The 144,179-nt window shown below is 42.5% G+C and overlaps 1 protein-coding gene and 1 pseudogene across 1 annotated transcript; both read left to right on the top strand.

The window, feature by feature from the left end:
- The first annotated feature begins 62,732 nt into the window (after window positions 1-62,732).
- On the top strand, window positions 62,733-133,512 carry LOC142075017 (importin-11-like). Its single transcript, XM_075136008.1, is given in 17 exon segments — window positions 62,733-62,737; window positions 63,398-63,503; window positions 64,643-64,676; window positions 64,859-64,899; window positions 65,999-66,115; window positions 67,536-67,649; window positions 72,343-72,458; window positions 74,067-74,143; window positions 85,134-85,213; window positions 85,895-85,975; window positions 89,542-89,637; window positions 92,890-92,955; window positions 92,957-93,004; window positions 93,891-94,012; window positions 114,476-114,571; window positions 124,294-124,378; window positions 133,293-133,512. Coding segments are annotated over 17 exon segments (1,449 nt in total). The 3' UTR covers window positions 133,458-133,512.
- Window positions 106,586-108,496, top strand: LOC142075095 (leucine-rich repeat-containing protein 70-like; annotated as a pseudogene).
- Window positions 133,513-144,179: the final 10,667 nt, after the last annotated feature.

Raw genomic sequence — 144,179 nt, 5'->3', positions numbered from 1 at the left:
GTAGGCCTATTCACAAGGTATTCCTAACCATCTGCATCATTTCAACCAAAGAACTGTAAATCTCTTCATTAGAACTGTAAATCTCTTCATTGTTCCTTTGTACTTGACGTTAATCCCTATCAACACTAATAAGAAAAATTAAGAATAATAATATGATGTAGCTAGTAAGTCCAAGTAACCCAGGAGTTCAAACAAAAGTTAAAAAATATTATATAAAGATGATATAAAGAAATGGGCATGTTTCCTACTCTATAACAACTGTGGATCTTCAGCTCAACTTCAAGAATCCATTCTTGGTGAATACATACCTTAATGCAGTTTTAGATTAGGCTGACCAGCAGCATCTGTAGCCTTCAGATGCCTCTTCCTTTCCTGCCACTCTCCATTACCAAAAGACAAAGAGTGGAGTGAGCTGACTCTCCCACAATTATGTCACCAACACAGAATTTCACAGGAGGACTTTGAATTTAAGCACATAAGGAAAAATGCAATGTGCAGGAAACAAACAAAATCACAAATATTTTGAAGCAGATAACCATTATTTCACCTTCAAGTGACTTTCCACGTGATTTCCACTGCTGGTAACTAACAAGGAATTTTCTTTTTGCTTAGAGACAATTATATGATGAATGCAAGACCAACATATAAATACTATAATCAGATCTGGAAAAGTCTACCAAGAAAGAGTTTCTCAGATGTGTGTTATAAAGCCCACACAGCACATTGATGTGTTGCAGACACTGACATTCCACAAACAGAAAGCAGATGTTGCCTAGATTCTACTTACCTGGATCTTATATGACTGTAGTCTTCTGGCTAATTCATAAAAAATCCTTATAAAACTACAGATATGCAAGATAATATCTGAAAGGAAACTGAATTACATTTGATACTTCCTTAATAACTACCAAACAGCCTTTTTTTATCCCTGCACAACTTTACTTTCTCATTATAAGCAGAGCATGACATGGCCTGATCAACTTGGGGGGGGGAAATATCTACCTTCCCCAGATATTGAAGAATGAAGGGAGAAGTCTGAAGAATGAATAAATAAGTATAATATAAATAAAACAGCAACAGTTTAGATATGAAAGTAGTCCTGCCTTTATGAAACATTATATAATGTAAATTTTATACAAAAGGCAATAAATACATTCTTCTCAAGGGAAGATCTATCATTATTATTAGCGCTTTACCGAGGGATCCTGAAATGGGCAGAATAAGAAAATGTTATTATAGTTATTCAGAACTCCAGCCACTGTGTGTGCATATAAGGGGACCAGGACAGAAAGTAAACATAGTTCTGAAAGGCTTAACTAGATCATCATATCCCCTTTTATAAGATGTTCCCACATCATATAGTCACTTTATGAAGTGGCTAAATTGGAAGAAATTAAGCTTTTGAGCCCCCATTCCTCTAAATGAAGGTTGTTCTAGGACTTCATTATTCTGACACTTAAGACTTCTTAATTTCTCAAAATTTACAACTTCAGTGTACTCCTGGTACAATGTACATCAACTTGTCCAGATTGATTGACTTAAAATACACAAAAACCAGAAAAAGAGCTCCCAATTTAGAATGCATCAAATCCAGAGAGACTGACCTCATAAGATTGGCTCTTTCTTGCCTGCTAATTAAATTTATACCCATAGTATTCTCTGTTAGCAACTATACTACATATTCATACAAAAGGAAAAAACATTCTCAAGCTAGGTGGAAAATTCTGAGTTCTAGGTTGCTTACATGCCAATGAGCTTTCCATGATAACCATGCATTTGTAGCTTGACAGCAGTTTCAATCAATCAACCTGAAGAAAACCCGTGATATTCCTTGCTTCCTTCCTATAGCTAGGATACAGAGGCATACACAGCCACCATTAAAGAATGGAAGGTCCAGCAGACCTAGAATTCATAATTCCTCTTAAAGTAAAAAGTCTGCACTGTTACTGCAGCAACAGTTGTAGTTCATGTTTTCCATGAATCAGTAAAGAAAACCCCATGGAATCCCATTCAACCCCTAAAAATGCACAAATTATACATGGTCTTTTAGACATAATTAGCCTCTATTTTTTTAAGTATTCTGCTACAGATTAGGGCAAGTAATTTCAATTCAAATAATCATAGCAGTCAGAATTTGGCATTTAGCAACATTCAAATGAAGCCCCAGTTAAAAAGTGTTCCTTTTAAAGCATTTGATACGAAATGCCAAAATGAAGGCCACAGTCACCTCACTGCCCTAGTTATTCCCCTTCTGCACCTGGACAATGCTAAAAAAAAGTTCTTATTGTCGATCTCTATTCATACTTCAGTGATCTCTGGCAATCAAACTGCAGAAAGTACAGTTATTCAGAAGTAAAGCAGAAGCAGGTCACTGTCTCTGACACCTACTGATCCAAAATCATAAGCCTGACTTGTGTTTTCTGTAATTATCAATAGACAACCAATGGTCTAAGAAGAGTTCTACTTGTTTCCCAGTACTGATTTAAAGAAAGTAGTGATGGTACTTCATTGATCTCAAAAACCGGGAGAGTTTCCAACTAAGATACAAGTAGCAACAGAATTCAAATTCATGTGAGCACAACTCAGCACAACTGAGTACTGACAGAATGGAATGAGAATCAGAAGGGAGAAATACACTTCTCCAAATGACTTATTCCACAACTACATTTCTGTTTATTTGACAAATAATGTTTGATTAGTGTGTAACTTACTAGGATGAGCAACTTCAGGTGGCATTTCTAGCAGCTTATTTTTCCTCTTGAATAACAGATTCCGTAAAACAAACAAACAGATGAACTACCTAAAAATATCCTGCATACTCTGAGTATTACATGGAATACTAGAGAAAAGCATGCTATAAAACAAGTGATATATAAGAAGTTCTCCAATTCATTATCTAACTGAAGCAGACGAAGAAAGTGTGGGAAATATTTGCATACTCATGCCTGCAGCAAAAGATAAACTTTTAAAATCTTAACTTATTGAAAAGGAACCTTCCTCTCTAATTTGTTTTTAGTATGCTTATTTAAAAGTAATACTGATAATGGAGCCTTCTAATTAACAAAACAAATGGTCACCTGCCCATAAAATAACTAAACACAGCTCAACACTTTTTTGTACATTGCATAATTGATGGGCCAGTCATTAGGAAAGTAAGAAAGAAGAAACAAAAGTCACATCATACAGTGAAAATGTCAAAGAAAGAATTATCAAAATTTGGTTTTATTATTAAAAAACAAAATACTTACATACATCTTATTTGTCTTCAGTGAAAACTTTTTGTATCATCTGAAGATCTACTGACAATAAATTATAATCACATAATACTGCAAGGCCCATTGAATGGGCTGATTTCTACATCAACAGTGTAGAAAGGAAGGTACAAGATCTGTTACTATACAGAATTTCTTTACTAACCCAAACTCTGCAAGCTTTCTGGTTGCAAGTTAGGAAAGAGTTTTCAAAAGACCACAGATGTAAGTATGAATTTTGACTCAGCATTAATGATTATTTAAAACTATATGCTAGCTTGCTATAACAACTGAGTGGATTTTTAATTTGGTTTTTAAATAATTGAGTTTATACCTAAACATTCATATTCTATAACTCAGAATAATTTCTCTTCCACCTGTTCACTATCCAGATCTTTAACTTCTTTTTGCGATGTTGCTCCCGAGAGTGTAATTCAGATTTTTCCCCTCAAAAAATAAAAGTGTTTATTGGCTACTTGTTTGACTTACACTATGAAGACAACACATACTCTAGTGCCAGTATAACTAGCTCTTCTTTGATACAATATAAGGAAAAAACCCAGAGTGTGATCATTTTAGCTGAGCATTTCTAGAAATGTTTCTCTTATATCTATTTTCACCAATATTTCATATATCTACTTTCTTCACTTTAATACTAAAATATCTTTAGTTCTATAATAGCTTAATGTATTAGGTAATATTTTCAATCAGCTCATTCACTGAACACTACAGAGGAAACAAACAAAAAATCCTCTAAATAATTGTTTCACAGTAAGTTTAAAAAAACCCCAACAAACCCACTAATTCTGTAACATCATCAAAGCAATTTTGTTCCCCTTAATGTCCAGTGCATAATTAGAAAAGAAAAAAATTTGTGTGTTCTAGGAAGCCTTTTCCTGTGTTTGATCACCCTCTTGGTAAAGAAATGTTTCCTAATATCTAGTCTGAACCTCCCCTGACGCAGCTTTGAACCATTCCAACGCATCCTGTCACTAGATACAAGGGAGAAGAGATCAGCACCTCCCTCTCCACTTTCTCCACTTCCCCTCCTCAGGAATCTGTAGAAAGCAATGAGGTCACCCAGAATGCAGTTTGCCCTCTTGGCTGCCAGGGCACACTGCTGACTCATATTGAGCTTACTGTTAACCAGCACCCCCAAATCCCTTTCTACAGGGCTACTTTCCAGCCACTCCTCTCCCAATCTATACTTGTGCCCGGCGTTACTCTGTCCCAGGTGCAGAATCCAGCATTTGGTCTTGTTAAATTTCATCCCATAAATCATTGCCCAATGCTCCAATCAATCTCGATCCTTCTGCAAGGCCTCTTGTCCCTTGAGAGAGTCAACAGCATCTCCCAGTTTAGTATCGTCAGCAAACTTGCTAATGGTGCATTCAACTCCTGCATCCAGATCATTGATAAAAATATTGAACAGAACTGGCCCTAGAATTGAGCCCTGAGGAACACCGCTGGTGACCGGTCACCAGCCAGATGTAGCCCCATTCACTACAACCCTTTGAGCCCTGTCGTTCAGCCAGTTCTTCACCCAGTGCAGCATGCACCTGCTCATCTCACAGTTGGACAACTTGTCCAGAAGGATGCTGTGAGGGACAGTATCAAAAGCCTTACTAAAATCCAGAAAACCTACATCTACTGCCTTCCCTTCATCCACTAGGCAGGTGACCTTATCGTAGAAGGATATCAAATTAGTTAAACAGGACTTTTCCTTTGTGAATCCGTGTTGATTGTGCCTGATGATTGCATTGTCCTTTAAATGCCTTTCAGTAACAGCCAGTATGATCTTCTCCATAATTTTTCCAAGGTTACACAACTTGTTCTTCACCAAACCATGTCAGATAAGCAGGACTATAGTAAATTGCAACAAAGAACAGTGACATATGCACTACTTCGTATAGAGAGGCTGCAGACCGTCAGATAAGGAAGATCTAGACAGGACCTCTTTTTTACAAATAATTCACTTCTTTGTTAATTAAATTGTGCTGACTCAGTGAGGACGTTAGGTCATGCTGACATGTATTTCTTAACTAGTGCGACCTGCAAAGGCCTATGAAGTGTTAACTATTTTATTTCCACTGTGACTCCCTAGAAGGGGGACAGAAGCAGTGGACATCAGGTCATACTGGAGGTATGTTTTAATAACCAGTGTGCAAACTGGCTATGATGATCTCAAAAGACAATTTGACTAAGCAGAACCCCTCTTTTGGTACAGTTATTTTTGTGGGAGGAAAATGAAAGCCACATCCAGAGTACAGTCCCTTTTCCTCATAGAACAGCATTTGCAATTACTATCAGAGGGAAAACTAAACTACAGCTGAGGCTATGTTAATTTACGTTAAGGCTGAACAGCAGTGACAGAGGTCAAATAAATGAATTGGCAAGTGCAAAGCCACCTCCTTCCCTAATCCTCAGATCTATGAGGAAGTACAATCAGCTGATCTTAATATTCAGGTCCTCTATTTCTGCATCATTTTTATAATGATTTTAAAAAAGTTATTATTATGGAAAGAAAAAAGTATATTAACAATCATGGAAGCAATGCTATCATATAAACAGCTAATAAACATCTTGGTAGAGTTTAATGTTGCATTCATTGGCATTATAATGGTACAGCATTTAGAACTGTGCTTTTTTAATTAAAAAACAATCCAATGCAATTTGACAAAGCACAACTGCAGCTCTGCAAGGACAGCACTGTCTATTTAGAAAACAGACAATACTTAGTCAAAGGGTATCTTAAATTAATTCAATGTTAAAAGAAGCAGTAAATCAAAGCTAGTACTGGAAAACAACCAAGAGCTCAGCAAAGCATTTCAGAATGCTAGAAGTCTTGGACTATATTAACAATACGCTACACTTCAGTTGAACAGGCAACAACATACCATAAAAGGAGAAATACTGTGCCAAAATCTCCCTTTCACAGCTTCAGCAACATAGGGAGACCATGGTGCCTGAGGATGAGGGTGCTAAGCATGGCACTGTTAGCTATACATTTGTCATTTTTCAAGTTTAATTTCTATCATATGCAATATTACATTCAGTTTCCCAGTGAATGTTTTTTCAAGTTATGGCCTACATCTGCACTTCCCTAAGAGTGAAACCCACAGTTCTTCTCACTGGATTTCCAAAATAGAGCAGTCCATCTCTGCTGCCCAGATTTACCTTCAGCAAACACAGATGGATTAGGTCAGTATTACACAAGCAGGCCTTTCTTGGAGTAGTAATCAGGAGATAAAAGATTGTCCAAAACAAAATATGATCTATATTATATAAAATATATGATTTATCTATAACAATATCACCAAAGATGTAAAGTTGAAAATAAAGATGTCTAAGCATGTATTTTCTTACCTAACCCTAGACTGTCATTGCTCATTCCAGTATATGGCTCAAAAACCTTACCAAATATTAGTCTGGGCAAGACAATCCACTTAGTTTTTCAACTTCCCAATATTCATTCACAATTTATGTGTACCTTCCTTAGGTGACAGGCAATTTTATATCCACTTCAAATGACAGTCGCTTCAGAAGTTGCCACCTTAAACTATCCTGAACTTTTGTGCATCTTCCTAAACCTAATCAAATGCATTTATGTGTATCTGCCACAGGCAGTGGAAATCAATCTTCATAAAGTGGACTTCTAGTATCCTTCATTTGACAATGAAGCATTGAATCCTGTCTAAAACTCTCACTCACACATATAACAAGCAGCAAAGTAAAAACAAATCCATGCATTTTGAAATTAATACAGCTAATTCCCACAGCTTTTCCCAGAGCTCCAAAATAAACAAATATTCTATCAGGACAAAATATTTACATTTCATTATTTTATTTAGTGTCTTAACATGATAAATCATTTAAAAATGATCATCCAAAGAAGAGCAACAAAGCTGGTGAAAGGTCTAGAGAACAAGTCTTATGAGGAGTGGCTGGGGGAACAGGGGTTGTTTAGCCTGGAGAAAAGGAGGCTCAGGGGGGAGACCTTATCGCTCTCTACAACTACCTAAAAGGAGGTTGTAACGAGGTGGGTGTCGGTCTCTTTTCCCAAGTACCAAGTGATAGGACTAGAGGAAATGTCCTCAAGTTACGCCAGGGGAGGTTTAGCCTGGATATTAGGAAAAATTTCTTCACTGAAAGGGTTACTGTCGTGGTTTAACCCTAGTCAGCAACTAAACACCACGCAGACGCTCGCTCACCCCCCACCTCCGGTAGGATGGGGGAGAGAATCAGGAGGGCACAAGTAGGAAAACTCGCGGGTTGAGATAAAAACAGTTTAATAGTTGAAATAAAACAAAGTAGAACAGTAATAATAACAATGATAACAACAACAATAATAGAATATACAAAGCAGGCGATGCACAATGCAAATGCTCACCACCCGTCAACCGACGACCAGCCCGTCCCGAGCCGCGAGAGCCCCCCGCTTCCCAGACCACGCCTCCTAGTTTATATATCGAGCATGACGTAACATGGTATGGAATACCCCATTGGCCAGCTGGGTCAACCACCCCGGTTATGCTCCCCCCGCCCCCAACTTCCCGTGCACCTGGCAGAGCATGGGAGGCTGAAAAGTCCCCAGTGCAAGCCACACTCAGCAACAACCAAAGCATCAATGGGCCATCAATGCTCCTTTCACACCGAACCCAAAACACAGCACACCCCCCAAGCTACTGGGAAGAAAGTTAACTCTGTCCCAGCCGGAACCAGGACAGTATCCACCCCTTATTCTATACCATCTACATCATGCCCAGGTCTCACATTTTCCAATACATTCCAACTAGTCATCACCACTTTTCCTGACTTTTTATATATATACACACACAGAGATATCATTCCCTTAGTCCATGGGCCATCCCTCTAAAATGTCCATTGAGTTCATTTAGTCCATGACTTTGGGCTCCATCTGTCATAACAGTCTTCCAGGGCAGGAGAGATGGTGTGTGGTGTTGGATTGTTGCATGCTGAAGCCAGTTCTGGTTCCATTATCACTGCGCTCGTCCAGTTCTATCATTGTTGCACTTTACTCGGTTTCATCAGAGTTCCTTCTTCATTAATCTGGGTGATTCTTACTGCAATACTGTTGATATGACATATAGCAACCATAGAAGTGATGACATACAGTATTATATAGCAATTAACATCATACAATTCAGTTCATTGGCTGTTTTCGCCCAAAATCAAATCCCCTTGAGGAACACATAGGACTTCCCCATCCTTTCGCATCACCCACCAAGTGCACCCAGGTCCTTGACCAAAAGCAATCCCACAAATTGGTTTTCCCTTGCCCGTGGCAGGAGTAACCCAGGCTGTCTTCCCCAGCATATTTTTCATGTGCACGACAGGGACTTTATCCCCCTTTACAGTACGTAAGGGTTTGGATTGGGGAGGGCCAGCTCGATTGAAAGATCCCCTAGTGTTGACTAGCCAGGTGGCTTTTGCTAAATGTGTATCCCAATGCTTGAATGTCCCACCACCCATTGTTCTCAGCGTAGTCTTTAGCAGTCCATTGTATCGTTTGATTTTCCTGGAGGCTGGTGCATGGTAAGGGATGTGATATACCAACTCGATGCCATGCTCTTTGGCCCAGATGTCTCTGAGGGTGTTTTGGAAATGAGTCCTGTTGTCTGACTCAATTTTTCTCGTTCAGCAATATCCAAAGCCAGCTGGTCGGCTTTCACCTCTGCAAACTGACTCGATTCACCTTCTCCTTCAGCAGTTTCTGTGACTTGTTGTATAGGACTCCAATCACTTCCAACATTCCTGGGTGACTACGGTTTCCTATTCGGGCCCGTTGTGTGATCAGTGCGACCCACTTACTCCACGTAGCATCGGTTGCATGATGTGTAGAGGGGACCCTCCCTTTGAACATCCAGCCCAGCACCGGCAGTCGGGGTGCCAGGAGGAGCTGTGCTTCAGTACCAACCACATCCAAAGCAGCTCGAACCCCTTCATATGCTGCCAATATCTCCTTCTCAGTTGGAGTTTAGTGGGCCTCGGATCCTCTGTATCCCCGACTCCAGAACCCTAAGGGTCGACCTCGAGTCTCCCCTGGTGCTTTCTGCCAGAGGCTCCAGGTAGGACCATTCTCCCCGGCTGCGGTGTAGAGCACATTCTTTACATCTTGTCCTGCCCGGACTGGCCCAAGGGCTACTGCCTGAACTATCTCCCGTTTAATTTGTTCAAAGGTTTGTTGTTGCTCAGGGCCCCATTTGAAGTCGTTCTTTTTCCTGGTCACTTGATAGAGGGGGCTTACAATCAGGCTGTAATCTGGAATATGCATTCTCCAGAAGCCCACAAAGCCTAAGAAGGCTTGTGTTTCCTTTTTGCTAGTTGGTGGGGACATGGAAGCCCACAAAGCCTAAGAAGGCTTGTGTTTCCTTTTTGCTAGTTGGTGGGGACATGGCTATTATTTTGTTGATCACATCCGTTGGGATCCGACGACGTCCATCTTGCCATTTTATTCCTAAAAACTGGATCTCCTGTGCAGGTCCCTTGACCTTACTTTGTTTTATGGCAAAACAGGCCTTCAGAAGTATTTAGACTATTCTCTCCCTTTTCTCGAAAAAAACTTCTGCTGTGTTGCTCCACACAATGATGTCATCAATGTATTGCAGGTGTTCTGGAGCCTCACCCTGTTCCAGTGCAGTCTGGATCAGTCCATGGCAAATGGTAGGGCTGTGTTTCCACCCCTGGGGCAGTCGGTTCCAGGTGTACTGGATGCCCCTCCAAGTGAAAGCAAACTGTGGCCTGCACTCTGCCGCCAAAGGGATGGAGAAGAACGCATTAGCGATATCAGTTGTGGTGTACCACTTGGCTGCCTTTGACTCCACTTCGTATTGAAGTTCTAGCATATTCGGCATGGCAGCACTCAGTGGCGGTGTGACTTCGTTCAGGCCATGGTAGTCTACTGTTAGTCTCCACTCTCCGTTGGACTTTCGCACTGGCCATATGGGTCCTGCTGATCACTCCTTGGCACTCCAGTCGACGAATCAGCTTATGGATGGGAACCAGGAAGTCTCGGTTGGTGCGATATTGCCGCCGGTGCACCGTTGTGGTTGCGATCAGCACCTGTTGTTCCTTGACCCTCAGCAACCCCATGACAGAAGAGTCCTTTGAGAGACCGGGCAAGGTGGACAGCTGTTTAATTTCCTCCGTCTCCAGGGCAGCTATACCAAAAGCCCACCGGTACCCTTTTGGGTCCTTGACATACCCTCTCCTGAGGTAGTCTATGCCAAGGATGCACGGAGCCTCTGGGCCAGTCACAATGGGGTGCTTCTGCCACTCATTCCCGGTTAGGCTCACTTTGGCCTCCAATACAGTTAACTCTTGGGATCCCCCTGTCACTCCAGAAATACAGATGGGTTCTGCCCCTTTATAGTTTGATGGCATCAGGGTACACTGTGCACCGGTGTCTACGAGAGCCTTATACTCCTGTGGGTCTGATGTGCCAGGCCATCGAATCCACACAGTCCAGTAAACCCGGTTGTCCCTTTCCTCCACCTGGCTGGAGGCAGGGCCCCTCTAGTCCTGGCCATAGTATCCATCTCTCACTTCTTGTAAATGCGAATCAAATGTCCCTTTAATAAGATCGGAAGTAAAGTCAGCCCTTCTGCTCTCTCTGGGGAACTGCTCACGAGAGACTGGAGAAGCACTTTTTCTGGAAGAACCCCCTTGTTTGATTGTTTTTCCTTGCAACTCATGTACCCGTGCCTGTAGGACTGAGGTAGGTTTTCCATCCCACTTCCTCATGTCCTCTCTGTGGTCACGCAGGTAAAACCACAGGGTGCCCCGGGGTGTGTACCCACGATGTCTCCTGTCTTGAGCAGAGGGACGCTTATTCCTAATGGCTGAGATACTGGTCCATACAGGTGGGGAGTAGGACGTATCCTCTTTGAATATCTGGAAGTCCCGGGACAGTTTCTCGGCTATCATGTCCGGCAGTTTCTCCACAACCGAGATGCAGGCCCGTAGGGAGGAAGAGAGACTTTCTTCGTATTGCCGGAGTTGGCCAGCTAATTCATCCACTGTTTCTTCCTCTCCATCTTTCCAGGTCATTACTGCCAATGAGTTTGCATACGACTCTGGTGTGCTCCGTACAAACTTCCGCCACATGGGTCGGGTGCACTTGACTTCATCTGGATCTTTGGATAACTGCTCATTCTTCAGGTCATCATAAATCACCTCCAGCACGGCTAATTCCCTCAGGTACTGGATAGCTCTCTCCACGGTGCGCCACTTGCCTGGGTGACATATAACATCTTCCTTGAAGGGATACCTTTCCTTCACACCTGACAGGAGTCGCCTCCAGAGGCTGAGGACTTGTGCCCCTTGTCCAATCGCTTTGTCAATGCCCCCTTCCCTAGAAAGGGATCCCAGCTGCTTGGCTTCCCTGCCCTCTAATTCCAGGCTACTGGCCCCGTTATCCCAGCACCGGAGCAGCCAGGTGACAATGTGCTCGCCTGGATGACGGCTGAAGTCTTTTCGCATATCTCGCAGCTCACCCAGAGATAGGGATCGGGTGGTTACCATGTCATTTACGGGTTCTGCCTCTTCTTCCTCCTGTTCTCGTGATGGCCCTGGTTCATTTTCATCCCTTACTAGACGAGCTGATTTTCTTGTGTATAGGGGCGACTGATACTCGCATGGGTTGATTCTCTGTTGCAGGGGTTGGGGTAGTTGCAGTGCCTGCCGTGGGGGGTGGGGGAGCTGCAGGGCCTGTTGTTTTGTCATCAGATCCGGAGACCTTTTCTTCCCCTCGAGGGTTCTGAATAGTGTTGAACAGGGCTCGGTAGGCATGGGCCAGGCCCCAGCATGTTGCAGTGATTTGTGTCTCCCTAGAATTGCCAGGGTGACAGCATAGTTTTTCCAAATACTCTACTAATTTTTCAGGATTCTACACTTGTTCAGGGGTGAAGTTCCAAAACACTGGGGGCGCCCACCGTCCTAGGCATTTGCCCATGCTATCCCACTGTCCTGGTTTCAGCTGGGATAGGGTTAAATTTCTTCCTAGTGCTGTGTTTTGGATTTAGTATGAGGAGAATGTTGATAACGCACTGATGTTTTCAGTTGTTGCTAAGTGCCCTCCTAGTCCAAGGACAGCTCCCATGCCTACTGACTGAGCTAGGTACACAAGATGGGAGGGAACATAATCAGGACAGCCAGCCCAGCTGGCTAATGGGGTATTCCATACCATGTGACGTCATGCTCAGTATATGAATGGTAGGCGTGATCCAGGAAGTACCGATCGCTACCTGGTTATCGGTCAGCGCGGGTGGTGAGCAATTGCATCGTGCATCACTCATTTTGTATATTTTATCATTATCATTATTATTTTCCCTTTTCTGTTCTATTAAACTGTCTTTATCTCAACCCACGAGTTTTTCTCACTCTTACCCTTCCGATTCTCTCCCCGTCCCGCTGGGGGTGGGGGGAGTGAGTGAGCGGCTGCGTGGTATTTGGCTGCCTGCCAGGTTAAACCACGACAGTCCTTTTTGGCGCCCAACGTCGGGCTCGAATGGTTGAGATAACGACACATCTGACCCGAACGGGTTAAAACAAATTTGTTATAAGCATTCATTATATCAGTTTAGTACTCGATGTTCACAATGTTGATTTATTTGCTCTCAGAGTTTTTGGATCTGTTCCTGCAGTTTTGGTATGTAGCACCTTAGTGGCTGTCTATACTGCTGATTATCAGTTTGTATGTGGGGTTGGTCATCTCTGGGAAATGGATTAAGGTCATTGCTTTGCTATACTGTGTGACCTGGCTTTATGTTATGATAAAATTATTGGTCACGAGCCTGTACTCAGCACTGCCATCATTCCTGTTCTTTGGGAGCTATCTTTTGGAAAATATTAATAATTACACTTCTTACGTCTTCACCTCAGAGGATGAATTTAGTGGGGAGACAGGATGGGACACTTTCTCCCACTTGTTCATCTTCCCCTCCATATCTTCAGAAACTCCTTTTTCTTCTATCCTCTTCATGAAGACGTCCACAATATTCCCTGAAAATTTTGAATATCCTTGGGATGTTCAAACAAGCATGATCATATTGCTATGTCTCCTGAATGTGGTTCAGGCCTTGTTTAGAGTTAAACAACTATTCAGGAATACTGTCCAGAGATCAACCCCAGCAACAGATACAGTGACTACTCAAACCCCCACGACAGGCACTGTAGCTACTTCAACCCGCACGACAACCACTGTGGCTACTTCAACCCCCACAACAACCACTATGGCTACTCAGACCCCGGCAACAGTCACTACAGTTACTCCAACCCCCGCAACAGGCACTGCAGCTACTCAAACTCCACCAACAGTCACTGCAGTTACTCCAACCAGTGCGACAAGCACTGCAGCCACTCAAACCCCGGCAACAGTCACTACAAGTACTCCAACCCCCGCGACAGGCACTGCAGCTACCCAAACCCTCGCAACGGGTACTACAGCTGAACCAGAGGACCAACCGTCGCTGGTATCCGTCGCCCCTGTACAGAAGAAGAAATCTTTGAAGCGGAAGTCAGGTCGTGTAGAAAAGGATGATGGAAAAGCAGGGACATCACGAGGAGGGGAGGAGGAAGAGGAAGAACTCATAAACGAGACAGAAACCACCCGATCCCTATCCCTGAGTGAGTTGCGAGATATGCGGAAAGATTTCGGCCGTCGTCCAGACGAGCATATTGTTACCTGGCTGCTCCGATGCTGGGATAATGGGGCCAGTAGCCTGGAATTAGAGGGGAAGGAGGCCAAACAGCTGGGATCCCTTGCTAGCGAAGCGGGTATTGACAAAGCAATTGGAAAAGGGACACAGGTCCTCAGCCTCTGGAGGCGACTGCTGTCAGGCGTAAAGGAAAGGTATCCCTTCAAGGAAGATGTTATATATCGCCTAGGCAAATGGACCACTATGGAGAGAGGTATCCATTACCTGAGAGAATTAGGCGTGCTGGAGGTCGTTTATAGTGACCTGGACGACGGCCGAAAACCCAAATATCCAGATGACGTCCAGTGCACGCGACCCATGTGGCGGAAGTTGGTACGGAGCGCACCAGCATCGTATGCCAGTTCGTTGGCAGTACTGTGCTGGAAAGAGGAAGAAGCACCAACGGTGGATGAGGTGGTTAGCAGACTTCGGGATTTTGAAGAATCTACCTCCTCCTCCCTTGTCTCGGCTGTGGAGAAACTGTCCCGGGAGGTCCAGCAACTCAAAGAGGATATGTCCTATTCTCTACCTGTACGGACCAGTATCTCAGCCATTAGGAGTCAGCGTTTTTCTCCTCAAGAGAGAGGATATAGAAAGTACACACCACGGGGCACCCTGTGGTTTTACCTGCGTGACCACGGAGAGGACATGAGGCAGTGGGATGGAAAACCTACCTTCGTCCTAGAGGCACGTGTACGTGAGTTGCAAGGAAAAACAATCGCAGAAGGGGGTTCTCTCAGGAAAAATGCTGCTCCAGTTTTCAGGAAAAACCTGTCTCACGACGGTCCAGTTTCCAGTGAACAGTTCCCCAGACAGAGTAGAAGGGCTGATCTTACTTTGGATTGTAATTGCAATGAAGAAATTCTTGACTGACGTTTGCAAGAAGTGAGAGATGGATACTATGACCAGAACTAGAGGGGCCCTGCCTCCAGCCAGGTGGAGGAAAGGGACAACCGGGTTTACTGGACTGTGTGGATTCGATGGCCTGGCACATCAGACCCACAGGAGTATAAGGCTCTAGTAGACACCGGTGCACAGTGTACTCTGATGCCATCAAACTATAAAGGGGCAGAACCCATTTGTATTTCTGGAGTGACAGGGGGATCCCAAGAGTTAACTGTATTGGAGGCCGAAGTGAGCCTAACTGGGAACGAGTGGCAGAAGCACCCCATTGTGACTGGCCCAGAGGCTCCGTGCATCCTCGGCATAGACTACCTCAGGAGAGGGTATTTCAAGGACCCAAAAGGGTACCGGTGGGCTTTTGGTATAGCTGCCCTGGAGATGGAGGAAATTAAACAGCTGTCCACCTTGCCTGGTCTCTCGGAGGACCCTTCTGTTGTGGGGTTGCTGAGGGTTGAAGAACAAGTACCATCGCTACCACAACAGTGCACCGGCGGCAATATCGCACCAACCGAGACTCTCTGATCCCCATCCATGAGCTGATTCGTCGGCTGGAGAGCCAAGGAGTGATCAGCAAGACTCGCTCACCATTGAACAGTCCCATATGGCCAGTGCGAAAGTCCAATGGAGAGTGGAGACTAACAGTAGACTACTGTGACCTGAAAGAAGTCACGCCGCCACTGAGTGCTGCCGTGCCGGACATGCTAGAACTTCAATACGAACTGGAGTCAAAGGCAGCCAAGTGGTACGCCACAATTGACATTGCTAAAGCCTTCTTCTCCATCCCTTTGGTGGCAGAGTGCAGGCCACAGTTTGCTTTCACTTGGAGGAGCGTCCAGTACACCTGGAACCGACTGCCCCAGGGGTGGAAACACAGCCCTACCATTTGCCATGGACTGATCCAGACTGCACTGGAACAGGGTGAGGCTCCAGAACACCTGCAATACATTGATGACATCATCGTATGGGGCAACACAGCAGAAGAAGTTTTTGAGAAAGGGGAGAAAATAATTCAAATCCTTCTGAAATCTGGTTTTGCCATAAAACAAAGTAAGGTCAAGGGACCTGCACAGGAGATCCAGTTTTTAGGAATAAAATGGCAAGATGGACGTCGTCAGATCCCAACGGATGTGATCAACAAAATAACAGCCATGTCCCCACCAACTAGCAAAAAGGAAACACAAGCTTTCTTAGGCGTTGTGGGTTTTTGGAGAATGCATATTTGTCGTGGTTTAACCCCAGACAGCAAAAATAAACGCCACGCAGCCGCTCGATCACCCCCACCCCCGGTGGGATGGGGGAGAGAATTGGGAGGGCACAAGTAGGAAAGCTCCCGGGTTGAGATAAAAACAGTTTAATAATTGAAATAAAACTAAGTAGAACAGTAATAATAACAGTGAGAACAACAACAATAACAGAATACACAAAGCAGGCAACGCACAACAGAACCGCTCACTGACCGCCAACCGCGTGTCACGAACGGGGGGCGAGCCCCCCCACACACCTGGTTTTTATACTGAGCATGATGTCACATGGTATAGAATACCCCATTGGCCAGCTGGGTCCACCACCCCGGCTGTGCTCCCCCCTCCCGGTGCAAGCATCACCCAGCAACAGCCAAAGCATCAATGGGCCATCAACGCTCCTTTCACACCGAACCCAAAACACAGCACACCCCCCAAGCTACTGGGAAGAAAGTTAACCCTGTCCCAGCTGGAACCAGGACAATATCCACCCCTTATTCTATACCATCTACATCATGCCCAGGTCTCACATTTTCCCATACATTCCAATTAGTCACCGCTACTTTTCCCTGCCTTTTGATATATACACACACAGAGATATCATTCCCTTAGTCCATGGGCCATCCCTCTAAAACGTCCGTTGAGTTCATGTAGTCCATGACTTCGGGTTCCACCTGTCATAACAGTCTTGCAGGGCAGGAGAGATGGTGTGTGGTGTCGGGCTCTTGCATGCGGAGGCCAGTTCTGGGCGCTCGTCTGGTTCTATCATTGTTGCACCTTGTTCAGTTTCATCGGCGTTCATCCTAAATTAATCTGGGTGATTCTTACTGTAATACTGTTAATACGGCATATGGTAACCATAAAAGTGATGACATACAGTACTATGTAATAACTAACATCGTACAATTCAGTTCATTGGCTATTTTCACCCAAAATTAAATCCCCCTGAGGTACACACCGGACTTCCCCATCCTTTCTCATCACCCACCAAGTGCACCCAGGTCCCTGAGCAAAAGCAATCCCACGGATGGGTTTTCCCTTGCCAGAAGCAGGAGCAACCCAGACCGTCTTCCCCAGCATATTTCTCATATGCACGACAGGGACTTTATCCCCCTCTACAGCACGTAAGGGTTTGGATTAGGCAGGGCCAGCTCGAGTGACAGATCCCCTAGTGTTGACTAACCAGGTGGCCTTTGCTAAATGTGTGTCCCAATGCTTGAATGTCCCACCACCCATTGCCCTCAGTGTTGTCTTTAACAGCACGTTGTATCGTTCAATTTTTCCGGAGGCTGGTGCATGGTAGGGGATGTGATAGACCCACTCAATGCCGTGCTCTTTGGCCCAGGTGCCTATGAGGGCGTTTCGGAAGTGAGTCCCGTTGTCTGACTCAATTCTTTCTGGGGTGCCATGTCGCCATAGGACTTGCTTTTCAAGGCCCAGGATGGTGTTCCGGGCGGTGGCATGGGGCACAGGATATGTTTCCAGCCATCCTGTGGTTACTTCCACCATGGTGAGCACATAGCGCTTGCCCTGTCGGGTTTGTGGGAGCGTGATATAATCAATCTGCCAAGCCTCCCCATATTTATACTTCAACCATCGTCCTCCATACCAAAGAGGATTTACTCGCTTGGCTTGCTTGATTGCAGTGCATGTTTCACATTCGTGGATAACTTGTGCAATAGTGTCCATGGTCAAGTCCACCCCTCGATCACGAGCCCATCTATATGTTGCATCTCTCCCTTGGTGGCCTGAAGTGTCATGGGCCCACCGAGCTATAAATAATTCACCTTTATGTTGCCAGTCCAGATCTACCTGAGCTACTTCGATCTTGGCAGCCTTTGACTCCAGTTCGTATTGAAGTTCCAGCATGTCCGGCACAGCAGCACTCAGTGGCAGCGTGACTTCGTTCAGGCCACGGTAGTCTACTGTTAGCCTCCACTCTCCATTGGACTTTCGCACTGGCCATATGGGACTGTTAAAGGGTGAGCGAGTCTTACTGATCACTCCTTGGCTCTCCAGTCGACGAATCAGCTCATGGATGGGGATCAAGGATTCTCGGTTGGTGCGGTATTGCCGCCGGTGCACTGTTGTGGTAGCGATCGGCACCTGTTGTTCTTGGACCTTTAACAACCCCACAACAGAAGGATCCTCTGAGAGACCGGGCAAGGTGGACAGCTGTTTAATTTCCTCTGTCTCCAGGGCAGCTATACCAAAAGCCCACCGGTACCCTTTTGGGTCCTTGAAATACCCTCTCCTGAGGTAGTCTATGCCAAGGATGCACGGAGCCTCTGGGCCAGTCACAATGGGGTGCTTCTGCCACTCATTCCCGGTTAGACTTACTTCCGCCTCCAACACAGTTAACTCTTGGGATCCCCCTGTCACTCCAGAAATACAAATGGGTTCTGCCCCTTTATAGCCTGATGGCATCAGGGTACACTGCGCACCGGTGTCTACGAGAGCCTTATATTCTTGTGGATCTGATGTGCCAGGCCATCGAATCCACACAGTCCAGTAAACCCGGTTGTCCCTTTCCTCCACCTGGCTGGAGGCAGGGCCCCTCTAGTCCTGGTCATCATATTCGCTATCTACTTCTTGTAAGTATGAGTCAGAAGTCCCTTTGTTAAGGTCGGAAGTGGAATCAGCCCTTCTACTCTGTTTGGGGAACTCACTGGAGACTGGAGCAGCGGTTTTCCTGGAAGAACCCCCTTTTGTGGTTGTTTTCCCTTGCAACTCATGTACCCGTGCCTGTAGGACTGAGGTAGGTTTTCCATCCCACTTCCTCATGTCCTCCCCGTGGTCACGCAGGTAAAACCACAGGGTGCCCCGGGGTGTGTACCCACGATGTCTCCTCTCTTGAGCAGAGGGACGTTTGCTCCTAATGGCTGAGACGCTGCCCGTGCAGGGGGGGAGCAGGACATATCCTCTTTGAGTTGCTGGACCTCCTGAGACAGTTTCTCCACAGCAGAGACACAGGCTCGTAGGGAGGAAGAGAGACTTTCTTCATATTGCCGGAGTTGGCCAGCCAGTTCATCCACTGTTTGTTCCTCTCCATCTCTCCAGGTCATTACTGCCAATGAGTTTGCATGTGACGCTGGTGCGCTCCGTACAAACTTCCGCCACATGGGTCGCGTGCATTTGACCTCATCTGGGTCTTTGGATAACTGCTCGTTGTTCAGGTCATCATAAATCACTTCCAGCATGGCTAATTCTCTCAGGTACTGGATACCTCTCTCCATGGTGGTCCACTTGCCTGGGTGGCATATAACATCTTCCTTGAAGGGATACCTTTCCTTCACACCTGACAGGAGTCGCCTCCAGAGGCTGAGGACTTGTGCCCCTTGTCCAATCGCTTTGTCAATGCCCCCTTCCCTAGAAAGGGATCCCAGCTGCTTGGCTTCCCTGCCCTCTAATTCCAGGCTACTGGCCCCGTTATCCCAGCACCGGAGCAGCCAGGTGACAATGTGCTCCCCTGGACGACGGCTGAAGTCTTTTCGCATATCTCGCAGCTCACCCAGAGATAGGGATCGGGTGGTCACCATCTCATTTACGGGTTCTGCCTCCTCCTCCTCCTGTTCTCGTGATGGCCCTGGTTCATCTTCATCCCTTACTAGACGAGCTGATTTTCTTGTGCATTTTCTTTTTTGTATAGGGGCGACTGATACCGGCATGGGTTGGTTCTCTGTCGCAGGGGGCGGAGTAGCTGCCGTGCCTGCCCTGGGGGGTGAGGGAGCCGCTGTGCTTGCCGTGGGGGATGGGGTAGCCGCAGGGCCTGTTGCTTTGTCATCAGCTGCAGAGACGTTTCCTTCCCCCTGGGGGTTCTGAGTGGTGTTAAACAGGGCTCGGTAGGCGTGGGCCAGGCCCCAGCACATTGTAGTAATTTGTGTCTCCCTGGAATGGCCAGGGTGACAGCATACTTCTTCCAAATATTCTACTAATTTTTCAGGGTTCTTCACTTGTTCAGGGGTAAAGTTCCAGAACACTGGGGGTGCCCATCGCCCTAGGCATTTGCCCATGCTATCCCACTCGCCCTGCCACTCATAACTATCCAACCTTGGGGCAGATCTCTGGATGACATTCTTGAATTGCTTACTAACCTTGGATAAAACCGCAACAATATTCCCAAGGAGTACCAAGAGATGTATCTTAACTACCCAGGGATGTTCAAGGTACTGGCAAGTTATTTTAACAAAGGAGATGAAGGTAGTGAGGGTGCCATTCTCTATTTCCTTCATAAAAAACCTCTCAGAGGAAGAGGTATAATTGCTAATGGTCTCCATGAGGTGGTACCCAAAGTACAGTAACGGCTTCAGTACAAAACCCAAATACCAGGTAACACCCAATGCCAGCGTTTTAGTAACAAATCTCCCAGGCAAAACATCATTAATCACGGCAGAGCACAACAGACTACAAAACCCAACTCCAATTTTTAACAGGTACAGTAAAAACAAGAGCATGGTGCAGAACAAACGAATATGTTACCAGATATAAATTCCTTAATATGTTCTAAATAATCTGTCGTTATCTCAACCCTTCGTGCCCCACGTTGGGCGCCAAAAAGGACTGTCGTGGTTTAACCCCAGCCAGCAAAAATAAACGCCACGCAGCCGCTCGATCACCCCCACCCCCGGTGGGATGGGGGAGAGAATTGGGAGGGCACAAGTAGGAAAGCTCCTGGGTTGAGATAAAAACAGTTTAATAATTGAAATAAAACTAAGTAGAACAGTAATAATAACAGTGAGAACAACAACAATAACAGAATACACAAAGCAGGCAACGCACAACAGAACCGCTCACCGACCGCCGACCGCGTGTCATGAACGGGGGGTGAGCCCCCCCACACACCTGGTTTTTATACTGAGCATGATGTCACATGGTATAGAATACCCCATTGGCCAGCTGGGTCCACCACCCCGGCTGTGCTCCCCCCTCCCAGTGCAAGCATCACCCAGCAACAGCCAAAGCATCAATGGGCCATCAACGCTCCTTTCACACCGAACCCAAAACACAGCACACCCCCCAAGCTACTGGGAAGAAAGTTAACCCTGTCCCACCTGGAACCAGGACAATATTCCAAATTACAGTCAGATCGTAAGCCCTCTCTATCAAGTGACCAGGAAGAAGAATGACTTCAAATGGGGTCCTGAGCAACGACAAGCCTTTGAACAAATTAAACAGGAGATAGTTCAGGCAGTAGCCCTTGGGCCAGTCCGGGCAGGACAAGATGTGAAGAATGTGCTCTACACCGCAGCCGGGGAGAATGGCCCTACCTGGAGCCTCTGGCAGAAAGCACCAGGGAAGACTCGAGGTCGACCCTTAGGGTTCTGGAGTCGGGGATACAGAGTATCCGAGGCCCGCTACACTCCAACTGAGAAGGAGATATTGGCAGCATATGATGGGGTTTGAGCTGCTTCGGAAGTGGTTGGTACTGAAGCACAGCTCCTCCTGGCACCCTGACTGCCGGTGCTGGGCTGGATGTTCAAGGGGAGGGTCCCCTCTACACATCATGCAACTGATGCTACGTGGAGTAAGTGGGTCGCGCTGATCACACAACGGGCCCGAATAGGAAACCCCAGTCGCCCAGGAATCTTGGAGGTGATCACGAACTGGCCAGAAGGCAAAGATTTTGGAATATCCCCAGAGGAGGAGGTGACACGTGCTGAAGAAGCCCCACTGTATAATAAACTGCCAGAAAAAGAGAAGCAATATGCCCTGTTCACTGATGGGTCCTGTCGCCTTGTGGGAAAACATCGGAGATGGAAAGCTGCTGTATGGAGTCCTATACGCCAAGTTGCAGAAACTGCTGAAGGAGAAGGTGAATCAAGCCAGTTTGCAGAGGTGAAAGCCATCCAGCTGGCTTTGGACATTGCTGAACGAGAAAAATGGCCAGTACTTTATCTCTATACTGACTCATGGATGGTGGCAAATGCCCTGTGGGGGTGGTTGCAGCAGTGGAAGCAGAACAACTGGCAGCGCATAGGTAAACCCATCTGGGCTGCCGCATTGTGGCAAGATATTGCTGCCCGAGTAGAGAACCTGGTTGTAAAAATACGTCATGTAGATGCTCACGTGCCCAAGAGTCGGGCCACTGAGGAACATCAAAATAACCAGCAGGTGGACCAGGCTGCTAAGATTGAAGTGGATCAGGTGGATCTGGACTGGCAACATAAGGGTGAATTATTTATCGCTCGGTGGGCCCATGACGCGTCAGGCCATCAAGGAAGAGATGCAACATATAGATGGGCTCGTGATCGAGGGGTGGACTTAACCATGGACGCTATTGCACAGGTTATCCACGAATGTGGAACGTGCGCTGCAATCAAACAAGCCAAGCGAGTAAAGCCTCTTTGGTATGGAGGACGATGGTTGAAATATAAATATGGGGAGGCCTGGCAGATTGATTATATCACACTCCCACAAACCCGCCACGGTAAGCACTATGTGCTCACCATGGTGGAAGCAACCACCGGATGGCTAGAAACATACCCTGTGCCCCATGCCACTGCCCGGAACACCATCCTGGGCCTTGAAAAGCAAGTCCTATGGCGACATGGCACCCCAGAAAGAATTGAGTCAGACAACGGGACTCACTTCCGAAACACCCTCATAGGCACCTGGGCCAAAGAGCACGGCATTGAGTGGGTATATCACATCCCCTATCATGCACCAGCATCCGGGAAAATCAAACGATACAATGGACTGCTAAAGACTACGCTGAGAGCAATGGGTGGTGGGACATTCAAACATTGGGACACACATTTAGCAAAGGCCACCTGGTTAGTCAATACCAGGGGATCTGCCAATCGAGCTGGCCCTGCCCAATCAAGACTCTTACGTACTGTAGATGCAGATAAAGTCCCTGTCGTGCATATGAGAAATATGCTGGGGAAGACAGTCTGGGTTACTCCTGCCTCTGGCAAGGGAAAACCCATCCGTGGGATTGCTTTTGCTCAAGGACCTGGGTACACTTGGTGGGTGATGCGAAAGGATGGGGAGGTCCGGTGTGTACCTCAAGGGGATTTGATTTTGGGTGAAAATAGCCAATGAACTGAATTTTGATGTCAACTGTTACATGATATTGTATGTCATTATTTCGATGATATAGCAGTGGTATAGCAGTGAAAATCACCCAGATTAGTGAAGAAGGAACTAACTCCGATGAAACCGAGCAAAGTGCAACGATGATAGAACTGGACGAGCGCAGCAGTACCGAAATGAGAACTGGCTTCAGGATGCAACGGCCCAACACCGCACACCATCTCTTCGGCCCTGAAAGACTGTTATAACAGATGGAGCCCAAAGTCATGGACTAAATGAACTCAATGGACATTTTAGAGGGATAGTCCATAGACCGAGGGAATGATATCTGTGCGTGCATATATATATATGTGTGTATATATAAAGAAAGATAGTGGTGGTTAATTGAAATGTATTAAAAAAAGATGTGAGACCTAAGCACGACGTAAATGGTATGGAATAAGGGGTGGATACTGTCCTGGTTTCAGCTGGGATAGGGTTAAATTTTTTCCTAGTGTTGTGTTTTGGATTTATTATGAGGAGAATGTTGATAACACACTGATGTTTTCAGTTGTTGCTAAGTGCCCTCCTAGTCCAAGGACAGCTCCCGTGCCTACTGACTGAGCTAGGTACACAAGATGGGAGGGAACATAATCAGGACAGCCAGCCCAGCTGGCCAATGGGGTATTCCATACCATGTGACGTCATGCTCAGTATATGAAGGGTAGGCGTGATCCAGGAAGTACCGATTGCTACCTGGTTATCGGTCAGCGCGGGTGGTGAGCAATTGCATCGTGCATCACTCATTTTGTATATTTTATCATTATCATTATTATTTTCCCTTTTCTGTTCTATTAAACTGTCTTTATCTCAACCCACGAGTTTTTCTCACTCTTACCCTTCCGATTCTCTCCCCGTCCTGCTGGGGGCGGGGGGAGTGAGTGAGCGGCTGCGTGGTATTTGGCTGCCTGCCAGGTTAAACCACGACACCCACACATATAGTATATATTAGTATAATTGCTAATGGTCTCCATGAGGTGGCACGCGAAATACAGTAACAGCTTCAGTACAAAACCCAAATACCAGGTAACACCCACTGCCAGTGTTTTAATAACAAATCTCCTAGGCAAAACATCACTAATCACTGCAGAGCACAGCAGACTACAAAACCCAACACCAATCTTTAACATGTACAGCAAGAACAAGAGCATGGTGCACATCAGATAAATTAATATCGAGAACAGATGAATCAATATTGTGACTGGCAACTGTTAACAGATATAAATTCCTTAATATGCTCTAGTTAATCTGTTGTTATCTCAACCCTTCGTGCCCCACGCTGGGCGCCAAAAAGGACTGTCGTGGTTTAACCCTAGCCAGCATCTAAACACCACACAGCCGCTCGCTCACCCCCCTGCCCTACGATAGGATGGGGGAGAGAATTGGGAGGGCACAAGTAGGAAAACTCATGGGTTGAGATAAAAACAGTTTAATAGTTGAAATAAAACAAAGTAGAACAGCAATAATAACAATAACAGTAACAATAATAGAATATACAAAGTAGGTGATGCACAATGCAACTGCTCACCACTCACCGACTGATTCACCGCCCGTCCCGAGCCGCGAGAGCCCCCCCGCTTCCCAGACCATGCCTCCTAGTTTATATACTGAGCATGACGTCCATGGTATGGAATACCCCATCGGCCAGCTGGGTCAGCCGCCCCGACTATGCTCCCCCTGCCAGCTTCCCACGCACCTGGCAGAGCATGGGAGGCCAAAAATTCCCCAGTGCAAGCGCCACTCGGCAACAACCAAAACATCAATGGGCCATCAACGTTCCTCTCATACCAAACCCAAAACACAGCACCCCCCACCTACTGGGAAGAAAGTTAACTCTGTCCCAGCCGAAACCAGGACAGTTATCAAGCACTGGAATAGGCTGTCCAGGGAAGTGGTTGAGTCACCATCCCTGGAGGTATTTAAAAGACATGTAGAGGTGGCGCTTAGGGACTTGGTTTAGTGGTGGACTTGGCAATGTTAGGTTTATGGTTGGACTCGATGGTCTTAAGGGTCCTTTCCAACCTAAATGATTCTGTAATTCTATGAAAATAATGTTTATTAAATGGAGAAACATTGTGTAAAATCTCGATACAGAAAGAAGAGCAATATATCAAAAAGAAAATTTGTTCTCTAGAAACATCTGCAGGAGGTAGAAATTCATCACACAACAGCTATATTAGTATGAATTTCAGGTGAGCATTGATTTAATACATTGTTATTGCATAAGATGTAAATATGCAGTTGCATAAGAAATTGCAAAATGCATTTTACCACATTTTGACCAAAAAAATTTATCTCCTGTCCCCCTCATTTCAAAAAGCATCTTATGGCCTTTATGAAAATGTATGGACCATTTCTCACATGGTCCAGACTTTCCTAACAGACAGATGTTTTTTTCCACAAAGCATCAATCATATTTTCAAAAAACTGAAACACATCCTTAAAGTGATCTCAAAGCAATAAATAGTCCTCAAAATAAAGGCAAAGGTCATCAAGATATCCTTTGGACAGCAGAAGAAAGTGAAATTCAGAACCACAGAATCACAAAATGGTTGAGGTTGGAACGGACCTCTGGAGGTCATCTGGTCCAATACACCTGCTCAAGCAGGGACACCTAGAGTTGGTTACCCAGGACCGTGTCCAGATGGATTTTGAATAACTCCAAGGAGGGAGACTCAACAACCTCTCCGGGCAACCTGTTCCAGTGCTCAGTCACCCTCACAGTAAAAAAGTGTTTCCTGATGTTCTGATGGAACCTCCTGTGTTTCACTGTGTGCCCATTGCCTCTTGTCCTGTCACTGGGCACCACTGAAAAGAGCCTGGCTCCATCATCTTTACACCCTCTCTTCAGGTAGTTGTACACATTGATAAGAATCCCCTTGAGCCTTCTCTTCTCCAGGCTGAAGAGTCCCAGCTCTCTCAGCCCTTCCTCATAGGAGAGTGTCCTGGTTTCAGCTGGGATAGAGTTAATTTTCTTCCTAGTAGCTGGTATAGTGCTGTGTTTTGGATTTAGTTTGAGAATAATGTTGATAACACACTGATGTTTCAGTTGTTGCTAAGTAGTGTTTACATGAAGTCAAGGACTTTTCAGCTTCCCATGCTCTGCCAGGTGCACTAGAAGCTGGGAGGGAGCATAGCCAGGACAGCTAACCCAACTGGCCAATGGGGTATTCCATACCATATGATGTCATGCTCAATATATAAACTAGGAGGCGTGGTCCGGGAAGTAGCGATTGCTGCTTGGGGATGGGCTGGGCATCGTTCGGTAGGTGGTGAGCAATTGAATTGTGCATCACTCATTTTGTATATTCTACCATTATTATTATTATTATTATTATTATTATTATTATTATTATTATTACTACTACTACTACTACTACTACTACTATTATTATTATTATTATTATTTTCCCTTCCTTTTCTGTTCTATTAAACTGTCTTTATCTCAATCCACAAATTTTACTTTTTTTTTTCCGATTCTCTCCCTCATCCCACTGTGTGTGGGGGGGGGGAGTGAGTGAGTGGCTGTGTGGTGTATGGTTGCCTGCCAGGTTAAACCACGACAGTCCTTTTTGGCGCCCAACATGGGGCACGAAGGGTAAGAGATAATGACAGATCTGACCAGAGTGTCTTAAGGCAAATTTGTTATAAGCATTCATTATATTTGTTTAATTGTCGCTGGTCACAATGTTGATTTATTGGCTCTCAAAGTTGTGGGGCTGGCTCTCAATTTTGGGTTATGCAATACCTTACTTGCATTATATAGAATCATAGAATCATAGAATCATACAGGTTGGAAAAGACCTCTAAGATCATTGAGTCCAACTGTCAACCCAACACCACCATGCCCACTGCACCATGTCCCTAAGCGCCTCATCTACATGTCTTTTAAATACTTCCAGGGATGGTGACTCCACCACTTCCCTCGGCAGCCTGTTCCAAGGCCTGACCACTCTTTCAGTAAAGAAATTTCTCCTAATGTTCAATCTAAACCTCCCTTGGTGCAACTTGAGGCCATTTCCTCTCATTCTATCGCTAGTTACTTGGGAGAAGAGACCAACACCCACCTCACTACAACCTCCTTTCAGGTAGTTGTAGAGCGTGATAAGGTCTCCCCTGAGCATCCTTTTCTCCAGGCTAAACAACCCCAGTTCCCTCAGCCGCTCCTCATAAGACCTTTTCTCCAGACCCTTCACTAGCTTCGTTGCCCTTCTCTGGACACGCTCCAGCACCTCCATGTCCTTCTTATAGTGAGGGGCCCAAAACTGAACACAGTGTTCGAGGTGCGGCCTCACCAGTGCCGAGTACAGGGGCACGATCACCTCCCTGGTCCTGCTGGCCACACTATTTCTGATACAGGCCAGGATGCCGTTGGCCTTCTTGGCCACCTGGGCACACTGCCGGCTCATGTTCAGCTGGCTGTCAACCAGCACCCCTAGGTCCTTTTCCTCTGGGCAGCTTTCCAGTCACTCTTCCCCAAGCCTGTAGCGTTGCATGGGGTTGTTGTGGATGAAGTGCAGGACCCGGCACTTGGCCTTGTTGAACCTCATACAATTGGCCTTGGCCCATCGATCCAGCCTGTCCAGGTCCCTCTGCAGAGCCTTCCTACCCTCGAGCAGATCAACACTCCCGCCCAGCTTGGTGTCATCTGCAAACTTACTGAGGGAGCACTCGATCCCCTCGTCCAGATCATTGATAAAGATATTGAACAGGACCGGCCCCAGTACTGAGCCCTGGGGAACACCACTCGTGACCGGCCGCCAACTGGATTTAACTCCGTTGACCACAACTCTCTGGGCTCGGCCGTCCAGCCAGTTTTTTACCCAGCAAAGAGTACACCTGTCTAGGCCGTGAGCCGCCAGCTTCTCTAGGAGAATGCCGTGGGAGACATTGTCAAAGGCTTTACTGAAGTCCAGGTAGACCACATCCACAGCCTTTCCCTCATCCACTAGGCGGGTCACCTGGTCATAGAAGGAGATCAGGTTGGTCAAGCAGGACCTGCCTTCCATGAACCCGTGCTGGCTGGGCCTGATCCCCTGGTTCTCCCGGACATGGCTCGTGAGCACCCTCAAAACGAACCGCTCCATAATCTTCCCTGTTGTGCTGTTTGTCACTGCTCGGAGCTGGGTCAAGGTTATAATTTTGCTGCACTGTGTAACACTTTTTTATGATATGATAAAATTATTGGTCGTGAGTCTAATCTGGTATTTATAATCAGCATTGGCGTCATCTCTGTACCTCGGGAGCTACCTCTCTGAAACTGTTAATAATTTCACTCTTTACCTTTTCTCCTCGGAGAACCAATTTATGGGGGAGACGGAGGGGGACACTTTCCCCACTCCTTCACCTTCCCTTTCATATCTTCAGAAACTCCTTTTTCTTCTATCCTCTTCATGAAGCCCTCCAGAACGGTTTTTGAGAATTTTGAATATCCTTCAGATGTTCAAACAAGCATGTTCATATTGCTATGTCTCCTGAATGTGGTTCAGGCCTTGTTTAGGGTTAAACAACTATTTAGGAATACCGTCCAGAGATCAACCCCAGTGACAGGCACTGTGGGTACTCAAAGCCCCAGGACAGGCACTGCAGCTACTTCAACCCGTGCGACAGGCACTGTGGGTATTCCAACCCCGGCAACAGGCACTGCAGCTACTCAAACGCCAGCAAGAGTCACTGCAGCTGAACCAGAGAACCAATATGTACCGGTATCAGTCGCCGCTATACACAAGAAGAAATCCACAAGAAAATCAGCTCGTCTAGTAAGGGATGAAGATGAACCAGGGCCATCACGAGAACAGGAGGAGGAAGAGGCAGAACCCGTAAATGAGATGGTAACCACCCGATCCCTATCTCTGAGTGAGCTGGGAGATATGTGAAAAGACTTCAGCCGTCGTCCAGGCGAGCACATTGTCACCTGGCTGCTCCGATGCTGGGATAATGGGGCCAGTAGCCTGGAATTAGAGGGTAGGGAAGCCAAGCAGCTGGGATCCCTTTCTAGGGAAGGGGGCATTGACAAAGCGATTGGACAAGGGGCACAAGTCCTCAGCCTCTGGAGGCGACTCCTGTCAGGTGTGAAGGAAAGGTATCCCTTAAAGAAAGATGTTATATGTCACCCAGGCAAGTGGCGCACCGTGGAGAGAGCTATCCAGTACCTGAGGGAATTAGCCATGCTGGAAGTGATTTATGATGACCTGAACAACGAGCAGTTACCCAAAGATCCAGATGAAGTCAAATGCACCCGACCCATGTGGCGGAAGTTTGTACGGAGTGCACCAGCATTACACACAAACTCATTGGCAATAATGACGTGGAAAGATGGAGTGGAACAAACAGTGGATGAATTGGCTGGCCAACTCCGGCAATACGAAGAAAGTCTCTCTTCCTCCCTACGGGCCTGCATCTCGGCTGTGGAGAAACTGCCGGACATGATAGCCGAGAAACTGTCCCGGGACTTCCAGATATTCAAAGAGGATACGTCCTACTCCCCACCTGTATGGACCAGTATCTCAGCCATTAGGAATAAGCGTCCCTCTGCTCCAGACAGGAGATATCGTGGGTACACACCCCGGGGCACCCTGTGGTTTTACCTGCGTGACCACAGAGAGGACATGAGGAAGTGGGATGGAAAACCTACCTCAGTTCTACACGCACGGGTACATGAGTTGCAAGGAAAAACAATCACAAAACGGGGTTCTTCCAGGAAAACTGCTACTCCAATCTCCAGTGAGCAGTTCCCCAGAGAGAGCAGAAGGGCTGACTTTACTTCCGATCTTATTAAAGGGACTTTTGATTTGCATTTACAAGAAGTGAGTAATGAGTACTATGGCCAGGACTAGAGGGGCCCTGCCTCCAGCCAGGTGGAGGAAAGGGACAACTGGGTTTACTGGACTGTGTGGATTCGATGGCCTGGCACATCAGACCCACAGGAGTATAAGGCTCTCGTAGACACCGGTGCACAGTGTACTCTGATGCCATCAAACTATAAAGGGGCAGAACCCATATGAATTTCTGGAGTGACAGGGGGATCCAAAGAGTTAACTGTATTGGAGGCCGAAGTGAGCCTAACCGGGAATGAGTGGCAGAAGGACCCCATTGTGACTGGCCCAGAGGCTCCGTGCATCCTTGGCATAGACTACCTCAGGAGAGGGTATTTCAAGGACCCAAAAGGGTACCGGTGGGCTTTTGGTATAGCGGCCCTGGAGACGGAGGAAATTAAACAGCTGTCTACCTTGCCTGGTCTCTCAAAGGACTCTTCTGTCGTGGGGTTGCTGAGGGTCAAGGAACAACAGGTGCCAATCGCAACCACAACGGTGCACCGGCGACAATATCGCACCAACCGAGAATCCCTGATTCTCATCCATAAGCTGATTCGTCGACTGGAGAGCCAAGGAGTGATCAGCAAGACTCGCTCACCCTTTAACAGTCCCATATGGCCAGTGCGAAAGTCCAATGGAGAGTGGAGACTAACAGTAGACTACCGTGGCCTGAACGAAGTCACGCTGCCGTTGAGTGCTGCTGTGCCGGACATGCTAGAACTTCAATACGAACTGGAGTCAAAGACAGCCAAGTGGTACGCCACAATTGACATCGCTAATGCCTTCTTCTCAATCCCTTTGGCGGCAGAGTGCAGGCCACATTTTGCTTTCACTTGGAGGGGCGTCCAGTACACCTGGAACCGACTGCCCCAGGGGTGGAAACACAGCCCTACCATTTGCCATGGACTGATCCAGACTGCACTGGAACAGGGTGAGGCTCCAGAACACCTGCAATACATTGATGACATCATTGTATGGGGCAACAGAGGAGAAGTTGTTTTCAAGAAAAGGGAGAGAATAGTCCAAATCCTTCTGAAGGCCGGTTTTGCCATAAAACAAAGTAAGGTCAAGGGGCCTACACAGGAGATCCACTTTTTAGGAATAAAATGACAAGATGGATGTCGTCAGATCCCAATGGATGTGATCAACAAAATAACAGCCATGTCCCCACCAACTAGCAAAAAGGAAACACAAGCTTGCTTAGGCATTGTGGGCTTTTGGAGAATACATATTCCAGATTACAGCCTGATTGTAAGCCCTCTCTATCACGTGACCAGGAAGAAGAACGACTTCAAATAGGGTCCTGAGCAACAACAAGCCTTTGAACAAATTAAACGGGAGATAGTTCAGGCAGTAGCCCTTGGGCCAGTCCGGGCAGGACAAGATGTGAAGAATGTGCTCTACACTGCAGCCGGGGAGAATGGCCCTACCTGGAGCCTCTGGCAGAAAGCACCAGGGGAGACTCGAGGTCGACCCTTAGGGTTCTGGAGTCGGGGATACAGAGGATCCGAGGCCCGCTACACTCCAACTGAGAAGGAGATATTGGCAGCATATGAAGGGGTTCGAGCTGCTTTGGATGTGGTTGATTCTGAAGCACAGCTCCTCCTGGCACCCTGACTGCTGGTGCTGGGCTGGATGTTCAAAGGGAGGGTCCCCTCTACACGTCATGCAACCGATGCTACGTGGAGTAAGTGGGTCACACTGGTCACACAACGGGCCCGAATAGGAAACCCCAGTCGCCCAGGAATCTTGGAGGTGATCACGAACTGGCCAGAAGGCAAAGATTTTGGAATATCCCCAGAGGAAGAGGTGACACGTGCTGAAGAGGCCCCACTGTATAATAAACTACCAGAAAACGAGAAGCAATATGCCCTGTTCTCTGATGGGTCCTGTCGCCTTGTGGGAAAGCATCGGAGGTGGAAGGCTGCTGTATGGAGTCCTATACGCCAAGCTGCAGAAACTGCTGAAGGAGAAGGTGAATTGAGCCAGTTTGCAGAGGTGAAAGCCATCCAGCTGGCTTTGGATATTGCTGAACGAGAAAAATGGCCAGTACTTTATCTCTATACTGACTCATGGATGGTGGCAAATGCCCTGTGGGGGTGGTTGCAGCAGTGGAAGCAGAACAACTGGCAGCGCAGAGGGAAACCCATCTGGGCTGCTGCGTTGTGGCAAGATATTGCTGCCCGGGTAGAGAACCTGGTTGTAAAAGTACGTCACGTAGATGCTCACGTACCCAAGAGTCAGGCCCCTGAAGAACACCAAAACAACCAGCATGTGGATCAGGCTGCTAAGATTGAAGTGGCTCGGGTGGATCTGGACTGGCAACATAAGGGTGAATTATTTATAGCTTGGTGGGCCCATGACACCTCAGGCCAACAAGGAAGAGATGCACTTGCCTCTGGGAAAATCGAACGATACAATGGACTGCTGAAGACTACGCTGAGAACAATGGGTGGTGGGACATTCAAGCATTGGGATGCACATTTAGCAAAAGCCACCTGGTTAGTCAACACTAGGGGATCTGTCACTCGAGCTGGCCCTGCCCAATCAAGACTCTTACGTACTGTAGATGCAGATAAAGTCCCTGTCGTGCATATGAGAAATATGCTGGGGAAGACAGTCTGAGTTACTCCTGCCTCGGGCAAAGGAAAACCCGTTCGTGGGATTGCTTTTGCTCAAGGACCTGGGTGCTCTTGGTGGGTGATGCAAAAGGATGGGGAAGTCCAATGTGTACCTCAAGGGGATTTGATTTTGCGCGAAAACAGCCAATGAACTGAATTGTATGATGTTAATTGCTATATAATACTGTATGTCATCAGTACTATGGTTTTGCTATATGTCATATCAACAGTATTGCAGTAAGAATCACCCAGATTAATGAAGAAGGAACTTTTATGAAACCGAGCAAAGTGCAACGATGATAGAACTGGACAAGCACAACGATAATGGAACCAGAACTGGCTTCAGCATGCAACAATCCAACACCACACACCATCTCTCCTGCCCTGAAAGACTGTTATGAGAGATGGAGCCCAAAGTCATGGCCTAAATGAACTCAATGGACATTTTAGAGGGATGGCCCAGGGACTAAGGGAATGACGTCTGTGTGTATATATATCAAAAGACAAGAAAGGTTGTGGTGATTAATTGGAATGTATTGGAAAATGTGAGACCTAGGCATGACTTAGATGGTATAGAATAAGGGGTGGATACTGTTCTGGTTTCAGCTGGGATAGATTCAATTTTCTTCCTAGTAGCTGGTATAGTGCTGCATTTTGGATTTAGTATGAGAAGAATGTTGATAACACAGTGATTTCTGAAGCACAAAAATAGAACACATTTTAAAGTTGGATAGAAAAGAACCAAGTGGTAAGTTGTAGATATTGTTCCCTTACTATATAACATTAGCACGCTCAGATCAAAATTGTCATTACCTCATGCCCCATGCCGGGTGCCAAAAAAAAGACTGGGGTAGGTTAACCTCAGACAACAGCCAAAGACCCATTCTGCCTTTCACTCCCTCCCCTCTCCCATAGGATGTGGAGAAAATGGAAGGCGAAAAGTCCCGTGGATAGAAATAATGACAGTTTAATAGGGAAAGCAACAGCTGTGCATGGAAGTAAAGCAAAAAGGGATTAATTCACTACTTTCCATCAGCAGGTAGATATCCAGCCACTTCCTTGAAAGCAGGGCCTCAGCACGCGTAACGGTTACTTAGGAAGACAAACATCATAACCACAAGTATCCCCCCTTCTTCCTCCTTTCCCTAAGCTTTTATTGCTGAGGATGATGTCATCTGCGTGGACCCTCTGCCAGCCTGATACCCCTGCCCAGACCCAAGGCCTCCTACTCCCCAGCTAGTCCTGCTTGAAGTTTGCTAGAGAATACACACGCACACCCCCACGCACACCAGGTAAAGGAAGATATAGACACTCATCCCCCCCAGCAGCTGGCACCAGGCACATGGGCTGTGACCCACAGTCCCACTCCAGCCACTGGTGCTGAGCCCCTCATTTGCCCCACTCACGCCGTTCTGCCCCAGTAGCTGGTTTTTGTGACACACACCATTCCCGCCCCAGTGGCTGGTGGCCGAGCCCCCCACCTGCTCCAGTAGCTGACACTGAGATTGCCACTAGCTCCAATAGCTGACATCACAGGCAAGGAGTGCCTACACCCCTGGTCTGACTCCAGTAGCTGACCCCAATTCCACTCACGACAGTCCCCCCAGTAGCTGACACTCTGGGCACAAAGTCTGTAGGACCCTCTCTAGATCCAGAGAGCTATGACCCTTCCAACTACTGATGCTAAAACCCTTACTCGCTCTAGTAGTTGGCCCCAAATCTACTCACACAGGTCTCACCAGTAGCTGGCACTTAAGTCCTTGCAGCACACATACACACTGGATAGAGGGTGAGATTAGAAAGAGAGATAGTTGTTGCAGAAGCACAGCTCCTCTTGGCACAGTGATTCCCTGTGCTGCACTGATTGTTCAAAGCAAGGGTCCCTTCTACCCATCATGTAACCAACAATACAAGGAGTAAGTGGGTAGCGTTGATCACGCAACAGGCTTGAATGGGGAACCCCAACTGCCCTGGAATTCTGGAAGTGATGATGGACTGGCCAGAAGGCAGAGTTTTTGGAGCATCACCCGAGGAGGTGATTTATATCCAAGAGGCGCCACCATACAATGAATTATCAGAAGGTGAAAGGCACTATGCTCTATTCACGGAGGGATCCTGTCATGTTATAGGAAACCATCAAAAGTGGAAAGCTGCTGTGTCGAGTCCCACATGAAAAATCACAGCAACTGTCAAAGAATGCAAATTGAGTCAGTTTGCAGAAGCGAAAGCCATCCAGCTGGCCCTAGAGATTGCTGAATGAGAAAAGTGGCCAATACTCTATACTGACTCATGGATGGTGGCAAATGCCCTGTGGGGGTGGCTATAGCAATGGAAGCAGACCAACTGCCAGCACAGGGGTAAACCCATTTGGGTTGCTGCATTGTGGCAAGACATCACTGCCTGGGTAGAAAACATTCCTGTAAAGGTCCATCATGTAGATGCTCACATGCCCAAGAACTGTGCTGCTGAAGAACATCGAAACAATGAGCAAGTGGACCAGGCTGCCAGAATTGAAGTGGCTCAGGCGGACCTTGACTGGGAATGTAAGGGTGAACTATTCATAGCTCAGCGGGCCCATGAAACATCGAGACATCTAGGGAGAGATGCACCATCACACACATCACCCATGAATGCAAAACATGTGCTGCAATCAAGCAAGCCATGTGAGTAAAGTCTCCCTGGAATAGAGGACAGTGGCTGGGATATCAATATGGCAAGCCCTGGCAGATCAACTATATTGGACCACTGGCACAAACCTGCCATGGCAAGCACTATGTGCTTACCCTGATGGAAGTGACTACCGTGTGGCTGGAAACATATACCCTGTGAACCATGTCACCACCCGAAACACCATACTGAGCCTTGAAAGGCAAGTTCCGTGGTGACGCAGTACCCCAGAAAGAATCAAGTCAGACAGCGGGACTCATTTCCAAAATAACCTCATAGACTCCTGGGCTAAGGAACACAGCATTGATTGGGTGTTTCACATCCCCTATCACCCACAAGCCTCCGAAAAGATTGAATGATACAAAGGACTATTTAAGACTATACTGAGAGTGTTGGGTGCCAGGGAACAGAAGCACTGGGATGCAAATTTAGCAAAAGCTAAACACCAGAGGATCTGCTAACCGCCCTGGTCCTGCCGAAAGCCCCTACATATAGTTGGAGGAGATAAGGTCCCCGTAGTACACATTGAGAACTGGCTGGGAAAGACAGCATGTGTTGCTCCTCCCTTGGGAAAAGGCAGGCCCATTCATGGGATTGTCTTCGCTCAAGGACCTGGGTGCACTTGGTGGGCAATGCGGGAAGATGGGGAAATCTGGTGTGTATCTCAAGGAGATTTAACCTTGGAGGAAAATAATCCATGATTTGAGTTGTATGTTATAGGAAGTACTACAGCAGGAACCAATGGAGAATGAGCCTCACAAGGAACTGGAAGAGTGCAGCCATGACCCAACCCAAGCCAGTCTTGGCACCCAACAATCCAAAACGCTGCTTCTCCTGTCCTGAGTGACCACCTTGACAGATGAGGCCCAAGTCATCGACTTGGATATTTGGCAGAGGGGGCATGGAATGGGGGAATAATATCTGTGTGCATGTCAATGGACAGGGGATGGTGGTTAATGAGGATGTATAAACCTGACTGTCAGATGAAAAGACGGTTTAAGTATGTAGTATAAGTTGTAAGTGTTGGTAAGAGGGAATTTCAAGAATGAGAAATAGATGGAATAGAAGGAAAAAGGAAGGTATGCAATAAAAGGATCAAATATTGTAATGCAGTGTGGGTTAGGTAAGTAAGTGGAAAGATTTGAGTAGGGTATAGAAATGAAACAATATATGAATGGGATGGTCAGAGGATACTTAAATGTATGAGATAATGTGGGACCTGAGCATGATGCAAATGGTATGGAATAAGGGGTGGAGATTGTACTGGTTTTGGTTAGGATGGAGTCAACTTTCTTCATCAGCAACCCATATGGTGCTGTGCTTTGCAGTTGTACCTAAAACAGTGTTGATAACATACCAATGTTTTGGCTATTCCTGAACAGTACTTACACAGCGACAAGGCCTCCCCCCCCAGCGAGTAGGCTGGGGGTGGGCAAGAGGTTGGGAAGGGACACAGCCAATACAGCTGACCCAAACTGACCAAAGGGATATTCCGTACCATATGGACTTGCAAATGTGGAGTGCCTGTGGGACGAGTCTGTGAGTGCATGCGTGCATGCATGTTTGCTAGAAAGCATCAAGCTGGACTAGCCAGTGAGTAGGGGACACATGAAGCAGGTAAGAGGGTCTGGGATCCGGACAGTGGTACCAGACAGACAGAGAGACTGTGCCAGTACTTGGGGGATCCATGAACGTGCATGTGAGTGTTGTGTGTGTGCCTTCACTAGTGAACTTCTATCTCTACAATTCAAAGAGGGGACTCAGCTGTCTGCTTATATCTTATATGAGTCCTATATGTAGGTGCTGTTGAAGGCAGCACCTTGTATGGGGCAGTCTGTGTAGCCAGTTGTGTGACTGTCTGGTGCATGGCTCTGTGTGTGTGTGTCTCTGGGATATGTGCTCAGCTTCGCTACTGGTTGATTCATCATTCATATTCATCTCATCAATATAAATAGTTGTGGATATCCTATTATGTGTCAAGAATTAATCATGCATGTTTATGTTATTCATCTGATCTAACCTTTTCAGATTACAGTTAAATAACACATTGTTCAAGGGAGAGATTACTTACCCATTTCATTAATAGTTGCTCTTGCTTTTGAGACAAAAGAACCAACTTCACTTGAGTGCATTTTTGCTCTTTCTTTAAGGTCAGCACCTGTAAGTGACATTTCACATATATGGTAGTAAGCTGTACACAGTACCGTAAATGTTTTCAGAAGTAAAATATTTGTGTGTGCCAAAAAATGTAAGTCTACTTTGAGACAAGGTCAGTTCAAATTGATCACATTCATTAACACAGATTTCAAGGAAAATACAACACACAATGTTTACTATAAAAAAATAATTTCAAATAGCCACCAGATTTTCACTAAGTATCTTCCTCCCAGTGATATTTCTTCTTCTCAAATTAAAATAGTTTATGAACAACAGAAGTTAATATTTCATCTGACATATACTTTTATTTTCCTATGTCACAAAGTCTGTTAATTATGCATTTTTCATATTATGATCTACCAGTAAATGATAACAAAAAGAACACAAAATACCTAGGGTTCATGTTTTTACAGTAATACCTAGGGTTCATGTTTTTACCACTTCTACAGTGGGCCTAGTAGCATTTTTCAGCTGATTTTAGTGAAATGTATTTTTGAAAAAGTTACATACAATATTTCCTTTTGGTCCTTCCAAAGCAAGGGGGGAGGGGGGCACGCAAAAACTTCACATGAACATTTTAATCATGAATATATAAAAATAATTGTATATAAAGCACAGTATAAATAGAGGTGGTTATAAAAATGTGCTTTTAAAAATTCATTGTTGTGAGAAACTGACATTTTCTCTCATGAACAGGTAAGGAAAAAGAGAAACAGGCAACAACAACAACAACAACATATTGAAAAAGACAAAGTCCATCTTTCTTACAGAGGAAGAATACATGAGAAAAAAATCTGCATATACCCATTTACTCTCTGGAGAAGTGCAACATTCCCACTAGAATTTAGTGTGCATTTTTTTCCATTTTGTAAAAATGAACCTATTAAATTAGTCTCTTGGCATGTCTGAAAGGACTAAACACAAGACGTATAACTGACAAAAAACAGTTTTAAATTTCTATACCCTGAGAACCAAAACACTGTCCATTTAGGAAAAGGCATCAGATTAATTCAGTTAAGATCTAACACCAAGTTTAAAATTAATCAGTCATAGGTGGGGAGCCTATTTTACCATTCTGGACTTTACTCTTGCTAGACCCTCTGTCAAACACAGTTTTAGATATATTTCTGTTGAGAGCAGTAGTTAAAACTCACAAACACTGACATTTTCTGATAGACATCCAGCTACCATTTTAAGATAACATGCTCAAAAAAAGCAAGCTCTACATCGCTCCCCTTTTACATTCATCATAGCAAAGCTTGCCATTTTACTAGGGCCTATGTTCTCCTATGCATGTCCAATACAAAAACAATGAAGCATCAGTCCTACCTGCATTTGTATGTTTTCTACTAAATAATGTCCAGTTTATACTACCAGACACCTTGCCAAAAGCTTCCAAATGATCTTCTAGGATATGCCCCAACTGAAGACAGTGCGGCAGGCCAGCTGAGCAGTCAGTCTAAAATAGGGGTTACTGTGGTCTGTACTGCAGCAAAATCGCTACAATTGTCTACCTTAGTAATTCACAATTAATGCATACAGAAAACTTGCCAGGAACCTCAAAGGCAAACAAAATTTGTATGCAAGTGTGCATAAATCTGGATAGACCTTTAAATCCTATACAACTGCAAACAACATTTACAAATGCATTTATGTATAGAGTTCTGTAACTGAAAGGAACAGCTTTACAAAACATGATGGCAAAACATGCTTTAAAAGCTACATCAGGAAGTGTGCGAATAAAAAAAAAATCACTTCTCTGACATCAGTTTCTTAATGTTTGGCATCTACAACTCTGTCTAGAAGCAATTTATTGCCCATGTAAGAACAACAAGAAACCCTGTACTTTAGGAACTAGAAAATGACTCAAAACTTTCATACACCAAAATCCTGCTCACTTGGCATACCCTTGAAAAGTCAACTTTAAAAGACAAATAGTGAATCTAAAAATACCTTTAGTATTACTATTAAGGCAGTTTTTAGGTTTTGATTTATTTGGACTCAAAAAATGGACTCAACACAAAAAATAACTTTATTAAAAAAATACAAAAACTGCAGACCTCTCTATATATTTAGAATATATTTCTTTGAGGAAATATATTAAGCTTTCAACAAAAATTTTCATAGGAATGGATTAAAAGGTAACTGTCATTTTAAAATTAATGATTTTGAATATTGTAAAAATAATTTCTAGTACAATATTTGATCTTAGTGCCTCACCCAACTTCTGCAATCTTACATTTCCTTCTTTTTCTTTTTAAGTATTTCTCCCTCATCACTGTCAAGAAAATGAAAAAAGAAAGTTCTTTTACTAACACTTTCCTATTTTAACACTCCAAAGCATTGTAATAAAAGTAACTGAAACTTTTTCAGAGAGAAGACTTTTAGGCAGAAACCATTCATTTCACTCCAACAGAACACTCGCCTCAGCATCCTCTGGTTCACAGAAGATGGAACTGCCACTGACTTAATACTTTTCTTCCTGTTATAATATTCAACCACTGATCAAAGAATTTCTTGGTCCCTATAGTAAAGAACTATTCACGTTTCTTTGAAATCTGTTCTCAAGTCAGAAGTAGGAAAGGTTAAGTTACTGAAGGCAGTCATGAAGAAGAGTACAGCTTCAAGCTGAGACTTCTGTTCTCTCAGCTAGTGAAATCAAAGATCCTCCTCTCATCCCAAGTTTAGTACCTTAAGGTATCTGGAAACAATATTTGCTCAACTGCTGAGAGCAACAAAGCATCTGAAGATCTGCAAATCACAAAAACCTCACAGAATGAACCTCTGCAACTTTCCCATGGACCACAGTTGAAAACTATGGATACATTTGGCCTATTCCCTTCCCCATGTCCACTCCCAACAGACTTCAGGGGTTGTATTCTGGGTATGTGACTTTATACCACACTGAATGCAGTGTTCTCTAAGCCTTTCTACCCAGAGATGTAAGAAAAGGGAAGCCCTAATTGCCACCGAGCCAAGGCACACTAACTGTTGCAGATTTGATTGTACACTGTAATTATGTCCCCACATCCATCCGGTTCGTACTGAAATATGAGTCATTGTTTTCTCCATATTACAGGTTTTGGCATCTTGATGCTTTGCCCCATTGGCTGGATCTTATCCACCCAGAAACACAGCAAAAGCTAATCAAAACTAATTGTGATTCTAGGACTTGCCTACAGCAGGGGGGTTGGACTAGATGACCTTTAAAGGTCCCTTCCAACCCAACTATTCTATGATTCTATGACTTGGGGTCATGCTCACCAATTCTCACCTCTCTGCTCCCAGCACTTTACAACCCCCCTTTTAAAGGCTATGCAGTGCCATTTTCAAATTATCAGGAGTTAGTACAGTGAAAGACTATGTTGACACTACTACCAGCAGCTTCCTCCTACAGCTACATTAGGATTAGGACAGGTACTCTCCACTTGTGAAGAAACTTTTCTTGAATCAACTTAATTCAAAAGAAGCATTACTTCCAAATTTATCAAACAAACTGGTAGGAGAGAACTGTACTGCAGGCTTCAAATTAACAGTCCTGTTTGCAAAATACCAGTACAAACAGCATTCTTTTGGAGATATGCACAGGGTTTTCCAGATCTGCTGAGCAGTAAGTACATAAACAATTTGGTATAGGTAGATCAACCCTTAAAGCTACTCTGAGGAAGATGCATGCTGGTTTAAATATTACTTGCATCATTACTTAAGTTTGCAATCCTGAAGAATATCTCTGATTTTGACCCATCACCCTCATATTTCCCCCCCAAAAACTGGGAGAACACAAAAATATTAATTTTTTTTTCCTTACTTCCCATGAGTGTTAGAACCCTGATACAATTAACTCTTTTTATTTTTAAAACATTTGGCTATTCAATGGCTGGCTGGTTTACACTGTTAATCTAGAGATTTTTTGCAGCATGTGTTTGACTTGCATTTCACAGTGATGCCAGAGAAAATGTTTATTTGAGAAAGACAAAGGGAGTCCAGTAAGATAAGTATATTGCTGTTATTCACCAGAATTTTCTCACCTACACTTTTATATGACAAGGAAGGCTATTCAACTTAGAAAATACACCAAAAGAAACTAAGTTTAACAGTGATTGCTCTGATCCCTATGCCTCTTGCCTTATTTGGATATTTTCACGCTTTCTAAACAGAATTTATTTACTGTTGAAAAACTAAGTGTTGTATTTGAGAAATCTGTTCCAAACATCTTTGTACAAGCTTCTCTTTCCAAATGCCATATTTAAATACCCTGAATTTTTCCTGTACAGTACTATTCTATAAAATGCTTTGACACGTACCTCTATAATATACTACAAAAGCTGTAAACTAAAAAAAAGGCATAAATTGTAACAGGTTATATATCATATTCAAAATTGTAATTACACTCAAATACATTTATTAAAAAGTAATTCTTTTACAAATCTGGCACACCAAAATCAAACAGTGAAGTCATTCTACTGAGTGTCAAAAGGTGCCCAAAGTGCCTTTTCTCTGAGAAGAGGAAAGGAAGCAACTCATGCACAGGTTATTGAGGTAGAATGAAGTATTAAATTCTTACTGTAGCAATGTTATTTTGAGCTTGCCCTCTGATCTGGCTAAAAGCAAATGGGCCAACCCTGTTTACACAACAAAATTTCAATAATGAGGTGACATCCAAGAGTATCAGAAGATATGCAGGTACTCTGATTTCTCTGTACTTTGGTGGCAAGAGCTACCAAAACTACTATCAGCTTTAATATGTTTAATAACCTGAGGAAACAAGTTAATAAGGAATAATAAGCTTACTATGCTTTCAAGCAGGAGTATAAAACATGCCCTACCTCACCAATTAACACATTTATAATTGCTGTGTACACACAGCTCATTCCCGTACAAAGAAATTAAGCAGACTGCATTAATATTCCTCCTCCTCCACATAGGAAAAATACGACTTAAGCTACTGAACTAAAATACTGAGGCAAAGGACCAACTTTGACAAACATTATAGCTTAACTTGTAACTACTAAAAAAACCTACCACCCTTCATTGTACATGTAAACAACTTCCCTCAAAGGCAGGTGTCCCAGTTTCGGCTGGGATAGGGTTAAATTTCTTCCTAGTGCTGTGTTTTGGATTTAGTATGAGAAGAAAGTTGATAACACACTGATGTTTTCAGTTGTTGCTAAGTGCCCTCCTAGTCCAAGGACAGCTCCCATGCCTACTGACTGAGCTAGGTACACAAGATGGGAGGGAACATAATCAGGACAGCCAGCCCAGCTGGCCAACGGGGTATTCCATACCATGTGACATCATGCTTAGTATATGAATGGTAGGCGTGATCCAGGAAGTACCGATCGCTACTTGGTTATCGGTCAGCGCGGGTGGTGAGCAATTGCATTGTGCATCACTCATTTTGTATATTCTATCATTATTTATTATTATTATTTTCCCTTTTCTGTTCTATTAAACTGTCTTTATCTCAACCCACGAGTTTTTCTCACTCTTACCCTTCCGATTCTCTCCCCGTCCCACTGGGGGGGCGGGGGGAGTGAGTGAGCGGCTGCGTGGTATTTGGCTGCCTGCCAGGTTAAACCACGACAGCAGGTATGTGGAACTCCTACAGAAACCAATGTGAGAAACCCAGGTTTAGCTGAAATCAGTGGTAGAACCCCAAACAATGTTTATCAGGTTAGGATTATCCCAAAAGGGAGCTGTGCATACATATTTGAGGACAACATTACAGCCAACTTAAGTTGAAACTTAGAAAGTAAAGATTTACCAACCTTTTTTTCCCTGCAAAATTCCAATAATTCTCTGTACTTCAGAAATAGAGCTTTTACATCCTGAAATTTATTCAGGATAAATTAATTCCAAATTCTGAATAGAAACTACAATACCTCATGAAACAAATACATTTACTTAGAGATAGTGTAACATCTAAGGAGTGCAAAACTTTGTTTAAATAGAGTTAATGTTTGTTAACAATATACACCACAATAATAAAAGTTATTAATATTATTTTGCCAACAGATATATGCTTCAAGTTAATATCCTTAAAAATCTTCCACTGCGAAAACATAATTTAAGTTTTAGGGCAGCAATGCCACCATGTAAATTAATGATTTTTATTTTGCCTTCGTCTAGCATTTTTCTATGTTTAAACCTATATGCTTGACAAACCACAATACAAATCAAAGCCAACCACTACTGAAATCTCTTGCCTGTGTAAAATAAGAAAGTTTTATGCTTTGCAAAGTACACATGTGTGCATAATTAAAAAGTGAATCAAAGCTTTCAGCTACCACATATAACATCCTATTCATTCCACAGAGATAGCTAAGATATAAATATAGAATCAAATTTAAAATGAAAGTTCCTACTACGCAGTTTAAGGAAAGTAAAAAAGTACTTGCTATATCCAAGTAAATGAACAAGAATACTTAATTCGAGACAAATTACATTCATTTGCCAAAAATTTCACTTAAAAAGTGACTTACAGTACATTTCTATCATTGATACAAACAATCCAGGACTAGAAATAGTACATAGATGAAGAAATGAAGGGTGTGGGGGTTTTTAAAGCAATTATTATTACTTCTATGGTGTCGTGGTTTAACCTGGCAGGCAGCCAAATACCACGCAGCCGCTCACTCACTCCCCCCGCCCCCCCAGTGGGACGGGGAGAGAATCGGAAGGGTAAGAGTGAGAAAAACTCGTGGGTTGAGATAAAGACAGTTTAATAGAACAGAAAAGGGAAAATAATAATAATAAATAATGATAGAATATACAAAATGAGTGATGCACAATGCAATTGCTCACCACCCGCGATGACCGATAACCAAGTAGCGATCGGCACTTCCTGGATCATGCCTACCGTTCATATACTGAGCATGACGTCACATGGTATGGAATACCCCATTGGCCAGCTGGGCTGGCTGTCCTGATTATGTTCCCTCCCATCTTGTGTACCTAGCTCAGTCAGTAGGCACGGGAGCTCTCCTTGGACTAGGAGGGCACTTAGCAACAACTGAAAACATCAGTGTGTTATCAATATTCTCCTCATAATAAATCCAAAACACAGCACTAGGAAGAAATTTAACCCTATCCCTGCCGAAACTAGGACAGTATCCACCCCTTATTCCATACCATTTACGTTATGCTTAGGTCTCACATTTTTCGATACCTTTCAATTAATCACCACTATCTTTTTTATATATATACATATATAATACATATACATACATATATACATATAATACATATACATACATATATATACATAAATATATATAAATGTCCATTGAGTTCTTTTAGTCCACAACTTTGGGCTCCATCTGTCATAACAGTCTTTCAGGGCCGGAAAGATGGTGTGTGGCGTTGGGCTGTTGCATCCTGAAGCCAGTTCTCATTTCAGTACTGCTGCGCTCGTCCAGTTCTATCATCGTTGCACTTTGCTCGGTTTCATCGGAGTTAGTTCATTCTTCATTAATCTGGGTGATTTTCACTGCTATACCGTTGATAGCAACCATAGAAATAATGATATACAATATCATATAACAATTGACATTATAAAATTCAGTTCATTGGCTATTTTCACCCAAAATCAAATCCCCTTGAGGTACACACCGGACTTGCCCATCCTTTCGCATCACCCACCAAGTGCACCCAGGTCCTTGAGCAAAAGCAATCCCATGGATGGGTTTTCCCTTGCCAGAGGCAGGAGTAACTCAGACTGTCTTCCCCAGCATATTTCTTATGTGCACGACAGGGACTTTATCTCCATCTACAGTACGTAAAAGTCTTGATTGGGCAGGGCCAGCTCGATTAACAGACCCCCTAGTGTTGACTAACCAGGTGGCTTTTGCTAAATGTGTATCCCAATGCTTGAATGTCCCACCACCCATTGCCCTCAGTGTTGTCTTTAGCAGCCCGTTGTATCGTTCGATTTTCCCGGAGGCTGGTGCGTGGTAGGGGATGTGATAGACCCACTCAATGCCGTGCTCTTTGGCCCAGGTGTCTATGAGGGTGTTTCGGAAATGAGTCCCGTTGTCTGACTCAATTCTTTCTGGGGTGCCATGTCGCCATAGGACTTGCTTTTCAAGGCCCAGGATGGTGTTCCGGGCAGTGGCATGAGGCACAGGGTATGTTTCTAGCCAGCCGGTGGTTGCTTCCACCATGGTGAGCACATAGCGCTTGCTGTGCCGGGTTTGTGGGAGTGTGATATAATCAATCTGCCAGGCCTCCCCATATTTGTATTTCAACCATCGTCCCCCATACCAAAGAGGCTTTACTCGCTTGGCTTGTTTGATTGCAGCGCACGTTTCACATTCATGGATAACCTGTGCAATAGCGTCCATGGTTAAGTCCACCCCTCGATCACGAGCCCATCTATATGTTGCATCTCTTCCTTGATGGCCTGAGGCATCATGGGCCCACCATGCTATAAATAATTCACCCTTATGTTGCCAGTCCAGATCCACCCGATCCACTTCAATCTTAGCAGCCTGGTCCACCTGCTGGTTGTTTTGATGTACCTCAGTGGCCCGACTCTTGGGTACGTGAGCATCTACGTGACGTATTTTTACAACCAGGTTCTCTACCCGGGCAGCAATATCTTGCCACAACGCAGCAGCCCAGATGGGTTTACCTCTGCGCTGCCAGTTGTTCTGCTTCCATTGCTGCAACCACCCCCACAGGGCATTTGCCACCATCCATGAGTCAGTATAGAGATAAAGTACTGGCCATTTTTCTCGTTCAGCAATGTCCAAGGCCAGCTGGATGGCTTTCACCTCTGCAAACTGGCTCGATTCACCTTCTCCTTCAGCAGTTTCTGCAACTTGGCGTATAGGACTCCATACAGCAGCTTTCCACCTCCGATGCTTTCCCACAAGGCGACAGGACCCATCAGTGAACAGGGCATATTGCTTCTCTTTTTCTGGCAGTTTGTTATACAGTGGGGCTTCTTCAGCACGTGTCACCTCCTCCTCTGGGGATATTCCAAAATCTTTGCCTTCTGGCCAGTTCGTGATCACCTCCAAGATTCCTGGGCGACTGGGGTTTCCTCTTCGGGCCCATTGTGTGATCAGTGCGACCCACTTACTCCACGTAGCATCGGTTGCATGATGTGTAGAGGGGACCCTCCCTTTGAACATCCAGCCCAGCACCGGCAGTCGGGGTGCCAGGAGGAGCTGTGCTTCAGTACCAACCACTTCCGAAGCAGCTCGAACCCCTTCATATGCTGCCAATATCTCTTTCTCAGTTGGAGTGTAGCGGGCCTCGGATCCTCTATATCCCCGACTCCAGAACCCTAAGGGTTGACCTCGAGTCTCCCCTGGTGCTTTCTGCCAGAGGGTCCGGGTAGGGCCATTCTCCCCGGCTGCGGTGTAGAGCACATTCTTCACATCTTGTCCTGCCCGGACTGGCCCAAGGGCTACTGCATGAACTATCTCCTGTTTAATTTGGTCAAAGGCTTGTCGCTGCTCAGGGCCCCATCTGAAGTCGTTCTTCTTCCTGGTCACTTGATAGAGAGGGCTTACAATCAGGCTGTAATCTGGAATATGCATTCTCCAAAAACCCACAACGCCTAAGAAAGCTTGTGTTTCCTTTTTGCTAGTTGGTGGGGACATGGCTGTTATTTTGTTGATCACATCCGTTGGGATCTGACGACGTCCATCTTGCCATTTTATTCCTAAAAACTGGATCTCTTGTGCAGGTCCCTTGACCTTACTTTGTTTTATGGCAAAACCCGATTTCAGAAGGATTTGAATTATTTTCTCCCCTTTCTCAAAAACTTCTTCTGCTGTGTTGCCCCATACGATGATGTCATCAATGTACTGCAGGTGTTCTGGAGCCTCACCCTGTTCCAGTGCAGTCTGGATCAGTCCATGGCAAATGGTAGGGCTGTGTTTCCACCCCTGGGGCAGTCGGTTCCAGGTGTACTGGACGCCCCTCCAAGTGAAAGCAAACTGTGGCCTGCACTCTGCCGCCAAAGGGATTGAGAAGAAGGCATTAGCAATGTCAATTGTGGCGTACCACTTGGCTGTCTTTGACTCCAGTTCGTATTGAAGTTCTAGCATGTCTGGCACGGCAGCACTCAGTGGCGGCGTGACTTCGTTCAGGCCACGGTAGTCTACTGTTAGTCTCCACTCTCCATTGGACTTTCGCACTGGCCATATGGGACTGTTAAAGGGTGAGTGAGTCTTGCTGATCACTCCTTGGCTCTCCAGCCGACGAATCAGCTCATGGATGGGGATCAGAGAGTCTCGGTTGGTGCGATATTGCCGCCGGTGCACTGTTGTGGTAGCGACTGGTACTTGTTCTTCAACCCTCAGCAACCCCACAACAGAAGGGTCCTCCGAGAGACCAGGCAAGGTGGACAGCTGTTTAATTTCCTCCATCTCCAGGGCAGCTATACCAAAAGCCCACCGGTACCCTTTTGGGTCCTTGAAATACCCTCTCCTGAGGTAGTCTATGCCAAGGATGCACGGAGCCTCTGGGCCAGTCACAATGGGGTGCTTCTGCCACTCGTTCCCGGTTAGGCTCACTTCGGCCTCCAATACAGTTAACTCTTGGGATCCCCCTGTCACTCCAGAAATACAAATGGGTTCTGCCCCTTTATAGTTTGATGGCATCAGAGTACACTGTGCACCGGTGTCTACTAGAGCCTTATACTCCTGTGGGTCTGATGTGCCAGGCCATCGAATCCACACAGTCCAGTAAACCCGGTTGTCCCTTTCCTCCACCTGGCTGGAGGCAGGGCCCCTCTAGTTCTGGTCATAGTATCCATCTCTCACTTCTTGCAAACGTCAGTCAAGAATTTCTTCATTGCAATTACAATCCAAAGTAAGATCAGCCCTTCTACTCTGTCTGGGGAACTGTTCACTGGAAACTGGACCGTCGTGAGACAGGTTTTTCCTGACAACTGGAGCAGCATTTTTCCTGGGAGAACCCCCTTCTGCGATTGTTTTTCCGTGCAACTCACGTACACGTGCCTCTAGGACGAAGGTAGGTTTTCCATCCCACTGCCTCATGTCCTCTCCGTGGTCACGCAGGTAAAACCACAGGGTGCCCCGTGGTGTGTACTTTCTATATCCTCTCTCTTGAGGAGAAAAACGCTGACTCCTAATGGCTGAGATACTGGTCCGTACAGGTAGAGAATAGGACATATCCTCTTTGAGTTGCTGGACCTCCCGGGACAGTTTCTCCACAGCCGAGACAAGGGAGGAGGAGGTAGTTTCTTCAAAATCCCGAAGTCTGCTAACCACCTCATCCACCATTGGTGCTTCTTCCTCTTTCCAGCACAGTACTGCCAACGAACTGGCATACGATGCTGGTGCGCTCCGTACCAACTTCTGCCACATGGGTCGGGTGCACTGGACGTCATCTGGATCTTTGGGTTTTCGGCCGTCGTCCAGGTCACTATAAACGACCTCCAGCACGCCTAGTTCTCTCAGGTACTGGATACCTCTCTCCATAGTGGTCCATTTGCCTAGGCGATATATAACATCTTCCTTGAAGGGATACCTTTCCTTTACGCCTGACAGCAGTCGCCTCCAGAGGCTGAGGACCTGTGTCCCTTTTCCAATTGCTTTGTCAATACCCGCTTCCCTAGCAAGGGATCCCAGCTGTTTGGCTTCCTTCCCCTCTAATTCCAGGCTACTGGCCCCATTATCCCAGCATCGGAGCAGCCAGGTAACAATATGCTCGCCTGGACGACGGCTGAAATCTTTCATCATATCTCGCAGCTCACTCAGGGATAGGGATCGGGTGGTTTCCGTCTCGTTTATGAGTTCTTCCTCTTCCTCCTCCTCTCCTCGTGATGTCCCTGCTCTTTCATCATCCCTTTCTAAACGACCTGATCTCCGCTTCCAAGATTTCCTCTTCTGTACAGGGGCAACGGATACCAGCGACGGTTGGTCCTCTGGTTCAGCTGTAGTGCCTATTGCTGGGGTTTGGGTAGCTGCAGTGCTTGTCATGGGGGTTGGAGTAATTGTAGTGCCTGTTGCCGGAGCTTGAGTGGCTGCAGTGCTTGTCGCAGGGGTTGGAGAAGCTACGGTGACTGTTGCCGGGGTTTGAGTAGCCACAGGGGTTGTCATGGGGGTTGGAGTAGCCGCAGTGCCTGTCGTGGGGTTTTGAGGAGCCACCGTGTCTGTAGCCACCCCCAAGACTCGCCGCTCCGCCCGCCCCGATGAGGCACCGCTGCTTGCCCTCCCTCTTTTCTTGTTCCTGAGGGTTGATCTCTGGACAGTATTCCTGAATAGTTGTTTAACCCTAAACAAGGCCTGAACCACATTCAGGAGACATAGCAATATGAACATGCTTTTTTGAACATCCCAAGGATATTCAAAATTCTCAGGGAATATTGTGGACATCTTTGTGAAGAGGATAGAAGAAAAAGGAGTTTCTGACGATATGGAAGGGAAGATGAACAAGTGGGAGAGAGTGTCCCATCCCGTCTCCCCCTTAAATTCATTCTCCGAGGAGAAGCAAGTGCAATTACCAATAATTTCTAAGAGGTGGTTCCCGAGGTACAGAAATGACGGCAGTGCCGAATACAGATACCAGATTAGACTTACGACCAAAGATTTTATCACCTCATAAACCAGCAACAAAATGATAATCTTGGCCCAGTTCCGAATAATGATAAACAGCACAAACGGGAACATATACTGCAAGCAAGGTATTACATGACCCAACATTGAGAGCCAGCCCCACACCTTTGACAGCCAATACATCAACATTGTGACCAATCAATATAATGGATGCTTATAACAATTTTGCCTTAACACACTTTGGTCAGATCTATCGTTATCTCAACCCTTCGAGCCCCACGTTGGGCGCCAAAAAGGACTGTCGTGGTTTAACCTGGCAGGCAGCCAAATACCACGCAGCCGCTCACTCACTCCCCCCGCCCCCCCAGTGGGACGGGGAGAGAATCGGAAGGGTAAGAGTGAGAAAAACTCATGGGTTGAGATAAAGACAGTTTAATAGAACAGAAAAGGGAGAATAATGATAATAAATAATGATAGAATATACAAAATGAGTGATGCACAATGCAATTGCTCACCACCCGCGCTGACCGATAACCAAGTAGCGATCGGCACTTCCTGGATCATGCCTACCGTTCATATACTGAGCATGACGTCACATGGTATGGAATACCCCATTGGCCAGCTGGGCTGGCTGTCCTGATTATGTTCCCTCTCATCTTGTGTACCTAGCTCAGTCAGTAGGCACGGGAGCTGTCCTTGGACTAGGAGGGCACTTAGCAACAACTGAAAACATCAGTGTGTTATCAACATTCTCCTCATACTAAATCCAAAACACAGCACTAGGAAGAAATTTAACCCTATCCCAGCCGAAACCAGGACATATGGCTACATAATAAACTGATTAAATAAATCCCACATATGGAAGACGTATTTTTCAAGCCAAAAGTTACAAATTACTACCACAACAATTGAAGAATCTTTAACTGAGAACAGAAAATATGTTGAAATATCATTTCCCGATACTCACATATATTGCTTTTAATATTCTGGTTTTTGCTGTGATCTTTATGAAGACAGGCATGAACAAACTCTTCCTAGAGTCACAATTGTATTCCAGAAATGTCCTATTATAAATACATCCTTCCACAATCCAAATAGATATATAATTTATTTTTTCTTGTTGTTTATAAATGATTTGCAAATATGATGACTTCCATTGTTGTGTATGAAGAGAAAGTGCCAGTAAGAATTCCATTGCTCTTCTTAATCCAACCAGATGCAGGATACTTATATTTATCAACAATCCTACCAATTAGAGCTACTGCTGATTGTATTCTTGAGTAAAAATGAATCCAGCCTAATCAATTAAGAACAACAAGAATGCTTCATAAATATTAACTAACTATCATGGACTTCCAAAACAGGCCATCTTTCACAAAATAACAAAACTAAAATATTATCATTTATTTGATAGAATCATAGAAAAGTGTAGATTGGAAAAGACCTCTGGAGATTATCTGGTCCAACCCTCTGTTGAAAGAACAGCCTTAGATTAGGTTATCCAGGGCCCTGTCAAGTCAAATTTGAATATTGCTAGCAAGGGAAATTCCACTTCTCTGGGAAGCCAATTCCTCTGTTTAATTGTTCTCACAATGAAGAATTTTATCTCACCCAGATGGAATTTTCCTGAAGTAACTTGTGTCCACTGCCTCTTGTCCTGCCACTGTACATCTTTGTGAAGAGCGTTTCCATTTTCTCAGGCACTGGAAGACAGATTAGATTCCCCCCCCTCCCAGTCACCAATCCTCTAATCACTTTGGTGGTCCTCCGCTGGCTTAATAAGTGCTGAGTAGAGTGGAATAAGCACATGCCTTGATCTGCTGGCTGTACTCTTTCTGATGCTGTCCAGGAACATGTTTGCCGCCTTTACTGCCAGGGTATACTGCTGGCTCATGTTCAGCTTGCTGTCCCCTAGGACTTCCAGATCCTTTTCAGCACAGCTACAGCCCAGCCAGTCAGTCCCTAGCCTGTTCTGCTGATTAAGATTATTCCATCCCAGGTGCAGGATTTTACATTTATCTTTGTTAAACCTCTTGTTGGCTCAATCTTCCATCCTGTCACAGTCTCTCTGACATGTGGCTCTTCCTTCCCACATACCTTCCTCTCCTTCCACTTTGATGACATCTGCAAACTGTATGAGGGTTCAATCCTGTCATCAGATTATTTATGAAGATACTGACTAGTACCAGATCCCAGCACTGACTGACCCTCAAGGAACTCCACTTGTGACTGACTGCCAGTTTGACTTTGAGCCATTAATCACCATCCTTTGATCTTGGCAGTTTAGCCACTTTTCATGGTCTGTATGTCCAGACCATATCTTACCGACTTGTCAAGAGGGATGCTGGGGGACACCATGTCAAATGCCTTGTAGGCGTTTGACAAGGTAGATGGCACCCATAGCTCTTCTCTCTTCCACTGAGCAAGTTGTTTCATCATTACAGGCAATCAGGTTAGTCAAGCCCGATTTGCCCTTGATTAATACTCACAAGATACAAATTGGATGGGTGGTCTGCGAGATGGGTAGGAAATTGGCTAAAAGGCTGCACTCAGAGGGTGGTGATCAATGGTTTTTACTCAGGCTAGCAGCCTGTCACAAGTGGGGTCCCCAAAGGATCGATACTGGGCCCCATGCTGTTCAACATCTTCATAAATGATCTGGACAATGAGATTGAAAGCACCCTCATCAAGTTTGCTGATGACACCAAACTGGATGGTGAGGTAGATATGTGTCCTGGTTCCGGCTGGGACAGAGTTAACTTTCTTCCCAGTAGCTGGGGGGTGCTGTGTTTTGTGTTTGGTATGACAGGAACGTTGATGGCCCATTGATGTTTTGGTTGTTGCTGAGTGGTGCTTGCACTGGGGACTTCTCGACTTCCCATGCTCTGCCAGGTGCAGGGGAAGATGGCAGGGGGAGTATAGCCAGGGTGGCTGACCCAGCTGGCCAACGGGGTATTCCATAACATGTGGCATCATGCTCAGCATATAATTAGGGGGCGTGGTCTGCGAAGGGGGGCTCTCACGGCTCGAGACAGGCGGGGAATCAGTCTGCGAGGGGTGAGCAGTTGCATTGTGCGTTGCCTGCTTTGTATATTCTGTTATTGTTGTTGATATCATTGTTATTCTTACTGTTCTACTTAGTTTTATTTCAATTATTAAACTGTTTTTATCTCAACCCGGGAGTTTTCCTACTTGTACCCTCCCGATTCTCTCCCCCATCCTATCGTAGGGTAGGGGGGTGAGTGAGCAGCTGTGTGGTAATTAGTTGCTGGCTAGGGTTAAACCACGACAGTCCTTTTTGGTGCCCAACGTGGGGCACGAAGGATGAGATAACAACAGATTAATTAGATCATATTAAGGAACTTATATCTGTTAACAGTTGCCGGTCACAATATTGATTCATCTGTTCTCGATATTAATTTATCTGATCTGCACCATGCTCTTGTTTTTGCTGTACATGTTAAAGATTGGTGTTGGGTTTTGTAGTCTGCTGTGCTCTGCAGTGATTAATGATGTTTTGCCTGGGAGATTTGTTATTAAAACACTGGCAGTGGGTGTTACCTGGTATTTGGGTTTTGTACTGAAGCCGTTACTGTACTTTGGGTACCACCTCATGGAGACCATTAGCAATTATACCTCTTCCTCTGAGAGGTTTTTTATGGAGGAAATAGAGAATGGCACCCTCACTACCTTCCTCTATGATGTCATCTCCTTCATTACAATAACTTGCCAGTACCTTGAACATCCCTGGGTAGTTAAGATACATCTATTGGTACTCCTTGGGAATATTGTTGTGGTTTTGTCTAAGGTTAATAAGCAATTTAAGAATATCATCCAGAGATCTGCCCCAAGGCTGGATAGTTATGAGTGGCAGGGTGAGTGGGATAGCATGGGCAAATGCCTAGGACGGTGGGCACCGCCAGTGTTTTGGAACTTCACCCCTAAACAAGCGTAGAATCCTGAAAAATTAGTAGAATATCTGGAAAAAGTATGCTGTCACCCTGGCAATTCTAGGGAGACACAAATCACTGCCATGTGCTGGGGCCTGGCCCATGCCTACCGAGCCCTGTTTAACACCACTCAGAACCCTCGAGGGGAAGAAAAGGTCTCGGGATCTGATGACAAAACAAGAGTCCCTGTGGCTACCCCACCCCCCACGGCAGGCATTGCAACTACCCCAACCCCCACGGCAGGCACTGAATCTACTCCAACCCCTGCAACAGAGAACCAACCCATGCCAGTATCAGTCGCCCCTATACACAAGAAAATCAGCTCGTTTAGTAAGGGATGAAGATGAACCAGGGCCATCACGAGAACAGGAGGAGGAAGAGGCAGAACCCATAAATGAGATGGTAACCACCCGATCCCTATCTCTGGGTGAGCTGCGATATATGCGAAAAGACTTCACCCGTCGTCCAGGCGAACACATTGTCACCTGGCTGCTCCGATGCTGGGATAATGGGGCCAGTAGCCTGGAATTAGAGGGTAGGGAAGCCAAGCAGCTGAGATCCCTTTCTAGGGAAGGGGGCATTGACAAAGCGATTGAAAAAGGGGCACAAGTCCTCAGCCTCTGGAGGCGACTCCTGTCACGCATGAAGGAAAGGTATCCCTTTATAAGTATGTTAATGACAAAAGGAGAGCCAAGGAGAATCTCCATCCTCTATTGGATGCGGGGGGGAACGTTGCCACCAAGGACGAGGAAAAGGCTGAGGTACTCAACGCCTTCTTTGCCTCAGTCTTTAGTAGTCAGAGTGGTTATCCTCAGGGTACTCAGCCCCCTGAGCTGGAAGACAAGGACTACGAGCAGGATAAACCCCCCATGATTCAAGAGGATGAAGTTAATGACCTGCTATGCCACCTGAACGTTCACAAGTCTATGGGGCCGGATGGGATCCACCCGAGGGTACTGAGGGAGCTGGCGGAGGAGCTTGCCGAGCCGCTCTCCATCATTTACCAGCAGTCCTGGTTAACTGGGGAGGTCCCGGATGACTGGAGGCTCGCCAATGTGACGCCCATCTACAAGAAGGGCCGGAGGGAGGATCCGGGGAACTACAGACCGGTCAGCCTGACCTCGGTGCCGGGGAAGATCATGGAGCGGTTGGTTTTGAGGGTGCTCACGAGCCATGTCCGGGACAACCAGGGGATCAGACCCAGCCAGCACGGGTTCATGGAAGGCAGGTCCTGCTTGACCAACCTGATCTCCTTCTATGACCAGGTGACCCGCCTAGTGGACGAGGGAAAGGCAGTGGATGTGGTCTACCTGGACTTCAGTAAGGCCTTTGACACTGTCTCCCACAGCATTCTCCTAGAGAAGCTGGCGGCTCACGGCCTAGACAGGTACACTCTTCGCTGGGTAAAAAACTGGCTGGACGGCCGAGCCCAGAGAGTTGTGGTCAACGGAGTTAAATCCAGTTGGCGGCCGGTCACGAGCGGTGTTCCCCAGGGCTCAGTACTGGGGCCGGTCCTGTTCAATATCTTCATCAATGATCTGGACGAGGGGATCGAGTGCTCCCTCAGTAAGTTTGCAGATGACACCAAGTTGGGCGGGAGTGTTGATCTGCTCGAGGGTAGGAAGGCTCTGCAGAGGGACCTGGACAGGCTGGATCGATGGGCCGAGGCCAATTGTATGAGGTTCAACAAGGCCAAGTGCCGGGTCCTGCACTTCGGCCACAACAACCCCAGGCAACGCTACAGGCTTGGGGAAGAGTGGCTGGAAAGCTGCCCAGAGGAAAAGGACCTGGGGGTGCTGATTGACAGCCGGCTGAACATGAGCCGGCAGTGTGCCCAGGTGGCCAAGAAGGCCAACGGCATCCTGGCCTGTATCAGAAATAGTGTGGCCAGCAGGAGTAGGGAGGTGATCGTGCCCCTGTACTCGGCACTGGTGAGGCCGCACCTCGAATACTGTGTTCAGTTTTGGGCCCCTCACTACAAGAAGGACATGGAGGTGCTGGAGCGTGTCCAGAGGAGGGCAACGAAGCCGGTGAAGGGCCTGGAGCACAAGCCTTATGAGGAGCGGCTGAGGGAACTGGGGTTGTTTAGCCTGGAGAAGAGGAGGCTGAGGGGAGACCTCATCGTGCTCTACAACTACCTGAAAGGAGGTTGTAGCGAGGTGGGTGTTGGTCTCTTCTGCCAAGTAACTAGCGATAGGACAAGAGGAAATGGCCTCAAGTTGCACCAAGGGAGGTTTAGATTGAACATTAGGAGAAACTTCTTTACTGAAAGAGTGGTCAGGCCTTGGAACAGACTGCCCAGGGAAGTGGTGGAGTCACCATCCCTGGAGGTATTTAAAAGACGTGTAGATGAGGCCCTTAGGGACATGGTGTAGTGGGCATGGTGTGTTGGGTTGACGGTTGGACACGATGATCTTAGAGGTCTTTTCCAACCTGTATGATTCTATGATTCTATGATTCTATATGTCACCCAGGCAAGTGGACCACCATGGTGGTGAGCAGTTGCATTGCGCTTTGCCTGCTTTGTGTATTCTGTTATTGTTGTTGTTCTCATTGTTATTATTACTGTTCTACTTAGTTTTATTTCCGTTATTAAACTGTTTTTATCTCAACCCGGGAGCTTTCCTACTTGTGCCCTCCCGATTCTCTCCCCCATCCCACCGGAGGCAGTGGGTGATCGAGCGGCTGCGTGGGGTTTATTTTTGCTGCCTGGGGTTAAACCACGACAGGCGTATAAGACTTCATACAGCAGCCTTCCATCTCCGATGCTTTCCCACAAAGTGACAGGACCCATCAGTGAACAGGGCATATTGCTTCTTGTTTTCTAGCAGTTTGTTATATGGTGGGGCTTCTTCAGCACGCGTCACCTCCTCCTCTGGGGATATTCCAAAATCTTTGCCTTCTGGCCAGTTCGTGATCACTTCCAAGATTCCTGGGCGACTGGGGTTTCCTATTCGGGCCCGTTGTGTGATCAGTGCCACCCACTTACTCCACGCAGCATCGGTTGCATGATGTGCAGAGGGGACCCTCCCTTTAAGCATCCAGCCCAGCACCAGCAGTCGGGGTGCCAGGAGGAGCTGCGCTTCAGTACCAACCACTTCTGAAGCAGCTCGAACCCCTTCATATGCTGCCAATATCTCCTTCTCAGTTGGAGTGTAGCGGGCCTCGGATCCTCTGTATCCCCGACTCCAGAACCCTAAGGGTCGACCTCGAGTCTCCCCTGGTGCTTTCTGCCAGAGGGTCCAGGTAGGGCCATTCTCCCTGGCTGCAGCGTAGAGCACATTCTTTACATGTTGTCCTGCCCGGACTGGCCCAAGGGCTACTGCCTGAACTATCTCCCATTTAATTTGTTCAAAGGCTTGTTGTTGCTCAGGGCCCCATTTGAAATCATTCTTCTTCCGGGCCACTTGATAGAGGGGGCTTACAATCAGGCTGTAATTTGGAATATGCATTCTCCAAAAACCCACAACGCCTAAGAAAGCTTGTGTTTCCTTTTTGCTAGTTGGTGGGGACATGGCTGTTATTTTGTTGATCACGTCCATTGGGATCTGACAACCTACATCCTGCCATTTTATTCCTAAAAACTGGATCTCCTGTGCAGGTCCCTTGACCTTACTTTGTTTTATGGCAAAACCGGCCTTCAGAAGGATTTGGACTATTCTCTCCCCTTTCTCAAATACTTCTTCTGCTGTGTTGCCCCACACAATGATGTCATCAATGTATTGCAGGTGTTCAGGAGCCTCACCCTGTTCCAGTGTGGTGTGGATCAGTCCATGGCAAATGGTAGGGCTGTGTTTCCACCCCTGGGGCAGTCGGTTCCAGGTGTACTGGACGCCCCTCCAAGTGAAAGCAAACTGTGGCCTGCACTCTGCCGCCAAAGGGACTGAGAAGAACGCATTAGCAATATCCATTGTGGCGTACCACTTGGCTGCCTTTGACTCCAGTTCGTATTGAAGTTCTAGCATGTCCAGCATGGCAGCACTCAGTGGCGGCGTGACTTCGTTCAGGCCACGGTAGTCTACTGTTAGTCTCCACTCTCCATTGGACTTTCGCACTGGCCATATGGGACCGTTAAAGGGTGAGCGAGTCTTGCTGATCACTCCTTGGCTCTCCAGTCGTCGAATCAGCTCATGGATGGGAATCAGGGAGTCTCGGTTGGTGCGGTATTGCCGCCGGTGCACTGTTGTGGTAGCGGTCGGCACCTGTTGTTCTTGGACCTTTAACAACCCCACAACAGAAGGGTCCTCTGAGAGACCGGGCAAGGTGGACAGCTGTTTAATTTCCTCCATCTCCAGGGCAGCTATACCAAACGCCCACCGGTACCCTTTTGGGTCCTTGAAATACCCTCTCCTGAGGTAGTCTATGCCGAGGATGCACGGAGCCTCTGGGCCAGTCACAATGGGGTGCTTCTGCCACTCATTCCCGGTTAGGCTCACTTCGGCCTCCAATACAGTTAACTCTTGGGATCCCCCTGTCACTCCAGAAATACAAATGGGTTCTGACCCTTTATAGCTTGATGGCATCAGGGTACACTGTGCACCGGTGTCTACGAGAGCCTTATATTCTTGCGGATCTGATGTGCCAGGCCATCGAATCCACACAGTCCAGTAAACCCGGTTGTCCCTTTCCTCCACCTGGCTGGAGGCAGGGCCCCTCTAGTCCTGGTCATCATATTCGCTATCTACTTCTTGTAAGTATGAATCTGAAGTCCCTTTATTAAGGTCGGAAGTGGAATCAGCCCTTCTACTCTGCCTGGGGAGCTCACTGGAGACTGGAGCAGCGGTTTTCCTGGAAGAACCCCCTTTTGTATTTGTTTTTCCTTGCAACTCATGTATCCGTGCCTGTAGGACTGAGGTAGGTTTTCCAACCCACTTCCTCATGTCCTCTCCGTGGTCACGCAGGTAAAACCACAGGGTGCCCCGGGGTGTGTACCCACGATGTCTCCTTTCTTGAGCAGGGGGACGCTTGCTCCTAATGGCTGAGATACTGGCCCGTGCAGGTGGGGAGTAGGACATATCCTCTTTGAGTTGCTGGACCTCCCGAGAATGTTTCTCCACAGCAGAGACACAGGCCCGTAGGGAGGAACAGAGACTTTCTTCATATCGCCAGAGTTGGCCAGCTAATTCATCCACTGTTTCTTCCTCTCCATCTCTCCAGGTCATTATTGCCAATGAGTTTGCATGTGATGCTGGTGTGCTCCGTACAAACTTCCGCCACATGGGTCGGGTGCATTTGACTTCATCTGGGTCTTTGGATAACTGCTCGTTGTCCAGGTCATCATAAACCACCTCCAGCACGGCTAATTCCCTCAGGTACTGGATATCTCTCTCCATGGTGGTCCACTTGCCTGGGTGACATATAACATCTTCCTTGAAGGGATACCTTTCCTTCACGCCTGACAGGAGTCGCCTCCAGAGGCTGAGGACTTGTGCCCCTTGTCCAATCGCTTTGTCAATGCCCCCTTCCCTAGAAAGGGATCCCAGCTTCTTGGCTTCCCTACCCTCTAATTCCAGGCTACTGGCCCCGTTATCCCAGCATCAGAGCAGCCAGGTGACAATGTGCTCGCCTGGACGAAGGCTGCGCATATCTCGCAGCTCACTCAGAGATAGGGATCGGGTGGTTACCATCTCATTTACGGGTTCTGCCTCCTCCTCCTCCTGTTCTCGTGATGGCCCTGGTTCATTTTCATCCCTTACTAAACGAGCTGATTTTCTTGTGCATTTTCTTTTTTGAATAGGGGCGACTGATACCGGCATGGGTTGGTTCCCTGTCGCAGGGGGCGGAGTAGCTGCCGTGCCTGCCCTGGGGGGTGAGGGAGCCACTGTGCCTGCCATGGGGGTTGGGGTAGCCACAGGGCCTGTTGCTTTGTCATCAGCTGCAGAGACGTTTCCTTCCCCTTGGGGGTTCTGAGTGGTGTTAAACAGGGCTCGGTAGGCGTGGGCCAGGCCCCAGCACATGGCAGTGATTTGTGTCTCCCTAGAATGGCCAGGGTGACAGCATACTTTTTCCAAATATTCTACTATTTTTTCAGGGTTCTGCACTTGTTCCGGGGTAAAGTTCCAGAACGCTGGCGGTGTCCACCGTCCTAGGGATTTGCCCATGCTATCCCTCTCACCCTGCCACTCATAACTATCCAGCCTTGGGGCAGATCTCTGGATGACATTCTTAAATTGCTTACTAACCTTGGATAAAACCGCAACAATATTCCCAAGGAGTACCAATAGATGTATCTTAACTACCCAGGGATGTTCGAGGTACTGACAAGTTATTTTAACAAAGGAGATGACATCATAGAGGAAGGTAGCAAGGGTGCCATTCTCTATTTCCTCCATAAAAAATCTCTCAGAGGAAAAGGTATAATTGCTAATGGTCTCCATGAGGTGGGACCCGAAATGCAGAAACGGCTTCATTACGAATCCTAAATACCAAATAACCCCCAATGCCAGCGTTTTAGTAACAAATCTCCCAGGCAAAACATCATTAATCACTGCAGAGCACAGCAGACTACAAAACCCAACTCCAATCTTTAACAGGTACAGCAAAAACAGGAGCATGGCGCAGAATAAATCAATATGTTAACAGATATAAATTCCTTAATATTTTCTATTTAATCTGATGTTATCTCAACCCTTCACTGCCCCACATTGGGCGCCAAAAAGGACTGTCGTGGTTTAACCCCAGCCAGCAAAAATAAACCCCATGCAGCCGCTCACTCACCCCCTGCCTCCAGTGGGATGGGGGAGAGAATCGGGAGGGCACAAGTAGGAAAGCTCCCGGGTTGAGATAAAAACAGTTTAATAACGGAAATAAAACTAAGTAGAACAGTAATAATAACAATGAGAACAACAACAATAACAGAATACACAAAGCAGGCAAAGCGCAATGCAACTGCTCACCGACCGCCGACCGCGTCTCACGAACTGGGTGAGCCCCCCCCCAACACCTGGTTTTTATACTGAGCTGATGTCACATGGTGTAGAATACCCCATTGGCCAGCTGGGTCCACCACCCTGGCTGTGCTCCCCCCTGCCGGTGCAAGCATCACACAGCAACAGCCAAAGCATCAATGGGCCATCAACCCTCCTTTCACACTAAACCCAAAACACAGCACACCCCCAAGCTACTGGGAAGAAAGTTAACTCTGTCCCAGCCGGAACCAGGACAACAAGAAGTCGCAGAAACTGCTGAAGAAGAAGGTGAATCGAGCCCGTTTGCAGAGGTGAAAGCCAACCAGTTGGCCTTGAGTATTGCTGAACGAGAAAAATGGCCAGTTCTTTATCTCTATACTGACTCATGGATGGTGGCAAATGCCCTGTGGGGGTGGTTGCAGCAGTGGAAGCAGAACAACTGGCAGCGCAGAGGTAAACCCATCTGGGCTGCCGCATTGTGGCAAGATATTGCTGCCCGGGTAGAGAACCTGGTTGTAAAAATACGTCACGTAGATGCTCACATACCCCAGATTCAGGCCACTGAAGAACACCAAAACAACCAGCAGGTGGGCCAGTCTGCTAAGATCGAAGTAGCTCAGGTGGATCTGGACTGGCAACATAAGGGTGAATTATTTATCGCTCGGTGGGCCCATGACACCTCAGGCCATCAAGGAAGAGATGCAACATATAGATGGGCTCGTGATCGAGGGGTGGACTTGACCATGGATGCTATTGCACAGGTTATCCACGAATGTGAAACATGCGCTGCCATCAAGCAAGCCAAGCGAGTAAAGCCTCTCTGGTATGGAGGACGATGGTTGAAATATAAATATGGGGAGGCCTGGCAGATTGATTATATCACGCTCCCACAAACCCCCCACGGCAAGCGCTATGTGCTCACCATGGTGGAAGTAACCACAGGATGGCTGGAAACATATCCTGTGCCCCATGCCACCGCCCGGAACACCATCCTGGGCCTTGAAAAGCAAGTCCTATGGCGACATGGCACCCCAGAAAGAATTGAGTCAGACAACGGGACTCATTTCCGAAACACCCTCATAGACACCTGGGCCAAAGTGCATGGCATTGAGTGGGTATATCACATCCCCTATCATGCACCAGCCTCTGGGAAAATCGAACGATACAATGGACTGCTAAAGACTACGCTGAGAGCAATGGGTGGTGGGACATTCAAGCATTGGGATACACATTTAGCAAAGGCCACCTGGTTAGTCAACACCAGGGGATCTTTCAATGGAGCTGGCCCTGCCCAATCGAAACTTTTACGTACTGTAGATGGAGATAAAGTCCCTGTCGTGCACATAAAAAATATGCTGGGGAAGACAGTCTGGGTTACTCCTGCCTCTGGCAAGGGAAAACCCATTCATGGGATTGCTTTTGCTCAAGGGCCTGGGTGCACTTGGTGGGTAATGCGAAAGGATGGGGAAGTCCAATGTGTACCTTAAGGAGATTTGTTTTTGGGTGAAAATAGCCAATGAACTGAATTGTATGATGTTAATTGCTATATAATATTGTATGTCATCACTTCTATGGTTGCTGTATGTCATATCAATGGTATTGCAGTAAGAATCACCCAGATTAATGAACTCTGATGAAACCGACCAAATTGCAGCGGTGATGGACCCAGAACTGGCTTCTGGATGCAACAATCCAACACCACACACCATCTCTCCTGCCCTGAAAGACTTTTATGACAGATGGAGCCCAAAATCATGGACTAGATGAACTCAGTGGACATTTTAGAGGGATGGCCCACAGACTAAGGGAATGATATCTATGTGTATATATCAAAAGACAGGAAAAGTGGTGGTGATTATTTGGAATGTATTGGAAAATGTGAGACCTGGGCATGCCGTAGGTGGTATAGAATAAGGGGTGGATACTGTCCTAGTTTCGGCTGGGATAGAATTAATTCTCTTCCTAGTAGCTTGTATAGTGCTGTGTTTTGGATTTAGTATGAGAAGAATGTTGATAACACACTGATGTTTTCAGTTGTTGCTAAGTACCCTTCTAGTCAAGGACTTTTCAGCTTCCCATGGTCTGCCAGGTGCACAAGAAGCTGGGAGGTGGCATAGCCAGGACAGCTAACCCAACTGGCCAATGGGGTATTCCATTCCATATGACGTCATGCTTAGTATTTAAGCTGGGGGGAGTTGGCCGGGGGCAGTGATCACTGCTTGGGGACTGGCTGGGCATCGGTCGGCGGGTGTTGAGTGGTTGTATCACTTTTTTTTCCTGGGTTTTGTTCCTTTCTCTCTCTCTTGTTTTCCTTTTCATTACAAATTATTATTATTATTATTTTATTTTATGTTATTTCAAGTATTGAACTGTTCTTATCTCAACCCATGAGTTTTCTTACTTTTGCTGTTCCAATTCTCTACCCCATCGCACTGTGGGGTGGCAGGGGGATATCGAGTGGCTTTGTGGTGCTTGGTTGTCAGCTGGCTTTAAACCTCGACAAAGTATAATGAATTAATGAATACCTTACTTTTTTTTTTTTTTTCACTTTTAAAGGTATAAGCCAATACGCCGACAGTGGATTTCTGTAAAATTCAAATCGGACTTGAGGCCTATGTTATATGAGGCAATTCGTAATTTGCTTCAAGACCAAGACTTAGTGGTAAGTATAATTAAGTAGTGGTTTAGATTGCACATTTGCTCTTTAAACACAGGTGAAACATACATACCATACCTTATGTAAACTTCGTTTATAACTTCATAACATCACACTTTAACGTCTGTTGTGTCTTGCAGAAGATCATCTGTTGGGAAGTTGTGGGGGTGTTTAATTGTGGAGATGTTGAAAAACAAGATCAAAGACATGAAACGAACCCTTAAGATGTTCACTAGGTGATGGCTTCAGTGGGAAAATGAATGGCAATAGCAACAGTCTCTCTTTTTTCTAAGAGAATTTTGAAGCGTCTTGAGATAAATAATTTATAAACACATTAACACTTTGTGTAGATAAAATGGAGTTATTCTGTTACTACTATCTGCAGTATACAATATTTTTTAAGCATTAACATATTTATCATCTGCTGGCAGGATATGATAAATGGCATTGGTTGCTAAGTTGGTTGAGTACTGTTCTGTGGTTTTAAGCTACAATTTCAGTTTGCCAGCAGGCGAGGTTGAGAAGCTTGGTTTTGCAGTTGTGTTTTTTGGTTTTTATTTTTAAGCAAACTGACCTAGCAGCTACTCAACAAATAAACAAATCTAGCTAGTTTGTTAGTTATATATTAGTAATTGGCAGTCTAACAGTTATTTCTGTGATTCCAGACAGCTTTAGCAAAGCAGGATGGATTTCTTTGTCAATGTTGTGACTGTTTTCAGTTAATGGTTTCTGAACATCTACCAGGGAAGAACACACTAACTTGTTGAGTTTATTTGATTCTGTGCTTTTTGAGTGACAGCAAGCCATGAGATAATCCCAAGTTGAACTCCTTTGTTGCAAGATTTTTTATCACAGGCTAGATATGTCCTTGTTTAATTCTTTCTTGACCTTCCTGAAGATTTTGCCTGAGTACTTTATCCAGGTGGTATCACTTTAGCAATGCCAAATAAACCGTAAAGGATACTAAAATAAAAGCAAATGAAAATATTTCTGAGTTGAACTAACTGCGCTTCTTAGGGTGACAGAACACATAGGATAATTCAGTTGCCAAAACAGTGACTGGTTTGATATTTTCAGGTATTATGTTGATAATCAAAATAATGTTTAATGGACACGTGTGATGCTTCTTGGCTTTTGTCTTTCAGGTCCGTATTGAGACAGCTACGACGCTGAAGTTAAATATCCTTTCATTAGCAAAGATGTTTGATTAGCTCTTAATTCAGAGCTACTGGAAAATAAGCAATTTTAAACTTACTACCAAATTCTTCACATTATAATTGTTGTGTATCCACGGAATATTTGCTTATTTGAGTCTCATATCCATCTGCAGTCTGTATTATTTTTCTTTAATGGTTGTTTACCTGTAGATGACTTTGAGTTCAGAACTGACCAGTTCTTACCGGTAAGAGCATTTATATGGGCATATTCTGATGAGCAGATAGATCCATAGAGGAAAGCAGGAAAAAATAATTTCCAGTTTAATCTTCAACCAGACTATTTAGTAATCAGTGTGTGTGTGTATATATAATTTTTTTAGTCTTCATAGGCCAAAGCATGTAAATACTCATACTCTTGCTATTAAGGTTGCTAACGTGCAATGTATAGACAGACAATGCAAAACCTTTTAGTATTATGACTATTACAACTTCCTATCATTGTGTTTAGTACTATATACATCGTGTGTTATCAGATGCTAAGTTTCTTCATGCTAAGACAGTATGAATGCTGTCTTTAACAAATAAGTCTCCTCACCAGTGTGACTTACTTTCTAGTATGCCTGTTTCACACAGTACTTTCCAACCTGCCCTTTCACACAAATATTAAATATAAGTGTGTGGTTAAAACAGTGCCTTAAAAACATAGACTTTCTTGGTCTCCTATATTCATGTTCTTTACAGTGGTGACTGCTGTTGGCATTAAGTAAACAACAACACGTTAGCCATGAATACAGCAAATATTGATCACTCAAATTTAGCAGGTGCTTTTTTTTTCTTGTTTGATTATGACCTCCATGTTAATTGCAACTCTGGGAACAAAAAAAACAAAAATGCAGAGTGCATCTGTACTGTAAACATTGGAATTTTTTAAGCTGTCTTTTTCAGTTCATTATCTAAATTTTATCTACTGACCCAAAAGCTGGAAGACCATATCTTTGCTCTGACCCTAACAAAGTATTTCTTCTGGAGAGATTGCCTTCAACTTTACAGAATTTTATCTGTGAAGTCATGTTTATACTTACCAAACATGAAAATTATATATGTTCAAATTGATCACGTGCTTGAACTGTTATGCAAGAGCATATCTGAATTATATTATCTTGTTTAGGCTAGTGTGCATTTTTCCAAATGAAGAGTAACATTTTGCACACTTTGTGTCTTTCAAAGTTCATAGATGTCTTAGTGTTGTAAGCACACAGGAAAAATCACCATTTCATGTCACCAGTTGTATTTTTGATGGTCTAATCTGTAGTTTCTTTTGGTTTTGTTTTGTTTTTTTTTTAGTATCTGGAATCCATGTTTACACTGCTCTTTCAGCTACTTCAGGAAGTAACAGAATGTGACACCAAAATGCATGTTCTTCACGTTCTGTCTTGTGTGATTGAAAGAGTCAATATGCAGGTATTTTTTTTTTTATAGACTTCAAACAGTGTTAGCTTTGTACTAAGAACACAGAGGACTTCTTAATGTTTTTGGCTTATACAAAAATAGTAGAAAAATGTCATTGATAGACTGGTTATTGTTATGGTAGATGCCTGCATTATTTGCTTTATTTGGTTCTCTTCTCACTTTTCAGTTCTCATTTATCTTTTGTGTAATATGTTCTTGCTCAGTTGCTACTTCTTTATTTACTATATTTTTTGCATTGACTCACCTTTTGGAGTACAGAATGACTTCCACTGCTTATCTTAATGCATTTTTTGCAAATTTTTTTTTATTTCCACTTTCGATTCTAATTGTCTCATATCTGAGCTAGTATTTTATTAAACCTTACATATTAAAAGAGACATTTTGGGGGAAAAAATGCTTTAAATTCCCAGGGACTGTGCAGTTAAATTTGTAATCTCTCATTGGCACCGATATGGATCGTAATTGCCTATACAGCATTCTCCTTAACTGCATGCAAAGTTTCAAGTTCACATTATCAATTTTCAGTACTTCCTTCTTAGTGTTAAAGTACATTCTTCAGCTTAACCATAAAGAAATTGAAGATGTTTTTGCAGAAATAAAAATGAATTGTTGACTGCTTTTGTCTCCATTTTTTTTGTGGTATTACTGTATTAAGGACAGAGATAATGCATGGTTTGGAGCTTATCTCCTCTTTCTACAAGTAATCCTGTCTGAGAGCCGAATTTAGCTTTCTTAATTGTCCCTTGTAGGAAAAGTCAACATGACAGCAGTTTTCCCTGCATTTTAGATCAGCTGGATAAGTAGCAGAAAAAAAACAAGTTGAGTAAGAGCCTTTATGAGTCTGTAAAGGTTAATTCATAATTAAATACTTTAGAAGACAAATAGATTAACCCTTTAGTATTGTAGAGCATCACAGAAAAAATTTAGGTTAGGACAAACCTCTGGAGGTTATGTAGTCCAACTCAAATATGCTCAAAGCATGCATAACTTCAGAGGTTATTCAGCATTAATTTTTTTTTTATTTTATTTTTCCTGGAACTGTTTCTGGTCGTCTTAGAGGATGCAGTTATTCAGGAATCCTGTCTAAGTGAAGAACATAATAAAATGAAAACAACTTCAGTTATCAAATTAAGTATTGTTTGTGTTCTATTTACTACTTAAGCCTGATTGTCATGCACAAATGTTACCATAGGTAATAGGTTCTTTTCAAACCCCTGTGCAGTCTGAAGTCACTTCAGTCACAGAGTACGGAATATGGTGTTTTAGGAAGAGGAAAGAGGAGTAAATTAAAGCAAACTCTGTATTTTTACTGTGATAAAAGCAGCTCTTAAATGTTTCAGAAATTATGCCTGGGATAAATTAATGGCCTTGTTTCATACATTAAGAAAAAAAATTGTGTTCTGAATTTCAGATACGACCATATGTAGGATGTTTGGTTCAGTATTTACCACTCCTTTGGAAACAGAGTGAGGAGCACAATATGCTACGATGTGCCATTCTAACCACCCTTATCCATCTTGTTCAGGTAAAGTGTCAGAATCACATAAATGTTGCCAGTATCTCATTCAGTTCTTTCTCAGACATGTCTTCATGTTCTCTCTGTGTGTGTGTGTGTATATATATTTAGGTATAATTAAGGTATATTTTGGTTTTATAGGCTATTTCTAAATGCTGTTCAGTCTTATAATAAAGACATGGTTCTCTGATAGTGGAGGTAAACATGGCTAATGTTAAGCACTAAACTGTTTTGTTTCCAGGGGCTTGTTCAGTAAAAGCAGTTCTTTAGGCAGATTTGCTTGTGTTCTGGAGGATTTTTGTTTTGGTTTTGTAATCTTGGAATTGAACCTCCTTTAGTGCCTTTATAGTCTATATAAAAGAGCTTGATCAGGCTTCCTTTATTTCCCAGCAGGCATTCGGAGCTTCAGTCTCTTCTTACAAACGTTGTGTGTGGTTCAGACTTGATTCTGCAGCATAGGCACATCTGTTTCCCCATTGCTTTCCATTCAGCTCCCAGGGATGTGGAGTTTTCTATTTTGGTTGCAAACTTTCTGTGAACATGAGCCGTTTTTAAATCATAGGCCAAGATATGGGCCACCATAACAAGCTTCACTTTGCCTGTTCTTTAAATTTGCATTTTAATTCGGATTAGTGTCAAATGTTTCTTGTTTAAATCATAACTGTTAGGTTTAATGTCTCTCAAGGCTGTTGTTGGCATTGACTAATTGTGGGTCATCTTGTTTATTTAGAATTTCAACCCTTTTATGTTACCATTTTTACCATTACCTTTTTACTGCATAACTCTGATACCTATTATGTCCTTTTTAAATGATCTCTGCAACATGTTTATATAGCATATGGGGAAAAAATATTTTATTTTATACCTTCTTAAATTTCCCAGCTTTTATGATGTTCTCTTCTGCTTTGTTTGTATGTTATATGAAACAGAGATAATAGCAGCTCTGAGCTGCCTGCTTTGTTATATAATAGATTTGTATCACATCCCATTATTTGTATTTCAATATCTTTGATTTTTTTTTTCTTCTTTTGAGTATTCATCTGTGCTCATAATTTTCTTTTTAACTATACTTGAATATCTCCTCTTTTTCAATGTCTGTTTTAAAACAGAATGGTCAGAACTATTAAAATATCTGTGAGCAGGGACTACTGTCACTATGGGACCTGATGAGATGCATCCGAGGGTCCTGAGAGAACTGGCAGATGAAGTTCCTAAGCCACTATCCATCATATTTGAGAAGTCGTGGCAGTCCGGTGACGTTCCCAGTGACTGGAAAAGGGGAAACATATAACCCCCATTTTTAAAAAGGGAAAAAAGGAAGACCCAAGGAACTACAGGCCAGTCAGTCTCACCTCTGTGCCCAGCAAGATCATGGAGCAGTTCCTCCTGGAAACGATGCTAAGGCACATGGAAAACAGAGAGGTGATTGGTGACAGCCAACATGGCTTCAAGAAGGACTAATCGTGCCTGACAAATTTGGTGACCCTCTACAATGGGGTTACAGCATTGGTGGATAAGGGAAGAGCAACTGATGTCATCTGCCTGGACTTGTTCAAAGTGTTTGATACTGTCCCACACAACATCCTTGTCTCTAAAATGGAGAGACATGGATTTGACGGGTGGACCACTCAGTGGATAAGGAATTGGCTGGATGGTCGCACTCAAAGAGTTGCGGTCAATGGCTCAATGTCCAAGTGGAGACCAGTGATGAGTGGTGTCCCTCGGGGGTCCGTATTGGGACCAGTATTATTTAACATCTTTGTCGGGGATATGGACAGTGGGATTGAGTGCACCCTCAGCAAGTTTGCGGATGACACCAAGCTGAGTGGTGTGGTTGATACTCCAGAGGGAAGGGATGCCATCCAGAGGGACCTGGACAGGCTAGAGAGGTGGGCCCGTGCGAACCTCATGAGGTTCAACAAGGCCAAGTGCAAGGTCCTGCACCTGGGTCGGGGCAATCCCAAACATGGATACAGGCTGAGCGATGAGTGGATTAAGAGCAGCCCTGCAGAGAAGGACTTGGGGATACCAGTGGATTAAAAATTTGGACGTGAGCCAGCAACGTGCGCTCGCAGCCCAGAAAGCCAATCGCATCCTGGGCTGCATCAGAAGAAGTGTGGCTAGCAGGTCGAGGGAGGTGATTCTGCCCCTCTACTCTGCTCTCGTGAGACCCCACCTGGAGTACTGCGTCCAGCTCTGGGGCCCCCAGCATAAGAAAGACATGGACCTGCTTGACCTGGTCCAGAGGAGGGCCACAAAGATGATCAGGGGGCTGGAGCACCTCCCCATGAGGACAGGCTGAGAGAGTTGGGGTTGTTTAGCCTAGAGAAGAGAAGGCTCCGGGGAGACCTTATAGCGGCCTTCCAGTACTTAAAGGGGGCCTACAGGAAAGATGGGGAGGGACTCTTTATCAGGGAGTGTAGAGATAGGACAAGGGGTAACAGTTTTAAACTTAAAGAGGGTAGATTTAGATTAGATATTAGGAAGAAATTCTTTACTGTGAGGGTGGTGAGACACTGGAACAGGTTGCCCAGAGAAGTTGTGGATGCCCCCTCCCTGGAAGCGTTCAAGGCCAGGTTGGATGGGGCTTTGAGCAACCTGGTCTAGTGGAAGGTATCCCTACCCATGGCAGGGGGGTTGGAACTAGATAATCTTTAAGGTCCTTTCCAACCCATACCATTCTATGATTCTATGATCACCTTACATTTGTTCGTGACTGCGGCTTCTAAGTGCAATAATAAAAAAAGTGATAGTAATACTGAGAATAAAGGTGAACATAGTTATTCTCAGACCATTTTTTTTTCTGTAGATTTTTTTGTTTATTTGTGTGTTGTAGGAAACTTTTCCTTTGCCATTGCAAATTGCTTGCATTTATTAACATTAGGTTTCATTTGCCCATAGTTGTTCATTTAGCTAAGTTTGTTTAGTTCACTTAGTGTCTTACAGTTCTCAAAACTCAAGAAATCTAGGTAACTTTTGGTCCCAGATTTTGCTATATAACATTAATAGCTATGTTGAGCAGCATTGTATCTAAATGGAAGTTGCTAGTAATCTGTAGTCAGATAAATGAGTTTTGACCTTTTGGATGGTTTCGATTCTTGATGGTAATTTGCCTCTCTTTCCTGCTTTTCTATACATGTACAATAAATTCCCTAATTCCTCTAGAGGCTTACTCTAAGTACCTTGGCAGAGAATTTTGAAAGCCTATAGAAATTATTAGCTGCTTGCTTTATCCAGAGATAATAGTTAAAATTAACTGAATTTCTTATCAGTGAAGGAAAAGATCTTGGTATATCTTAAATAATCCTTAAACTTGAAATATCTAGAAATATCTGTGCTGTTGGCAGTAAAAACGCAAATAAAATGTAGTAGGTTACTGAGGAAAGATTGAAGAATAAAACAATATGTAGTTATATTGCCTGCAGAATCTGTGCTCTTAAGCACTTCTTTAATATGGACTATATGCCATCCCACCTTCTCCAACCCCTATTACATCTCAAAAAATATGTAGTAGAACTAGCAAAGATCGAGAGAAGGGCTCCTAGGATGTAGGGTAGTGTCCATACAGGAACAGACTGAATATGCAGGCAGTCTTGAACTTGCAGAAAGGCATGACTTTCTGGATAAAGGATATTATTATAGAGGTCTATGAAAACATTAACAGTGGAGAGAAAGTGGAAAGGGAATGATTACACATTACAACTAAAGGAAAATTTAGGGTTCTTTTAAAAGTAGAGTAAGTTCAAACAAAGAGAAAATATATTTTCGCAATATACGAATTGTGGAAATTCTTGTTACTGGCCACAGTGGAGGCCAAAAGGATAGGTGGACTCAAAGAGATTAGACAAATGTTATGGAAGATCCTTCTTCTTTTAAGACAAGTTTGTTTAACTAAATAAACTATTCCACAAAGAAGCTTTAACTGAGAAACATAAAATAATTTTAAATTTAACAGTTTCCAAATAAAGTAATTATGCAGAAGCAGCATTCAACTAGCCTCAGTTCTCTTTAGTAATATAACAAAATAGCCAGTAGTTTCCAATTTAAGAATTCCGATCTTTGTAAGATTAGTTTTAATTTATTATTAGTTTTGACAATATTTATCTCTAGCTTATTTTTAAAAATTAGGGTTTTTTATTAAGTGATCGTTGAAAAATTTTTTTACTTTGTGTTCTTGGGAAGACATCTTTGTGTATTACTCATGGATCACTTAATAAATCACTGTCATCAGTCTCTGATTCTTTGTTTAGGAACGAAAACAAACCCTTTTCCTGATTCTTAGAATATGTCAAAAGATTTAGGATGTGGTAAGATCCAAAGAGTAATTCTTTTCTTGATCTTTAACACATTTTATTCAGCATTTAGTATTTGTTAGAGCTGTGACCTTTCCCAGAAAGAGAATGACCAATGAATGCTTTTAGGAATGTGTATTGTTTATAATTTTTTTTCTTGCAGACCATTGATAAGTTGCTTGTTCTCCAAAAACTTATGTAATTTTCTCAAGACTTGTTGAGAAAGCTCAGGAGTATCAAACTAAATATTTTCTTTTGTATGAAATGGTTGCAAGTTCAACCTTTGATTTCTTGAATGCACGTTTACAGTATGTGAATAGAACAGCATCACAGATCTTTTTCAATGCTGTTCTTGAAATGCTTGAGTTGAGGTTTTTGAAGAATTTTACATTTTTTATTTACTTTTATAGGGACTAGGTGCAGACAGCAAAAATCTCTATCCTTTTCTACTTCCAGTTATTCAGCTAAGTACGGATGTTTCTCAGCCTCCGCATGTCTACCTTCTGGAAGATGGTTTAGAGTTGTGGTAAGAATGTTCTTTATCAAATTCTAATTTTTAAAATTTGATTTTTGTATCCCTGGAAGAAAAAAAAGCATTTAACAAAAGCTTTGACTGTATTAAGAATTTATATGTTCTTGTTATCTTACCTTGACATCATCTATATCATACCTTTTCTCAGAAGAGGTGAGGTTAGGAAGTTAATAAAAGAAACACAATTAAAAATAACTGAGTAGGTAATCTATTTTCAAGCAGTTGATAGCAAGATACAGTTCTGTTGTAATAATGAACAGCAAGACAAAAAGTCTAGACTCACTATAATGTGCATGCTAATCTAACAATTTGACGTGCTTGACTCTGGGAGCACATTAACCCAATGATTCTCAGAGCTGGTCGCTGGAAGAGATGGTGAGTTTACAAGGATAAAATGCAGGAGAAGTTATCTTCCAAGTCTCAAGCTATCTGGTGACTGAACATAAAACAGCAAGTGGCACTGTGATTGGTTTGCCATGATGCTAATTTGTTTGTTTGTGGTGCAGCTGACACTCTAAAAGGAGGAAACCATTACCTGGACTGAATTCAACACATTTCTTTCCTGCAGAAAAGGAATATATTGAGTTTGTCTTGAAATAGTTAGGGATTCCTTTGATCTAAATTGTAGATTTGCATTTGAATTACAAATACTTAACTTAAAAGTGATCTGTTTTATGTGCAGCAAAACTAAGATATATAATGCTGTTGGTGGTGGGGGAGCAACTTCAAAGTGCAAGATCTTCATAAAATTTAAGATGGGCCTTTTTAATGTATCAGTTCAGAACTTTTATATCTTCTTAATAATACCGATCATGAGGTTATTCTGATGCCTATGCAGAAGAATGTATATATGATATTTTAAGATGTCCTAGAGCATCAGAGAAATCTGGATGGGGCTGGCAGATATGGCCGGGACTCTGACTGCTTCCTGAACCAAGAGCAGGAAGCCAGCTAAGATACTTTACATAATCAAAAATGTTATTTAAATACAGTAATCCTACACCTGAGATCTGGGAAGAAACTGGAATGTGTTGCTGTGTCTTTAAGTATGAATTTCTTTTATAGTTACTATTTTCAAACCTCAGGAATTTTAAATTGATGCAAACAATGCTGAGCATATAGTCATTCTTTTACGTATGGTAATTAATGCGTCATTTCAGGGAAAGAAAAAAAAACCAAACAAACACGTAAAGGTTTGAGCTGGTTGCCACCACAGCTGCTCCTTAGAGGTGTAGAGCACTACACGCGTTGTCCTTACACCATGAATATTCCTCTCTACCCACCTTCTCTGAGTTCTGCCCGGGATCCCCAAGTTGGGTACTTAAAAATGCAGCAGTGAGAATGCCTGAGGTTATGTTGTCTTTGAAAAAAGACAGTAGCATGTTTTTCTTTCTTTTCCTACCTTAGCAAGACCCATGCCTATATTGATGGGTGTGTTGTAAGGACTAATACTGCACTTGTAACAATTCCTTGAAGCATATTTCACATTATTTAAGGAACATATAGGTGGTTACTAGAAGTTACAATGTTTTACATCTGTCAGAATGATTGCTCAGTGTTATTCATAGGTCATCTAAAATATTTCGCTTAATCTATTCTTAGGTTAGTGACATTGGAGAATAGTCCGTGTCTTACACCTGAGCTGCTGAGAATATTTCAGAACATGTCTGCCCTTCTTGGTGAGTCTTTTACTGATAAAATTTCTGGGTTTTTTTTGTTGTTTTTTTTTTCTAATGCCAGTGTTATTCATGCATTAAGTAATGCTGCTGTGGCTACAAGAACTAAGGGGCTAGCAAAATTGTAACTATTAAGAAATGAAGAACAGGTCTTTATTGTTTGACTTTGCCATCTTCTTTAAAATTTATTATCTACTTAGTTCTGTTTTTTAACAAATTGATAGCTGCTTTGTACCCAAAAGATAAGACAAATTTCAGTTTATTATTTCAGAGTTTTTTTAAGAAGTTCCTGAAATTTAACACCAAATGTGCTGAGTTTTACTGATATTGATCATATAGAATACTTGCCTGTTCTACTTACAACCAGAATGATGATTTCTAGTCTGAAGAATTGAAGTTTCCATTATTAGCTTTTCCATTATTCAGTTAATAACTATGTAGGAGGTTTTCAAACTGCCTAAATATGTCTTTAAGTGTATCGGGCAAGCAGCACTGAAATTAGAAGCAGTAGTTTTGCCCGAGTTGCTGACAAAATATAAACTTATTAATGAGGATTAAGATTCAGTGCTTAGGAAATATTGATTTTTGGGGTTTTTTTTGCTTTGTAACTAAAGGGAGTATAAAAATTTTGCAGTTTAATTTTATTATGTAAATATGTTTTTGTTTAATGAAATCTTTAGCTGTGCTTTTGTAGGTTGTGGAGCTAATATAGCAAATAGATTCTTTTTTTAGAGGAATGTGTTTATAAAATTACAGAAGTTGGCTTTTTAATTGATTGCTGTTTTCAGCAATTAATATTTTATTCTGACTGAAGGTCAATAGAAAGTTGCATCATGGTGGGTAGGTGCAAGATAATGCCCCCTGTTATTTTTCTGTGTATACTAGATCTCTAATGACAAAGACTGTGCTCAGGAAAGTAGTGTTTTGTAGTGGTTTTAGTATTTAACTCCAGAGCTCTCTCTTAGGTTCTGTAGCTGACATACTATTTATCTTCATTCATATCTACACACCCACCCTTCCTCCTCCTTGTTCTGTGTTAGTAGTAGACAGAATCTGCTACAGGAAGTTTGCACTATACAAATGGTCTTGATTTTCATAGTTGTATTACACTGCTGTTCTGCTTGTGTTAAATTCAGAAATAATCTGTATTTGTGGTTTGCTTATATTTGCTACTGTTATTTTCTCCTCACCCTGTCCTACCTGGTCCTCATGCGATACTTTCCAGTGTAGTGATGAGTATGAATGGAAACCTTGGCATATTCTTCTAACAAAAGGTGGAGGTATTCAGAAATCTTCTACACTTGTAACTATTTCCTTATTTTATGAATGAATCCTGGAGACTAGTGATGCTCTCCTTTGGGGAAAAAAAATATATCCTCAAGGGAATGTTCCTTGTTCTGAAAAATGAAAGCTGTTCTATGATGCTGATACAGCAAGTAGTATAGTTAAGCTAGGTAGATTTTCCTTAAGGTGAGGCTTCAAACAGAATTCTTTCAAATCTTTTTTTTTTAATCAGGGGATGGGGTCAAGTGGCAAAAACACAGCAGCCCTTGCAATGTGTAATTATAGACCGATTTCCTCATATAGACTTCTGGTACTACTTTACTTCCTGAGCATTTTTCTGAGAGCCTTTTGTTTTCTGAGTGTAATGTCAGGCAAAAATTTTGATTGCCGTGGGCCAAATGGGTGTGCGTTTTGCCAGAAAGCGGAAACCATTCTGGTACGCTCTTTGCCTGCAATTCCCTTCTGTTTACATCAGGAGAATCTGGCTGGACAGCCTCCACACATCATAGCCATGGCAGTGTGATGTTGAAATAGAGCTTGAATCTTAGATTAGTGCTAAATGTTTTAAAAACTTGGTGGTTATAAAAGCAGTACAATACTTCCATCCAGTACCCCTCCAGCAGCTACTTTATTGATTCAGTATACTTGTAAAAGGTATACTTAAATCCAGTGCAACAGCACAGTTTAAGCTGCAGCCCCTTGCAGAAGAAAATGTATTGATCGATGATGATCAACTGTGCAAGTTAGTTAATTAACCGTTCAGTCTTAGTTCTGTAGTACAGTTTCTCTAGTATACAAGTGGCAGTATTCACCTGAAACTTCCATCATTTAAGAACAAACACTTCCTATTCTTCTCACCACAGTGATGGAACTGTCAGGAAAAGGTATTTTAACTGGGAAGTCTGCTGTTTTCAGTTGGACAAATGCAGAAATACATTCAAATTTTGAGATCCTCAAATGTAAACTTTCAAAATCCTGATGTCTTGTGTGCTTTAGCTGTCTGAGATAAGGCAAAATAAAAAGTCTACCCGAGACCGGTTCTCAATTCAGTCTTAAGCTATCAAAATGGAAGCCAAAGGGCAGATATGGTGAAGGGAAGTTCTGAGTAGATGATTGCCTTGCTTATGTCTTTTGGAGCAGGGTGGAGAACTAGCTTCAAGGCACTACAGAAAATGATTTTGTTGAAAATGCAGTATAAGGAATATGAACCTCCTGACCTTTAGTTTCTGAATTTATTCTTACTGAATGGAATTACTCTAATATACAGATAATGTAACTATTTTTCTGGTGCATTTAACTGCTCCATCACCAATTAAATCCTTCAGAAAAAGTGTCCTATTAGAGGTCAACACAGTTGAACTAGAAGAGCTGGAAGGGAGGGAAGAAGTTCATACATGAGATTTTTGGACATTAGAGGTATATAGCAGACTCTGTCCTGCTGAAGAGGAGGAAACAGATGTGGCAAGAAGTCATCAAACTGGAGAGGAAGAGAAGACATTTTATCTTCTTCACGGTCAGATTATAGCATTTTTAAGTCTTGCATAAATGTTACTTATTAGAGGTATTCCTATACAATAATAGGGGACTAACTACTGTGGGAATTGAATAGTGTATGTAAATAGATACAGTGCAGTTTTGATAACTCAGACCCAGAGGGACTGTGGAAAATAATATTGATAACCATTTATATAAAAGTAGATGGCTTGGTTATGTTGAAGGAGGTACAGATAATAGGCTGGATTGTGTATTATTGAGGTTGTTGGTTATTCATTGTGTTGTGGATTTTGCTTTGCATTAATTGCCTTTGTGGGCAAGGTCCTGTGGGACTTGACTGTGACTGTACACAATATTTTTTTCAGAAAATTCAGGTGTGCAGTGATAGATTGCCGGTTCTGATTCAGGACCCTTAAGAGCTCTTTGAGCATCTAGTGTTTCCCATTGGATTTGGGAGTTTAGCTTAACCATTAAAGTAAAAAAAAAACTTGATTTAAGATTTCTGCATTGTAACAGTATGTTTTCTTCAGCAAAGTGGTATAAAACTGAATGAGATATATTGTGCGCAAATTATGTCTGGTAGTTTTTGAAGTGTGCTATGAATATCACTTAATAGAAAGGTGTTGCTGTGTTTTGTTTCCTGTTGATGAATGCATGTTTAGATGACGGCAAATGAATATATCATCTGTTCCACAATTTTTTTGAAGTGCTCTTAAGATGCTTACCAAGACTATGTACTGCATAAGCACTTGCTTGTCTATCATTGCTTCCTGGTTTACCAGTAATACCTTAGAAACCTGAACTTGGAAGACCTCTATGCTGCTTCCTCTCATGCTTTCTCTGCTGGAGCTGATTGTCTGTCTTATTGACAAGAATACCTTCAGCGTTCTTTGACTTTCATTCTTAACTTAAATTTACAACCTAGAGAAGTTATTGCTTGCCATTGCTTCTCCTACATCTTTTAGGAGTTTTTTTTTGCTTGATGTGTAAAAAAAATTGGTTTGAGATTTAGTTAATGATTTAAATTTTTTTTTAGTGATTCATACTAGGTTTTTCATTATTTGAACATGCCTTTGTCATGGCCATGACACAGGCCTGTGGCATATATTACCGTAGGTACATGTCAGTGCAATGACATCTCTTTAATTTTTAACAAACAACTGAAAGGGGAAAAAGAGAGAAATGTTTCTGATTTTTCTTTTTTAACTAGTCTGAATGTAATATATAGTTGTTCCTTTTCAGATATATTCGTCTTTCTGAAAAGAGCTTTTTATATCCATTTCAGGATACTACTGCTGTTGGAAGTGGATGTCAGAGTTGTTGTACAAATCAATTAATTTGCTTATTAAAAAGTAATCAATGCTATCCTGCGACGAGCGAGGGAAGGCAGGCAGTCGACTCAATGTGAGTGATAAGGCCAGCTTCAACTTTATTGTAAAACCCTACACATATTTATACACTAAGTTCTACCTTATGCATACTTGTCTCACAATCATTGGCTTAGCTCTAAAAATTACATTATCATATTCCTCCTACTTTCGGTTACTGCTACGTGGTCCGGGTTCCATCCTGTTTTTCTTATACTGTACTTTCTCAAAGTTGCTTATCTGCACAGAGCAAGGTCAGCATGACTTTCTTTTCTCCCTTCTCAGCATGACTCAGAATTTTCCCACCGTGGCCTAGTCTGGCTAACTTTCTCCAACAATTCCCCCTTTTTCTTTTTGGACCACCAATACATTGTGGTTCATTTTTACAACATTATTTAAAATACAGTGATATGCTATTTTTACTATAACTATAATTGTTAATAAAATACCAAGCCAGCTCTTGCGCAGTACCTATGTTAGGCACTAGGGAAGCAAATACATTGGCTGTGGTTGACCATAATTCTATATTGTCGTTATAATCTGCTTGCAATTGATGTATAGACCTTTTGTGTCGATTTGTCGCTACTGTAGTTATATTGAGCCAACTTTGTCGGCTAACTGTGAGCAGAGTTAATTTACCTACATAACAAGGCCCTCCAAAGGCGTTCTTTGGAATGCCAGGCCATGCTCGATCCCCACAGATCAAAAAACATCCGGGGGGAAGAGCTTTGGCCGTATCATTGTTCCACAAAGAGTTATTGGTTCCCTTCATACTCCGTCCATAGGCACTGAGTGTTTTGGAAGCGTTATAATTCCCACAATATTGGCCTATTTCGAATCCTTTCGTAAAAGGTGAAACAACAGTCCAACCGGTGGTATTAACAAAAGGGTTGTTATCATCAGTGCGGCTGCTTATGCCGATCAATGACTGAAAGGTCTGGGCCTGTGCGGCAAAGCGGCTAAAGCTGCCAAACACAAAACATGTCTGAGTAGTAACATTTTCAGTTGCATTTCCAATTTTTTCTGACCCCAAAAGGTCAATTTCTTGGGGGTCCCAAGGGAGAGTGTGATTTAGGGCTCTTATTAGTTGTACCGAGCAATTTGCTACAGTAACATTTATACAATTAACTGTTACAGACGTCCAATTATCAAAATCTCTGGCAATAATTTCAGGAAAGCCTATCAGACATGTTTTAAAGGGCTCAGTTGCCGTAGCTGAACTCAGGCAAAAGTCTGTCGTCCCAGTTTTATTCGCCCACGCCACCCATAAGTTCGCACGGCTGGGCAACGGCATCGCTGGGATCAGTACGGGCAGAGCTACATTGATCATCATCAGCAACAGCAGCTTTGGTCCAGCGGCTTGGAATCCACTTCGGCCCTGTGGGAGTAAGTACACACATATAACCTCTACCCATATACTTCACTTCTGCTGGACCTTTCCACAGTCCGGTTGCTGGATCTCTATACATAACGAAAACTGGCTTGTCATCCTTATTTTCTTTAGGATAACCATGCACCCATGCTGGTGGCTCTTTCTGATCTGCAAAAATACATAAATGATTTAGCACAAAAAGAGTCTTAACAAGTCTTTCTTGTACATCTGAGATTTCCCTAAATTTTTGCAAATATTGTTTCAGCGTTTGATGCGCCCTTTCAATGATAGCTTGTCCCGTGGGTGAGTGCGGAATACCAGCAGTATGTCACACTCCCCATGTTTGGAAAAAACGTTTCACTTTTTGGCGCTTGTGTATGCAGGGCCATTGTCAGTTTTTATCGTTTGTGGCACTCCCATGACTGCAAAACAACTAGTCAAATGTCGCATTACGTGGAGTGCTCGTTCTCCTGTTTGTGCCATGGCCCATATAAATTTGCTATAGGTGTCAATCGTAACATGTATATATTTCAGTCTGCCAAAGTCAGCAACGTGAGTCACATCCACTTGCCACAATTCTCTGGCCTCGAGTCCCCTGGGATTCACGCCGATTCCGAGACCAGGCCCATGGTGGCTACACGTAGGACAGGCCCGCACAATCCCCTGTAAAATGTCCATAAAATATCCATAAATGTACACAAAATGTCCACTGCATTCATTTAGTCCATGACTTTGGGCTCCATCTGTTATGGTGGTCACTCAGGTCAGCAGAGGTGGTGCGTTGCGTGGAGTTACTGGGCACCAAAGCCGGCTCAGGTCGGGTCACTGCTGCACTTGCGCTGCTTCTTGTAAAGTTTGTCCTCCGTTGGTTCAGGTGGTTCCTGCTGCTTGGGCATGGGCTTATCCACAGTCACAGACGCCTCGGGGTGTCCTGTCCCGCATGGACTCAGCCACAGGTCACAGTCCCTTTGATTCGAGTTCACGCTGCAGTTCCAGCCTGTCCAGCACAGCAGCACAGAAGCAGCAGCGATGCCCTGGCCATCTGCCGGTCCAGGCGCATCCCTATTGCTGTTATCAGAATGTTCCCAGGCACAGCACAGTAAGACGATAAGCAGTGCAGCAGTACAGCAAGAGCAAAAAAGCAGCCACTAATGAGCACAAGACTCTAATACACATTAAGGCAAGCAAGCCCCATGGCAAGCACAAGAGCCTGCGAATTAATAGCTAAACAGCAGTAACAGCTATAAATTCAATCTAGCACATTCCAATCAAACGTGTCGTTATCTTGAATTGTAGTCTTTGGTTGCATTCCGGTAAATATCCATTCTAATACTCTCACAGTCTCCCCCTTTTTCTTTTTGCACTGCGTGAGTGCACCAATAAAATGTGTGGGGCCGTGCAAAACGGTTAAGTCCACAGGTAAGTCAGGGTCAATACGATCCACTGCTCGGTCAACGATGTGGGTACTGAGTTTTTGAATCACAATCGATAAGTCCTCGTAATATAAAAAGTCCTTGGAGACCACTGGATGATCGCCCCAACAACAACGCTCCATGAGATTGTCCATTGATAACTATGGGCCCTTTAATTCCTGTAGCAATTTTTCGCGGCCGGTCGTCAATTAGCGTGACATCTACTGCTGTTGCCAGATCCAGTCCGAGGCTCCCCCTGGTTGCTGGTCGAAGTTGGGTTGCTGGTCGAAGCTGGGCAATGGCATCTGGTATCTCTGCACTGTCGTTTGGTTGGGGGCTGCCGTTGGCCTGAAGGTGACCGGAGCCGCAATTGGTGTCGGCGCGCTGCGGCTCTTGGCGCTCGGTTTCCCGTTTCCCGAACGCCGGCAGACCGTAGTATTATGATTATTCATTTGACAGTTCTGGCAGCTCCCGACATTGTCGACGCAGATGTCCTGGGTAGCCACATCGGAAGCACTTATACTCTCGTCGGCCAGTCGTCTTACTTTGGTGGGCATCCAGAGGCTTCAGTGGGGCAAGAGCTGCAAACGCCTGTCCCTGCGCCTTGACTAATTTTTCCCCTAGTTCTCTGATTGTTTCAACTAACATGGCTTGAGCTCCTACAGGAACTCTACTCATTCGCTCTAACATGACTTCTATGGTGGCGTCTAAGGGTAAGGTGACAAGGATGCCCTTCGTATAAGTATTACAATTCTCTAATACACACTGTCTCAGCAGTGGGGCCTTTAGAAGACTTTCAGCTTGAGCAGTCTCCTGTCCGCTACTGTCTACCCTCTCATTTTCACTTGGACCTTCCCTCTCCCCTCCCTTTCCCCCGGCGGTGCGGAGGGACAAGCCCTTTCTGTCGGTGGATCAGGAGGGGGACGAGAGGGTCGGCAAACGACGGGAACAGGAATTCCCGAAGGCGGAGGTGAAAAGTAGTCACCCCCTGCTGTGAGACATCCAGCGGCAGGATCGGACTGCTCAAGCCGATCGGAGGCAGCTGTAGCTATTTGCCTTTCAGTTTTATATCTTTTTATACAATTAATAACATCTCTCCAAGATTTCATTAATTTTCTTGCTGATTTATCATCATCAATTACTAGATCCCACAAACAATCTCCATAAGAATGCCACTCGTCTACTTCAAACATACTTTCAGGGTCTTTAAAAAACCCTTTCGCTTTCCCTAACGCAATTAACCCAGCCAGGTCTTTTAATTGGCTTACTCCCCGCTCTTCTAAAAAGCATTTTAAAATATCGAAGGCTACCTCTACTTCCATTGCGCGCTATCTTGACCCTCTTAATTATCCGGTCGTTTGCAGCCTTTTCCCACGGATAGCCTTCTATCGGACGGTGAACCCCTTTTAATCGTCCTGGCTTCAAGCACGGATCAGGCACGCCGCGACAGCGTCTGCTGATCTTCTGCTCCCTGGTCACTGCTACCAGTGCTTCTCCGATCTCGCTGTCCGGTGAAAAACAGGGATGGGGGGTCCCTGTTCGGGCGCCACTTGCGACGAGCGAGGGAAGGCAGGCAGTCGACTCAATGTGAGTGATAAGGCCAGCTTCAACTTTATTGTAAAACCCTACACATATTTATACACTAAGTTCTACCTTATGCATACTTGTCTCACAATCATTGGCTTAGCTCTAAAAATTACATTATCATATTCCTCCTACTTTCGGTTACTGCTACGTGGTCTGGGTTCCATCCTGTTTTTCTTATACTGTACTTTCTCAAAGTTGCTTATCTGCACAGAGCAAGGTCAGCATGACTTTCTTTTCTCCCTTCTCAGCATGACTCAGAATTTTCCCACCGCGGCCTAGTCTGGCTAACTTTCTCCAACACTATCCTTAAATCTTAAAGATACAGGAGAAGAATGTTGCATTTGATATGAAGACTTGATTTCACTTGCATAACTGACCTTCCTTCAAAGATTGTGGTGCTATCACTGATGTACAATAATCATTCACAGCATAACTGTCATATTTAATTTTCATATCAGCACTGCTAATGTTTACATTCTGTTGAAATGTAATTGCCCTATAGAGGTGTTGCAGAGGTTCTTTAATCCATCTCTCAGTGCAGCAGATTGAATAATGTGGAATGGAGGAATACATTAATTCTCTGAGGATGGATGATGCATTTCTGCAGTGAGACTGCTTAAAATGACAGCTGAATCTGATATAATTTCAGATTGGGAATATGGTCAAAGTCAAGACATACCTATTTCAAGAAGCATCAGGTTTAATGTGTCTGTGCTGAGCTTGTAAAGGTAGTGGCAAAAAGCAGGTTACAGGAACTGGAATAATTCCTCTGGTCCCCAACAAAACCCAGAGGAGGCTAAGAAATTAATTCAGAAAAAGATGTGTTTGATTCAGGAAAACCCAGCAAGAGTATTGATGCATTATTGGTTTCTAAAGGTAATCAGTTGAAGGTGATACCTTTTTAGAAAAAATGCTTTTACTGAACATTGAGCTTTATGCACAGATGAGTGACTGAAATTCTGTGGTTTCCAGGACATCTCTTATCTGTTTTTTCCTTCTGTCCTGAAATAACTTATTGCAATTCTGCTACTCATATTTTATTACCTTTGTATCAGTTATCACAGAATGGAAAGTTATGGAAAGCTTGGTAGCATGTCATGTTTATATGACCATTTCTTTACAATTTGTCTACTGCATCAGTATCTGAAACTTAAAATATGGTTGTATCAGTAAGAAAAAAAGCTGCAGACCTCTAAGGAGAATGCTGTAACTTCAAGAAAAAAGTGTAGTACTAGTAATAAGCTACTAAAGCTAATATATAGATGTATTGGAATCTTTTGATGAGGATATTGGATGGATAGTTGAAAATTCATCTCTTTTCAAGTCAAGATATGTGAATATTCCAAATAAGTGATAACAGGACATGACCTGTCCAAGCACTGAGATATGAAAGTAGTCATGCATTCAAAGCTATCCAATGGCCATGCCAGGTAACAGAAGCATTAATGCTCTTTCTAATGGGAGGGAAAAGAAGAGAAACTGCTAAAGCTCCCCAGAACTTTTCAGATGTTATAATGGAAAACAGTAAGGAACTTTATTTAAAACTTATATTAAAATATTTTCCTATTGGCTCTCCTTGATTATTTTATTGGAATATTAATTAAAGGTGGTAGAGCAGAAGTCCACTTACTTTACCAAGAGTAGTCTGTCTCCCAACCTGGTTTTAAGAAAATTTAGGAAGCCCTTTGAGGTTTTTCGGTGTTCTGTTTTGTTTTCAGACAACGAGGGCTGTTGGCTTTCTGCGCTAGTATCAAACTCTATGTGAAACTTTGAAACCTTTGGTTTTGCTATGAATTGTGTTTATAGTTGTTCTGGGGTGATTTTTTTTTTTTAAACAGTGTTTCAGGTACTGCCTGAGGACATGTCTTTTTTTTAACTCTTTCTTCAAACTGCTACTGTATACCATCTCCCGTGTGTATCTGTCTCTTAAATGGATATGCTTTCCTTACTGAAATACTCAAGGTATGACTTAAAGCTCAGTGTGTTTCAGTCCAAAAGCTCAATGCCATTTGATGTGGCACCTGGGTCAGAAGAGCAGAACTGCAATCTTTCTTTCACTCTTTCTACTCAGCATTTACTGACTCAAATGTGAGAGAGAGATCATTCATCGGTAATTGCAGGTCTCTTAAGTATGTGTTTCACTTGTTCTGTCTTTAATATCTTCTTAACCCACTATCTCATCCAAAACTTGATTTTTTTAATTTTTTGTTTATTAGCATTTGCTTTTGAGGTCATAGGATTTCTTGTGCTTCCATTTGAGAACATGAGAGCTGTTATCATCCCTCTTTTGTTACTGTCTCTAGCAGGGAGACAGAACCTGAACGGTACTGAATCTAAGATAACTTTTTTCTATTTGTAGGCATCTGGCACTTAAATGCTGTGTGAGGAAAAAGACTTTTAGAAGTGAATCATTTTAGCTGTATTTCAATGTGATGATGACGTTCTGAATTGTGATTTTTTTTTTCTTTTTTCTCCAGAGCTGAGTTCAGAAAACCTCAAAAATTGCTTTAAGATCATCAATGCTTATATTTTCTTATCATCATCTGAATTTTTACAGGTATGTTACCATTATATAAAGCTTCATATTAGTACCTTAGTTCCCTACTGGCAAACTGTTTTTTGGTGTTTTGTTTTTTGTGGTTTTTTTTTTCTTCCCCCCCTCACGTTGGGAAACATCGTACACACAGGCATTTATACTCTTACTCATTTATGTGTATACAAGCGTATTGTTCTGATGTTAGCTCTTTATAGCACATGGTGGATACTCAATCAAATCATATTTGAGAAAGATTATTATTTAGAATTAATGTTTTGTGGCTTGATTTAGTACTTTGGTACCTGAAAAGGTCCTATGCAGAGTAGTAATACTTACTCTGTTAATTATCCTGCCATGTTAAAATTATGATCGTAAGTTCTAGCAGGAAATGAACTAGAGATATTATGCCTTGTTCTCAAACCTCCTTAATTAGAAAACTCATTGATTAGTTGTTTAAAAAACCTGCAACTTAAAAAACAAAACAAAACAAAACCCAAAACAAAACCAAAAACCCCCAAAACAAACAAACAACACTTTGATTAGATTTTAATTGGTTCAGGAAAGATGAGCCTTGTAGCAAATATGATCTTTGAAGAGAAGCTGGATCTTTGGACATATGTAATCTCTTATGTGTTGAGTTTTGAAATATATACATAGATATAAAACATGTTTGCATAATACCTTCTTTTAATTTAATTTCAGATGTATGCTGCTAACTTATGCCGGTCATTTTGTGAACTCTTAAAGGACATAACTATTGAAGGTCAAGTTCAAGTTTTAAAGGTAGAGTCTAATGAAAATAACGTTAATACCCAGATATTCATCTCTGGACATCTGTATTCTTGGTAGTGTTTTGTCAGGTTAGAGTAATATTTTCAAGTATGATGAATGTAGAACATGTAGGGAAAAAGCAGCTTATTTAACACACATTGTCATTGGAGTCAGTGGTGTTTTAAACTACATATTTAAAGTGTGTGTGTGTATAGAGAGTGCGTGTATACATGTGCACACAAATATATTTTAAAAAAATACTAATTTTCCCAAGAGAAGGTTAGTATAGCCCCAAATAGAGCACTCTAAAAGATAATTACCTAACACACTGTTCCTGTACCCTCTCTGCAATCCTTTCTTTACTTCATGTGATTCCAAGGTGTTGTCCTTAGGGAAATGAGTTCTAAGCTAGTTTGAGTCTGAGTTTGTACAGATGGATTTAGATTAAGAGCCCCTGAGATCTTTCCCATTTGATTATTTTCTAGATTACTAGAGAAAGGAGGTTAGTGAGGGCTTGGACCCTCATGAAAATAGTTTGTTCTACAGCCTGGCAACAGCACACTTAAACAGCCAGATGACCAGTCACTGCATTGCAAAGATGCTATTCATAGAAAATCTTGACAGCATTAAGTCGCAAAGCAAGGATTGTGTTTGGATCAAAGTAACTTGATTTAATATTTGGCTAACAGTGGACTCATGGAAGTTATAGAGTTGTTCAATTCTAATTTAATTTTGGAATGGAGAAGAGTACCAAAGTATAACATAAAAGATACTCACACTTCTAATTACAAAATAAAAAGGCAAAATTAATCTAATTAATGAATTTTAGAAGCTGTCCTAATTCAGTTTTCAGCTTGGTTCAGAATTCAGAAAAAATATTTTTCATTATTTGGATTGAAATGCAACATTAAGAAATTATTTAACCCTAAAAAAGCCAAAATTATACTTGTGTATGAATAATCTAGGTTCATTTTGAGTGTTTCTAATCAAAATGTGAAAAGGTAGGTAGTTATCTAATTGCTGTATCTAGCCATCCAAATGTGAGTTTTGTCTGTACCCTATCAGCCAGTATTGATTCCTTTGCTCATACAAACAACTATACTATATCTACTAATTTTTTGATATATTAATTTTCCTTTTCAGTATCCAATACAATAAGAAAAATAATCATACGGTTCAATTTTTGTAACTGCACATTTGAATAACTGGCAAAATAAGGTTTAAGTAATGAGTCTGCATACATGTGTATTATTATAAAAACTGTTTAGGTGATTTTATGATTAAATAAGCACTAAAAGATCAAGATTCACTTTTTGTTTTTTTTTGCTGCATTTCTGTATGACCGTTAGAACTTAATAGGTCTAGAGCCAAGCTTTTCCAATCTTTATTGAACGTTGGATGTATGTGCTCTCTTTATCACATTCCTTTGTGTAGCGTACTTGCATTTGTACCATGACAGTGTTCAACCAATCTTTGCTTTTGTCATGAATTGCTGTTGTAATGGCAACAACTGCTTAAACAGAGTTGCTAGAGGCTTTTCAAAGTATTAAAAAAACTATTTTTGCACAAACTTCAAATGGTATTATGAAACAGATGTTATGTAATTCATAAGTTTTTAAAATATTAAACATGATACTTTAAATGTGCCTTTTGAAGAATTTCAGGAGGAAAGAAAATTGGAGTATGCACTGAAAGATAGTTGAGTAGTAACTATAGTGTATTACTTTTTAAGTTTCCAGTGGCTGTACTTGGAACTCTGTGTTGCTTATAAAATCTTGGACTTGATTTCAGTTCATTATAAATGTAACGGAGGCAAAAATTAGAGCCCACCTACCTCTTTGGGTTGCACAACTGCTTGCAGAATCCCAGGAAAGGAAAGCAACAGAAGTTGATAGTCCTCTCCATTTGTAGTTCTTGCTGTGAGGAGCTTAAGGACTCTAGTTCTGTAGTTTAAAATGTCAATTCATCTCTATCAATACTATTATTTAGAGTCTATAGTTGGGCAAATGTTTGATGCAGCAGCTTGTAATCTGATCCCTAACTGGAATGATGCTGCTAATATAGTATCATTTATCCACTTGGCTCCCAGTGTGACCTTACGTTACCCACAAGGTTTGTCCAGTATACTTTGAACACCTTCCTAGTATGCCTACCTGCAGAGGGATAACTGAGATATAATCCATGTAAGTATTTTTATAAAAAAGAAAATGTTTTGTCAGACATCTCTATGCTGACTTGTTAAACAAAAAAACCCTAAGATAAATATTGGGAAGAGAAACACCTGGGAGCGTTCTCTGAAATATTTTCTTACAAGCAGCTTTGGCTGGATTGAAAATAGACATTAGAACAGTAAATAAATGGATAAGGTTGAAAAACATTAATTTGGACTGATAAGACTATTTATTTCAAGATTGTCGAGGCTTGATGTGACTTGATTTTCTAATTATCTGAGAGAGACCATTAAAGGTTTGAAAAGATTCTGTACAAGGAACAAATGAGTTAGCCAAAACTTTCAGTTCCCAGAAGATATGAGTGGGGGAAAAGTTATGGTTCCCCCCCATATAACAGTATGTTAAAGGTCTACAAAATTGAGAGGCAGTGAAAGGGGTCAACTGCTTAATATCTCTTTCAAGGCAAGAAATAGGGGCCATTAAATGAAGCTAGTAGGAACAAGGTTCAAAAAGAAAAAAAAAAAAAAAGAAAAGCTCTTTCTTCAAGCAGCAGGATTTTTACATACACATGGATTCAGGGGAGATTGGACAACAGCACAGAAGAATAGTTCCTTGAGGAAGTCCCCCTGAGCTTAAAGTAGGTGGAGACTGAGAAGAGCATTTAAGGGAGGTACCTTTATATACTTGCCCCATTCTTTCTTTTTTATACACATCTGTGCATAGATGTGTGGTCTCTGTCCTTACTCCCCATAAGAGTGGATAGGTATCAGCCCATTATTCTTACAGCCTCTTCCCCTCTCCATCTTGGTACAAGGAGAGAGCCCAAACAGCTGGGGAGAAGAAAGCCTGAAGAATACAGAAAAAAAAAAAATTACTTCAGGGAACAGCTCATGGGGGAAGAAAAAAAGAGCAGAGAAGAATGTAAACACTGGGAATGGGGGGTGGGGTGGTGGTGTGTGTGTGTGTACTGAGAATACCACATCTTATTTGATCACCTGCAAAGAGATGGTAGGTCCTAATCAATAGTTCTTAAAAAAAGTGATAGGACAAAGCTATGGAAATAAGCCTTAAACTGCTGGCACTCCTCCCTGTCAACCCACCTCATCAAGCTGCTTTTCCTGGAGCCAGGGCTGGCCAGCTTTGCCAGGGCCAGGAGGAGGCTGATGAGGAGGTGCTTGGCTAGGTGTGTTTCACTTGGCATGTCAGTTTTCATCAGGTCCGTTATGCAGATCAGGTTTGCAGAGTACTTCACTAGAATATACTATCAGCAATCCTGGGTTTTGCTGGTATTTAATGGTAAACATCCTACCAAGGCTTTATATATAGACCAGTATATGTAGTTTTAAAGCTACAGTTAAGATTTTTAAATGTACTTTACTAATTGTCTAATTTGCTTTTGTTCTTAAGGTTGTGGAAAATGTCCTAAAAGTAAACCCTATTTTGGGTCCTCAAATGTTTCAACCCCTTCTGCCATCAGTATTCAGGGGGATTATAGATGGGGAGGTAAGAGTTACTCTCTTAAACTACTCTCTACTTTTCCTTTTAAACAGGAAAGTACCTTCTGTTATCTGGCCCAGTTTTCTCATATTGACACTGCTCTCAGATTCTCTAGTCTTAAGAGCATCTAATAGGTCTTTGGCAGATATTTTAAAAGTCTGTACATAGTAACATAGTAGCACAAGAGTTAAAGCAACATATTCATCACTTATTCTGTTATCTAGTGTTTATTTTAATAAAATAACACAAATTTTATTCTGCCATTCCTTCACTATTAACACTGAAAAGTTGCTATGACTATACACTTAGATCCTTTGTAGGTGTTGGGGCTTTTTGTTGTGCTTTAAGATACTTATACTACTTCTTTTTAAGTGTACCTGCACCAGAGAAAAACAAACTGAAAGGGAAGGATGTTGTGGTTTAACCCCAGCCGACAACTAAGCACCACACAACTGCTCACTCACTCCCCCCCAGCAGGATGGGGGAAGAGAATTGTAAGGCTAAAGTGAGAAAGAAACTCGTGGGTTGAGATAAAAACAGTTTAATAAATGAAATATAATAATAATAATAATAATTATAATAATGCAATGAAAAGGAGAATAACAAAGAGAGAGAAATAAAACCCAAGAAAGACAAATGATGCAAATGAAAACAATTGCTCACTACCAATCGACCGATGCTCAGCCAGTCCCCAAGCAGTGGCCCCCCCGCCAACCTCCTCCCTAGTTTTATTGATGAGCATGATATCATATGGTATGGAATATCCCTTTGGTCAGTTGGGGTCAGCTGTCCCAGCTGTGTCCCCTCCCAACTCCTTGTGCACCCCCAGCCTACTTGCTGGTGGGGTGGTGTGAGAAGCAGAAAAGGCCTTGACTCTGTGTAAGCACTGCTCAGCAATAACTAAAACATCCCTGTGTTATCAACACTGTTTTCAGCACAAATCCAAAACATAGTCCCATACTAGCTACTATGAAGAACATTAACTCTATCCCAGCCAAAACTAGCACAAAGGAGAAGATTGACTTGACCTTCTTTTTCTTCTTTTTGTAATTGACATAACTAATATGAAGAGCTGAAGGATGTGAGAATGCTTTATGTGAGATAGGAGAGGCTTTAAGTTTTTCCTTGCTTAGATGTCTTAAGTTCTCCCTTTTCTCTCTTTGCCTTCAACAAATTTCCATGTTGGATAAAAAGGAGTAAAATCCAATATGCTTTAACTGTGTTGAACCTTGCAGTACTAGCAGGAGAAAAAAATACTTTTATCAGCAGAATCAGTGGGTGGAATTCTCTATGCTCTTGACTTTTTTGATCAAAACCTTTGCTTTTTTCAGAGTTGAAGACTTTCAGATATCAATATTTGGCTCCCATTATTATTGAGTTAACTAAGATATTTCCAAGATTAAACCAAGTAATATTACTTAGCAATGTACTTTTTGCTGTACTGTACCTGTAAAGGTATTACTCTGGGTTAACATTTTCAGGTAAATGTTGGCATTTTGTTTTTCAAATAGGCAATGCTACAAAATACTTACTGTTATATTGGTAGATGCTGGGTTTAATAAAAGAAAACTGTAGCTTCTTTTAAAATTAAAAATAATAACAAAAGATAATAAACTAATGAGCTTATTACTGTATCCAGTTAATTTTGAGACACTTGCAAATTAGTTTTTGGCAAACGTATAATAGCTTCTCTCAGAGAAATAAGTAACAACAACTTCAGAAATACTAAGCACTTTTTAATGTTACTAAAATTGTGAACAGTAATTTTGAACCATAATCAACTTTGAAAGTAATTTTTTAACAGTACAATATATTGTTTATTCCTTAAGATGCAGGTTTTTAAATGTAAAGTAAAATCACTTTGCAAGCTGTCTTGGCTATTTGGGGGGGAAACTGACTTTGAGATTGCCATAGTTTTCCTATTGTAAGAATTGAGAAACACTGGTAATGACTGTTCACTCAGTTTTGTGTTCTTAGAGGCTTTTAAATTACAATTTATAATTTCTAATTTAGTAAAATAAATAAAGGATGCATGCAAGTATTTTCCATGTATTTGTGCTCTATATGTGTATTGGGTTTGCATGGCAAGGTTTTGGTAGCAGGGGGGCTACAGGAGTGGCTTCTGTGAGAAGATGCCAGAAGCTTCCCCCATGTCTGATAGAGCCAATGCCAGCCGGCTCCAAGACGGACCTGCCGCTGGCCAAGGCTGAGCCAATCAGTGACGGTGGTAGCACCTCTGTGATAACATATTTAAGAAGGGGGAAAAAACCTGCTGTGCAACAGCAGCCGGAAGAGAGGAGTGAGAATATATGAGAGAAACAACTCTGCAGACATCAAGGTCAGAGAAGAAGGAGGGGAAGGAGGTGCTCCAGGCGCCGGAGCAGAGATTCCCCTGCAGCCTGTGGTGAAGACCATGGTGAGGCAGGCTGTCCCCCTGCAGCCCATGGAGGTCCACAGTGGAGCAGATATCCACCTGCAGCCCATGGAGGTCCACAGTGGAGCAGATATCCACCTGCAGCCCATGGAGGACCCCATGCCGGAGCAGGTAGATGCGCCCAAAGGAGGCTGTGACCCTGTGGAGAGCCTGCGCTGGAGCAGGTTTGCTGGCAGGACTTGTGACCCCACAGGGGACCCATGCTGGAGCAGTCTGTTCCTGAAGGACTGCACCCCATGGAAAGGACCCACGCTGGAGCAGTTTGTGAAGAACTGCAGCCCGTGGGAAGGTCTCACGTTGGAGAAGTTCATGGAGGACTGTCTCCTGTTGGTGGGACCCCACGTTGGAGCAGGGGAAGAGTTTGAGGAGTCCTCCCCTTGAGGAGGAAGGAGCAGCAGAGACAACGTGTGATGAACTGACTGCAACCCCCATTCCCCATCCCCCTGCACTGCTTGGGGGGAGGTAGAGAAATTGGGAGTGAAGTTGAGCCCGGGAAGAAGGGAGGGGTGGGGGGAAAGTGTTTTTAAGATTTGTTCTTATTTCTCATTACCCTACTCTGATTTAATTGGCAATAAATTAAATTAATTTCCCCGAGTTGAGTCTGTTTTGCCCATGACGGTAATTGGTGAGTGATCTCCCTGTCCTTATCTCGACCCATGAGCCTTTCGTCGTATTTTTCTCCCTCTGTCCAGCTGAGGATGGGGAGTGATAGAGTGGCTTGGTGGGCACCTGGTGTCCAGCCAAGGTTAATCCACCACAATATGTTAAATATCTTTTTCTTAATTAACCTAAAACCCCTTTGTTTTGGTTTACTTTTGTTTCAGAGATACCCAGTGGTGATGTCTACTTATCTGGGGGTCATGGGTAGAGTTCTACTACAAAATGCAAGGTTTTTTTTCATTATTTTTGAGCCAGATGGCATGTGAATTGGGTCAGGAGGTAAGAATTTTTGTCTTGATATTTCAACTGGATTGTATGTGGAAGTGTTGCATTCTTTTGACCTGAAAGAACTTTTCCCTCTGTTTTCCATGCTTCTTCCTCCCCAGTCCAACTTGAAAGGGGCCCTTCCCCCTCCTTTGGTTCTTCCCCTGAACATCCCGTAACAAGTTTTACAATTCACTTAAAACATCTCATAAGAAGTTTTATACAATGTCTAAATTCTCTTCCTGCTGCATCCCACAATAAGCTGTATAAACCCCTTTAGTTTGCATGGTATTGAAGGGTGAAATTTTATTTCCTTGTCCCATCTTGATGGGTCTTATACCAGGGATAATGGTCTAATAATTCTCCTGTGAGAACTCCCTCATAGTTTCTAGAGTAGTGGGTTCAGCGTACTCTGTTTTCACTGATGAGGTTACTGAGGTTCTTTTACTACAAGTGTTTTACTATGTCTTTAAGTGAAATTTAGTACGTTTCTTATCCTCAGGTATAATACAGTTTTCAAACAAGTCTTTTTTTGTTGTTGTTGTTGTTGCCACCAATGAAGGTAAAACAGAGTAAATTCACATACTTTATATATGTTAGATTGTTATGTGAAGACTGAGTAATTCAGTGTTCTGAATCTGTGCTTTGTCCATGAATTAAATGAATTTCTAACTTCTAGGTTACAATTAATGGTGAGCGGGCTTCAGGGCCTGGAAGCACTGTCATAGAAAATTTAAAAAAAAAAATGTGTTGCTGCTACTTCTGTCAGGTATACGTAACTGTATGGTGTCTTTCCCAAATTGAATAATGTATTGAATTGGTAGAAAAATTAAAATAAGTGATTTTCTAAATATGCTGAAGTACTCGTAAATGAAGAGGAACGTTTTGTTTTCCATTGCAGTTGGATCAAATTTTTGGTGACATGATTGAAATGTGGGTTGATCGGATGGATAACATCACTCAGCCAGAAAGAAGAAAACTTTCTGCTTTGGCATTGCTTTCACTTCTGCCATCATTGAATAGGTGAGCAAATTTAAAATGCCTTAAATAAGAATGTTGCAAAGGCCCTTAAGATGTTTTTTAAGGTCTTTCACAATTCTACAGATAAATATTCAAATATAAGTAGTTTTGCCTCTTTTTTCACCAAAAGAAACTTAAAAAGGTAGAATTTTCATGCTACAATATATTAACTTTTCATTTGGCTTCATAGGCAATACAGTAAACTTTCTTCTATTTCATGGAAAATGTCATTTAGTAAAAGTGAGGAAACAGCCCTGTGTACTTTATTGCCTGTTCTCATGTTCATATTGAACTAGCTGCTTCTTTCATCTGTGATTAAGTAGTTGCTTTAGTTGACTTGTTAGTATTTTGGTGTCCCTTCCAGGGGACAATGTTTCTTCAGTCTTCTTTCATGTTGAGGGTAGATCTTGAACTTTCATCCTGTTTTTTTTCCCTTTATGACATTAAGTGGAAGACTTGTGAAAGGCTGTGAAAACAGTTTTTGCACTGTAGAGTTCTTGTAGCAAGCAGTTTATACTATTGTCCTTTCTCTAGTCATTGTTATTGGTGGATAAAAACACAAAAGGAAAGTTTTTAATGAAAATGCTGAATAGTGTTACACTGACTTTTAAATTGTCACTACTCGAATTCATGTATAACACATGTTTAGGTCAGAGTTCAGTCCATACTTACCTTCAGATTACTCTTGTCTGCTTTGAAAGTCAGGAAGACAATATTGCATGAGTTTACATTTAGTCTGCTGTATTTCCTGAAAAGTCATAAGTATTTTCTAATGGTAATTTAGATGTTGCTTACAAATCCTAAAGCTATTTTAGTATTCGTAAAGCTGTAGAATATGTACTCACTACCAAAAAAATCAGGGAACTCTTACATGTATAACTTAAAGATGTTTCATTGCTTTTAATGTGCACAGAAGCTTTCCTTTTTTTGTCCCAGATCATCAGGACAAATATCTAGCCAAAGGTGAACCAAGCAGCTGCTTTATGAGAAAGCTTTTATTTTTTTCAGTAAATGTAACAATGTTATATTACTTATGAGTATATTCAAAAGGTTCTTAAAGAGGTGTTATCTAAAATTTAAAGTGCAGAACTACATGTCTGTCTTCCTGTGAAGTTTCTTTTAAAGAGAGGAAGGAAAAAAGAACTTGCTTTAAATCATTGTGTTATGTTGAACTACCTTCAGCTGCTCCAAATTTCCTGCTGCAAGAACCAATTATTTCTGGCAGACCTTAACACAATAAAACCTTCTGCAAATGATAGTTTTATCTTTCAGATACTCAAATCGTTTAAGAAAACTTCTTCTCAAATAAAAAAAGCCTCTCTTTAGTGGGCATATTTATGTAAAAGCTACAAAAATTTTACTATACAACTGATAGGCTGCCAGGGCCAAACATACCTTCTGACAGAATATGTGAAATTGATTCTGTCAAGTGATTGTTCCTTCTACTAGTGAATAATGTGAGTCATTCTGGTTTTGCCATTTCATAGAGATAATATTACATGTGCTTGCTGCATCTCATATCTGAAACTTCTGTTAAAAATAAAATTTTTCAAAAGTAGGCTTCTTGTGCAAGTCAATTTGCAGAGTTTAAGCAAAAATGTTTTAAACAATACAGTATTTAAACAAAATATTTTGATTCATATAAACAACTTTCTCAAGAAAAGCTAAGTAATTTTTCCTGTTGGAGTACCTCTCTAACCAGATTCCTGATTAGATATTCCTTTGGATATCCAATGCCAGTTCAAGATTTCTCAGCTGCAGGGACAGAACAGAATTTTGTCTTCCGAGGATGGCAGTGAGACGGGCTCACTCGGAAAGGCCAAGCGTGTGGCTCTTCCTACTGCAAAGTGGGGTTCCACCCTCAGCTTGCTCCTGTATGATGGTCAAGGGTGGTACCAGTAGCAAGCTCAGGTTTTCAGGATTCTGCTATAGGGAAAACAGGCATCTGCACTGCATATAGCACTTCCTGAAGATTTTGCTCTTTTTGTCAGTTGCTTCCTCTAGCCTATAGCTAGAGCTGTCCCAGAGAGCATCAAGTTATTTTAGAGAGGAAAGGAAGGGAATAGACAAAAGTATTGGGGGAAAAATGAAGATAATGTGTATTCTCATTCTTCCCTCAGAGTTGCTTTATGGATAAAATGTTGGGGAAAATATTAAGGGGTGACCTTTTTTATTCTCCCTCTAAACTGTATAGTATTATTTCATTGTTTTTAGATATGTTTCTAGTTAGTGGTCGTGTTTACAACTGTACATATGTGGACTCGTGACTTTTGGCTTTTTAGGTGAAGCTAAAGCTTCCATCATTATTCAGTTAAAACCAGTATGGCAAAAAAAAAAAATCCTATTTCAATTATAGCTCCTTTGACAGCATCACGAGTGAAGGATTTTAGAGCAGATAAGATGGGAATCACTGCAGTGCAGTTGTAGTTCACAGTGGTTCTCAGGCTAATTAGTTGGACTAGCAGGTTAAAAAGTGACAGTTTATTAGCCAAACTATAGCTTTCTTGTGTAGGCAATATCATCCAGAGTTATATGCAATGACATGTGTCGTGGTTTAATCTGGCAGGCAGCCAAATACCACACAGCCGCTCACTCACTCCCCCCGCACCCCCAGTGGGACAGGGAGAGAATCGGAAGGGTAAGAGTGAGAAAAACTCATGGGTTGAGATAAAGACAGTTTAATAGAACAGAAAAGGGAAAATAATAATAATGATAGAATATACAAAATGAAATTGCTCACCACCCGCGCTGACCGATAACCAAGTAGCGATCGCTACTTCCTGGATCACGCCTACGGTTCATATACTGAGCATGATGTCACATGGTATGGAATACCCCATTGGCCAGCTGGGCTGGCTGTCCTGATTATGTTCCCTCCCATCTTGTGTACCTAGCTCAGTCAGTAAGCATGGGAGCTGTCCTTGGACTAGGAGGGTACTTAGCAACAACTGAAAACATCAGTGTGTTATCAACATTCTCCTCATACTAAATCCAAAACACAGTACTAGGAAGAAATTTAACCCTATCCCAGCCGAAACCAGGACAACATGTCTTCAGTACCAACAGTACCTTTGCATTTTATCATTGTCGTGGTTTAACCCCTGCCGGCAACTAAGCACCACACAGCCACTCGTTCACTCCCCCCGCAGTGGGATGGGGGAGAGAATCGGAAGGGTAAAAGTGAGAAAACTCACAGGTTGAGATAAAAACAGTTTAATAATTTAAAAAACCAAACAAACAGAAAAGAAATAATAATAATGTAAGGAAAAGAGGGGAAAGAAAAAAAAAAAGCAAAGAGAGAAAAATTAAACCCAAGAAAGACAAGTGATGCAAATGAAAACAATTGCTCACCACCAACTGACCGATGCCCAGCCAGTCCTTGAGCAGCGGCCCCTCCGCCAACCTCCCCCCTAGTTTTATTGCTGAGCATGACATCATATGGTGTGGAATATGCCTTTAGTCAGTTGGGGTCAGCTGTCCCAGCTGTGTCCCCTCCCAACTTCTTGTGCGCTCGCTGGCGGGGCAGTGTGAGAAGCAGAAAAGGCCTTGACTCTGTGTAAGCACTGCTCAGCAATAGCTAAAACATCCCTGTGTTATCAACACTGTTTTCAGCACAAATCCAAAACGTAGCCCCATACTAGCTACTATGAAGAAAATTAACTCTATCCCAGCCAAAACCAGCACAATCGTGTATGCATATAGTCTTTCAATCCAGCTGCACATTGTGTTAGTCTTTAGAAGTTCATATTAAAAAAAATTTTTTTTTTAAAAAGAACAATTACTTCTTTCCTGATTAGTGTGTTGCAGCACCTTTTCACTTAGCTGTAATTTCCTGGTTTAACTTGGGTTTATCGCATAAACTAAATACTACCTAATTATCTGCATTTGCTACCTGAGTCTGGCCACTCAGTGTTAGCACTTTTTGTGTCTGACTGATATACGCTTCTGTATTATTTTCCACATTTTGTACTCTTACTGCCTGCTTGCCACTCATATCTATCCATGTGCATTTTCATTCATTTATTATAAGCTCTTGGCACTTCATAAAATAAAGCGAACCTTTTTTTACTAAATATGGGCCATTTCTTTTAAAGGACCTTTGTCTTTAATCTGATGTGAATAACAGTAGGGTCCAGCAACAAGATTTAGGCAAATAGGATACACTTATCCAGTAATGGTGTCTCCATGCTCAACACCTGAGGGAAGTAAGCATAGACACACAATAGCTAGAACAGTGACAGTTTTTTGAAAAACACAAAAGGACTTGAAGTTTGGTGGAGGAGAATCATGTCTGAGCTAGGGTGTGAGACATGAGAGGTGACAGCAACCTGGAGTCCTAAGGATGAGTGCATTCACAAATGTCACAAATTCCTGGTCTAGTTTAGTCATATTCCAGTTTGTCTACAATCTTAATTGCTTGTCTGTGATCCTACAGCTTCAAGAGTTCTCTTCTAGTACAGTACAGTAGATGTAGCTGGGTTTTATTAGATGTGCATTTGGTCCCCAAAATAGTGCCTAGTGAACATGGTCAGGAGCAGCAGCATAAATTTTCTTTAGGCCATTGTGGAAAGGATGTGGGCACCACTGTCTTAGGTGCTACATTTTGAGATACACATCTTCACCATTCTTTATTTTCTGAGACAAAAGTGGCTAAAATTGTACCTCTTCCCCTTCTTATACCTATATATATCTGGAAATAATCATAATCAACTTGCTTACTGTGCTTTTGTCACTTTGTATAATGTCAACATTACATTGTTTTTGGAAGTCCTTATTTTGGGATATTGAGAGTTTTTAGTGATCTATTTAGCAAAGTAGGTTTTTTTTTATTATTCAGTTATTATCTGTGTATCTTGGTAGAACGCAAACACTACTGAAAGATGCTTAAGAGTGAAAGGAATATTTTGGTCTCTAATAGGAAACGTAAACAACAGAATTTGGAAAAATATAGTGTCAGTGATCAGCTTAGCTTGGTCTGGTACCTAACTGTAAGCACGGGTAGCATTTGACACAACATTGAAAGCTAAGCACTCCCCTTTTGCTGGTAATTGTTATTAATGCTATGCCTTTCATTCTTCAATGGGAGGTTGCCAACATCGCTTTTACTCAAAGGCAATAAAATCTAGGTCTGGGATGTAAAGTCAGAATTTGTTACATAACTCATTTTATCATCCCTATAAAGAAAGGAGGATGTACCTTTGAAGCCATTTCCCTATCTTACCCTCTTTTTTATTTTTCTAGTCAAAGGTGTGCTCACCCACATATCTAATAGACTATTAATATTAAAAGGAGCTCTTTAAATTATGTTTTTGCAGTTGTCATCCATGTTTGGCCTTGGATTTGTTTAGTTTGCCTGCCAGGTAGCAGTGCAGTTTTAATGACATGAGTGAAAAATGTGAGTTCAGTCTTAGTCTGAGTATCAGAGTCTGCATCATTCAAGTGTTACATATAGTACTAAGACTTCCTTAATCGTATGTCACGTCATAGCATTGACAAGAGGATGCACTCTTTAAACTTTCCTTGTTCAGAATCTCCATTAATTTTTCCCCTACACCTAATTGTTCTTATGGACTGGTCAGGAACAAATTGTCATTTCCCATAAGACCGATAAGGCTTGTTTGCAAGGAAAAATGTACCAATTGATGGAAAGGGATTATGTCAGTAAATGCAATTGAATTACTGCAGAAAACAAACTGCAGTCATAAGGGATTGATTACTGCCAATATCTTGCTTTTGTTTGTGACCTATATAAAGAATTTCAGAAGTCTTTCCTAAAACTCTTCTAAATATAATCTACCCTAAAATTGAACCTTTTAATTATATAGAAGACAGCAAAAGATGATAATGGACTAAATAGCTTTCTTCAAACTTTTTATCTTTATCCTCTGTAATGTGCAGTTTACATGTTTGCAAATTAGTTATTGAATGATCAGTGACTAAAGTATACCATATTATTAAAAATGAGTCAAAAATCACAAGATTGTAACAGATGTTTAAAAATAATCAATACAGATTTGTAGCTGGTTTTCCAGCTTCTTCTGAGCTGGTTTTGTACATCTACTTATCTTTTTGCCCTATACTCTGTGAAATTGGAGATTGCCTGAGAGTAGCTGGGATTTTTTGTGACTTTTCTTAACAGTGCAAGACTATTATGATGAGATAAGATCCCACAAGTGGTTAACAACACAACGTGTGTCACTACAAGAATTCCTGCAAATAAGTATTGTCTTAAAAATTAACATTTCAGATTCAAACAATGTAATGAAAAAGTGATGGTTTAAAACATCAAGTTTTGATATTAAGGAAATGTCTAGTGAGGTAGCATAAAGAATGTTTGTATTTTTAAAGAAGAAATATCTTTTGTATTTGCGTATGGTATTCTCTATAGTAGTTTTCAGGAAATGCACTAATTATTTATGCCTTCTCTTTTTGTAAAATTTTTAGAAGCTCTCAGTTGCTAACGCTAAGTGTGTGCCCATGCTTCTCCTAAACTAGTAGGCAGTGTGCTGCTGAAAGCTGTACTATTGGATTTAGTTTTGAATCAATTTCTAGAGGTGAATTAGTTATTCTGGTTGAAATTTGGGAAACTATTCTGGTTTGAGTTCTTTAACGCTTTTGGTTTCAATTGCATTCATATTGAGTACATTTCTTATTGCTTTTCTAGTTTGAACAGAGTTTACTAAATATTGCAGTGAATAGTAGAGGCTAAAGCTATAAATATAGTTTTTCCTCAGCATATCACATCTGTGGATTTCATTGATGGCCAACCTTTTTTATGTTATTGTTTTGTTCACAGGCTTACTGCTCACTCTGTAGAAAACTTTATTTTTTCTTGTCAGTTTGCATGACAGATGCAGTTCATTGGTGCAATAATTATTTACTACTAGGTGAGAAATTTACTCTTAACAATTTCTCAAAGTGAGCTCTTAGTTTCATATGAGCTTTCTGTTATATTATTTTACTAGAGTTTAAAGCCAAATAAGATTTATAAAAGGGAGACTTATTTATTTTCTTATCCTCAATGGGAAAAATAATTTTACTTGTTCCTGTTTATCAGCATGTTGCAAAGCCTGCTTGATAATTTAATCAAAAATAATAAATGCCAAGGATAAAAAAGAAAATAAGTTACAAACCTTCATAATTTTGAAATAGATTTTGTGATGTATGTTTGCATAAATAAATGTTTAGTACTGTGGGTTTATTAAACAGGAATGTTTTTGCTGGGTTATTAATTTGGTATTACAATTTCTGTGCCTGTGTGTGGTGGTGCACCCCCTCCCACTTCCTGGGTGTCCTGGTTTCGGCTGGGATAGGGTTAAATTTCTTCCTAGTGCTGTGTTTTGGATTTAGTATGAGGAGAATGTTGATAACACACTGATGTTTTCAGTTGTTGCTAAGTGCCCTCCTAGTCCAAGGACAGCTCCCATGCCTACTGACTGAGCTAGGTACACAAGATGGGACGGAACATAATCAGGACAGCCAGCCCAGCTGGCTAATGGGGTATTCCATACCATGTGACGTCATGCTCAGTATATGAAGGGTAGGCGTGATCCAGGAAGTACCGATCGCTACTTGGTTATCGGTCATCGCGGGTGGTGAGCAATTGCATTGTGCATCACTCATTTTGTATATTTTATCATTATCATTATTATTTTCCCTTTTTTTTTCCTGTTCTATTAAACTGTCTTTATCTCAACCCATGAGTTTTTCTCACTCTTACCCTTCCGATTCTCTCCCCGTCCCACTGGGGGTGGGGGGAGTGAGTGAGCGGCTGCGTGGTATTTGGCTGCCTGCCAGGTTAAACCACGACAGTCCTTTTTGGCGCCCAACGTGGGGCACGAAGGGTTGAGATAACGACACATCTGACCCGAACGGGTTAAAACAAATTTGTTATAAGCATTCATTATATCAGTTTAGTACTCGATGTTCACAATGTTGATTTATTTGCTCTCAGAGTTTTTGGATCTGTTCTATCTGTTCTTGCAGTTTTGGTATGTAGCACCTTACTGGCTGTCTATACTGCTGATCATCAGTTTGTATGTGGGGTTGGTCATCTCTGGGAAATGGATTAAGGTCATTGCTTTGCTATACTGTGTGACCTGGCTTTATGTTATGATAAAATTATTGGTCACGAGCCTGTACTCAGCACTGCCATCATTCCTGTTCTTTGGGAGCTATCTTTTGGAAACTATTAATAATTACACTTCTTACGTCTTCACCTCAGAGGATGAATTTAGTGGGGAGACAGGATGGGACACTTTCTCCCACTTGTTCACCTTCCCCTCCATATCTTCAGAAACTCCTTTTTCTTCTAACCTCTTCATGAAGACGTCCACAATATTCCCTGAGAATTTTAAATATCCTTGGGATGTTCAAACAAGCATGATCATATTGCTATGTCTCCTGAATGTGGTTCAGGCCTTGTTTAAGGTTAAACAACTATTTAAGAATACCACCCAGAGATCTGCCCCGAGGCAGGATAGTTATGAGTGGCAGGGTGTGTGGGATAGTATGGGCAAGTGCCTAGGACAGTGGGCACCTCCAATGCAAGACTCACTCACCCTTCAACAGTCCCATATCGCCAGTGCGAAAGTCTAATGGAGAGTGGAGACTAACAGTAGACTACCGTGGCCTGAACGTAGTCACGCCGCCACTGAGTGCTGCCGTGCCGGACATGCTAGAACTTCAATACGAACTGGAGTCAAAGGCAGCCAAGTGGTACGCCACAATGGATATTGCTAATGCGTTCTTCTCAGTCCCTTTGGCAGCAGAGTGCAGGCCACAGTTTGCTTTCACTTGGAGGGGCGTCCAGTACACCTGGAACCGACTGCCCCAGGGGTGGAAACACAGCCCTACCATTTCCCATGGACTGATCCACACCGCACTGGAACAGGGTGAGGCTCCAGAACACCTGCAATACATTGATGACATCATCGTATGGGGCAACACAGCAGAAGAATTTTTTGAGAAAGGGGAGAGAATAGTCCAAATCCTTCTGAAGGCTGGTTTTGCCATAAAACAAAGTAAGGCCAAGGGACCTGCACAGGAGATCCAGTTCTTAGGAATAAAATGGCAAGATGAACGTTGTCAGATCCCAACGGATGTGATCAACAAAATAACAGCCATATCCCCACCAACTAGCAAAAAGGAAACACAAGCTTTCTTAGGCTTTGTGGGTTTTTGGAGAATGCATATTCCAAACTACAGTCAAATCGTAAGCCCTCTCTATCACGTGACCAGGAAGAAGAACAACTTCAAATGGGGCCCTGAGCAACAACAAGCCTTTGAACAAATTAAACGGGAGATAGTTCAGGCAGTAGCCCCTGGGCCAGTCCGGGCAGGGCAAGGTGTGAAGAATGTGCTCTACACCGCAGCCGGGGAGAATGGCCCTATCTGGAGCCTCTGGCAGAAAGCACCAGGGGAGACTCGAGGTCGACCCTTAGGGTTCTGGAGTCGGGGATACAGAGGATCCGAGGCCCATGCCACTGCCCAGAACACCATCCTGGGCCTTGAAAAGCAAGTCCTATGGCGACATGGCACCCCAGAAAGAATTGAGTCAGACAACGGGACTCATTTCCGAAACACCCTCATAGACACCTGGGCCAAGGAGCATGGCATTGAGTGGGTATATCACATCCCCTATCATGTACCAGCCTCTGGGAAATCGAACGATACAATGGACTGCTAAAGACTACACTGAGGGCAATGGGTGGTGGGACATTCAAGCATTGGGACACACATTTAGCAAAGGCCACCTGGTTAGTCAACACTAGGGGATCTGTTAATCGAGCTGGCCCTGCCCAATCAAGACTCTTACGTACTGTAGATGGAGATAAAGTCCCTGTCGTGCACATAAGAAATATGCTGGGGAAGACAGTCTGGGTTACTCCTGCCTCTGGCAAGGGAAAACACATCCGTGGGATTGCTTTTACTCAAGGACCTGGGTGCACTTGGTGGGTGATGCGAAAGGGTGGGTAAGTCCGGTGTGTACCTCAGGGGGATTTGATTTTGGGTGAAAATAGGCAATGAACTGGATTGTATGATGTTAATTGCTATATAATACTGTATGTCATCACTTCTGTGGTTACCATATGCCATATTAACAGTATTACAGTAAGAATCACCCAGATTAATGTAGGATGAACTCCGATGGAACTGAGCAAAGTGCAACGATGATAGAACCGGACGAGCGCCCAGAACTGGCCTCAGCATGCAACAGTCCAACACCACACACCATCTCTCCTGCCCTGAAGGACTGTTATGACAGATGGAGCCCAAAGTCATGGACTAAATGAACTCAATGGACATTTTAGAGGGATGGCCAATGGACTTAGGGAATGATATCTCTGTGTGTGTATATATCAAAAGGCGGGGATAGTGGTGATGACTAATTGGAATGTATTGGAAAATGTGAGACCTGGGCATGATGTAGATGGTATAGAATAAGGGGTGGATACTGTCCTGGTTCCGGCTGGGACAGAGTTAACTTTCTTCCCAGTAGCTTGGGGGGTGTGCTGTGTTTTGGGTTTGGTATGAGAGGAGCGTTGATGGCCCATTGATGCTTTGGTTGTTGCTGGGTGGTGCTTGCACGGGGTGGGGGAGCACAGCCGGGGTGGTGGACCCAGCTGGCCAATGGGGTATTCTATACCATGTGACATCATGCTCAGTATAAAAACCAGGGGTGTGGGGGGGGCTCGCCCCGTCAGTTGGCGGTCAGTGAGCAGTTGCATTGTGCATCGCCTGCTTTGTGTATTCTGTTATTGTTGTTATTCTCATTGTTGTTATTACTGTTCTACTTTATTTTATTTCAATTATTAAACTGTTTTTATCTCAACTTGGGAGTTTTCCTACTTGTGCCCTCCCGATTCTCTCCCCCATCCCACCAGAGTGGCAGGGGTGAGCGAGTGGCTGCGTGGGGTTTATTTGCTGGCTGGGGTTAAACCGTGACAGGTCACTCCCATGGGAGACTGTTCTCTACAAACTTCTACAACATGGGTCTTTCCCATGGGCTGCAGTTCTTCATGAACTGCTCCAGCTTGGTTCCCCCACAGGGTCACAAGTCCTGCCAGCAAACCTGCTGCAGCGTGGGCTCCTCTCTCCATGGGGTCACAGGTCCTGCCAGGAGCCTGCTCCAGCGCAGGCTTCCCACGGGGTCACAGCCTCTTTCGGGCGCGTCCACCTGCTCCAGCGTGGGGTCCTCCACGGGCTGCAGGTGGATATCTGCTCCACCGTGGACCTGCATGGGCTGCAGGGGGACAGCCTGCTTCACCATGGTCTTCACCACAGGCTGCAGGGGAATCTGTTCTCCGGCGCCTGGAGCACCTCCTCCCCCTCCTTCTTCACTGACCTTGGTGTCTGCAGAGTTGTTTCTCTCACATATTCTCACTCCTCTCTCCGGCTACTGTTCCTGTTGTTGCTGTTTTGTTTTTTTTTTCCCCCTTCTTAAATATGTTTTCACAGAGGCTCTACCACCGTCGATGATGGGCTCAGCCTTGGCCAGTGGCAGGTCCGTCTTGGAGCCGGCTGGCATTGGCTCTATCGGATATGGGGGAAGCTTCTAGCAACTTCCCACAGAAGCCACCCCTGTAGCCCACCCCACGCTACCAAAACCTTGCCACGCAAACCCAATACACTCTGCAGACAGAGATAGAACAGTATAGATGTTGCTTTTGATTTAATAAAGCATTTTGGATTCCGGATGGAAGATAAAGGATTTACAGATAAAGCAATAGTACTGTTACAAATAGGTATGCTTTATTCTAAAATTTATATCTAACTTAGATAAAACTCTTTTGAGTTTTCTTAGTTAAAAACAGTAATTTAAAAAATACCAAACAAACAACAGCAGAAACCAAAAACACAGCAACAAACTAAGTTCTTGGTTTTCTAGAAACAAATCATTGAGATTTCCTTTTCAACAATACTTCTGAAGCACAGATAAAATGGCTTCCTGTATCCATGGCAACCTGACTTTAACCACTTCTTTCTTAGTTTCTTGAGCAAACATTTGCAAATCCTGGGGCAAAATGTGAGAGCTCTAGTACATGGCAATACTGCTTTTACAAAGGTTTCGCAGATCTATATAGTCAATGAACTGCAAAATGGGAAAATAACAGAAATAATGAACTTCAGATTTGGGGTAAGGAATTGTTTTTATTTATTTTGAATGTAACTCAGCTTTATAAAAGTAAAATTCAAATTATAAATGAGCCACCAGTGAAAGGAAACTTGTTTTCAGTTGACATTTCTACTTGAATGCTATTGAAACATTTCCTAGTCATTTTTAACTATAAAAAATAGTTAATAAGCAGTATTTTGAATTTACCAGAAACCGTTATTTTGGCAGCTTAGTTGCTTTTATGTTGTAACCAATTCAATATTTTCTGGCTAGGTTGGCAGTACGTTTGTTTCGCTGTTCATTTACTTTGAAAATTTTTTCAGTGTAGTTCAAACTTATGATCCTTAAAATCTTGAAAGCAACGCTTATTTTTTTAAAGACTGTAAAAGTAGACTCGTTAAACTTTCGAATGAATAATATTTATAATTTTTTTTTAATCTCTACTAGCGAAGTCAGAGATGAGCGAGAAGGCAAAAGACAGGGATATGTGTGGTCTGCAAAGTTCTCCACCCTGCCCAGGAGCATTCCTATATATCCTTAATTTTTTTCTTTTGTTGCTGCTCCAGATGGAGGTTCTTGGCTGTCCAGCTGTTTGCCAGCTCTGCACAAGGAGACAAGTTAACTGTTGTAACTTAGGGCTTTTGAGCATCCCATGGAACTTTCCAAAAACTACAATTCTTGTATACCTCAGTGGGAATAATATATTGCATGGCTTTCCAAATGAATTAAGAGGCCTTCAGAAGCTTGCTGCACTGTACATGGATAATTCCAGTATTTTGTATGTACACCCAAAAGCTTTTGTGGAACTCCCCAAACTGTGCTAATTGCATCTAAATAACAGTAATATTAAATGCCTGGATCCAGGAATCTTTGAAGGTCTTTCCAATCTTCATTGTTTATACCTTCAGAATAATTAAATAGCTTTTGTTCCCAGAGGATTATTTAGTGATCTCCTTTCTGTTAGATATTTAACACTTCAAAGAAATCATCTCAGTGTCCTTGGGAGTGGGACTTTCTTGGGAATAATAAGTCTCCAAACACTTAACCTAGCCAATTATAAGATTTCACAGCTATCAGATTCAACATTTCGTTGTCTTGAAAACCTTGCATATTTGTTCCTTGAAGGTAACAGTTTAATACTTGTGCCATCAAATGCTATTAGAAGGCTCAAAAATCTTGAAAGACTTTCTTTGTCTCACAATCCCATTGGATCAATACATCCTTTTGCATTTAAAGGACTTAACAAGCTTAGATACGTGTCTTTAAAAAGTAAAGCTAAAACATATTGCTGTAAATGGTTTTTTTTTATTAAACAATCTTAGCCAGTTAATCTTAAATTATAATGATTTAGAAAATATAAATTCCAGCGCTTTTACTTTATTAAACACTTTAATTTATAAATAAAATAACCAGTATTGGTGATGGTACCTTTGACAAAATGGGACAGTCACTTAAAATACTCAGTTTAGTGTTTAATAATATTACAGAGTTGCAACCTGAAGTGCTCAAGCCCTTAGCGTCTTTAACTCATCTACAGGTAAAATATAATCCTTGGCACCGCAGCTGCAAAATACTTGGATTACTTAATTGGCTAGCATTGTCTCTTATTTCTGTAAAAATTCATTGGCAAAATCCCCTCAGTATGCATGGTAGACCGTTGCATTACATTAAGCGGACTCATTTTGCAAACTGCAGTAGCCCTACTGCCAGCCCAGAGGCAACCTGGAATCTAGGATCCGTAGGTATCCATCACAGCACTACCACTTTGCTGGTGGCATGGCATAAGGTAAACAGGAACAACTCGTTTGAGCAGTTTATCAATGTGGAAACTAAATATATTACTTTCTGGGAAGGAACTACAGCTACATCTGCTAACCTGTTGCCTTATGAAGAAAATGCTGCTGAAATTTCATCACAGGCAACTGCAGTATTATCAGCATTACTGGTGCAAATACCAGCACAGATTATACCTGTTAACAGAACCGTAGAAAAAAAAGGTTTATTTCCAACAGATGCTACTCCTGTATCATTAAAAACATCCCTACTTTGTACACAACAGGTTGGAAAGCTGAATCAGGCTTTTGACATTTTACTAGCCTTTTTCATTCTGGCTTGTGCTGTGATCCTGTTCTTAAACCTGTAAAATTATTCGGTTTAGGCAGAAACTAAAGGTGCTGGAAAACTATGGGGAAAAGAGAATAGAATATTATGGGTTTTATCAGCCTGGCAGATAAAACAAAACTGACCCAGTGCAGTCTCTAACTCAGAATTCAATGGGACATTCAGAACTGGACCAAATTAGGCTTCTCAATCAAACAGCATTTGAAAGTCAGGTACAGGTCATATTGTTTGAACATTCATCATTGTAATTTATCTCATTTGATTTGATGTTAACTTAATTGAGAACTGAAATGTCAAGAAATCAAGGACTCAATTTTCTAAAATTCCTTCACTGATTAAAATCAACTGGTTGATAGAATTGTGGAAAATGGTATAATTTGGGTTCTGCGTTATCATTTGCTTCCTGAATGTTTTTAAGTTTATTGGTTTTATTAGATGTCATTTAAATCTGACATAGATTGGTATATTGTCCTCTGCCCCTGTTGTAGGAATCTTTCACCTATAACACAAGTATCTGCGTGGTAAGATATGCAGTAAAAAGTATGCTTATATATTTATTTTTACTATGCAGTACTTATTGGTATTAAAATTCTATAGAAATTCCATAGCTAACTTGAAGGATGAGCAAGCAAAACATCAGTTTTTAGCAGGATCATGAAGCCAAGAAATCTGAGGGAATGAGAAAAAAACAATGTTTCATGTATTTATTGTAATGCAGTTTCTGCTCTGCCTCCATTAATCATCACAGTGAAAAAAGTGAGCATATTTACAGCTAGTATGTTCAAACTCTTGAGGAAAAGAAAAATTTAAAATGATACAAATTTTTTTCATGCCTATGACATTTTAATATACAAATTTGTGTATTCATTCTGTATAATGACTATATTACAATGAATTATTTGTTAGTGTGTATCTGTATCATTTTATTATAATAACTGAAATTAATAGGGAAACTAAATTTCTATTGGATTGAAAAATTGACCAAATCTATAATGTCTAAGATAATAGAGCTGGTTAATTATTGTCTATAAAAGATATTTTGTCATCTGTATAGTAATAGTTTGAGGGAGATTTTGGCTAGATAAGGGGTATAAACTGAAGAAATATACTGTTCTTTAAATATATAATTCTAGATTAATTGCTGAAGATCTTTACATATTTGTGGTGTATATTTGGAAGTGTCAGGTCAAAGTACATTTTCTTAGTGAAGACCTAACTTTAGGATTCCTCTTCAAATGATGGATATTATTTTACTATGTACTTTGCATTTGTTTTAACTTTTATTTCTATTTAGAATATCGATGTTCTGTTTATGTTATTGTTAGATTATGTCTAGTGTGTTGTAGCTTTATTTTCAACCTGAATTTCTGTGATTTTTTTTGTTGTTGTTATTTTTACTCCAGTAATTTAAACTTTATTCAGGAAAAAGTCCTAAAAATATGTGCCAAATAGTCCGATCTTGTAAAATTCTTAGCTAGCTGAATGCAACTTACTTTTGTAGATACTGCTTTTCTTCTACAGGTATGTGCCCTAGAGACTTCAACCACTTGGTTTATAAGCAACACAATTAACAGATAGTTTTGCTCAAGGAAAAATGGAGAACAATGTTTTGATTGTCCTTCATGGAGTCTAAGTTGCATAGAAGTATCTTGCTGTTCCAGGATCCAGCCTGGAGACCGGGGCATTCTCTATCAAACAGAACTGCCAAACTGTGCTGCTCCCTATCATCCTGTTTGGCCATCTCCAATCCATTTCCAGGAATGAGAGATTTTTCTGCTACCAGTACAAATACAGACCTTGATTGCACTGTGTGGGTGTGAATGTGGAAGTCTACACTGTGTGCCTCTGTTGCTTGTTATGTGTGTCTACTGAATATAATGAAATCTCTATTTATTATATCATAATACTATATTTTACTGTAATTTACTGTATAATAGATCAAATACTTTTAGTTTATGGAACACTTCATCTACTTGGGCAAAAGCTTAAACTATTTTGGATTGCATGAGTAGAAATTATTTTTTATAATTTTCTACTCATAGATCAGATGTTAAATGTAATGTGCAGATATTTTTAAGGAGGGAAAACGTTGACTCTTTAATTCTTGCTTAATTTTTTTTAGGTAGCTAATCCATTATGGTCTTTTCCTCTTTAACCCCTTTTTGTTACTTTCTGCCTCTCCTACATAATTCCTTGTGATAAGTGTTAAATTTGTTTTTTCACGTAACAGCTGTGATTGCACGGTAGTAGGTTCTACAGTTTTAAGTTCTATATTTCTAAATTTTCAATTTTATATTGATTTCTTCAGAAATAATGGACTTAAATTTCAGTGGAAGCTAGTTAACTAAGTTTTCGTTAGTAGATATGCTGCTGTGCCCATGTAAGAGAGGATTTTTGGGAGTGGGCAAAGGTTGAGACTGAACAAGCCCAATTCTCAAAGAAATCTGACAGGGGACAGGTCTGTTGTTTTAGGCTCTGATTTCCACAGCTGCTCTCTACAGAAGAGCACGGTGGTTCCCTCTGAAGGTGCGTCCCTTCCACTGACAAGCTGCTGTAGGAGTTGTTTGCCAGGCATGAGTCTCAATATCTATAGTGGTGGAGCATGAAAGGAAATTGGTGCTGTCAGAGCTGTCTGTGCAAGCAAAGAGTTGGGGCAGTTAGAAGCCATCTTTTGGAGAGGAGTCATCCTCTAATATCCAGCTTGCCAACAATTTGGATTAGACTGTAATAAGGAATTGAGAGATTCATTATGCAGTTGTGGGGAAATGCCTTTCTTTTGCAGTTAGTAGCTTTTATATTTAAAGGTTCGCACTAGGAAACAGATCCTTTCATGTACATGTGTGGTTCATATGTCCAACTATTAAAATCATTAGAGAATACATTAGAAGACTCAACTGAGTCTGCCCTCGTGAAGCAAAATGGCGTGTAAGCTTTCATTTAGTCACCAGTCCCTTACTAGATTCCCATTCATAATATTTATCAGGTTTATGATCAGCCATAGGATTCCCCTGGAAATGTCTTAGCTGCTTCATTACTGTTTTTAGGAGCTCCTTAGCACTGTGCAGCTCCTAAGGGGGGTGGAATTCATTTACATTGCTCATAGTATGTGTAAATTAATCTCCATTTGTCCCATTCCACCTATTCTCCTGGCTAATGAAATAAGAATAAATAATTAATTAATCTTTCTTAAATCTACTGTACACTAGTAAAGATATGAAATGAAGTTTTTCCCTTTTTTGGTGTTTACTGCTTCATCCTGGCGAATATAGAAAAGCAGAAAAGATTTTCTCCTCTTCCTTTTAACGTCCAAAAAAGTATGTTTTCCCATTCAGAATTTTTCCTCCCTTTCTGATAGGCTGAGGAAGATGCATGGCAGACACGGGGACCATTTTATTTAAGTACCCCTTGTCCTGGTTTCGGCTGGGATAGGGTTAAATTTCTTCCTAGTGCTGTGTTTTGGATTTAGTATGAGGAGAATGTTGATAACACACTGATGTTTTCAGTTGTTGCTAAGTGCCCTCCTAGTCCAAGGACAGCTCCCATGCCTACTGACTGAGCTAGGTACACAAGATGGGAGGGAACATAATCAGGACAGCCAGCCCAGCTGGCTAATGGGGTATTCCATACCATGGGACGTCATGCTCAGTATATGAAGGGTAGGCGTGATCCAGGAAGTACCGATCGCTACTTGGTTATCGGTCATCGCGGGTGGTGAGCAATTGCATTGTGCATCACTCATTTTGTATATTTTATCATTATCATTATTATTTTCCCTTTTTCTGTTCTATTAAACTGTCTTTATCTCAACCCACGAGTTTTTCTCACTCTTACCCTTCCGATTCTCTCCCCGTCCCGCTGGGGGTGGGGGGAGTGAGTGAGCGGCTGCGTGGTATTTGGCTGCCTGCCAGGTTAAACCACGACACCCCTAAAAATTTATCATGATATATGTTTTATTAAGCTGATGATAAAGCTTTATTTACAGTGGGTATCTATGTAATTGAAATCCAAATTCTGAATTTTTGCATAAAACCTCAGGATAATAAAAATGTTGGATAGCTGCATGTATTGGAAAAAGAATGAGAAGAAAGGTCTATCACTTTTTTCAGAACAGATATGGTCTGTTTTTTCCTTTGCAAAGCTTTTATTCTTTTATCTGACAAATTATGCAAACTTTGAAATAAAAGGTTTGAGTTTATTCATGTACAAGCTGCCCTAAATATGTTTCCTACATTTTGTTTTCATTATAGCCAAGTTGAATTTTATTTACAGATGGCATAAAAGATGCTTTCTGTTATAAAAAATAACATTAACGTGTTAATTGCATCTTTGAAACTGGATTCTGGAGTGTTTTAGACCCTAACAAGTTTATAGAAGTTATAAACCTCTAATTCTGGGCCTGTCTTTTGATAATTTTTGCTGCATACCAAATGAGGTTTTGTCCCGATAACTTAGGGAAACTGGGTAGTTATAAAACCAGTTATAATTTTATGCTGTTGTTTGTTCTGTTGCTGATTTGGATTATATGCAGTTCAAGGGGGTACTGCTTAAATGCTGCCTTACTCCTGAGTTAAATTTTAGTATGGACAGTATTAACTGTTCTGTTTTGAAACCAAAGTTAATCTAAATACAATCTACCTGTCTTTTCTGAATCTACTTATATGACTTCCCAATGTATTGTTTTTTTTCAAAGCACAGTGAGCATATGCTGTCTTTTTATTTTTCCCCAGCATGTGTCTTATATTCTAAAAATAGTTGCATTGTTTAATGATTCCATATCTGGTAAACATTTCAGTGAGTCTTTGGTCGGAAGAAACTTCATGTCCCATTTAAAGGGAAAAAGAAGAAGGGGGAGAAAAGAGATGATATCTTTACTGAAAGTTGCAGGCAACAGTTACTACATTCTGTAGCATTGCTTTCCTCAAAAAAAAAAAAAGAAAAATTACCATGAAATTTCTGTCTTTCACTGAAGAAAGAAGTAAAATATCATTCCTCATTTATGCCATAAAGTAAAAATATCCTCTCCAGGTAAAGAAACTAGTGGTTTCTCTATGTGCTTTGGAGCTAACTATCAAGAACAGTATTTTGGGTCTTCAACCACTGTCCTCAATTTCTTCCTCAATTTCTTCTGGAAATATCACAGATCATTGGAAACACAAGTTACTCAAATGGGCCTCCCTGTGTGTTCCTCCTATCAATCTGCAAGCCTGGAAAAAACCCACAGAGTTAATGAGCACTATGCCTACAATATTTATTTACATGTTGGTTAATTAAAGTAACCCCCCTGAATAGATTGACCATAATTAGCCCTGCAGCAGATGAAAAGGCTATGCCTTCATTGGGTCAAACACCTTTCTCCTCCTCTGTCATGGTTGGGGAGATCATGGTTCTATGCCCTTCTTACCGTACAGGCATGTAAATTCTCAAGGCAGGGGCAAGTGTCTAAACGTAAGTGTTTAGTGTCATCTTTTGGTGTTGTGGGGGTATTCAGTCTGGCCTTCAGCTCATGCTGGGGAAAGGTGCTTATCTCTTTTAAGTCCCGAGCGATACCTACCAGCCCTTTGCAGTTGTCTTAAATACCCTAGTGTTTCAAATGGCAGGAGGTGGCTGTGTTTAAGCAGAGAAATCCTACCCCCACCTTTCTCACTACTCGGGGAAATTGCTTTTGTGCTGAACTGGGTGCAGACATTTTTCACCCTCTATGGGGAGTCATTCAACTGCTTAGGAGGGTAAAGAAATACTTGTAAGGCTGGACAGAGAAAACAAGAGGGAAGTGTACCATCTTTACAAGCTGCCCTTTGCTCAAGGGTTTGTGTGTAGATTTTGCATTGAATAGTGATGGGAGAAAATGTGTAAATGTGTTGGGAATAGAAGGCAGTACCCTGACCTCCCTACTCACAGGAGCATGCCTTCCCCACTCAGTTCTTGAGTCCTGTGCTAATGTATTTTTTCTTTTATTCAATTTTATTCAATTCTAGGTTTTCAACAGTGGCACATAAGTTTTCATTCTATTAAAGAAAAAACACTTTCAAAGTTAATGTTTCTTGCATATTTCTGAAAACTTTAAGCCATTTGTGTAAATAAAAAAAAAATTGAATTAGCTGCTTGATAGCATGCTCAGCTAAGCAGTAAGCAATGCAAATACTGCTTAGTAAATGTGCTCTACAGTTATTGAGCAAATTTCCTGTTTAGTTCTTTTGTTATCCAAGATAAATTTTGTTCTTTTCCAGTGTTATCCAAGATAAATTTTGTGGTATCATCAACATTTCGGTGGAAGGGCTGCATGATGTTATGACTGAAGATACTGAAACAGGAACATACAAAGAGTAAGTGGAAAATCTAATTAATTTTTGTGTGTTTGACAGTAGTAGTACTGTTATATATGTAGTGTTTTGATTGGAAAAATCTGTAGGCAGTTGAGACATGCTCATAAGAGTTCTGTTTTCACAATAGTGGATGTTTTAGGAAGATAGGAAATTCTTGGTCTTAAGAAAAATAATTGTAATGGGGGAAGGGAGGGCTTAAATGACAATCAATATAACTTTTTATATTGTTCATTAAGTTATCTACTAAATGAGGTCTTAAAATGTTCGTATGCTTAGCTTTGCTTTTTGCTCACTTGACTATTTTATATCTAAAATTGCAATTCAACAGGCTTATAAGTTGATAGGTGGTAGCTCAGAGTTTCTTTGAATATGTCATCTGGAGTTTAACCAAGATCTTTTCCTAAATGCCTCGGCTTCATTGAGTGTACCTAGTGTACAGTACTTCACGGCCTGGAGAACTTGGAAACCTATTCCACAAGAACAATTGGGGAAGGTGGAGCCCTTCAGTTGTTCCACTTAACACACCTGCTGCTACAGGGCATACCTCAAAAGGCTGTTTCCAGAGCCAGGAGCAAGGGTACGTTTATGGCAGGAAGGGGTGGTGGGTGTCACGGTGCTGTCCTGGTTTTGGCTGGGATAGAGTTAATTTTCTTCCTAGTAGCTGGTATAGTGCTGTGTTTTGGATTTAGGATGAGAAGAATGTTGATAACACACTGATGTTTTAGTTGTGGCTAAGTAGTGTTTCTGCTAGTCAAGGACTTTTCAGCTTCCCATACTCTGCCAGGTGCACAAGAAGCTGGGAGGGAGCATAGCCAGGACAGCTGATCCAAACTGGCCAAAGGGATATTCCATACCACGTGACATCATGCTCAGTATATAAACTAGGGGGAGTTGGCCGGGGGCCAGCGATCGCTGCTCGGGGACTGGCTGGGCATCGGTCAGTGGGTGGTGAGCAATTGCATCGTGCATCACTTGCTTTGTATATTCTATTATTATTATTACTACTACCATTTTAATTTATTTTATTTCAGTTATTAAACTGTCTTTATCTCAACCCACAAGTTTTCTCACTTTTACTCTCCCAATTCTCTCCCCCATCTCACCGGAGGTGGGGGGAGTGAGAGAGCGGCTGTGTGGTGCTTAGTTCCTGGCTAGGGTTAAACCACGACAGTCCTTTTTGGCACCCAACGTGAGGCACAAAGGGTTTGAGATAAAAACAGATTAACCAGAGCGTATTAAGGAATTTCTATCTGTTAACAGTTGCCGGGCACAAAATTGATTCATCTGTTCTCGATATTAGTTCATCTGATCTGCACCATGCTCTTGGTTTTGCTGTACATGTTACAGATTGGTGTTGGGTTTTGCAGTCTGCTGTGCTCTGCAGTGATTAGTGATGTTTTGCCTGGGAGATTTGTTATTAAAACACAGGCCTTGAGTGCAATCTGGTATTTGGGTTTGTACTGAAGCCATTACTGTACTTCGGGTCCCACCTCATGGAGACCATTAGCAATTATACCTCTTCCTCTGAGAGGTTTTTTATGGAGGAAATAGAGAATGGCACCTTTGCTACCTTCTTCTATGATGTTTCCTCCTTCATTACAATAACTTTTCAGTATCTTGAACGTCCTTGGGTAGTTAAGATTCTTCTATTGGTATTTCTTGGGAATATTGTTTCGGTTTTGTCCAAGGTTAATAAGCAATTTAAGAATGTCATCCAGAGATCTGCCCCAAGGCTGGATAGTTATGAGTGGCAGGGTGAGTGGGATAGCATGGGCAAATGCCTAGGACGGTGAGCACCCCCACTGTTTTGGAGCTTCACCCCTGAGCAAGTGCAGAATCCTGAAAAATTAGTAGAATATTTGGAAAAAGTATGCTGTCACCCTGGCAATTCTAGGGAGACACAAATCACTGCAATGTGCTGGGGCCTGGCCCATGCCTACTGAGCCCTGTTCAACACTATTCAGAATCCTCAAGGGGAAGAGAAGGTCTCTGGATCTGACGACAAAACGACAGACACTGCGTCTACTCTGACCCCCGTGACAGGCACTGTGGCTACACCAACCCTTGCAAAAGAGAACCAACCTGTGCTGGAATCACTCACCCCTATACACAAGAAGAAATACACAAGAAAATCAGGATTAGCGGGGCCCTGCCTCGGGCCAGATGGAGGAAAGGGACAACCGGGTTTACTGGACTGTGTGGATTTGATGGCCTGGCACATCAGACCCACAGGAGTATAAGGCTCTAGTGGACACCAGTGCACAGTATACCCTGATGCCATCAAGCTATTAAAGGGGCAGAACCCATCTGAATTTCTGGAGTGACAGGGGGATCTGTCCTGGTTTCGGATGGGATAGGGTTAAATTTCTTCCTAGTGCTGTGTTTTGGATTTAGTATGAGGAGAATGTTGATAACACACTGATGTTTTCAGTTGTTGCTAAGTACCCTCCTAGTCCAAGGACAGCTCCCGTGCCTACTGACTGAGCTAGGTACACAAGATGGGAGGGAACATAATCAGGACAGCCAGCCCAGCTGGCTAATGGGGTATTCCATACCATGTGACGTCATGCTCAGTATATGAAGGGTAGGCGTGATCCAGGAAGTACCGATCGCTACTTGGTTATCGGTCAGCGCGGGTGGTGAGCAATTGCATTGTGCATCACTCATTTTGTATATTTTATCATTATCATTATTATTTTCCCTTTTTTCTGTTCTATTAAACTGTCTTTATCTCAACCCACGAGTTTTTCTCACTCTTACCCTTCCGATTCTCTCCCCGTCCCACTGGGGGTGGGGGGGGAGTGAGTGAGCGGCTGTGTGGTATTTGGCTGCCTGCCAGGTTGAACCACGACAGGGATCCCAAAAGTTAACTATATTAGAGGCCGAAGTGAGCCTAAATGGGAATGAGTGTGTCCTGGTTTCAGCTGGGATAGAGTTCAATTTCTTCCTAGTGCTGTGTTTTGGATTTAGTATGAGAAGAATGTTGATAACACACTGATGTTTTCAGTTGTTGCTACGTACCCTGCTAGTCAAGGACATTCAGCTTCCATGCTCTGCCAGGTGCACAAGAAGCTGGGAGGGAGCATAGCCAGGACAGCTGGCCCAGCTGTCCAACGAGGTATTCCATACCATATGATGTCATGCTCAGTATATAAATAGGAGGCGTGGTCCAGGAAGTAGCAATCGCTGCTTGGGTCGGTGGATGGTGAGGAATTGCATTGTGCCTCACTCATTTTGTATATTCTATCATCATCATCATCATCATTATTATTACTATTATTATTATTATTATTATTTTCCCTTCCTTTTCTGTTCTATTAAACTGTCTTTATCTCAATCCACGAATTTTACTTTTTTTTCCGTTTCTCTCCCCATCCCACTGGGGCGGTGGGGGGAGTGAGCGAGTGGCTGCGTGGTATTTGGCTGCATGCTGGGTTAAACCACTACAGAGTGGCAAAAGCACCCCATTGTGACTGGCCCAGAGGCTCTGTGCATCCTTGGCATAGACTACCTCAGGAGAGGGTATTTCAAGGACCCAAAAGGGTACCGGTGGGCTTTTGGTATACCTGCCTTGGAGACGGAGGAAATTAAACCGCTGTCCACCTTGCCTGGTCTCTCAGAGGACCCTTCTGTTGTGGAGTTGCTGATGGTTGAAGAACAACAGGTGCCGATCACTACCACAACGATGCACCGGCAGCAGTATTGCCCCAACCGAGACTCCCTGCTTCCCATCCATAAGCTGATTCATTGACTGGAGAGCCAAGGAGTGATCAGCAAGACTCGCTCACCCTTTAACAGTCCCATATGGCCAGTGCGAAAGTCCAATGGAGAGTGGAGACTAACAGTGGACTACCGTGGCCTGAACGAAGTCATGCCAGGAAGAAGAACGACATATTCCAAATTACAGTCAGATCATAAACCCCCTCTATCACGTGACCCAGAAGAAGAATGATTTCAAATGGGGCCCTGAGCAACAACAAGCCTTTGAACAAATTAAACAGGAGAGAGTTCAGGCAGTAGACCTTGGGCCAGTCCGGGCAGGACAAGATGTATGGAATGTGCTCTACACTGCAGCCGGGGAGAATGGTCCTACCCGGACCCTCTGGCAGAAAGCAGCAGGGGAGACTCGAGGTCGACCCTTAGGGTTCTGGAGTCGGGGATACAGAGGATCTGAGGCCCGCTACACTCCAACTGAGAAAGAGATATTGGCAGCATATGAAGGGGTTCAAGCTGCTTCGGAAGTGGTTGGTACTGAAGCACAGCTCCTCCTGGCACCCCGACTGCTGGTGCTGGGCTGGATGCTCAAAGGGAGCGTCCCCTCTACACATCATGCAACCGATGCTACATGGAGTAAGTGGGTCGCGCTGATCACACAACAGGCCCGAACAGGAAACCCCAGTCGCCCAGGAATCTTGGAAGTGATCACGGGCTGGCCAGAAGGCAAAGATTTTGGAATATCGTCAGAGGAGGAGGTGACGCGTGCTGAAGAGGCCCCACTGTATAACAAACTACCAGAAAGCGAGAAGCAATATGCGCTGTTCACTGACGGGTCCTGTCGTCTTGTGGGAAAGCATCGGAGGTGGAAGGCTGCTGTATGGAGTCCTATACGACAAGTCGCAGAAACTGCTGAAGGAGAAGGTGAGTTGAGCGAATTTGCAGAGGTGAAAGCCATCCAGCTGGCCTTGGATATTGCTGAATGAGAAAAATGGCCAGTACTTTATCTCTATACTGACTCATGGATGGTGGCAAATGCCCTGTGGGGGTGGTTGCAGCAGTGGAAGCAGAACAACTGGCAGCGCAGAGGGAAACCCATCTGGGCTGCCGCATTGTGGCAAGATATTGCTGCCCGGGTAGAGAACCTGGTTGTAAAAGTACGTCACGTAGATGCTCACGTACCTGAGTCAGGTCACTGAAGAACACCAAAACAACCAGCAGGTGGACCAGGCTGCTAAGATTGAAGTAGCTCAGGTGGATCTGGACTGGCAACATAAGGGTGAATTATTTATAGCTTGGTGGGCCCATGACACCTCAGGCCATCAAGGAAGAGATGCAACATATAGATGGGCTCGTGATCGAGGGGTGGACTTGACCATGGACGCTATTGCACAGGTTATCCATGAATGTGAAACATGTGCTGCAATCAAGCAAGCCAAGCGAGTAAGGCCTCTTTGGTATGGAGGACGATGGTTGAAATATAAATATGGGGAGGCCTGGCAGATTGATTATATCACACTCCCACAAACCTGCCACGGCAAGCGCCGTGTGCTCACCATGGTGGAAGTAACCACAGGATGGCTGGAAACATATCCTGTGCCCCATGCCACCGCCCGGAACACCATCCTGGGCCTTGAAAAGCAAGTCCTATGGCGACATGGCACCCCAGAAAGAACTGAGTCAGACAACGGGACTCATTTCCGAAACACCCTCATAGACACCTGGGCCAAAGAGCATGGTATTGAGTGGGTATATCACATCCCCTACCTTGCACCAGCCTCTGGGAAAATCGAACGATACAATGGACTGCTAAAGTCTACGCTGAGAGCAATGGGTGGTGGGACATTCAAGCATTGGGATACACATTTAGCAAAAGCCACCTGGTTAGTCAACACCAGGGGATCTTTCAATTGAGCTGGCCCTGCCCAGTCAAAACTCTTACGTACTGTAGAGGGGGATAAAGTCCCTGTGTTGCGCATAAGAAATATGCTGGGGAATACAGTCTGGGTTACTCCTGCCTCTGGCAAGGGAAAACCCATCCGTGGGATTGCTTTTGCTCAGGGACCTGGGTGCACTTGGTGGGTAATGCGAAAGGATGGGGAAGTCCGGTGTGTACCTCAAGGGGATTTGATTTTGGGTGAAAATAGCCAATGAACTGAATTGTAAGATGTTAATTGCTATATAATACTGTATGTCATGACTTCTATGGTTACTGTATGTCATATCAACGGTATTGCACTAAGATTTACCCAAATTAATGAAGATTGAACTGTGATGAAACTGAGCAAAATGCAGCGGTGATAGAACCGGACGAGCACAGCAATAATGCAACCAGAACTGGCCTCAGCATGCGACGATCCAACACCACACACCATCTCTCCTGCCCTGAAAGGCTGTTATGACAGATGGAGCCCAAAGTCATGGACTAAATGAACTCAATGGACATTTTAGAGGGATGGCCCATAGACTGAGGGAATGATATCTGTGTGTATATATATCAAAAGACAAGAAAGGTGGTGGTGATTAATTGGAATGTATTGGAAAATATGAGACCTCGGCATGACGGAGATGGTATAAAATAAGGGGTGGATACTGTCCTGGTTTCGGCTGGGATAGAGTTAAATTTCTTCATAGTAGCTGGTATGGGGCTATGTTTTGGATTTGTGCTGAAAACAGTGTTGATAATACAGAGATGTTTTCGTTATTGCTGAGCAGTGCTTACACAGATTCAAGGCCTTTTCCGCTTCTCACACCACCCCACCAGCAAGTAGGCTGGGGGTGCACAAGAAGTTGGGAGGGGACACAGCCTGGACAGCTGACCCCAACTGCCCAAAGGGATATTCCATACCATATGATGTCTTGCTCAGCATATAAGTCTGGGGGAAGAAGAAGGAAGGTGGGATGTTCAGAGTGATGGCGTTTGTCTTCCCAAGTAACCATGACGCGTGATGGAGCCCTGCTTTCCTGGAGATGGCTGAACACCTGCCTGCCGATGGGAAGTAGTGAATGAATTCCTTGTTTTGCTTTGCTTGCGTGCGTGGCTTTTGCTTTACCTATTAAACTGTCTTTATCTCAACCCACGAGTTTTCTCTCTTTCACTCTTCTGATTCTCTGGAGGTGGGGGGAGTGATCGAGCGGCTGCGTGGTTTAGTTGGTAGCTGGGGTTACACCATGACAGGTGCTCAGAGTGTACTGCCACTCACAACCACCATCATTCGTCTCCTACTGACTCCCAGGTTATTGGTAGTATTGTATGAAAGCTAGAGAAGTAAAAAAAGCACTGAATAATAAGTATTTCTTTTTTGGACAGAGATCTTAATATTGTTTTTTCTCTATAATGATTTCATAGTTTTGGAATGACGGAGCTTTGTAAGGCAGAAAAAACAGGTGCTCTACAGGATGTCCATACAGACAGAATATATTCTAATAACAGTATTTACTGGGTGCTAAGAATCAAACATTTTCTAACTTTCAGATAATTACCTGGTGATGGAACAGACTGTATCTGGACTAATTAATTAATTGCTTAAGGGGATGTTTGCTGGCTCTGAAGCTAGCTGGCAGAAAACAGTCTGCATGCAAGCTGTTAAGTTCTCCTCCTCCTTAACAGGTGGTCTGCACACAAGTGTGTGCTGAGAATGGTCCACACTAATGCTAAACCTGAACTATGCCCAAGAATTGCTTGCAGAGGTACATTTTTTTTTCCCGAACTATTTATCAGTATAGAAGATTTAACTCACAAGTCTGGAAATGTGCTTTGGCACTGTGTTTTATTTACTATCGGAAACAACATTATAGAGTCCCTTCTATTTCTAAACATTTTGCTTTGCCAGCACTTGTTGAAAAGAGTTCTCACAGAGAAATAAATAAAACTTTGTCCTAGTTCATTTCATATTTTAAGCATGAAGGCTTGTAGAACTTGTCACTGTACTTTTCCAAATTCTGGACATTGTTTTTGCTTTATAAAATATAGGCACACTGAACCAAGGACATATTTCTGTTGATGGATACTGAATGGGCTGTTTGAAAGATTCTGACATTTGTTTTATACATTCCAACATCATCTGAAAGTAAATAGAGAGCACTCATCTGGAGTCGTGTGTGCTATTCTGGCTCTCCAGGTTGAAGAAGAATGAATTTAAGCCTAAACTGGTTCAGAAAAAAATTGTGTACTCACTGATTATCATAATATCTAATTACCTTAGTGCAGAGACTAAAACAACATGCATGTTTAGCTTAGGAAAATCAAGGCTGAAGCAATATAGAACTGCAGCCTATAAAGGATGAAGAGGGGGTAAACATGCACAAGGAAAACTGTACAAATTAAATGACAGTGTTGGCTTAAGTGTAAGCTGACCATGAATACATTTAAACTGGAAATTTGAAGAAACTGTTGTAGTTAGAGCAATGAGATTCTAGAAGAACCTTTCCAAATACAAATGCCGAGATTAAGGTCTCACTAGTTTTTACATGGAATTTTGATCAGGTTATGAAAATGATTACATAGTGCCCTGGCTTAAAATACAAAGGGATTACACTCAGCCAGGTTTCCTAGCATTTATGTTTTGCATTGTAATGATAATTACAAGAAAGCTTTACGGACCTCATATTTTCTGGAAAGGGGAGCATTCCATTGCTCTAGTCTTGTCTCACCAATATTTATATATTTCCCAATTTTATCATCTTGCTTCTCTTTTTTTAAATTTTTTATTCCCTCCTCCTTTAGTTTTTTGAATTACTCTTTGTGGTATTTAAAATTTATTGAGGTCTGAAAAATTTAATTTCATTTTGTATGTTTTGGCAATTGACATCTTTTTGTCTCCTTTTTCTTTAAACTGAGTTGCAAGAAATCATGCCATTTATGAGGAGAGGAGACATGAGATTTGCCGTAGTGTTTTGAAATAACTAATCCCTTTGTTGGAAATGGCTTCTGTGTTAACATTTGACGACTCTGCCATGCTGTTTAGCAAGTGCTTCATACAGCTCTAAACACCTGTTAATAGAGAACTGAATATATGAACAGAGTAAATCTGAACATTTTCACATAAAATCAAGACTTTTTTTAGTAACAGGTATCCTTTAAAGCAAGTTATTCAACTTCACTAGCAGGTGAAATGTTCCTGTAGCTGAATGCAGCAATTAAAAATGCACACTAGTATAGAGCTGAAAATGAGCAATAATATGCATCTGTCCTGGCACTTTGTAATATGTGGATTGTGTCCTTCCTGCCATAAAACGTACCTAATGCACAGTGGCAAGTTGCTGTCACCTGAGTGATTTTACATCCTTTTGGGTTTTAAAGCAGATTTTCTAGGAAAAATTTGCTAAAGTGATAGAATTTTTGTGCATTCTTCAAATGTAGAGAATGCAAGGTGAATGGAAAGCATGTTTGCTATAGGATAGCTTTCACCAATGTCTTTATAAAGTCCATTCAAACTATTTCAAGAGACAGAAAAAACTCTGGCATTTAAACTAGGTTTTTTTCATAGTTTCTCTTTTTATACTTATCACAAAAATAATAATTAAAATATTACTCTTGTGCATATTGTTACCTATCAGTTGGAGGTGGAGCAAAACAAAAAAATAAGTTTAAAAGCCTTGTTTTATCTGCCTAGAAAAAAACCCTTTAAATAAATGACTGCAGAAGCTAATTCATTTCTGTCCACCAAAACATTTAGTGTTCAGTGTCTTGCAGATTTTAGTGTCTAGAACCAATACCAGTGACCATATGAGTTTTCAGATCCTCTTGTTAAAGATCTCACGGAAAAAACATTAATGTAATGAGAAACCTTTGCTAGTTTTGCATATGTGCCACTTTGATTTTCATGTCGATAGGATACAGAGTGCTTCTTTAGATTCACTGTCCTCAGGAAAAAAAAATTGACTTGCTAACAGAGATTGCCTGATTTTCATCAAACTCCCTCATATCTGTCCTGTGTTTTTAAAAGTGCTTTAAAATAATTTTTAATGATAGTATATGTTAAAACTATTCTTATTCCGATTCTTAGCTGCATGTTGATGTCTCATTTTGAAGAGCCCAAAGTAACAGAAGATGAGGAACCTCCCACAGAACAAGACAAAAGGAAAAAAATGGTAAGTTTTAGATCTGTTATTCAATTATAGAACCGATTATGTGATTCACTTGTGTCAGACTAAATTTTTTCCCTTGGAATTTGGTTCATCTATTGTTCTTGGAAAATTTATCTCTTGAATCAAAAAAGGAAAATGCTTTGATGACAATCTTTGCAGCCACAAAGCTTATGCTTCTGCATTCCTTTTGAGTCTTGGAAAATGTTGCCAAAATAAACATCATCTGTTCACAAAATCTGGACATTATAATACTAAGACACTATAAAAAGAGTTTATTGAAAAACGCAGGGAGCTAAAGTTTACCAAAATGTCATGGCAGGCCAAATTTCTCATATTTAAAACAATCTTTATTATTATCTTAATCCAATAGGATTAAGTGTTTTACCTGAACAGCTATTGATCTATATGCTTGTATAGAACCTTTTTCTAATGTAAAGAACTCTTAATAAGGAGCATTGATTTAGATTAAGATATCTGGATTAGATGCCATGCAATTGTGCTATTTTTGTCTGACCTAATCTGTGAATGTTTCATAATTTAACTTATTTTTGTAAGACTTCAGAGAAATGAGTTCCTCACACAGAAAACTGCAGTGTACAAATGCTGTAGAATAAAATAGTCTCTGAACTGCTTGGCATTGAGTAAATGCAAAACATGGAATTGGATGATTGAGTAGATGTGTGTAGCCTTGTCACGCGCATTTGCTTTAACTGACCTACATGTATCCAAAAGAATAGTTGTGGACACTCCTTTAATACTTAATTTCTTATTGTAGGAGGGGAAGAGAGTTTGGACGACTCTTGATAGTTCGTTTTAATTTGGGGGGGGGGGGGGTTTAAGCCACTGGATGCTTTTGGTTAGTTATTAGGCTTTTCTTTTAAATACTAATCAATATATGGTTCCTTTTAAAAAAAAAAGTGACAAAGCATGCACACACAATTCATGTGACATTTAGAAGAACTGCAGTAGCAGATACCTCTGGTGAAATAAAAGTAGAAACAAACATTTGAGGTGAGGAGAGGAAGATCCAGAACCACCTAAGGGGAATCTGCAATTGTTTTAACAAAGTTTCTAGTATCCTGTCCCACTTCATTCCTGCAAGACGTTTCTACCCTTTTACACATTCAAATGCTGAATCGGCAGCCTGTATGGCAGGGCTCAGATTTTAAACCTCATAAAAAAAAATAATGAAAAGGTAAATTATATTATCTCTTTCAAAATAATAATGCTTTGCAACTTTTAAGGCCATTGATATGAGAAAAAAAGATAAACTGGCATGGTCCATGCTAAGTATAACTTCCCGATGTTTGCACAGGGTCTAGATATTTTTCTTTGATCTATCCTTTTATCCTGTCATTCCTACCTCTCTTTATTATTATGCATAGCTCATAATTACTAAAGAGAGTTTTAGCTAGAACAGTGCTTTATAAGTTTATGATAATGTTATGTAATCTACATTTCCAGTTACTGCTATATTTTATTCTCATTGCAAATATATTGAGGAAAATGTGAATAGATGGAGAATGATTCATGACCTTGCATTGCACATAGTATACAGACCTAAGGTGACTTAATTTTTATGTGCCCTTAATGAATATGATTTTAAGAACTCCAGTATCATTGTTGAAAAAGGGAGTTAAGCTTTTTCGGCTCTTCGTTTGAAACTGTGGAGAGGAAAAATGAAGTATTTTCCAATAAAAATCTATCTTATTTAAACTTGAATTGTCAATGCTAGCACATGCTTTATACGATGCTTATGTGTAAAATATAGAAGGCTTGGGAGATTTTTTTATTTTACCCTAGTGTGGTGGGTTGACCTTGGCTGGACACCAGGTGCCCACCAAGCTGCTCTATCACTTCCCTCTTCAGCCGGACGGGATGGGGGGGAGAAAATATAAGATGGAAAAAAACTCATGGGTCAAGATAAAGGCAGTTTAATAAAGCAAAAGCAAAGGCCGCACACAGAAGCAAAGGAAAACAAAAGATTTATTCTCTACTTCCCATCAGCAGGTGATGTCCAGCCACTTCCCGGGAAGTAGGGCTTCAGTACGCATAGCGGTTGCTCCGGAAGACAAACGTTGCAATAACGAATGCCCCCCCTCCTCCTCCTTTCTCTTAGCTTTTATTGCTGAGCAGATGTCATATGGTATGGAATATCCTTTTGGTCATTTTGGTCAGCTGTCCTGGCTATGTCCCCTCCCAAGATCTTGCCCACCCCCAGCCTACTGGTGAGGGGGAATGTTGGAGAGACAGCCTTGATGCTGTGGGAGCACTGCTCAGCAGTAGCCAAAACACTGGTGTGTTATCAACACCTTTCTAGCTACAAACACAGAGCACAGCACTATGAGGGCTGCTATGGGGAAAATTAACTCCATTTCGGCCAGACCCAATACAATCTCCACCCCTTATTCCCTACCATTTGCATCATGCTCAGGTCCCACATAATTTAATACATATATATATATATCTTCTAACCATCCCATTGTATTTGATTCTCATTACTGAAATCCCTTCTTACCAACACTTACAACTTATACTACATACTTAAACCATCTTTATACCCAACATACAGATTTATACATTCTCATTAACTACTATCCCCTGTCCTTTAACAGATAGATATTGCTCTCCCATTCCATGGGCTTCCTCCACTCCTCCAGATGTTCATAAGAACAGGCTATGACTTGGGCCCCATCTGTCAAGATGGGTGCTCAGGACAGGAGAAGCAGTATGTTCGATTGTTGGGCACCAACACCAGCTTGGTTTGGGTCATCGTTGCACTCGCCCGGTTCCTTGCGAAACTCGCGCTTCGTCGTTTCAGGTCGTTCCTGCTACATTACTTCCTACAACATACAACTCACATCACAGATTATTTTTTCCCCCAAAGTTAAATCTCCTTGAGGCACACACCAGGTCTCCCCATCCTTCCACATTACCCACCAAGTACACCCAGGTCCTTGAGCGAAGACAATCCCACGAATGGGTTTGCCTTTTCCCAAGGGAGGAGCAATCCACACCGCCTTCCCCAGCCACTTCCCTGTGTGCACTACAGGGACCTTATCTCCTCCCACAGTATGTAGGGGTTTTGTTTGGGCAGGACCAGGATGGTTAGCAGATCTTCTAGTGTTAACCAGCCAAGTGGCTTCTGCTAAATTTATATCCCAGTGCTTCCATGCCCCATTGCCCAACACTCTCAGCATAGTCTTCAACAGTCCATTATATCTCTCTCAATCTTTCCAGAGGCTTGTGGGTGATAGGGGATGTGATACACCCACTCAATGCCATGTTTCTTGGCCCAGGAGTTTATGAGGTTATTTTGGAAATGAGTCCCATTGTCTGACTCAATTCTTTCTGGGGTACCATGTCGCCACAAAGTTTGCCTTTCAAGGCCTAAGATGGTGTTTCGGGCAGTGGCATGGTTTACAGGGTATGTTTCTAGCCACCCGGTAGTTGCTTCCACCATGGTGAGTATGTAGCACTTGCCTTTGCGTGTTCGTGGCAGTGGTCCAATATAGTCAATTTGCCAGGCCTCGCCATATCGAAAACCCAGCCACGGCCCTCTATTCCAGGGAGACTTTACTTGTGTGGCTCACTTGATTGCAGCACATGCAAGCCAGACCCAATACACCTAGTATGGAAAGAAACTACATGAATCATGGCTTTATATCTTCAGGAAAATAAATAGATGAGTTACAATGTAATAAGCCAAATGATCAAGTTTTATGTGTCAATGTGGTTTATTAAAAGCAATACTTTTACTGAATTTTTGGGCGTAAAATTTTTCCCTATACACTTAATCTACAAATTAGCCACAGATCTAATCCAAGCCCCACTGGAATCTGTTAAAAAGCTTTGATATTAGGAGCCTTTCGTATTGTCTGGCTCCATTTTATAATCTTAGATCACTGTTAAAACTAAAGCATACATTCCCTCTTTAAATGATTTTTCCAGTCTTTCCCAGAGCATCACAGTCACAAGGTACTAACCATCATAGTAAATATGTATAATTTCATGCATTCTTGCTCCCTCTTTAGTATCAAAGTATCCATACTTAAACTGAAGAGAAATATCTCAAGTTCTGGAAATCTTTTCAACAATTTAATTTAGATATCACTAACACACTTTTTTTGAATTTTATTAGTCTTTTATTGCCTGTTCTTGCATTCTAATGCCATTCCACTGGCTTGTATTATTGCTTGTCTTGATTAGATCATTGTTTTAGTACAGAATAATATATAATTGTATATTGGAAACAGTGTGATTTTTGACAGTAGTGTTGTCTAAATATGTTGAGGAAAGAGATCCACCTAACAAATACTGGTTTCAAACAACTGATGATTCTGCAGAATGCCATTGATGCTGGCAAGTGGAGTTTGGAGGAATGGGAAACGGTTGTTCTCTAAAACTTCTGTACTGCTTTTCTCCTTCAAACTGCTGTTTACAACCAGTGAGGTGGAAGATTTGTTTCTTCAGTCCAGCCCCAAGGTAGGCACCTGTGTCCAGGTTCAAGATCAATTTGTAAAGTAACTAGATTCAAAAGCTAGTCGAATCAAGTTTTCACTGAGCAGCTTAAAGCACATTTCAGTAACGCCAAGCTTCTGTTTTCCGTGTTTAGCTGTTTTGGTTAAGAAGCTGTTAGAATTTTCTAGTTTTTTTTGGTTTGGTGGTTTGTTTTGTTTGGGTTTTTTTAACTGGAAAATGTGTGTTTTGCTCTTCTTGGAATCAGGAGCATTTCAATCAAAACAACTCTGGCCACACAGCTAGGAACTCAGCATACATACTTACATTCAAAAAGATGGTCCCTGACCACCCAGTGTTTACAGACTATGTAGCCAGTGTTAATACTGATATGGTTGTGTTCTGTGCTGGAATGATGTTGGATGCTCAGCGCTTAGCAAGCTGGAGACTCAATTTTCAAGAGGATGATTTTTTCCTCCAAAAAGCAAATAGAATAGTCCGAAAACATTTTGAGAGTCTTCTCTTAAACCAAATACTATTTTAATTTTGTCATAATGAAAATACAGTGAATAAAGAACAGTGCTTACTGTTCTTCCAAACTGATGATTTTGCTTGCTTATTCAGCTAAGACTGCAGCTGATTGTCTAATATTGTCAACAAACTAATTATACCAAGCTATTTCATTTTTTTGTTGGTTCTGAATACAAGTTCCAAAAACATAGAGTGAAAGGAAAGCAAATTTATTATTGTTGCAGGAAACTTGAAATATTTTTGACATGAATATCTGAATGAAATCAAATTAGTGTATTAACGCCTTAATTAAGTCTGAAGACTCAAAGTCCTATTTGGCTTAGAGATACTAGATGCTGCTTCTAGCAGCAAGCATTAATCACAAAAGTCCCTACTGGCTTACAGTGCTGCTTCTTTGAACTGTGAAGGATGGGTTTATGCTTGTTGCAATAAACTAAACAGAGTTTTGTACAATTTCTCAATTGTCCTGATAGAACATATGTTGGTAAATATGCATCAGAAATGTTTCAGTTACTTTCCTATCTAATGGAAAGACTACATATAAAGTTGACTAGCTTCATTGAAGTTTTATGAAAAAGAAAATGTGGAATTAGAATACTTCTGAAATCAGTGTAATTATGTATCAACGTTGTAGTACATACGGTAGCCTGTTCCTGTAACTCTCTGCATTGTGCAAATCTAGCAGCTAAGTTAGGAATAAAAAAGATTAACTTTGAATTCTGTAATATATTAAGTTTTGTCATCTTCTTCACTTTGGTTATTTTTTCAGGATTACTTACTTTTCAGTAGTATTGCAGAGATGATTCAGAGGATTATTTGGAAACCCATCGTCACCTGCCATGAGGCAGGTGCTAGAGGGTTAGCACCTCTAAGAGATGCTAGAGAGCATATCTATAATTATTATTATAAGAGATGCTAGAGATAGCTCAGTCTTGAAGTTCCAGCAAGCTTTGCAAATAAGCAAGGTTTCAAACTCTTTATTTTCAAAACAATACAGCACTTTTGTTCAGAATGTGAAAACCACTGTTGGGGTGCTAGAACAGCATTACATGCATAGTTGTATTCTAGTAGCTTGTTAAAATTAGGAAAAAATTTGGACTTAAAGTTGAGGCTTATTAGTGAACGTTGACATATAAGAAATATGAGAGGTTTGTTTACCATTGACTTGAAGTCTGTTTCCTTTTAGTTTCTTTTTTCTTTTTTCTTTTCTAGATATCAGGGGAATAAACTTTGTAATATGAAATTACTAATTAGATGAATTTGTCTTGGTAGAGTAGAAAGAAAAATTACTTGAACTTGATATTTTTAAGGCAAATTGTTCTGAATTCCCTTTCTAATACTGAGTACTTTAAGTTAAACATGGGTTTATAGTAGGGTCACAAAAGTCATACAGTTAACTAAATATGTAGATTAATTGGTTTGCAGGTAAAAAGGTTGTTGAAGAATGGCTTTTTGGAGGTGTTTCCCAAGGTGACTTTGTAATACATGCTGCTGTATCAGGGTCACAATTATGAGAACACTTGTCTATGGCAATTTTAATACCTGTTTTTCTGTGCAAAATTCCCTACAGTCATTTTATACATGACTGTTTAGAGCTATGAACTTACTGAAACTAACTAATTAGAAATGTGTTATATGTCCCAAATTACAGTCGTCGGTTAACAAATGCAAATTGTTCAGAAACTGGTAGTTTCTTTGCTTGGCAAGACAATCTTTTTTTTACCCTGTAGATTGTGCTAACACTGTTACAAAAGGATATCACTAACATTGGCAAATCTTGATTACAGTAGCTGTGGTTTAGAAATTGTTAGAGTATTTAAATTTGAAAAGTCTGTTTATATTTTAGAGACCAGATTACATTTACTGAGAAGAATTACTATAGAATGCTAAACTATTATTGCAATTAGTCCCCTTTTCAAAAGAGTGTAATGTTAGGAATAAGTAATAAAAAGATCATATCTTACCTTTGAAATGTAAGATAGCTGGATAGCAGAAAATGGTGAAGGATCAAAGGCTAAGAAGCCAACATTAGGAATACTGAGGGAATGACTGAGATTTACAGTATGAAAGGTGAGGTGACCATAATAAGAAAGAAGAACTTGCAGGCACTGATGGAAGATGCTAAGAAGCAGCCTGCTTATTCACTGGAGTTGTTCATAAGAAATAAGACTTTAACTTATCTTTTGTGGTAATTACAATGTTTTTGGATGTTTTACTCTTTCTTTGTCTTATATTTATGTGGTTGTTTCAATCAGTATTCCTCCGTTTTGTGAATAATATTGTTTAATAAATAAGTAAATATTCTTAAGGTTTAATGTCTTCCACTCTATATTAAAATTCAAATATTTCTTTATTTGTATCATGCCAAAATGGAAAGGATTCTCTTCATGTTTTTTTGTAGTTTTTTATCTCAAAGTATGCATCATTATGGCATGTATAAATTAGTTATGAATGTGCAATATTATTTTTTTCTTTGAAGAAACTTTTTATTAGAAAATTCATCCATGAGTGTTAGAAAAATGACACAGCTCATTTGGTGAGAATGACCTAAGCTTACAAAAAAAAGAATGCTCTGGTTCAGGCAGTAGCCCATCTGTGCTCTTATTGATGATGTGTCTATGTTCAAACTCATTTGTCAGGCCAGGTAGTTTATTAAATAAGCATACTTCCTATATTGCATTCCCATTTGATATAAATTCCATGTGATACTGATTGTATCTCATAGCTTCTGATCAGAGAAGAATTAAATGCCTTATTTCCTAGTTCTGATTCAACTCAACAAGGGAATTTGATCAAAAAATGTACACGTTACTGAAATTTAATGGGATCAACTGTATCCATTGTCTACAGGAAAATCCTCTGTACTTTTCACTTTGGGTTTTTACATGGTGACTGATAAGATAATGCTGTAATAATGCAGCAAATTTATGCCATAAATTGTATGAAATAAGAATGAGAGGGAATAAAGAAAGAGCAGTTGTGCAAGTTTAATATGCCTCACTTCTTTGGAAATAGCAGTATAGCAGGGTATTACGAGCTCAGAAGTGTCTCCTATTTCAGTGGGCTTTGAGATCTAGCATTATATTTTGTTTTCTGACCTTCCAGCATAAATAGTAGTGTTATTTAGTTTTGATACTAAGATGAGCAAAAGATCATGGGTCTGCAGTAATTTCATGTTTATTTCAACATCCTCCTTCTTTATGATGCTGCAAGCTCCAGGTGTCTTCACCTCCCATCCCCCTTCATCCAGCCTGGTGGGCTGAAGGACAAATGCTGCGTAACTATCCATGTCCTTAGCCTGCCCATACCTCTCTTCTGATTTTAAAATTATGAATAGGCCCTCTGTCAATGTAGGCCTTTCATTTACCTCTTTTTGCTTTTATTAAGCAGCAGTTAATATGTGGAAAATAGAAAGCAATACTCTTTCCCTCCCTGCCCAAAAGTGTGTCTATTCTTTACTCATATGGACAATTTATTTTAGCTGTTGTTTGTCATATAAATCTAAACCAGTTCAATTTTTTTTGTTTTGTTTCCTTACTAATAAAATCTAACTGACCATAGTTCATGCCATCTCTAAAGTGCTTATCGTGGTAACATCTGATGTGTTTCTTAGAAGTTATGGGAAACTCATTCAGCAGTAATTAACAAAGCAGCTTTGAAATTGTTTTATCTTATAGAAGGGTAAAATCTTACAGCAGACTGGGTCCATGATTTCAGACTGTTTCAAATAGTTTTAAACTGACATTTGTGTTTGATGATAATTAATTTGATCTTTGCTTTACAGGAGTTTTTCCTCTTGTTTCTCAATTAAGTACAAAGAAAAGCAGAAGATATCTTTCTTAGGCTGAGGTTATAAAAGAGATGAGTAAGTTGCAGAGTATTTTTTTAGTGCATTATTATATTTTTTTCTCTTACATGTTTTTCACAGCTTGCACTGAAGGACCCTGTACACACTGTGTCATTGCAACAGTTCATCTATGAGAAGCTAAAGGCACAGCAGGAATTACTGGGAGAACAAGGTTTTCATGCACTTATGGAAACCGTGGATACAGAAATAGTTGCACAGCTACAAGAATTTTTACAAGGCTTCTAAATGAGCAGAAACAAGATTTTGTATGTCCAATTTCCCTTTCAAAAAATATGAAAAAACTCTAGCCTTCCCTCTTGTATGGAAGAGCCTAATGAAAGCTGAAAATAACTTGTGTTAAAAAATAAAGAGCAGAATGGTTTTTGTTTGGTTTTTTTTTTTTCTCACTGTAAGGTTGAAAGAATAAATGTAAATTGACTCCTGGCTAGAGTTTACAAACTTGTTTCATGAGTGTGTGTGATTTTTCTGTGTATGAAGAATGATAGATTGCATGAGGAAATATGTTTATTAATTTTTTTGCTTCCTCTGCTGTTAATAGAGAAAGGAAGGTTTTTTGATTCCACATTGAGAAGGGGAAGCTGATTTTGGAGATTCTTGTTTGTTTGTTTGTTTGGGGTTTTTTTATGCAATAGTAACATCTTAATTTCTCTGACTTATACTTAATTGCTAGTGACAGCATTTTTCAGCAGCTGCTTAAGTAGGGAACTGTTTCAGCAGTAAACAGTTTTTAACTGAATTTTGTTAAACATTGTATGTGCACATAAACCTATGTATATGTCTAAGATTCCCAAGCTTAAGAAGTTGAACACCACTTTTTCCTTTCAAAATAAAAAACTACAAAATGTGAATTCTCTCTCAAGCTGATAGGGTTTGAGTGTACTGTAGGTATTTAAGCTATCAGTCTTAGTAGGAGTGGGTTCTATGATATATTTAGCATTGATGAGTAGTGTCCTTTTAATAAGATTAAGGACATCACAAATCTACTGAGTATATTTGATTTTTAGAGCAGACCCTGTAGGATGTAGTGAGGATAGCAGACTTAAGAAAAATGATGGACAAATGTTGAAGATAGTTGGTGATTCAAAGGCAGTGTTTTTCCATTCCCTCTATTCCTCGAGAGAGAAAAAATGCTGAAGGGAAGGGGAACAAGGAGAAACCTATTTTTTTTTCTAGTTCTCCTATGGTGACAGACTTTTTAAGTGGGGTATTGTCCTGGTTTCAGCTGGGATAGAGTAAAATTTCTTCCTAGTGCTGTGTTTTGGATTTAGTATGAGAAGAATGTTGATAACACACTGATGTTTTCAGTTGTTGCTAAGTACCCTGCTAGTCGAGGACATTCAGCTTCAATGCTCTGCCAGGTGCACAAGAAGCTGGGAGGGAGCACAGCCAGGACGGCTGGCCCAGCTGGCCAACGAGGTATTCCATACCATGTGACATCATGCTCAGTATATGTACGGTAGGCGTGTTCCAGGAAGTAGTAATCGCTACTTAATTATCGGTCTGCAAGGGTGGTGAGAAATTGCATTGTGCATCACTCATTTTGTATATTCTATCATTATCATTATTATTTTCCCTTTTCTGTTCTATTAAACTGTCTTTATCTCAACCCATGAGTTTTTCTCACTCTTATCCTTCCGATTCTCTCCCCGTCCCACTGGGGGGGCAGGGGGAGTGAGTGAGTGGCTCCCTGGTATTTGGCTGCCTGCCAGGTTAAACCACGACAGTCCTTTTTGGCGCCCAACGTGGGGCACGAAGGGTTGAGATAACGACACATCTGACCCGAACGGGTTAAAACAAATTGGTTATAAGCATTCATTATATCAGTTTAGTAGTCGCTGGTCACAATGTTGGTTTATTTGCTCTCAGAGTTGTCAGATCTGTTCTTGGAGTTTTGGTCTGTAGCACCTACACTGGCTGTATATACTGCTGATTATCAGTATTTATGTGGGGTTTGTCATCTCTGGGAAATGGATTAAGGTCAATGCTTTGCTATACTGTGTGACACTGGTTTATGTTATGATAAAATTATTGATCAGGAGCCTGTATTCAGCACTGCCGTCATTCCTGTTCTTCGGGAGCTATCTTTTGGAAACTATTAATAATTACACTTTTTACCCCTTCTCCTTGGAGAGCCAATTTATGGGGGAGACAGCTTCCTTCACCTTCCCCTTCTCCTCCAGGCTGATTATAACAGCTCTTGAGGATTTTGAATATCCTTGGGATGTTCAAACCAGCGTGTATCTATTGCTATGTCTCCTGAATGTGTTTCAGGCCTTGTTTAAGGTTAAACAACTATTTAAGAATACCACCCAGAGATCTGCCCCGAGGCAGGATAGTTATGAGTGGCAGGGTGTGTGGGATAGTATGGGCAAGTGCCTAGGACAGTGGTCACCTCCAATGCTTTGGAGCTTCATCCCTGAAAAAGTGCAGAATCCTGAAAAACTAGTAAAATATTTGGAAAACATACGCTGTCACCCTGGCAATTCCAGAGAGACCCAGATTAGTGCAACGTGCTGGGGCCTGGCCCATGCCTACCGAGCCCTGTTCAACAGTATTCAGAACCCTCAAGGGGGAGAGAAGGTCTCCGGATCTGATGACAAAACAACGGGCACTGCGTCTACTCCAACCCCCGCGACGGGTACTACAGCTGAACCAGAGGACCAACCCTTGCTGGTATCCGTCGCCCCTGTACAGAAGAAGAAATCTTGGAAGCGGAAGTCAGGTTGTTTAGAAAGGGATGATGGAAAAGCAGGGCCATCACGAGGAGGGGAGGTGGAAGAGGAAGAACTCATAAATGAGACAGAAACCACCCGATCCCTATCCCTGAATGAGTTGTGAGATATGCGGAAAGATTTCAGCCATCGTCCAGGCGAGCATATTGTTACCTGGCTGCTCCGATGCTGGGATAATGGGGCCAGTAGCCTGGAATTAGAGGGTAGGGAAGCCAAACAGCTGGGATCCCTTGCTAGGGAAGGGGGCATTGCCAAAGCGATTGGAAAAGGGACACGGGTCCTCAGCCTCTGGAGGCGACTGCTGTCAGGTGTAAAGGAAAGGTGTCCCTTCAAAGAAGATGTTATATATCACCCAGGCAAATAGACCACTATGGAGAGACGTATCCAGTACCTGAGGGAATTAAGCATGCTGGAGGTGGTTTATAGTGACCTGGACAACGAGGAAGTATCCAAAGATCCAGATGAAGTCCAGTGCACGCGACCCATGTGGCAGAAGTTTCTACAGAGTGCACCAGCATCGTATGCCAGTTAGTTGGCAGTACTGTGCTGGAAAGAGGAAGAAGCACCAACGGTAGATGACGTGGTTAGCAGACTCTGGGAATACGAAGAAACTGTCTCCTCCTCCCTTGTCTCGGCTGTGGAGAAACTGTCCCGGGAGGTCCAGCAACTCAAAGACGATATGTCCTATTCTCCACCTGTATGGACCAGTATCTCAGCCATTAGGAGTCAGGGTTTTTCTGCTCAAGAGAGAGGATATACAAAGTACACACCACGGGGCACCCTGTGGTTTTACCTGCGTGACCACGGAGAGGACATGAGGCAGTGGGATGGAAAACCTACCTTGACCCTACAGGCACGGGTACGTGAGTTGCAAGGAAAAACAATGACACAAGGGGGTTCTCCCAGGAAAAATGCTGCTCCAGTTGTCAGGAAAAACCTGTCTCACGACGGTCCAGTTTCCAGTGAACAGTTCCCCAGACAGAGTAGAAGGGCTGATCTTACTTTGGATTGTAATGAAGAAATTCTTGACTCGCGTTTGCAAGAAGTGAGAAACGAATACTATGACCAGAACTAGAGTGGCCCTGCCTCCGGCCAGGTGGAGGAAAGGGATGACTGGGTTTACTGGACTGTGTGGATTTGATGGCCTGGCACATCAGACCCACAGGAGTATAAGGATCTAGTGGACACCGGTGCACAGTGTACCCTGATGCCATCAAGCTATAAAGGGGCAGAACCCATTTGTATTTCTGGAGTGACAGGGGGATCCCAAGAGTTAACTGTATTGGAGGCCGAAGTGAGCCTAACCGGGAATGAGTGGCAGAAGCACCCCATTGTGACTGGCCCAGAGGCTCCGTGCATCCTTGGCATAGACTACCTCAGGAGAGGGTATTTCAAGGACCCAAAAGGGTACCGGTGGGCTTTTGGTATAGCTGCCCTGGAGACGGAGGAAATTAAACAGCTGTCCACCTTGCCCGGTCTCTCGGAGGACCCTTCTGTTGTGGGGTTGCTGAGGGTTGAAGAACAGCAGGTACCAATCGCTACCACAACAGTGCACCGGTGGCAATACCGCACCAACCGAGACTCCCTCCTTCCCATCCATAAGCTGATTCGTTGACTGGAGAGCCAAGGAGTGATCAGCAAGACTCACCCTTTAACAGTCCCATATGGCCAGTGCGAAAGTCCAATGGAGAGTGGAGGCTAACAGTAGACTACCGTGGCCTGAAAGAAGTCACGCCGCCACTGAGTGCTGCCATGCTGGACATGCTAGAACTTCAATACGAACTGCAGTCAAAGGCAGCCAAGTGGTACGCCACAATGGATATCGCTAATGCGTTGTTCTCAATCCCTTTGGCAGCAGAGTGCAGGCCACAGTTTGCTTTCACTTGGAGGGGCGTCCAGTACACCTGGAACTGACTGCCCCAGGGGTGGAAACACAGCCCTACCATTTGCCATGGACTTATCCACACCGCACTGGAACAGGGTGAGGCTCCAGAACACCTGCAATACATTGATGACATCATCGTATGGGGCAACAGAGCAGAAGTTGTTTTTGAGAAAGGGAAGAAAATAATTCAAATCCTTCTGAAAGCCAGTTTTGCCATAAAACAAAGTAAGGTCAAGGGACCTGCACAGGAGATCCAGTTTTTAGGAATAAAATGGCAAGATGGACGTCGTCAGATCCCAATGGATGTGATCAACAAAACAACAGCCATGTCCCCACCAACTAGCAAAAGGGAAACACAAGCATTCTTAGGCATTGTGGGTTTTTGGAGAATGCATATTCCACATTACAGCCTGATTGTAAGCCCCCTCTATCAAGTGACTCGGAAGAAGACCTATTTCAAATGGGGCCTTGAGCAACAACAAGACTTTGACCAAATTAAACAGGAGATAGTTCATGCAGTAGCCCTTGGGCCAGTCCGGGCAGGACAAGATGTGAAGAATGTGCTCTACACCGCAGCCGGGGAGAATGGCCCTACCTGGAGCCTCTGGCAGAAAGCACCAGGGGAGACTCGAGGTCGACCCTTAGGGTTCTGGAGTCGGGGATACAGAGGATCCAAGGCCCACTACACTCCAACTGAGAAAGAGATATTGGCAGCATATGAAGGGGTTCGAGCTGCTTCGGAAGGGGTTGGTACTGAAGCACAGCTCCTCCTGGCACCCCGACTGCCGGTGCTGGGCTGGATGTTCAAAGGGAGGGTCCCCTCTACGCATCATGCAACCGATGCTACGTGGAGTCAGTGGGTCGCACTGATCACACAACGGGCCCGAATAGGAAACCCCAGTCGCCCAGGAATCTTGGAAGTGATCACGAACTGTCCAGAAGGCAAAGATTTTGGAATATCCCCAGAGGAGGAGGTGACGCGTGCTGAAGAGGCCCCACTGTATAATAAACTACCAGAAAATGAGAAGCAATATGCCCTGTTCACTGATGGGTCCTGTCACTTTGTGGGAAAGCATCGGAGGTGGAAAGCTGCTGTATGGAGTCCTATACGACAAGTCGCAGAAACTGCTGAAGGAGAAGGTGAGTCGAGCCAGTTTGCAGAGGTGAAAGCCATCCAGCTGGCCTTGGACGTTGTTGAATGAGAAAAATGGCCAGTACTTTATCTCTATACTGACTCATGGATGGTGGCAAATGCCCTGTGGGGGTGGTTGCAGCGATGAAAGCAGAACAACTGGCAGCGCAGAGGTAATTGAAGTGGCTCACGTGGATCTGGACCGGCAACATAAGGGTGAATTATTCATAGCTCGCTGGACCCATGACACCTCAGGCCATCAAGGAAGAGACGCATCATATAGATGGGCTCGTGATCGAGGGGTGGACTTAACATGGACACTATTGCACAGGTTATCCATGAATGTGAAACATGCGCTGCAATCAAGCAAGCCAAGCAAGTAAAGCCTCTTTGGTATGGGGAACGATGGTTGAAATATAAATATGGGGAGGCCTGGCAGATTGATTATATCACACTCCCACAAACCCGGCACGGCAAGCGCTATGTGCTCACCATGGTGGAAGCAACCACAGGATGGCTGGAAACTTATCCCTTACCCCATGCCACCGCCCAGAACACCATCCTGGGCCTTGAAAAGCAAGTCCTATGGCGACATGGCACCCCAGAAAGAATTGAGTCAGACAACGGGACTCATTTCCGAAACACCCTCATAGACACCTGGGCCAAAGAGCATGGCATTGAGTGGGTCTATCACATCCCCTACCATGCACCAGCCTCTGGGAAAATCGAACAATACAATGGACTGCTAAAGACTACGCTGAGAGCAATGGGTGGTGGGACATTCAAGCATTGGGATACACATTCAGCAAAAGCCACCTGGTTAGTCAACACCAGGGGATCTGTTAATCGAGCTGGCCCTGCCCAATCAAGACTCTTACGTACTGTAGATGGAGATAAAGTCCCTGTCGTGCACATAAGAAATATCCTGGGGAAGACAGTCTGGGTTACTCCTGCCTCTGGCAAGGGAAAACCCATCCGTGGGATTGCTTTTGCTCAAGGACCTGGGTGCACTTGGTGGGTGATGCGGAAGGATGGGGAAGTCCAGTGTGTACCTCAAGGGTATTTGATTTTGGGTGAAAATAGCCAATGAACTGAATTGTATGATGTTAAATGTTATATGATATTGTGTATCATTATTTCTATGGTTGCTATCAATGGTATAGCAGTAAAAATCACCCAGATTAATGAAGAATGAACTAACTCCGATGAAACCGAGCAACAACGATAGAACCGGATGAGCGCAGTGATCATGGAATCAGAACTGACTTCAGGATGCAACCGTCCAACACCACACACCATCTCTCCTGCCCTGAAAGAGTGTTATGACAGATGGAGCCCAAAGTCATGGACTAAATGAACTCAGTGGACATTTTAGAGGGATGGCCCATAGACTAAGGGAATTATATCTCTGTGTGTGTATATATATATATATAGACAAGAAAGGTGGTGGTGATTAATTGGAATGTATTGAAAAATGTGAGACTTAGGCATGACGTAGATGGTATAGAATAGGGGGTGGATACTGTCCTGGTTTTGGCTGGGATAGAGTTAAATTTCTTCCTAGTGCTGTGTTTTGGACTTAGTATGAGAAGAATGTTGGTAAGACACTGATGTTTTCAGTTGTTGCTAAGTACCCTCCTAGTCAAGGACATTCAGCTCAAGAAAACAAAACAAAACAAAACAAGCGTTGGGAGGGAGCACAGCCAGGCCAGGACAGCTAGCCCAGCTGGCCAACGGGGTATTCCATACCATGTGACATCATGCTCAGTATATGAATGGTAGGCGTGTTCCAGGAAGTAGCGATCGCTATTTGGTTATCGGTCAGCGCAGGTAGTGGGCAATTGCATTGTGCTTCACTCATTTTGAAAAGTCCTTGACTAGCAGGGTACTTAGCAACAACTCTGTCGTGGTTTAACCCCAGCCAGCAAATAGACCCCACGCAGCCGCTCGCTCACCCCCCAACTCCGGTAGGATGGGGGAGAGAATCGGGAGGGCACAAGTAGGAAAACTCCTGGGTTGAGATAAAAACAGTTTAATAATTGAAATGAAACGAAGTAGAACAGAAATAGTAACAATGAGAACAACAACAATAGCAGAATATACAAAGCAGGCAATGCGCAATGCAACTGCTCACCGACCGCTGACCGCGTGTCATGAACGGGGGGCGAGCCCCCACACACACCTGGTTTTTATACTGAGCATGACGTCACATGGTACAGAATACCCCATTGGCCAGCTGGGTCAACCACCCCGGCTAGACTCTCCCCACCACAGCTTCCCCTGCACGTGGCAGGGCATGGGAGGCCGAAAAGAGAAACAAAAAGTCCCTGGTGCAAGCACCACCCAGCAAAAACCAAAACATCAATGGGCCATCAACGCTCCTCTCATACCAAACCCAAAACACAGCACACCCCCCAAGCTACTGGGAAGAAAATTAATTCTGTCCCAGCCGGAACCAGGACAGTATCCACCCCTTATTCTATACCATCATCTACTTCATGCCCAGGCCTCATATTTTTCAAATACATTCCAATTAGTCATCACCACTTTTCCTGCCTTTTATATATATATACCCACACACAGATATCATTCCCTTAGTCCATGGGTGTCCTGGTTTCAGCTGGGATAGGGTTAAATTTCTTCCTAGTGCTGTGTTTTGGATTTAGTATGAGGAGAATGTTGATAACACACTGATGTTTTCAGTTGTTGCTAAGTGCCCTCCTAGTCCAAGGACAGCTCCCATGCCTACTGACTGAGCTAGGTACACAAGATGGGAGGGAACATAATCAGGACAGCCAGCCCAGCTGGCCAACAGGGTATTCCTTAACATGTGACGTCATGCTCAGTATATGAATGGTAGGCGTGATCCAGGAAGTAGCGATCGCTACTTGGTTATCGGTCAGCGCGGGTGGTGAGCAATTGCATTGTGCATCACTCATTTTGTATATTCTATATCATTATCATTATTATTTTCCCTTTTTCTGTTCTATTAAACTGTCTTTATCTCAACCCACGAGTTTTTCTCACTCTTACCCTTCTGATTCTCTCCCTGTCCCGCTGGGGGTGGGGGAAGTGAGTGAGCGGCTGCGTGGTATTTGGCTGCCTGCCAGGTTAAACCACGACAGGTATCAAAATGCACAGTATGATTTCTCTATAGATGTCTGTGCGCAGCACATAACTGGGGAGTCCTTTGTTCCCTGTGAGCTGTAAAACTGCATCACAAATTCTGATGCTTCCAAAAAGGCAAATGGGAAAGTGTCAATTAAACTTTAGAAAGATACCTCGCTTCTTACTGACTTGTGTGTGCCATTACTACGGTATGTAAAACACTACCTGTAACTTAGAGAATGATGCCCTCCTGTACTGACCTTATTGAATCTATGAGGAATGACACTTAGAGTAAGTCACTACAGGTCTTGTCATCTTGAATTTTCTTATTTGCTTTAAGATTGACTAAAATCTTTTTTGCATGAATTAACCCTCACACTGTTAGTATTTCCATTACTTGCTGTAAAATACATTTAAATAGAATATATTAAATAGGTTTTCCTGGCTTCCTTTCTGTAGAATAACTGTTGCCTTTAATGTGACATCAATGGATAAACACATTTAAAGATGGAAATTCTCACAGAATGCCCATATTTCCTGATGGGCTTTCAGCTGTACCTATTGCAAACTGCAAAGTTATCAAGGTTAATTTTAACTATAATTTTAGGTAGTGTTACATTTACATGAAAAGGAAGTATTGTTTATTCCAATTCCTCGGTTAATACATAGCTTTTACTGCTGAGTTAGAGAAAAACTGTTGTCCGTCCTAAGTTTCTGTTGTTGCTGTTAAACTAACTTTGGTAACGCTATGGTTTTTTTAATAATGTACTTAGGGTTTTATCATAAAAGTTACACTTCCATGATTCCTAACATGGTATATGCTGTCCCAGATAGGTTTGTGAACCAAAAAGCCAGTGATGGTACAAAAAAATGGTACTATGTCATAAACTGAGAGTTCTGAAGGTACTTAGTAATATATATTAATGAGGAGTGTCTACTGATCCAGCAATATAATTCAGTATCAGTAGCTGCTTGTCTTGATATTGTATACCTATAATTTTCTCCCCTTCCTATTACCATTTCTTGACTGTGCATTCAACCATACAAGCGGAAAGAGTTAGGAAAGCAGTAAGACTGTGAGCAGAAATATTCCTTCATGAGAGAAAGATAATTCCCGTTTGAATTGTCTCGGAGAAAAAGAAACTTAGATTGTAATGCTTAAATTGTATTTGAAGAAGTGTTAGAGAATGTCAATGTATATCTCTGTCTGAAGATGTGGGTTTTCATTTTTATCACCAATTTCTTTGTTTCTATTATGAAAAATTTCTTGTTTTCTTGAGTTCCTTCTATCTCACTGTAGGGCGCGAGAAGACTTTGTTACGGTAACCCAGGATAGCTCACCTCCCCCATCCAAGTATGTAGAGTCCCAAGCACGTCTTATCTTGTTACGGTAACCTGGGATAGTTCGCTTTTTCCCATCTGAGTATGTAGAGTCCCAAGCACGTTTTATCTCGTCACAGTAACCCAGGATAGTTCGCTTCCCCCCCACATCTGCACATACCCTTGCATGGGCGCCAAGTGGCAGCCAGCTGCAGATCTTGGAATTCAGACAACAGCACCTGCATTACATCAGTGAGTTCGCTAATGAGCAAAACAAGACATTGCATATGTATGATATGTTAATCAGCGCAAGTTTTATTATCCTCCCCTGCGGTGTTTTCCCTTGAGCTTCACCCCCGAGCAGGGCTCTGCTGTGTTGGGTCCCCATTTTGACTAGTGTCGGTGTCCTGGGGCTCCCACCATGGTAACACTACGCTTTCAATAAAACCAAAGCTTTCATTCGCTGTGTTGTGCCTCGTCCCTGAGGGATCTGCACCTGCTTTTTGCTTGTAACACTCACTTTTAGCTGTCATAATACAGAGAAACTCACCAGAGGTAAATGAGTAATTAATTCCAATTAATTCTTGGCTGTACCTGGACTTTAAATTGCTGTTATTCAGTACCTCAATTCTTTGTTTTTTTCATCAAAGGCGTATCATCAGGATACTTCATAATTGTTACTGAAAAGATTGAGCCCAGACTGTCACAATTCAAATAATTATCTGCAAATGTGAGGCTCGCTTTGAGTTTTAAGTATTTATTAGTTACCT

The sequence above is a fragment of the Calonectris borealis genome, chromosome W (assembly GCF_964195595.1).
Source record: "Calonectris borealis chromosome W, bCalBor7.hap1.2, whole genome shotgun sequence".
In the NCBI taxonomy this organism is placed as follows: domain Eukaryota; kingdom Metazoa; phylum Chordata; class Aves; order Procellariiformes; family Procellariidae; genus Calonectris; species Calonectris borealis.
The sequence above is the reverse complement of the archived record's forward strand: the minus strand, read 5'-3'. Positions and strand labels throughout refer to the sequence as shown.